Source organism: Lygodium microphyllum, chromosome 18, assembly GCF_053477565.2.
Source record: "Lygodium microphyllum isolate KBCC chromosome 18, Lygodium_microphyllum_v1.1.10, whole genome shotgun sequence".
Lineage (NCBI taxonomy): Eukaryota > Viridiplantae > Streptophyta > Polypodiopsida > Schizaeales > Lygodiaceae > Lygodium > Lygodium microphyllum.
In genome coordinates, this window is record NC_141152.1 from 78,303,816 (window position 1) to 78,447,994 (window position 144,179).

The following is a 144,179-nucleotide window of genomic DNA, read 5'->3' on the forward strand; positions in this document are numbered from 1 at the left end:
TATATATATATATATATATATATATATATATATATATATATATATATATATATATATATATATAGGACATGAAAAATGAAAGTGCTCAGATATATATAGGACATGAAAAATGAAAGTGCTCAGACACAAACACACACATACACCCCCCTTGTCAAACCTTCTATTTCTTTCTGTGTGTGTGTGTGTGTGTGTGTGTGTGTGTGTGTGTGTGTGTGTGTGTGTGTGTGTGTGTGTGTGTGTGTGTGTGTGTGTGTGTGTGTGTGTGTGTGTGTGTGTGTGTGTGTGTGTGTGTGTGTGTGTGTGTGTGTGTGTGTGTGTGTGTGTGTGTGTGTGTGTGTGTGTGTGTGTGTGTGTGTGTGTGTGTGTGTGTGTGTGTGTGTGTGTGTGTGTGTGTGTGTGTGTGTGTGTGTGTGTGTGTGTGTGTGTGTGTGTGTGTGTGTGTGTGTGTGTGTGTGTGTGTGTGTGTGTGTGTGTGTGTGTGTGTGTGTGTGTGTGTGTGTGTGTGTGTGTGTGTGTGTGTGTGTGTGTGTGTGTGTGTGTGTGTGTGTGTGTGTGTGTGTGTGTGTGTGTGTGTGTGTGTGTGTGTGTGTGTGTGTGTGTGTGTGTGTGTGTGGCCTTCATTATATCTATATTCTAGCTCCATAGGCCAGCTAAGAGGTTAAATTGAGGAGGGTGTTTGAAGGCAATATCATGGAAGTCACTTTTGGGATCATTGGTAGATAAAGCTAGTTGGTTTTGGAGTATATCTTATATGACTAGTAAATTGGATGAAAGGGATTTAGCAAAAACAATCAGATTTTTTGGCTAACTTATTCCCTATTTTTATAGTATTGTTTAATATAATCTATGTTTGAACATTTATGGCTTAAAAGTCCACTTATGAGAGTGAGCTAATTGATGCACTTTTGGCTTAACATCAAGTTAAAGATATTGTAGAATTCTAGGATATGTACGCATAGCATCCTTATCATTAATAATGTCCTTGTACCACATTAGCCCAAAAAAAGTGCATAATCTTTAAAATCCTTTAGCTGAACCTTTGCTACCTTAATGTCACTTTAAAGATATTGTGATTTCTATGATATGTATGTAAAGTTCTTTATAAGAACCTTTGTTGGGTTAATGTATTGTCCTAGGATATGTACGTAAGTTCTTTATCATTCTTAATGTCCTTAAACAACATTAGCCCAAAAGAAATAGACTGTTTAAAGTACTCTATCAAAACTTTCCTAGGGTCACTTGAACATTTTTATGTGTATGCATGGTATATCCTTTGAGACTTAATACTTTACTTAATAACTTTTATTTTCACATTTTATAAAGCATCAATGCTCCAATTTTAAGTGGTGGACTTTACTACTACATGCACCAAAAAAGCATTCAATAAATCATAGTTATTGAGTTTCTATAGTCTCTGCTCTTATATTGAATTATGTAGAACTTTCTTATTTTGTAGCATTTTAGTTTATTGTTCAAGAATTAAAATGATTGTGCATTACAATTGCTTATCCTTTAGAAAACATTTTCAACTCTTTTATTTGTCCTATAAACTTGGCCAAACTTTTTCGGACTTTCAAAACCATTGATAAGCAAAAGAGATCATTGATTACTAAAAGACTACCAACTAGAGAAGGTATCACTGAGAGGATGGAGCTTTCTTGAACACCTTCACCTTGTTTGGTGTTTCAATCAGTTCCCAAGCCATAAGTGACTCTTCCTCCACATGTGACCCTTCATCAAGAAGGATTGATCTTATATAAATGCAACCATGGAAAACGAGCCTTGATCTTGCATATGAAATGTTTTCTGTTTGTGCTCTATATGAAATGTTTTTTGCCCCCCAAAGGAGTTTCAGAGATCTTCGAGATAGATACGTTTTACTCACCAAAGATACAGCTTTGCATTTAGAAAAGAAGCTCTTTTCTTGTCCTTTAGAAGTCCTTCTTTTGGCGTGTAATGGTTGTCTAGTTATGTTGTGGGTGGGTTACCATATATGGAGAGGTTAGAAGGCTATAATTTTATCATCTATGGGTGGGGGTCTTTTGAGGTATGGAGTGAGCGGTTTACCAAAAGTGGAGAGGGTACAAGGCTCTTATTAAATATTTTACCACCTTTGGGTGGGCCTTTTGAGGTTACGTAGCTTTGTGTGCGGCTGTTGGTATCGTTATCATGGACTGTGTCGAGCTCGCTTGTTTTGAGTGAAAACGAGGTAAGACCAGCGGGCATCGCTTGCGAGTGGGTGCAGCTTGCGAGCGGGGGGTGAAGCTGGCTTTTAAAAGGCAAGGCAAGGCGCAAAGATTCTGAGAGACTTGATACAGACAGTCACAGACAGACACACACAGAGAGAGAGAGAGAGAGAGAGAGAGAGAGAGAGAGAGAGAGAGAGAGCGGAGCTGGCGCCAGCCATGGCTTGCTCAGCTCTGACACTACTCTTAACCCTCTTCATCACTTCATCCCATGGCTTGTCGACGTCCGCCTTTCAGTTGAAGTCCATTGCTTCCCCTCAGCTCGCCTCATCATCATCATCATCTTCTTCTTCTTCTTCGCCATATCCTCCTGCTTTGCAAGCGGCCGCCGCTCATAACCCAACATCATACGTCACCATACAAGACTCCCTCAAAGCAACCGCATCCACCAACAACACTAAATGTGCCGCTACTTATGGTTTCCTTCCATGCACCCACACTCTCCTTGGGAACCTCTTCCTCATGCTGGCCTATGGCTACATCTTGTATCGAGCCGCCAAGCTTTTGTCTGAGGGCAGTGAGCTCCTTCTCGCCGTCTTGGGCCCAGGCATTGTCGGTGGCTTCATCCTTCCTATATTTGGTGTCCTCCCAGATGCCTTACTTGTATTAGGTAAGGGTACTGAAATCATCATCTTGCTAGATTACTTCCCTTATTTGATGCATAGTTTCAACTAAGACAAGACTATAATCGTCTAGTAGAGTCATTATGATTGAGTGTGCCTCAAGATTTTGTGTGCAAAGTATGTCTACTAAAGCAAGTATTACACAAATGTCAAGTACATGTACTATATACAATGGTTGTTTTCTAAATCTTTTCTCCATGGCCATATTCAAGGGGTCTCATGCAAATATAATCTTCGTTATTGCAATTCATCCACTACCTTGCTACAAGTATGCTTGCATTCTACAAGCATCCACCATGCTATTAGACCACAAAGATTAGAGGGAATCCTTTAACTGAGGAACAACTTAAATCTTTATTGGCCCTAACCCATGGGTTTATTTTAAACAAAGGGAACTATTGAAAGAACACGAACACACTAGGATTGGATGGCAATGGCCAAACATCTACCTAAAGAGTGAGATGATCATATGTATAACATGGGTAGTGGTAAATGCATTTTAACAAACAAGGAATGGTTGGGAAAGAAGCACGAGAGAGAGAGAGAGAGAGAGAGAGAGAGAGAGAGAGAGAGAGAGAGAGAGAGAGAGAGAGAGAGAGAGAGAGAGAGAGAGAGAGAGAGAGAGAGAGAGAGAGAGAGAGACACACACACACACACAGAGCCTTCATTGTTTAACTTGTTAGTTTTTCAAATTCCTTAAAAAATGCAAAGTACTATACGTATTAACTTCAAGCACATATGATGTCAAGATCAAACTTAGATATCATCTCGATATCATTAAACAACAGCAATGTAGATTTTGTTGAAAATCATGTATGCTTAGTATGATGGACAAAGAAACTTGGGTTTAGGCAAATTTTCAATCCTATACTACATAATGGATAATGAGCTCCAAGATCCCATTCATTATATACTTCATTCCCTTTGAAATAGTTGCTACTATAGCTATGGCTATTGGACTTTTACAAGATCCAATCTAAATGAAGCATATATTGGGCTATCTATACCTATTTTAAAGGATTACTAATTTAGCTAGATTTAGTGTCTTACATTGTGTTAGAGCTTGGTTCTTGATCTAAACAAATCTAAACTGACATTCTTATTTAAACTGGTAGTAGATTTGCCTAGCTTCAATCACATCCATAGAAAGTATTTCTTTATATGAGTTTTCCATGAGAAATGTTGCAATCTACAAGAACTAGCAAGATTCCATAATGCTTAGGGATGGTTATGTCAATGCATATTGGAAGCTAAATTTTGGCAAATTTTATGTTGGCACTTTTATAAATGAGTGTATTTATTTGGGGGAATGCCTAAATTTCACTTGTTTGGTAGTAACTTCCACTAGTTTAGGGTTTCTAATAGGGAATAATGAGAAACCATTGAAGTTCTTGGTAAAAATTTTCGTTGTCTACCTCATTCTTGCTTAGACGTGCATTTTCTAGTGTTTGCTAGGGTTTGATAGGAGAACACCTCTTCTCTTCCTTTCTTGAAAAATAGTCCATTGGAGACAAAACCTTGGCCCACCAATCTTGCTTCCACATGGCACATTTTTCTTTTCTCTTGGCTCTTGAATCCCCTCTTCAAGATCAGGACTACTTAACATGGCCATTAAGAGCTTGAAACCAATAGACAACAACTCATATGACATAGTTTTTGGCCTATTTACTTTGGCCCTACACATTGATTAAAGATGGCTAAGCTTCTACCTTAAGAAGGGAGGCAACTCAAGTTGAAGGATATGATGTTGGACCTTAGGAACATGCATAGATGGAGGTAGATACTAGTGGAGACATCAACTCCAACAAAGGTAAAGATCCTCGAAGAACTCACACGAAGGTACATTGGAGCATTGGGGTAAGGTTACACTTCAATATCTCCTTCTTTCATCAATGCTTAACCAAGAAAAGACTATTTGGGCATAGGTTACTTGCTTATGTTTCTTCTAGAATCCAAGCCTTCGCTTTAAAATCCATGGAGTATTGCAACTTGCAATGAGTTCCTATGATATCAATGGGTAGATGGCTATAAGTATCTTACATTCTTATTGAGTTTCAATTGCACTCTCTATTTCATATTATTGATTATGCAATTATTTTAATCTTCTTGGAACTTTCATAGCATGATGTTATGATACCTAGGGAGGATCAAGAAAAAGGGGGTTAGGGTGTGCGCATCTTAACCCAAGATACTAAAAGATTTACATTACTAATCATGGGCAGCCTAGGCACATGGAGTCTAATCATAGAAGGAAAGGTGGAGGTGCCTTTTCACCTCTCACCTCCTCAAAGATAACCCTTGATAGATTCAAATTTGAAGGGATTAGGGACTCTTAGCAACTCTTTTATGTACTAAAAAAGGCATAAAACATATGTCCCAATTTTATAAAGAATATATGAGTTCATTTGTAGGCCATGATAATGCTCAAGCTTTGGTTTGAGATGTGTTTGTGTATGCACATGCATAAATGAACTTCAAAGTACCTTATGGTTTGAGATGCATTTGTGTATGAAGATGCATAAATGAACTTCGAAGTGCCTTATGTAATAAGTAAGTTCTAGGGATGCTTCATCCTTATACATCCAATTATTGGGACTTGGGATGCAACAAAGTGTAAACACCTTCAGATATGAGCAAGGATAGATACACTTGATTTTTTTATATGGATAAGCTTTAATAGACCTACACTTTTGACAAAAATGGATTATTGGTTGTAGAAAGGTGTTCAATTGGGGTATGCCAATGTATTGCAAAAAGCATCCTGAGTGCCTTAAGGTCCTATTGCCTCCATAGAAGAAAAGGGCAAGGATGGGGCGAATCTACCTCAACCTCATTGCCCTTCTAGTTCCAACTTCACCTCATGGAGGTTCCCCTTTATCAAACCCCATGCAAAGCTATCTATTGTTTGGCATTGCCCAAACCCTCCTACAGTAGCATATTGGCTGAAAAAAGAAAACAATTATTTGCACATTGAATGTGCCAATATGCAATTGCTATCCAACCTTGGGGCAAGGGCTACTAGTAAAATATGTGACCCTCTAGTAAATTCTTTGTTGATTCATGCAACAAATGGTCCAAGCTCAATTCCTTACTCTTTGAGGGTTACCAGACATACAAGGTAGATCTTTACAAGTTCATTGGTGCTCCTTCTGTTGTTTGAAGGCAACATTCAAGGTATCAACCATATCCAACAACAAATTTGATTTTATTAATTGGGAATGGCATCAACTTTGTTGATAGAGGCTTTAATAACTTTCATATTCTCAATCATGTACCTACATCGAGAACTAATCTTGTTAACTAAGGCACAAACTTTTCTATATCAAAGGGCTCCTCTAGAGGGTTGAATAAATGCAAGAAGAAGAATGGTAAGCTATTTGACTCTAGGGCTATGGCACATGTGCGGGGGATTGTTAAAGACAATGCTAACCACTTCTTACATCAATCTAGTACCTAGTGTAACCACCTCATGGTAGGTTCACATTCCTTTCATTATCATTTTGAGATTCTATAGCCACTATTGCCAAGATACACTAGGCTAGAGTTTGTAGAGTTGGTCACTAATGAACAAGAGTGACTAGTTCACGTCTAGGACAATACCCTCAATGGATTTACAAATTCCTCCATGCAAGATCCATGCAAAGCAAAGTTACATGAATTCCTTATAGTAGCAAGTTTAGTCATGTTGACATTCTTTTCATGTTGGCATCGGCTAGTCATTGTAACTTGAGGCTTCTATCCATCTCCCACAACTGCCACATTGGTGCTTTAGCCAACACCTATATACATATGAGATTTTGAGATTTGGCATTGGGGTTTCGTGTGTGCTAAAGAAATATTGGCTATCTTCCAAAAAAATTCTCACCTCATCCTAGACTACTTTGTAGGTTTTTGCATGCAACTTCCTCTACTTCACCATCTTCATGAGCAGCATGCATTATGCATTGAGTTATTTCCATAATTATAACTTATTATTTATCTTTCTTTTTCACATGTATATGTTGCCACTACAACTACTAGAATGTGTGATATCGGTCCTCCTTAACGAGCATGTACTCAATGAATCATCCTCAAATGCCTAGAGTTTTGTAATAGCCACAATATATTAAGATTACTGAGGTAAGACCTAGTGATCATGTCACAAAATAAACAAACAAGCTACATCCTTTCTGGCCACTACTACCTCTCGCTACCACTATTGCTAGGTGTGTTCTTGCTTCCTTTCTCTGTGACTAGTCTGTAGTAGGAATTTGCTTTTGCTAGGATTACCACAATTATTACATGGCATGTTCTCACTCGCCTTTTTTACTTCTCAACCTTGTAGTGCTACTCTCATGTGGATCCACCTTCATCTTGTCATCAATATCATATTCATCATCTAAGCCATGGATTGTCTACTCCCCTTATCCTCCTAATATCCTTGAGACACTTTTATAATATCACCTTTCTTTGCATCATTTCCCTCTTACTCTATTTGTTAGGAGACTTTATGATATATTAACATTGGCTAGCTCCCCTTCTAATCTAGTAGCCACCTCCTATCTATATTATTGCTTCCCTTGGTCTACCCATTGATGCACATAGATTTAGACACGATGCTAGAAGCTCTCCCTCCGTTGGGAGTTAACGGCCACCTAAAACCTAGCCACCTACATTTAGTTTGTACTACTCACACATTTATACACAATGGGTGGTGTGGCCACCCATCACTATCACCTTATTCTTTTTTCTTTCTATGAGAATAGAATAAGGGAAGCCATGTCACATATTGTGACTATTGGAGTTCCCACATATTGTCTTGCTCTCTCTTAGTTGAACCTCCATAGCTCTTGCTTTTGCTTATGCGCTCACTCTTGCTCCACCTTTCAACTGGTATCAAAGTGAGCATTTGAGTAGCTTCACCAACATTCACTTCAACCTGGGAAGAGAGCTTCATTCTTAGTTTTCATGGCAGCCACTCTTTGAGATATGTATCAATCCCATTTCTTTCTCTATCTCTTCCATACATTCCACGCTTGCTAAGGGCCTTTCAGACATTGCCTTGAGCCTTGTTGAGTGAGCTTTGAACTCATTAGAGGCAGTAGAACCCCTGGGAGTAGCTAACATGAATTATGCCAGTTTGTCTACCCCTATTCCTAACATTATTCATCTCCTCTAACACCTACTAAGCTCTAGCATTAGTGGTCACTTGCTTGCCTACCTTCCCAGTATTGAAGCCTTCCATCTTGAGCATCGTTTGGAGTGTTTGAGGTTACCCATTGACCTATTGTTCATGATAGATGTGTTGTTCACTATTTGGGCAGCCAATATTTTCTTAGGTAATGCTCTAGTGATGCTTATGGGATAAGTTTATTATGCTCGAATGATGTATTGATGCTCCAGAAATGATTTTGGATCTGTTGGAGCTTGAACCACTTTGTCATTGAATGTTCCTTTGTTGTTATACCCACCGTATGGGCAACAAGCATTCACTACTATGAAGGCTTATGTATTGAATACACACAAGCACTTTGGGGATGCTGCATGTATGTATTGATCCTTGGCATTGAATATCATGCCTGGATATGCTTATGTTGAGCTCTAAGCTTTGGATTTGAGCTCTGTTGGTGGATACATACTTATAGTGGCTATTTGCTTTAGTGGTTTCCCATTTACAAGCTTGAAGGCCTATTGTTGGTGTACGCTTCCGAATGTATTGATGCGTGTCTTTTGGCACCCAAATATTATGAGACACATGTATTGAGCTTTATTTTGCTCTTCAACCTTTTAGATTTGATTTTTTGGGGGAGAGAACTTTGATATTTTTCATTGTAGAGCTTGGTTTATTCGAGATAGTGGGAGTCTCTTGCCTATGTACATATGCTCAATTGGTTTCGATATACATTGTCCGTGTAAACATTGATGATTGTGGGATGATTTTGCTTTAGTTTGTACACTCAATACTTCCTCTTATTAGATGGGTTTATCATGTTTGAATGCATTCTTCGTTATTACTTGAGCTTCACTGTTCATGTGCAATGAGCTAGTTGCAAATTGGTATATCTCTATTGCTTTTAGAGATCTCTTATGCATAGTTTGCTAAGTGCATTCTACTCTTTTTCTTGGGATTGTATCAATATATCTAACATCTTTGGTTATCTGACAACATTTGGTACATTGGTCGTTTATGCTTTATCCTAACTATTAGTTGCATTCTATATCTCAGTTGCTATCCGGATATCCCTGGTAGTGGCAACTTTACATTTTGATCTTTTGTCTACATTTATACATTCATTTACTATAGTTTTATGGATAGCCATGCTCAAATTTAGAGTTGAGTAGTTTCTTTGGGAGCAAATACTTATATTGAATATTCTAGTAATTATTACTTGTATAGCAATATATTGGCTTAGTCTTCCTCTTTGTTGTATGCTTTTTGGCTCAGTTTTGGGGTTTATTTACTGTTATTACAATAGCACGTACTCTCTTTGGTTGGCAAACATGATGGAAAATGCTTCAAATGTTTTTATTATAGTGTTGTCTTTAACATAGAAAAGTTGGATGGCAATAACTTCCAATATTGAAAGACCTAGATTTGATAGGTATTGGTGCAAAAGAAACAAGTTAGGCCATTGAAAACCAAGGAAATAAAGTCAAAAGATTGGCATAGAGATAATTGGAATGATTTTGATGAGCTATGCAAGTTCACCATTATCTAGTCTTTATCTAAGCAAGTTTACTTTAATGTTATTGCAACTGAATGTGGTGCTTATGATTTATGGAAAAAGATATGTGACCTTTATGACAATCAAATTCGTGCTTCATGTTGCATTAGTTGAGGAAGCTTGTGGAATTTTGTATGAAGGAGAGAACTCCCATGTCCACTCATTTGAATGAGTTTCACTCCATTTTTAGCTAGCTTATCTCATAGGGCATTCAATTCGAGGATAACATAAAGATTTTGTTCTTGCTTTTCACACTTCCTAAGTCTTGGGATACACTTCATACTACTATGAGTACTAATTCTCCTAAAAATGGATTTAAATGCTCCAATATAGAGAGCACATTGCTTACAGAAGATGTGAATAGGAAGAACATTGATATAGCTAGTACTTCTTATGCACATACAACTAGAGGTAGACATGATAGTAAAGGAGGTGACCATCGTGGTAGAGACTCACATCCCCTATAGGGGCAAGTCTAAATCTCATGAATAGCAGCACACTAAATCATGTGGTCCTAAGTCCTCTCTTACTTATCATTATTATACAAAAAAGGGCCATACAATGCCATAGCGCCATAAAATGCTCAATGATAGGAATGAAAAAGGCAAAGGAAAAGTGCATGATAATGTTAAGTCTTCTGATGATTGCAACATTGTTAAGTCCACTGTTAAGATTGAAGAGATAATACATTAGAGTACAGTTCAAATGATTACATACTTACTACTTCTTTGCTTGATGCTACTCAGTTGACTAATGTTCAGTCTGCTTACTCTCAATGTTGGCTTGTTGATTCAAGGGCTTGCTTTCATGTTACCCCTCATCATCATTAGTTTTATACCTGTCGTACTATTACATATTCAGTTAAATTGGGTGATGATCAAGTAAGTGATATGGTTGGTATAGGTGTGTGAGAGTGTAGTTTGGTACTCATGCTCCATTTGTGATGCATGATGTGCATCATGTCTTGAATTTGACTAAAAACCCTTTCTCAGCTAGATAGTTTAATGATGATAGGTATCATATATCTTTTGGTGATTCTAAGTGAAAGATTATACATGGAAACCTTATCTTCGCTAAAGGTAGATTGCTAGCCTATATCCCTTGCTTGTATCTAAATTTGTTGATCATGTTTTAGTGGTGACCAATCTTCCACATGTATCTCTTTGGCATCACTATCTTGGGAGTATCTTAGATATATGTCCCTTAGAGGAATAAAATTCCTAACCCATTTGCAGTATTTAGGGCCTCTTGACTACTCATGATTTGATTCTTGTGCATTCACATGTTTTTGGTCCCATGCACTATTAGGCATTAGGTGATGCATAGTATTTCACTATATTCATTGATGATTATTCATAAAATGTTTGGGCCTATCCCGTAAAGCAAAAGTCAAAAGTTTTGCCTATGTTTTAGCATTGTCTTGCTATGTTTGAGAATCAATTTGGATATAGATTAAAATACCTATAATCAGATAATGGGGGTGAATATATCTCTAAGGCATTTGAGCATTTTTGTGATGAGAGAGGTATTAAGCATCAATTGACTTGCCTTTACACCTCACCATAGAATGGTGCTGCATAGTGCATGAATAGGACTATTCAAGAAAGAATATGCTTAGTCAGGCTGGCTTACCACAACACTTTTGGATTGAGGCAATTACTGCTATAGTTCATTTAAATTATAGATCCCCATGCACTGCTATTGGTGGTAGAGTTACAGAGGAGGTATGGTTTGGTAAACCTCCCTTGTATGCACACTTGTGAGTCTTTAGATATGAGATTTTGTACCATATTTGTAAATATAAACATAGCAAGTTGGATCCAAAGTCCATCAAAAGTATCTTTCTTGGATATGGTGATATAGGTGAGATGGGCTATCGCCTTTGGGATCCACATCCTCAAAAGGTTATCTGTAGTAGACATGATGTTATATTTCATGAACATAAGATGCATTTGTAACCACACTAAGTGTTTGAGGCATGTAGGGTGATCTTTCAGGAGGAACCTCTTACTATAGCATAGTCAATCCCAATAAGATAACTTTTAGTTGGTTGATGTAGTGGTGTAGGATCCACCGGTTGTGTAGGATTATGATATTAGATAGAGAGGACAAGTAGTATAGGCCCACTATCAATTTTGAGACACTCTACTAGAGCCTCACATCCTCCTAATTGTTTTAAGCCCTCTATGCATTATGTCTTGGTGGTAGATTCTGATGAGCCTCTCACTTTTGAGGAGCTTATGCCCAAAGGTGATAGTCTCTCTTGGGAGAAGGCTATGCAGTCTAAGTTTGATTTATTGCAAAAAAATCATATGTGGGACTTAGTTTCCTTACAAGCTGGTAAACATACATTGCCATGTTAGTGGGTATATGAGTTGAAGAGCACCCTTAGTCACTTTAAGCCAACATACAAAGCCCCTCTGGTTGTAAAGAGCATTAAACAAGAAAAGGGAGTTGACTTTGATTAGATATTCTCTCTATGGTCAAGATGGCTACCCTGCATTTGGTTTTGGCCTTAGTTGCATAGTTAGATTTGGAGCTTCATTAGATGGATGTGAAAATAGCTTTCTTACATAGGGACTTGAATGAGGATATCTACATGTAACATCCTAAAGGCATTGTGGAAAGGGGCAAGGAATATTTAGTTTACAAGTTGAGAAAGAGTCTCTATGGACTTAAGCAATATTTGTTATGGTGGCTAGGATACTAGAGTCGTTGGCTATACAGACTCTAATTATGTAGGATATACAAACAATAGGAAATGCACCTCTAACTATGTCTTCACTTTTATTGGAGGTGCTATTTTTTGAACGTCTAGGGTGCAAAAATGCACGGTCTTGTCTACTACCAAGATTAAGTACATTACAACCACTGAGGCTTGCAAGGAGGCCTTATGGTTAGGCCATTTGGTTGTAGACCTTGGTATGACTATGACTCCTACATTACCTTTGGACTCTCTAGGTACCATCCAATTGGTACATAATCCGATCTTTCATGTGGAGACCAAGAACATTAAAGTCTATTATCACTTCATTAAAGAGGCAATTGAAAACAAGCAAATAGAGCTTGTTAAGATCTCGACTAACAAGAATCTTTCTGGTTTGCTCACTAAAAGTCTCCCAATGGAACATTATGCCTTTCTTAGGAAGTTGATGTGGACATAGGATGAGATGGCATGGACATAGGATGAGATGGCATCTATTTCTCATCATGTTATACTTATATGTACACATTGTATTTTGTCACTTTTTTCTTGTTCTCTCTTTATTGAGGCACATTTACCTTTAAGTGGGAGGTTGATGGGGGCTAAAGGCCACCTATGCCTAGTCGTCTACATTTACTTTGTACATAATACTCGCATACATATACACTATAGGTGATAGTCATCCATCACTATCACTTTATTCTTTATTATTTCTATGATAATAGAATAAGGGAAGGCAGTCACACATTGTGATTGTTAGAGTTTCCATATACTATCTTGCTCTCTCTTCCTTGAACCTCTAAAGCTCTTTTTTCATCTTTCTTCTACATGTGCTCTCACTCTTGCTCCACCTTTCACCCTTTAGGGCATTTTGTAGTATATATAACTTTGCATGGTTAAGAAAAATATCATATGTGTATTAGGGGTAAAGGCACCTGCCACCATGTATTTACTTCACACACCATGACCACACACATGTACAGTATAAGTGATGGGTAGCTATCACTATCATGTTATTCTTTTAGTGACTATTTAATAAGGGAAGACCAATTTCACATTGTGATTGTTGGAGGGTCTATCTTTCAATTGATATCAAAGCCAACCATTCAATAAGCTTTTTCATATTTTGTTTCAACTTTAATTCAAAGCTTCAACTAAAGGTTTCATGGTAACCATTGTTTCTTCCTCTTGATGTATGCATCAAATCATCTTTTCTTCTCCCAGCTTGTTTGAGCTTACTCAAGGATGGTTGAGGAGCTTCTCAAGCTTAGTTGAGCATTGTTGAGTGCTTATTGAGCTAAGTAGTAGCCACTCCATATATTTTAAATGGATACATAGCATTTTATAGAAGTCATGGTGGATAACTATGGTAGCTTGATAGTACTTTCATATTTTGACCATAACTTTTGCATATAACATCGAATTCAAGTGTTCTATAGCTAAAAATGAATATCACAACAACAACTATAGATTTAAGTACTCATAGAGTTGATTTTGTGTAGTTTTTGATTCTTTGTTCCACACAAAATAGAATAGTTTTGGTTTAGACAGCAAATCGTAAATTCCATAATGCATGTTTGATACTTTGAGGATGCTATTTTGGTGCCCATATGGTATGGTTATGCTTTGGGATGCTATTGTTTAGAGCTTGATTAGCTCAATTTTGTAGATGTTTATTTGTGTCATAACAATTTGGATAGCAAGCATACAACAGTGAGCTTTATGCTTTGAATGCCTATTGTGCCTACATGGTATTTCAAGTATGCTACATATCTATAGTGGTGTCTAACCTTGATATATGAACTAGATATGGTTATGACATACTTTGGCACTTTGATTTGAACCACATTTGATGTGCTTGGCCTTTGTTCACTTTCTTTGAGCTTTTATGCTTACTCACTTATGATGAGTACTGAAGCTTTATTGGATACTTATGCTCCTAAATGTATTTATGATGCAATTGGGCTTTCCGAATGCTTTGATGTACATGTCTTGAGGTTTGCTTGCTCACTTTGCATTCCGGCTTTGGTTCCAATAATATATGCTCTCTTTTATGCTATTGGATACAGTTACCTTCACTTGTGGGCTGATTTGATTTTGTATACTTTGGACATCGACACTTATCTCTATCAATAATTTGTCACTGATGTATGTGCTTATGGGATGTATGGCTTACTTGACAATTTGATTTTGTGACAGCCCTTGGTACTTGGTCTATGCTAAGTCACTGCTAATTGCATTTTGTGTCCCATTGGTTGCTACTTGGATTTCCCTAGTAGTGGGAGTTTGCTTTCTTGGCTATTTTCCCATTGTTGGATTTTGACATATACCACTATCTTTCTTTTAGCATTGTTGAAGTTACAGTTTTTAATATTCTTTTGGAGAGTAGACATTGTACTTTGGTAGTCTATTGCTTGTAGCGGTGGATCGCTCTATATATTGGTATTCCCTCCTATTTTGCCTTTGTTTTGGCTAAGTTTTGCAGGCTAATTTGCAATCACTTATACCAGTCCATTCTCTTAGATTTTACATTGGTATACTATCATTATGGCTGGTTCTTCAAATGGTAGTACTATTTTTAATATTGAAAATCTTGATGGCACAAATTTCACCTATTGGAAGATGCAAATATGGCAAGTAGTGGTTCAAAAGAAGTAGGTTAGGCCTTTGAAAACCAAGAATGTAAATCCTAAAGGCATTCATCAAGATACTTGGGATGAGTTGGATAAGCTATGTAAATCCACTCTTATTTTATCATTATCTAAACAGGTTTATTTCAATATTGTGACACCTAAGGATAATGCTTGATAGTTATGGAAAAAGATATGCAATCTTTATGACAAGCAAAGTCCTATTTCACGTATGTGTTGATTGAAATAGCTCATGGACCTTCATACGAAGAAAAGAGCTAGTGTGCCCATGCATTTGAATGAGTTTCATTCTATTTTCAACTAGTCCTTGCCATAGTTACTAGAATTTGACACAAGGGAATGAATCTCCTCCCTTGTTCTTGCATCTAATCACTTCATTGGAATGTTCATATGTATTCATATGAGGGTTCTCTTTCTCTTTATGTGTGGAGAAACTCAGGGGGGATAAGGTTCTCTTTTACTTTCTCTAACTAAGCTCTTAAGGTCTAAATCATAGCTATCTAAGTCTCTTTCTACTCTAGGTCTTACTCTCCTTCCATTGGGCACTCTTCTAATTCCCTTGTGTCAAATTCTAGTAACTATGGCATATCAATACAAAGCATCACGACTATGGGTAGCTCCAAGATGATGGGAGAGGTTCATTAGGGTGTGTCGAGTTGTATGAGACCTATTGCTTTTAGTTCAGAATCCTCATAGCCTTTCATCAAGCCTTCCTTGGTTGGACATTTCATCATAAGGTTAATCTCTAAAATCTTTCCCGTGCATTCTAAGGTGTTAGAGGCCAATCCTATGGGCTAGCATGCAAGCAAACTTTGTAGCTTTCATAGCTCTTGCTACTTAACCATGACAAATTTTTAGATCTTCATTTGGACTTTGTGTTCAAGACTGCTCCTAGGTCATTAGAGAGCTTTGTCCAGATTGTGTTGTAGGGTCTTTATGGTTTTCTCTACTATGCTTACAACCCATGTCAAGATGATAGACCTATGTATGTGGCATCACATTGGTTATATATGCAGTGATGCTCTAGATCCTTTCTTTCATGTAGATTTATTTTTTCCTTCTCTTGGGCCACTCTAAATGCAATAAGTGTGAGCTAGTGTGATTGATTTCTACTAGGTGCTTGTTTGATTTGGCTTCTTCTACCTTATGGTCTTTGAGAGCTAGGTGTTGTTCTTTGAGTTGATCTTGAAGCTTATTCATCACTATCTCTTGGTCCTTAATCTTATTATCGAGCTTTTTAAGCACTGAGTCATGCTCTTATAATTGATTTTGGAGCTCTTCTGCCTGCTTTTCTTGAAGTTGTTTGAGTGTTGTGTCGTGCATCTTTAACTGATCTTAGAGCTCCTTAAATACCAAGTCACACTCTTTTAGTTGATTTTCAGCTCATGTACTTGCTTCTCTTGAATTTACTTGAGTGTTTTTTCATGCTCCTTTAGTTGATCTTAGAGCTTCTTAAGCACCGAGTCATGCTCTTTTAGTTGATTCTAGGGCTCTTGCATCTACTTCTCTTGAAGTTTTTTGAGTATTATGTCACACTCCTTTGATTGATCTTGAAGCTTCACAGCCTACTCTTCAAACTCCATCAAGAACCTTTTGTATTCATCTTGCATTCCTTCTAATCTATCTTGGGAGTTTCTGATTGGCCTTGAGTGCATTGGCCTTGCCATTTTAAGCTCTTCACACAACTACTCTAAGGCTCCTACTCTTTCTACTATGCCATGCCCTGCCCCTTAGAAGCACCCTATGTATTTTTTGGGGTGTTTTTTGCTAGATGAGGGCTCTCTTTTGCATTGGTGATGGTGGTCACTTCAAGCATGGGTTTTGTCCTTAGATAAATCCCTAGCTGGTATAGATGGCTCTGTGTGTTGTGGTAATAGGATGGGCACCCCTAAATTGACAACAATGATTCAAGTGAGTGTGATGCCATAATTGATGACATTATACTTGGCCTCCATACAATTGAGCTTTACATAGTTGATGGTCTTTTGGAAGGATTGTTTTGTAGTGAAAATGATGGTGAGAGAAAGAGAGAGACAATGAGACAATGAGATGGAGAATGAAACACACACTGGTTGAATCACACTTGCATTGTAATAGCTGAGGATACACATATATATACAATAAAGGTATGGATATGGTAGGTTCTCTTAGTGAAGTATCCTCCACATGTTCTAGATTTATCTTATCTAGTTCTCCTAAATATCTAGATATTGTCTTCCTAAATATTCTCTAAGTACATGTTCATATGAGTACATATCATCATTCTAATATTCCCCCTCTCTAGAAAAGGTTAACAATATCTTCCAACATTATTCCTCCCTTCTCAAAAGAAAATAGAATTTTCTTTTATAGTACAAATACTTTTTGCCAATTATTTTGGCTACAAGAGAAGTCAAATTACAATGATGACTATAGCATGAGACCTTGTCCTTGTTGTTGCAAGAGATATACATCAATCTTTGCTTGCAATATTTAAAGGATGTAAGTTGATGATGAAGATCTATGGGCTTTGATTGAGGGATACCTTGATGATCTAATCACCATAGTTTGCTTCATGATAGACTTGATTAACAAGTCGGCTCATCACGTAGATAGATTATATATTGCAATTTGTACTTGATAGTGGTGGAGTGAAACAATGGTGAGAACATGTTTGTAGATATGGGCATGTAAAATAGCCAGTGATTGATGAGGTATTTCAAGGATATTACCTTTGAAAGGACTCCAAGAGTTGGACATAACATCTTCAATAATAGCATACTTAGTACCAATGTGCTATGTTATCTATACAAAGTAGTTTATGCAAATGTGCTCGTTTCTTTGTACTTTATCCATTTCTTTCCCTTCCTTTAGAAGACCAAGATAGTTGGCCATTTTGAGCAGATAAAATTTATAGATGATGATCAAGGTAAAGTGTGGGATGGACCATTTCATAATGAGATTGAGAGGAAATTGGAAGAGAGAGTACTTGTGATATATAAGGTTGTTGCCATGTAAGGTAGATTAATGATTGAGATTTGGGTATACAATTAGAGCAAGATTATTATAGGAGGAAGGTAACTATGTGTATGGTTGGATAGGATAGGGTAAAAGTAAATGATGATTTGATGGACTAGGAGATAAATAAACATTGTGTTGATGGAATGTGATGGTAGCATAACATCATGTGTAGGGATTTAGGATTCCACATTGAGAGGTAGTGATGTAAAAATGAGGAACTTAAGGAGATAGGATTTTTATGTGAACTTGGAACATTATGAGAATCTCGAATGTGTAGGAGGAAGCCAAGAGTATGTGTGATTGCATTTGTTCAAGAGATAGTAGCACATAGTTGAAGTGAAGTGTGTGTGTGAGCATAACAAAATGAGGATATTGAGCCCATAGAGAGAGTGTAGGATAAGAACCAGTATGTGTTCTTGAGATTAAAGTGGAGTTTCAATAAAGACTAGATGTTGAGTGACAAATATAAGAAAATAGGACAGTACTCAGAGAGGTAAGAGAAGTGGAAACAATGTACCTAATGAGGGAGTGACCTTGAATGTTAGTAAAGATATCCAATAAGTGTTGATAAGGAACAATTGGAGTATCCATGTTGTCAATTGAGAGAGTGACAAGGTTGTGCCATCTTTTTGGCACTAAAGTACCATCCAAAAGTCTTGAAGAACATAATTCAATAAAGAGGCCACATACAATGTCATCTTTGGCCTCGAGATGTAGAGTATGAAGGGTGTCCCCTTCTTCAATTGTTATTCCAATTGAGATAGAGTCCTCTATTTTAGGATGCAAGATGAGAGATTGGCAAACATTGTAGTATTGAAAGTGACCAAGAGAGCTAGAAAATGCTTGGATGGATGAGCGCTTGAGAGCATGAGAACAAAAAATGGAAGGTTCGTGAGAGAAAGGTGGATGTGAGGGGTCTTCATCTCGTAGAGAATTGGGGTTGTCCATCAAATAATTTCCAATGTATTCCACTAGTTGACAAGAGAGAGTGAACAATGGACTTAATGAGGATAGAAGGATGAAACATATATCTTGCATGATGTGATAGAAATTTCTTGTGATGATGTGTAAGGGTAATAGAGGGAAAGTCTTTAGATAAGGGAGAACGTTCAAAGTTTTTTAAAAGATGGAGATGTAGGTGAGATGGGCTATCTCCTATGGGATTCACAAGCTCTGAAGGTTCTCCACAGCCATGATGTTGGCTTTCATGAAGAGAAAATGCATAAGTAGCATGAGCGTGATGTTGAGGTATGCAAGATGATATTTTAGGAGGAGCCTCCCACTACTATACAACTAGCTAGACAACGCATAGCAGTGGTGGCCAATGCTCTAGTGGCCCAGATCCTTAATGCTCCACAGGATGTAAAGGCCCCACAACTTTTTTTGAGGTGGTCTACTAGAGATAGACAATAGCATGCACAATTTGAGCCCTCTATAGATTATGTTATGGTGGCAGATGTTGGTGAGCCTCTTATCTAAGATTATAAGGCCATGTGCAGAGGTGATAGTCACTCTTGGGAGAGGGCCATGTAGTTAGAGTATGACTCACTACAAAAAAATCATACATAGGATTTCATTCCTTTGCCCAGTGAAAGCATAGCGTTGACTTTGATGAAGTCTTTTCTCACATTGTGAAGATGACTACCCTATGCTGCTTGGTACTAGTTTTGGTTGCTTAGCTTGATTTGGATCTTTATCCCATGGATGTTAAGACAACTTTTCTTCATGAGGACTTGCATCATGAGATTTTATTATAAGATCCAAGATACATGCTCGACCTTCTTATATACTTAAAGATATATGGTGAATATTATGTTGGCGCAGAGAGAGAATAGATGAGAGAAAAGAAAGATGTAGAGAGAAAGAGAGAGAGATTGAGAGATTGACAACACACTAGGGACTAGAAGATAGGCCTTGTATGCAAACTTTCAACTATGATGACAAACTCCATCATGCAAGATAAGGTTTCATGTGGATACACCTTCATGGTTCTATGTAAATGAGGGAGTAGGCCAACTTCAAAGTTCCCTTTCTTCTCTTCATCACTGATCTCCATGAAGGGAGCAACCTTGAGAAGAGTAGACCAAAACTTGTCCACATAACTAGTGACCTTCTCGTGTTCTTTCTAGCCTAGCCAATCCCACTCCTTCTTGACATCATTCTCAAAATCAGGAGCCAAGAACTGAGCATAAAACTTCTTCTTGAACTTTTTCCAAGTCGTAGGTTTCCTTTCCTCCAAAACAAGAGTCAACCACCAATTACTAGCGATGTCTTTCAAGTGCATGCCTACATGCCTGAGCTTGGACTTTTCTAAGAAATTACCATCAGAAAAAGCAACTTCAAATTACCTAACAAAGGCTAACACCTTAGCAGGATCTCTCTTACTGGAGTAAGAATCAACTTTATGTCCTTATCCCCAAACTTGAAAGTCTTAGTATTCTTAAGATTGCTCCTCTTATGGTCCCTCTTTGTCCATTGCGGATTGCATGAGACTTAGAACCAAGAGAGTAGGAACTAGAAGATGAGGAGGAGGAGGAGGAGGAACTTTAATCAGGGGAGTAGCTGGTTGCTAAGGGAGATGACTTCCTCTTTATTTGCCTCACTCGAGGTGAGGTTTGTTTACTCTTCTTGACCTGAAAGTCCTTCTTCGTTGTAGGAAGCTTCTCAGAAATTGGATGCTTTGCACCTTCACCATCAATTGGTGCAATGGTGTTTCCTCTAGTATCACCATCTTTTGGAGGATCGGGTCCTTCATAAGTAGCTTCTTCCCTTGCCCTTAAGCTATCAATCGATTGACGTACTTCGGGAATCCCCAACAAGCTATAATACTCCATCAATTGAGCCTGTAATTGCTCACTTGTAGGCACTTCATCAATTGCGATCTTTATCTTCTTCTTGCAAGGATCTCCTTTACTTTGAGAAAAGCAAAGAGACCTGCTCTGATACCATTGTTATAAGATCCTAGATACATGCTCAACCGTCTTATATACTTAAAAGATATATGATGAATATTACGCTAGTGCAAAGAGAGAATAGATGAGAGAAAAGAAAGATGTAGAGAGAAAGAGAGAGAGATAGAGAGATTGACAACACACTAGGGACCCGGAAGATGGGCCAGTCCCCCCCTTGTGGAGTTATATTATTGATAAGGAGCAAGCTTCTCTGTTACACATAAACTAGTTCTTAACTTGTAGATCTTGGGAATAAGATCACGGTTCCTTGCACGGTATACAACCAGCTAACACTTGCACAACTTGGAAGCTGGCACCTTTTGATCCTTCTTGAGTCTCTCCTTCTCTCCTATGCAATATGTGTAGGGATCTCCTCTTGGAGCTTGATTTCCGCAGAGCTTCCGCAAGAAGCACTTGCACAACTTGAGGGTTGGCGAGCTTGAACTTACACAGATCCTTGCATGGTATACAATCAGTGAGCACTTGCACAACTCGAAAGTTGGATCCTTTGATCTTCTTGATTTCTCTTATTCCCTCCTATACAATATGTGTAGGGCTCTCTTCTTGATGCTTGATTTTAGCAGAGCTTCCACAGCACTTTGTAAGACTTGAACCACCTTCTCTCCTCCTCTTGCATGAATGTAAAGTGATGCTTCCTTCACCTCCCCCACACCCAAGGAGAGCCTCCCTTTTATAGGCTCCAAGAGCTTCTCTTCTTGGAGAGAGACTTAACTGCCAAGATTGGAAAGGTTGATCTTCATGCAAGATGTGGCCATTCCAAGACCTACTCTATATAGAACCAATTTTGGAATATCTCTTTGTGTGTTGCTCGAGCGGATGGAAAAACGTCCAATACAAAAGTTATAGATCTCACCTGTTGTTGATAACCTACATGGGCCATTTTTAGATATCGGCTTTCTATCACAATATATTTTAAAAATGGATTCACCATGTCTATTTTAAGAAAAGCAGCTTTTTAAACTCTATTCTTAACTTATGGTCCATGCAACCACCTTGAGCCATAGATAAGGAGAGTTCGTTAGATTGCCTTAGGCCTCAACCTTAAGATTGACTTCCATATAAAAGCTTGTGTCATATTAGACCTTAGAAAGAGAAAATCACTTCTCTCCTCACTTCGAGAGGATCACGTCTCTCGTCTTTCTTAGTGAGAGAATTACCTCTCTCATTTTTCTTAGTGAAAGAATTACTTTTCTCATTAATTCATTGAGAGAAAAGACCTTAAACCTTGACGTGTAAGGGAGAGGATGACCCCAAATTAATGCAATGCTCATTACACACAAGTAAGCATTCCCAAGCATCCCCGGATGCACACATAAATACATATACACAATGCTAATGCACTTCCTCTTTTTAGAACTCAATCCATCTTCATTTATATGTAACTCCTTGGTTCTTATGTACACTCTTACTCTTGACAAACACTTCCTTCCCCCTTCATAACTTGTACTACTTGTACTAGATATCCCCGTCACAGTGCTTTGATCACCCCATTAAGTGATACACTAGGAATATTGGTCTTTGAATGGTCTCATGGCCATGCTAAATCATCATCAACACTTAAAGAAAAGTGAGTCATTAATTTATTGACATAAATATACTAAATAGAGAATGTGTAATAAGCAATCAATTTAGTGACAAATTTACATGGAGCACCCTAAGGGCTTTGCAGAACTTGGAAGCAGGCACCACCTAGTATGCAAATTTAAAAGAGCCTTTATGGCCTTAAATAGGCATCTAGGGAATGGTATCACAAGTTAGACACTTTTATGCATTCATAGGGATATTCCCGTAATAGTGATATGGATCCATGTTTATACAAGAAGAAGGCTCATACTGGCAGCCTTATGATTTTCATACTCTACGTGAATGATGTGTTGATTGCTATGAGTGCTCATGATGAGATGGATGCCTTGAAAGGTCAACTCAAGAAGAGATTTGGGATGAAGGACATGGAACATGCCTCACATATTCTTGGAATGCGCATTACACACAATCGCTCTAAGAGACTCCTTTACTTATCATTGAAGCAATACATCCAAAAGGTCCCTAAGTGGTTTCATCTACAGGATGTTAAGCCAACTCATTGTCCTTTACCTTCTCATGTGAAGGTTAGCCATATCGATTGTCTATAGTGTGATGAGTAGAAGGCCGAGATGGCCAAGATCCCTATGTCATAGTGGGCAGTTTGATGTATACCATGATAGCCACTTGCCCTAACATAACATTTGCAGTGGGAGTTGTGGCATGCTATATGGCTACATTTGGCTGATGGAATTGGGATGATGTCAAGGGTATCATGAGGTACCTAAAGGGCACAATAGTTATGTGCATCTATTATGGTGGCCAGGATATAACAATCGTGGGGTGGTACATTGGCTCTAATTATGTAAGTCATGTAGATAATAGGAAGTCCACTTCTTGTTATACCTTCACCTTTGCTGGAGAAGGATGTCCAGGATGCAAAAATACACTATCCTATCTATTACAAAGGCAAATTATGTTGTAGCCATCATTGAGGCTTGCAAGGAGGCTCTCTGGTTAGTTGTTTGGTGGTAGACCTTGGCATTACTAATGAGGTTCCTACATTGCATTCGATTTCTATGAGTGATATTCAATCATTCGGTCTTCCATGAGAAGACAAAGCACATTGAGGTGTGTTACCACTTTATTCAAGAGGTTGTTAAGGACAAGTTCATTGAGCTTTATTCAAGATCTCAACAACTAACCAAAATCATGTAGATCTACTCACTAAAAGTCTCTCAACGGAGTGTTTTGTCTTCCTTGGGAAGTTGATGAGTGTTGAATGAGAGGACGCATTTCCTCATCTTGTTGTACTTATGTACATTTGTACTTTGTCACTTTTTCTTATTCTCTCCCCACTAGTGGCAATTTTCCTTTAAGTGGGAGGTTTTTGGGGGTAAAGGTGCCTATGCCTAGCCACTTGTATATTAGTTACACTGACAATACCCGCACCGTGTATTAATTGCCCACATATCTACACCCTGCAAGTGGTGGATACCCATCATTGTCGCTTTATTCTTTATTCTTTTAGTGACATTTGAATAAAGGGAAGGTCGGTCACACATTATGACTATTGGAGTTCCCACACCTTGTGTCTCTTTCTTTCTCTTGCTCTTGCTCCCTCCACCATAGCTCTTGCTTATGCTCTGTGCTTCCTTTTCAAGACTCACTCCCTTCAATCTTGACCACAAGAGAGGATATCTCATCAAAATCAACTCCCTTCTTCTACTTAAAACCCTTCGTAACAAATGTGGCCTTATATACTAGCTTGAGGTGACTAGGAGTACTCTTCAACTTATACACCTAGTTGCATAGCAATGCATGTTCCCCATTGGGCAAAGAAACTAGATTTCATGTACGGTTTTTTTGCAATAAATCATACTCAAATTGCATGGCCCTCTCCCAAGAGTGACTATGACCTTTGTACATAGCCTCATCATAGTTGAGAGACTTGCTAGCATATCTCTTAACCATGACATAATACATAGAGGAATTAAAACAATCAAGAGGATGTGAGGCTCCAATGGAGCTTCTCAAAGCTCACTATGGGACTTACACAACTTGTCCTCTCTGTCCAACATCATGATCCTACACAACAATGCATATATTAGGCTATAATACCATCCGTAGTTGCAACATGCCATCTACGTAGGGTTGGCTATACTATAATAAGAGGCTCCTCTTGAAAGATCACCCTATGTACCTCAATCACATGCTCTAGTCTCATATCCATTAAATTGCTAAGCTTGTGGCTCCCAAAGGCAATAGACCATCTCACCTACATCACCATATCCAAGAAAGATTGATTTGATGGACTTCGAATCCAACTTATTACACTTTCTTTGGAAATATGGCATAAAGCCTCATATCCAAACTCATAAGTGTGCATACAAGGGAGGCTTACTAGACCATATCTCCATTGCAACTCTACCACTAAGAGCAATGCATGGGGATCTATTAATGAGATACAAAGTAGTAGTAAATAGTCTTGATCCAAAAGTTTTGTGGTAAGCTTGTCTAACTAAGCATACTACAGACTCTTTCTTGAATAGTCCTATTTATGTACACTACAATGCTATTCTAGGGTGAGAGCACTCAACTGATGCTTAATACCCCTCTCATTACAAAGCTATCAAAATGCCTTAGAGACATATTCACCATAGTAAAAAAGCACTGAAATGTAGGCAAAACATCCAATTTCTACTTAATAAGATAGGCTCAAACCTTACACGTGAATAATCATTTATTAGTGTAACAATGTACTTCTCACCACCTAATGACTTTGGCATGGCATGGGACCATAAACATATGGATGCACAAGGGTCAACAATTCACGTAGAACTAGACTTTTTATGAGAGTTACGTGTCTACTTACCATAAAGACAATGATCACATGAATCAAAACATGAGTAATAAAGAGGCGAAAAATGATGCAAACAAGTAAGTGCTTTCATTCCTTCCAAGGACATATGCCCAAGACAATGATATCAGAGAGATACATGTGGAAGATCGATCGCATCTAAAACATAGTCAACAAACCTAAAGACAAGCAAGGGATACAGGCTACTAATCTTGGCACCTCTAGCAAAAACAAAACTCCCATGAGTTATCTTCCATGTAGAATTACTAAAGATATATGTGGTACCTATCATCATCCAACTGTCCAATTGAGATAAGGCTTTTGGTCAAAGCTGGGACATGATGCACAACATGGAGCCCAAAAGGAGTACCAATACCAAATTACAATCTAACATCACCTATGCCAATGATAGCCAATGTAGTGCCATCTCCTAGTCTAATAGAACGCATAACAATACAGTAGCTATGAAACTAATGGCGATGTGGGGTAACATGAAATGAAGCCCCCAAATCAAGAAGCCAACACTGAGAGTAAGAAGATAAAGCATCAATCAACTGAGTAGCATTAAGTGATAAAGTAGCAAGTATATAATGATTATAACTATACTCCAAGGCAATTATCTCCTCTATCTTCGCATTGGACTTAGTAATAATTCAAAGATCATTAGAATATTTTTCATTATCTTGCACTTTCCTTTTGCCTTTTTCGTGCCTATTATTGCCCATCTTATGGCACTACGGCCTAATGTGACCACTTGTCTAGACAACCTCCCTCACATGCCCATTTGCAAGTCTTTAGATGTGGGGCATTTTGCCATATTCCCAAAGACCAGTACAACAAGTTGGATCCAAATGCATCTTTCTTCAATATGGTGATGTAAGTGAGATGGGCTATCACCTTTGGGATCTACAAGCTCAAAAGGTTATCCACAACCATGATGTTGCCTTTCATGAGGGTAAAATGTGTAAGCAACCAGAGCCAATGATTGAGGTGTGCAAGGTGATCTTTCAAGAGGAATATCCTATTACTATGTATAACCAAGCTACTAGCCCCACTTAAATAGTCTACAAAGTTGTTGATGATGTAGTGGCCCAAGATCTGCTTGTTATACAAGATCATGATGTTTGACAAAGAGGACACGATATACAAGCCCCCTAGCAACCTTGAGATGCTCTTTGGTATGCACGTTATGTGCAATCACTCTAGGGGACTTCTTATTTGTCAAAAAATGAGTATATTCATAAAGTACTTGAGCGGTCCCATATGTAAAAGGTGAGTTAGGCCGATTGTCCCGAGTCAGATGATGCGAGGGCTAAGATGGCCAAGATCCCATATGCATCTACAATGGGCATCTTGATGTATTCCATGATCACCACTAGACTTGGCATAGCATTTACAGTGAGAGTTGTGGCTTACTATATAGCGACACTTGGTAGATGACATTGGGATACCGTGAAGGGTATCATGAGATACTTTATGGACATTTTTTAATTGTGCCTTTGCTATGACTGTTAAGACCCTGGAGTCATGGGTTACATAAACTCAGATTATGCAAGACATGCAGACAGTAGGAAGCTCACCTTTGGCTATGTCTTCATCTTTGCTAAAGGTGTTATTTCTTGGATGTTTAGGGTGCAAAAACGCACATCCTTGTCCATTATCAAGGCTAAGTACATTGCAACCATTGAGGCTTTCAAAGAGGCCCTATGGTTAGGCTTCTTTAGTTGCAGACCTTGGTATCATAGATATGACTCTTATATTGCATTTGGACTCTAAAAGTGTTATCCAATTTGGATGTGTGGGAGCTTTCACTCAATCGCCAAGACCCACGGACTGCTTATTGCTTCAAGTGTTCCAAGCGAGCTCTCATGGCTATCTCTCACCTAGCCGACGCGTCGTCGATCCTCTCGGGGTGTAGTGAGCTTACCTTGATGCCGAAATGAGTTGCCTCCTCCCTCACACAAGTCGATAGCCCCACAATCCTAGATGCTAGCTCAAGCACCCTCAAGCCTCCTCCATCTCCAAGCTCCATTCTCCATAGCCACATGCAAGGTAAGAGAAGGGAAGGGAAGAGAGGGGAAAAGAGAAGAGGAGATGGTGAAGAGCTTCACCCTCTTGATTCCTCACGTCCACACACTCACTCACTCCCTCACACTCTCACACTCCCTCCCTCAAGAGCACACACACTAGTAAGAAGAAGAGAAGAAGAGAGGACTCTTGTTAGCCACACACCAAAGAATGAGCTTTCATTCACTTTTTGAACTTTATATATACAAACCCTAAAACCCCCATAGGCGCCCATCCCTTGTTACATGACTGGCCATTGTGACAAGGTCCCTTTTCTTAATTCCCTCTTCTTGCTTCATGCCTATACCCATCTATTCCTTTACAAGTGGCACAGGAGGGAGCCTGGCACTCTTTTACAAGAGTTTTTAGAGTTTTTAAGGTGTCTTTCCTTTAAAATTGCTCTTTTTGTCTCAGTTTAGTTTTCGAGGCTGCCTCTACACCTTTGCTCTCTTTCTGTTCTTTTTGCGCTTTTTACTTTATTTTTTCACCATTCCAATTTGAGGTTAACATTACCCCCCTCCGAGACGGGTGCCAGTCCTATGGCACACCGAGCTATTTGTTGGGGAAGGGCAAGCGGTGGTAGGGCCATAGGCAGGTTGGGCTGCCGTGGGAGCATGGGCAATACTATCAAGTGGGTGATGGGGCCTCCCAAGTTGATGGTTGGGCACATCTTGCAGTGGCTGCCAGGAGAAAGTGCGGTGCTCTTACCTAAGGGGAGTGTCTTCTTTATTGTGGGGTGCCTTGTGCGCGTGCTAGTGGAACGAGGAGCTGGGTCTAACCACAAGTAGGCCTGGGTGATGTCCCACACTTGAGGACCCCATTTGTGCGATAGGGAGGTGCGGTGAGTGTAGCGTAGGGTGTCAGGTCTAACCATAGGCGAGTGTTAACTCCCTAGGTGTGTCCTCCCCTTGGTGGGCCCTAGGCGTGAAGTAGGGGCAAAAAAGGGCTAGGGGGTTAGAAGCGGGGCCAACCGACCGTGGTCACCGGATGTGCCTAACTTAAGGACCCCTAGGTGGAGGGATTGTGAGCAGTGTGCCAAGACCAGCGTGTGGATGCGTTTTTTTTTATTGATTGGGTTTAGTTGTAGGGACTTGTTAGTCCTCGTCCTGAGGGGGGTGGTAAAGGAGATTTAATGGAGTGGCTCAAAAATCTCCGACCCTGCAGGAAATTTTTAAGGTTCAAACGAGCCTGGAGGGGAGTGGTGGAGAGGAAAGGATGGCTACAGCGAGTGAACCGGCTGTTGCTCATGTCTTCAAAAATAGCGATGCAGAAAGAAGGGAGGAGGCTGGCCCGCATCATGAGGTGGGTCATTGTATAGATGTCGATTGCGTTAGGATAAAAAAAGAGCGGGGGAAGGCCGTGTTTGGCTAGGGTGGGGTCTTGCCTAAGTAGGATTTTTAGGAGCCTAAGATAATTACAAGTGGTGATGAAGGTGAGATCCGGGCAGGAGGAGAAATCAGTGATAAAGTGTGTCATGGTGGCATCTAAGCTGTCAGAGGTGAAGGTGAGGGCCTGAGCTAAAGTGGTGGTACATGGGTTGCATATTACACGAAAGTCGTAACAGCCATGGGCGTTTGTATTGAAGTCTACTCCTATTCGTCCAGGGTATGCCATGTAGGCAGCATCATTCCTCTCTGAAGGGAGAGTGTTACAGAAGGCCATCCATGCACAAGATGTTGTCATCGCAGATGCGCCTTCGCCACAGTGGTTGGCACTTGTATCCAAGCACGGACTGACTTCGAAAACTTTATTCTGCCAGTATTCCACATCCTCGGTGTCCGAGAGGGTGGGATTCATTTCTCTTTCCTACAGCCACTGTTGGCTCAGGCAGCTTCCAACGTTGATCACCTTGTCCACTATTTTGGTGGGAAGAACTCTGCACAAGGCATTGGGGTTGAGGAAGCTGTAGGTGAAGGGTTGCTTCGTCTGTTCCTGTCTCTCCCAAAGTATGAGCTCCGCATGAAAATTAGGGAGCATGTCATTTGGGCATGGCGGGAGGGGTACAGAGGGTTGGGCCATAGGGTTAGCTCTTAATCTTTGTCTGGCTTCTTCCACCAGTTTCCTCCTCTTCTCCCTCAGGGTGGTTTTCATGTCCGTAGATGCGTCTGTTGGGGCTGCCCTTGCCCTTTAGGATGAGGTGAAGGGGGTTGTGGAACCACCTCTTCTTCGAATCCTCCTAGGTCAATGTGCAGTTCCGTCTCACTCCCTGGGCGCTCTTGCTGTTGCATCCCTTCTATGAACTCTAAGGCATCAATTTCTTGGGGGTTTAGGCCGGCCGATAGCAGATACCTACGGTGTTCCCCTAGGCCAAGCCCCTCTACCATGGGTTGGGAGGGCATGTGTAGCCCTGCACGTAGGGCTCTACACACTGTGCTTAGTTTCTTTTTCACTGCCTCCACGGATTCCCCTTCTTCCTCATGCATGGCATCCATCAAGGTGTTCAAGAAGATTTGTTGCTGAGTGTGGAAGGCCACTTGGGCTGCCTCTGCTCTGCCTTCTACTAGGATTTTCTCTTTCTCCGCTAGAGCTAGGCGATGCGCCAAGGTCTTCACTCTTTGATCATTCTGGCCTACCCACACTTCGGCCCTTTTCTCCCTGTCTCTTCCATGCCTTCTCCCTATCTTTGCACCAAGGCTGTGAGCCTCCGCTGTACTGATCTTCCAACTCTCTGCCCATTGGCTCCTGTTCTTCTCTTTCGAGGCTTAGCCTTTCGGTCATTGTTTCCATTTCTCGATGGTGATGCTCCTCTTCTTGTTTCCTCCCTTCCTCCCCTACGGTAAACTCCTTCATGCCCTGCTCGATCCGCCCTATTTTTGCTGCTAGATCCTCGTATTGCATGATCAACAGGTCACATTCTTTTTGCATCTTCTCAAGCTCTTGATTTTCATCTATGAGCTATCGCCGCCGTCTTTGCTCCTTTTCTTCCTTGGTCTTTAGTTCCCTCTTCAGGTCGAGAATTTCCTTTTGTTGCGCAGCCATTTGCTTTGTTTTTTCGAGCTAGAAGGTCGCTACCGCTTTCCTTTCTGCCTCCAGCTCGGCCACTGCGATCCTCCTTTCCTCCCTTGCCCTTTCTAACTATGAGAGCAGTTCATTCACGTATTCGTCAAGATTTGCGTGCGGCATTATGGTGGTGGGGATTGGGGTGGTCGAGACTTCCATTTTTTGGCATTTTGGCCCTTGCTTGGATTCGGCATCCGTAGTTGGCCTTTTGTGCCCGATGGCTGTGGCCTCCCCGCTCCTTCCTTGTGCTAGTTCCTTATTGATAAAGTATTGCATCCATGCCACAAATTTGTCCATGTCAGTGCTGGCCGAGATGCTGGGGATGGTAGTGGTGGCTTCACTGTTGGGTACTAAGGGGGTTGGGATGAGATGGAGGGGGGCCTTACCCTTGCCCTCGATGACTGTGGATGGCATGGCTTTAGGTACTTGTGCGCTTGAGCCGAGTCTATCTTCCCTAGGCGGACTTAAGGTCCCTAGGCCATCAAGTTGGTTCTATTGTTCTATCGACCGGCGAATTGCTTTGGCCATGTCTCCGTCCTCTTGTCTTCTCAACTCTGTCTCCTCTTTCCTAGCTCTTTTTTCTCTCTCTTCTTCTATTTTCCTTGCCTCCTCGGCCAACCTTTCAGCTTCTTCCTTCTCCTCCTTTTTCCACTCCGTCGCCTCTCTCAGGGATTCCTTTTTTTCTATTTCCAGATCTTCTTCTTCCTTTTTCATGTCCGCCTTCTGTTTCTTCCTCTAAGTCTGTTATGATGGCTTATGTTGTTCTACCGCGGTGCTCATATTGAGCGTGCGCATCGTAGCTACTTATCAGCTGTTGGATCACCTCTGGAAAAACTCCTAAGTCGAGTTCCTCATTCGGCATCCAGTCTGAGCTTTCCTCTGACATGATCGCGCTCTCGTACTCCACCAAGCTATCAATCAGGTTGCACAAGCTGGTGAGATCCACTTCTCTAGTGCTGCTTGCTTGGTCCTACTTTGTACCTTGGTTGTCCATCCTATGCCTTGGGATCTTCTCCTACTAGTGGGTTCCTTGAGGTGTTTATTTGAGTGAGTTCCTTGACTTATTACATCCAATCCTCAATCTACCCCTCCTCAATGTGTGTGTTCTTTCCCGTGCACTTGTGCTCAACATGCTTTCCGTTGTCCTTAAGTGTACTTCAAGTGCGAAAATTCAGGGTGAGTGCAAAAAACAAGTGTCTAAACCGCTTACGTACCCTCTCGCTTTGTTTTAGGCCTAGTAGGCTTGTTGACCCGCATCTGGTCGTCTTGTCCATCTTTGGGTCATTCGTCCAAGTTGCAGGGGTCGAGTGTGTCACTCAAACAGGCCGAAGGCCGAATGGGGTTGTAGGCCGAGTGTGTCACTCGGAGGCTGAGTGTGTCACTCGGACGGGCCGAGGGCCAATGGGGTTGTAGGGAGTGAATTCACTAGGGCGGGCTGAGGGCCGAATGGTAACTAGCCTGAATGGGCCGACGGCTAAGGGTCGAGGCTAAGGGGCTGAGGCTAATGGGCTGAGGGTTGAATGGTGTTGTAGGTCGAGTGGCCGAGTCAAGTGGGCCGAGTGGTGAATTTAGCCGGGCCGAATGTCAACTTGTCCGAGTGGGATTGGGCAGAGTCGGCAGGGCCGAGGGCCGAATTTCAAAGTTTGTCTGAATGCTTCACTCGAATGGGCCAAGTGAAAGGCGTCTGAGTGTAAAGGGCTGAATGGCCGAGTGGTTCAAGGGCTGAATGGCCGAGTGGTCCAAGGGCCGAATGGCCGAGTGGTCTGAGGGCCGAATGGCCGAGTGGTTCGAGGGCCAATTCTGGGACTCGGCCCAGAATCGTCGACACTCGGATAGGCTAAGCCGTGCATGATGACAACCGCGCGGGAATGATTTCGTTGAATCCAACGATCCTCACAATCGTCGAACACGACGCCTTCCAAATCACAACTAGTACATAGCAGAGAGGTTCTGACATACCTGAATCGTGTGAAGAGCTCTTCAATGGCAAGATCGAATCGAATCAACATTGGGAACGCACTCTCATCTCTCTCTCACTCTCTCTCAATGACAGGGCATGAAATGAGCTCTTCCCAGTCCCCTTGGCTCTTAAATCCCTTGCAGGGTAAGGTTTCGGTGTCCCCAATCACTCACTTGCTGACATTAACATCCCAAGTGCTCTTTTTTTCCCATTTTTGCATGACTTGTGCCCTGTTTTACCTTGCTTTTCAGCAACAAACCCTATGCTTTTCCTGCTCGGTTTTCTAATCCTATCCTACTCTAAATGCAATAACGGTCGAAGGCAAAAAATTGAAATGATTTATTCATCTTTTCCAATCATCAAAATAGCAAAATAACCCGAAATACTTACTTGTTTCAAAGATTAAAAAACCCAAACTTCCTACCTACCTCAAGCTTCGGTTCGGGAATGAATCCCTTACTTCGATGCTTGATATGCGGTGCGTGAGGGCTCAAGCTTGAATCCGTGGTCCTGGCAATGGAACCAAAATGTGGAAGTAGTTTTTCTAAGTGCTCTTTCCAATTAGTGTGGATGCACAAGTCATTGATGAATACCTCCAACCATTTTCTGAGTATGTCCTTGAAGATGGCATACATGAGGCACTGGAAGGTAGCAAAGGCATTGATCAGCCCAAATGGCATGACTATGTTGGCAAATACTCCCCATTCAATGGTGAATGCCATCTTGTGTCTGTTGTCCAAATGGACTTGCACTTGGTTATAGCTTGAGAAGTCATCCAGGAAACTCTAGGCCTTCTTTCTTTCCACTCTCTCTAGCATGTGCTCGGTGCATGGTAATAGATAGTTGTCTCTCTTTGTAACTATGTTAACCTTTTTATAGTTCACACATACTGGAATCTTTTCATTCCTTTTCATGGCTATCATTACAGGTGATACCCAGTTCGTGTGCTCTATCTCATAAATCAATCGTACATTTAGTAGCATATCAATCTATTACTTCACTGCATGTGCATGCTTAGGATTTATTGTGTATGGTCTTTGCTTAACCAATACTGCATCAAGGGTCATGGGAATATTATGAGTCATGATACTTGGATCTATTCCTTTCAGCTTGACATGCAAACATATCGGAGAATTCCTTGAAGAGATTTATGAGATTAGTCTCTTCCTCCTTATTTAGGTCCTCTGCTATGTACATAAGTCAAGTCTTGTTCCCTTTCCTTGAAGAGATTTATGAGATTAGTCTCTTCCTCCTTATTTAGGTCCTTTGCTATGTACATAAGTCGAGTCTTGTTCCCTTTTCTTGCCAAGTTGACTTCCTTAACTTTTGCTAGTCCCTCAATGGGTTCACTCGTCTACCCTTTCCGTTGAGCTCCTACTAACACCACTATTCAATCACCTTTCTTAAACTTCATGAAGCACTTGTGAAAATATTAGGGTTCTTCTATTGGTCAACTTTTGAATACTTCCAATGTTTCCTTCTCTCTTCCTTTAGCCTCTTGCACTTAAGTGGACTTGGAGATCCCCCTTGGTGCATTTGGTCCTAAGTGCGAGGCATTTCAAGGTCGCTATCAAAACTTACCTTTGACTCAAAGTTGTACTCAAAATCCTCATTAAAAGAGGCTATCTCCCCCAATGGTCATAGCTCTAAGACTGACTCCACTCCAAATAATGATGTGGTGCCAAGGTTGACTAATCCCACTTGCTCATAATCTACTACCTCTAGGTATTCTAGCTAAGTTCAATTGCAATCTATCTTGAAAACTCCTTTGTTCACTCTAAAAGTGTTGACCTCTCGGGGTTTAGAGTCTGCTATGATTTGCTTAATCACTCTTCCATTTGTGTCATATTCTATGGTCTCCACTTCATCTTCGCTTTCCTCACTGATAGAATAGCAATCTTTGTACTCATCATCAAAATCCTCATACTTAGATTGTGCATTGTTTCTAGGATTCTTGTCAAGTGTTTTCTCATTTTAATGAGAGCCTAGCTATATAACAGGTTTAAGTCATGCTCGTTAGTCCATCATCACTCCTTACTCTCCATGAGATCCTTGAGGGATGTTATGTTTGCAGCTAGGTTGCCAACTAGCTCACTTGATAAGGTACTTGAGGATTCTATGGAGTTCCAATTTGTTAGTTGGGACATGATAGGTGATTGGTGTCAGTCAACTAATAGAACTCCTAGCCATCATGCATAAGGTCACTGTGGATAGGTTAGAAATTGTGGCTTTGTTGGGCTTGCTACAACTGATTCTATAACTTTTCTATATTCATCCTCATCATTTAAGAATGTTAGATCAATGGTTGCCAATATATGCATCCAATCATGCTCATCCTCAAGATAAGGAATGTACTTATTTAGAGATCCATAATCACTTTTGGTCTTTGATTCACCCTTTAGCATGGCAGAGATGGCATCTAGGTCCACTGGTGAGGTTTTCCAAGTGTCCATCGTTACTTGGACTTCTTTTGATCTATTCCCTAAGAATATTAGGCCATTACCCCAATCCTCTATCACTTGGGTATTTCTCATCCAAGGTCTACCTCTAGCACGATATCATAATTCACTCCCTTCATGACTATGAAGTTCACAAAAAATTGAATTTCTGCTATCTTTAAAAGGCCAAACCTTCACAACTACTATGAAGGTTCTAACCTTCATCCCATTCGCTAGAGTGACATTGAATTTTGCAATTTCTATTGGTGGGTTTTCCCAAGCTTGCAGGACCACATGGCTAAGTACACTAACTCCTACTCCTATATCTACTATCCCCTTTCGTGTTGTATCTCCTAGGGCAACAATAGGAAAGACTACATGCATCTCAGTGCCTTCCCAAAAGGTATTCACTTGTGGTGACTTAAACATTAGTTTCAGCATTAGGCTTGGTATATACATCATAGCATCATGGTTAAGAAATTCTTGCGGTTCATGTCTATCAGTCCATTATACCCATTACTTTAACACCTACCACAATGCAAGGTTTGGCCTAAGAAATTTCCTAGTGGCAATTTTATAGGAGTTGATACAAGTATGGTGAGGAAATTGCTAACCATCTTTCCCTCCTCTGCTTCATGGGCTTCTTGCCAATGCTCTTGGGTAGTTCATCTATTCATGGTATCCATGTTTTTCCTATGTGGCTATTCGTGTGGAGATATTTTCTATCCTACTTTTCCAAATCTTCTTCCCTATAGAGGTTGTATCTAGGTTGCTAGGTATAGGTAATGAAATACTGGCTTGCTTCATTTGGGCTCGTGTCATGACATTTATGGGGATGGGTGTGGCATTGTTTTCCTCTTTCTTCTCCTTTTTTGGCCCTTCTTCCCTATATAGATTTCATCTAGGTTTCTAAGTCAAGGTAATGAAATACCGGCCTACTTTGTTTGGGCTTGTATCATGACATTTATGGGGATGGGTGTGGTATTGTTGTCAAGTGACTCGAGGCAAAAGAGTTCGAGCACCATGCCAAACTAGTGGAGGGTTTTCGCTTAGGGCAATCAGCAAATAGGTGTGTGACTCCACATTTAGGACACCTCAAGTCAATCTTCTCTCTATTCTCTTGATCCTTTTTAGGGTAATAGGATGAGATATGCCCTAGATGGCCACACATCCAACATGTTATGGGTTCATGGTTTTGACCTTCTCCTAGGTCTCTACCTCTCCCTATGCCCAAAGCCATGACCAGCATAGGCCTCAAGTCCATCAATATGGGATTACCCTCCTCATCATAAGAGACATTAGGGTTCACATATGAGACTTTCTCCAGTGGTTCCTCTACAAAGTGCACTAAAGCAATGCTTGATCGATACGTCACTATAGGTCCTAGTGGTCTATGGATTCCTATTGGGTTTATCTTGATCCTTGGAGCAACTAGCTTTGAACCATTAGGTGTGGATAGAGCCAAAGTAGATTTCACTCTAGAAAAAGACTTGTGGATAGCTAAGAGAGAATTTCACTATGAGGATATCATAAATATCATTAAGAGGAAGAGGCATGTGATGTACACTGTAGAAGAATAGGGTATCAAGATTGAAGAGTTTTTTATGGAAGTGAATATGAGGCTCATGTAGAGAATGTTACAGTATGTGCGGAGGTGACAAAGAATGCTCAACTAGTGCGTTATACCAAAGATGAGACATTGCATGATGATGAGCACATAGATTGTATGTATGATAGTTTGACATGTGTAGATATTATGACCAGAGATTGAGAATATGTTGAAACTTAAGGATTGGAGTAGTACTAGTGTTGTACTAGTGCATTCCATGGATATGTATTCTGGGATTATAGATTTTATACACAGAGAGAGTTAGAGGTTGAGGAATCTGAGCAAATAGAGTTGAGTACTGAAGTATTTCAGCAAAGAGAAGAGATGTCTAATAATTTATAGTCCTAGCTTTCTTGAGGGCTAAGGTATCTTGGCTAATAGAGTATACTACTAATTTAAGTCATCAACGAGAATGTAAGGTTGTTTTCATGCACTCTAAAGAGCAAAAGGCTAATTATTTTCAACCAAGAGAGTTGTGTACTACACAAATACAACAAGAGTTGAGGTTCTCAACCGCCAAGACCCACGGACCACTTATTGCTTCGAGCAATTCCAAGCGAGCTCTCATGGCTATCTCTCACCTAGCTGACGCGTCGTCGATCCTCTCGGGGTGTAGTGAGCTTACCTTGATGCCAAAACGGGTTGCCTCCTCCCTCACACAAGTCGGTAGCCCCGCGATCCTAGATGCTAGCTCAAGCATCCTCAAGCCTCCTCCATCTCCAAGCTCCATTCTCCATAGCCATGTGCAAGGTAAGAGAAGGGAAGGGAAGAGAGAGGAAAAGAGAAGAAGAGATGGTGAAGAGCTTCACCCTCGTGATTCCTCACTTCCACACACACACTCACTCCTTCACACTCTCACACTCCCTCCCTCAAGAGCACACACACTAGCAAGAAGAAGAGAAGAAGAGAAGAAGAGAGGACTCTTGTTAGCCACACACCAAAGAATGAGCTTTCATTCACTTTTTGAACTTTATATATACAAACCCCCAAAACCCCCATGGGCGCCCATCCCTTGTTACATGACCGGCTATTGTAACAAGGTCCCTTTTCCTAATTCCCTCTTCTTGCTTCATGCCTATACCCGTCTATTCCTTTACAAGTGGCACAGGAGGGAGCCTAGCGCTCTTTTACAAGAGTTTTTAGAGTTTTTGAGGTGCCTTTCCTTTAAAATTTCTCTTTTTGCCTTAGTTTAGTTTTCGAGGCCGCCTCTATGCCTTTGCTCTCTTTCTGTTCTTTTTGCACTTTTTCCTTTATTTTTCTGCCATTCCGATTTGAGGTTAACAGGATGTAATCTAGTCTTTCATATGAAGACCAAGTATATTAAGGTCCATTACCACTTTACCAGAGAGATGATTAAGGACAAACAAATAGAGCTTGTCAAGATCTCTACAAATATGAGGTACCCTCTAGTAGTTGGCTTAAACCCCTAGTTCCACGAACAATGCCATTCTAACCCTTTTCAAAAATGCATGGACTTAGTTGGTCATGGGAATTATGGATCTAGTACGCAAGGGAAATGCCAATGAGACACCCTTAAGAGCCTTTTAACACCCATCGTAGAAGATCACTTTTAAACCTTCCCAAAAAGAAGTAACCAACACTATATTTAAGTTCAAGGAGAGTGTCAAATACATGAGAGCAATGCATCAACTACTTTATCATAGCAATCACACCCCATTCCCTTAAAGCAATTATAGTTTAGATTGTAACTTATGGCACATATAGTCTCGGTGGTCGATCCTACTTAACTTATCAAATCCATCCCTCCTTAGATACAACCATTAGGAATCTCCCACTTTCCACATGCTCATTGGATCACCTTTAGCATTTTAAATAGTTTATGCTACTACACTATGTATACATATAAAGAGGTGCCTCATTTTATTCATATCTAACAATTGAAAGATACCAACAATTCATTGATAAACTAATTATAATGTTTCTCACAAGCATGCCCAAAATTATCCCTATCTAGAATGGGACCCTCTGGCCATATAAGGCTAGGTTATGTATTGGGGCCAACCCCCTAGAGAGTATCGAATGAACTAGGGGCTAAATATAATATCCAATATCTGCAACATGACCTCTTAATTTTAGTAGTATGGTAAATTGTGGCCTACTTGATAAACTAATGGGAACATATTCATAAGCTAAGTAGTTTCTTTGTCTCCGAGCCACATAACACTATGGCCAATCTTTGTTTGTTTTTAAGTCAACTAATGTATTATAAATTGAGTGTTTGATTGCCTCATCTCTTCTTTCTATCGTCAGCTCTTTCCCGGCTCCTTATTATTACAATAGGAATTTGAAACTTAGGCTCCAATATCATGAGTATCCCCTTGTTATTTCTCAAGGGATCCTCTAGTTGTTTATTTGGATTCTAACTTAAGATGTATGTGATCTTTATGGTATGGTCTAATCATATCACTCCCTTGGAAAGCTACCCACATTATTTGGTTCATCCATCCTTAGATACAACCATCAAGGTTGAATCCCCCCCACTTTCTACACACTCACCAAATCAACTTCAATTTTTTAAACAGTTTATGCTATCACATTGGTATACAATAGCTTTATCTTATCAATTGGTTACATCAAGCTCCTTATATTCCCATAGAATAACTAACAATATAGCAATCAAAAGACTACAATTATTTCTTTGTAAATTAATGACAATATTTGACTCTAGAAGAGTACCCAAATTTATCTCTATGTAGAATGGGACCTTCTAATCACACAAGGTTAGGCCATGCATGATTGCACTCTTATACTTGGTTACAAAAGGAATTTACTTGCTCTCATTACCCATATAAGCTCTCTCCATACATCAAGATCCATCCTCCATCATGGGGTCCACTTGGTCCTTGCCCTAAGGGGCTCCAAGTAGTCTCTTATTTCTTTACCGCATAAGGTGATATGCATAACCCTACAAGATGGTCCTTATATGTGCACCCCTCAAAGTGATTTGATTTGGGGTGGTCTCAATGGTCTCTTCCTTTGTTTGAATCTTCCTGCTTGACTGTAGTCTCAAAGTTATCTAAATTGCAATTTAAATCATGTTTCATAATCTATAATATTTTAATAAGAGCTTTGCTCAAATTTTCCCATGGCAAGACATTTTATGATAACATGCATTAACTCTATTGTTTATGGAAAAAATTCACATTTTTTTTGTTTGACCTTGGATCGTGCATTTCAATGGTAGCATTGTGTTAAGGCATCGTATATTTGATTGTATCTATAATGTATGGTAAAAGCTTAAGTTAACTAAAGTGGTGGATGGGCTATAAGGCCTTGTCACATAAATAGTCACATTAGATGCATGATCTATCAAGGGCTTTCTTGGACCCAACTTTTGAGTCAACTTGGATTAGCTTGTCATGATTAAACTATTTGAACAAACCATTGCCTAGTCATGTAGTTAGATGCTTAAAGGAGATGCTATTTCGTCCAACCACTACTTGGTCACATTGCTAGATGTTGAAAAGGAAGGCAAAACACTTCTCCATAAGTAGGTATAGCAATGCAAACTCTTCTATACTAGTTCTTGTTGTTTTCTAGGTTTTCAAATCTTATTCTTTGGGATATCTAGTTTCCAGTATTAGAAGGTACTCCTAGAAGGCTAGTGGAGACCTTTAGCTTTTTTTGTTGAGGGAGTTGTGGAGAAAATCAACTACAAGGGCTCCATAGTTCTTTCTTGTTTGCTCCTCACATTCTTTTGTTTCCACATATTGAGGGTCTTTTATAAGCCTTCAATTTGCCATGACCACAATTAAACAAGGATGGCAAGGACTTGACTTCTAAGAGTGGTGGACAAGGTTTTGGACCCATATCACATAAGCTATCATGGTGGATGTATGATAAGCAGGTCGAGGACTTTCCCAAACATGACTTTTGATTTAACTTGAATTAGGTTGTCACGATTGCTTAGTCATGTTGTTAATCTGCCTAGTCACATTGTTATATTGTATAAAAAGGAGATGAAAATGACAAAAACATTTTGTATAAATAGAAATAAGTTTACAAGCCCAATGCAATAATATCATACCACCATTGACTACACAATTGTTTTATGTTACATACAATCTCTAAAGTAAAGCACAATTTGTTAACTCCAATGCATAAAAGCCATCATGCGCTTTGTGCTTCTTTTATGTCAAAGTTAGCCTCCAAGTCCAAGTGCTAGAGGCTACTAACAATCTATGGATCTAGATTTTCAAAGTTTACCGTAGGGCGAATGAGAGCCATCAACTTAGATATAATGGAAATGTTTGAAGGCCAAAAAGCATAGAAGGCTTCTATATCATGAAGGAATAAATGTTAATTGCTTACAATTAAAGGAAGTATGATAGCTTTTTAAACTTTTTAACAAAAAATAAAAACAAACACATTATGAAAGAGTGATTGAAATGAGCACTCGCAGGATGTTATAAAAGAAGGAAGATTCAGAAGGATATGTTATGAGATGGACTTTAGGAAAGTTGAGAGACCAGTTTGATATCTCTAGTTGATATAAACGATAAACGTGTCATGCAATGACACAATCACACACATTTGCTTGAGACCATTCCCAACCATAGAGAAAATTGGCAATTGGCAATTTAACTCTACACATTTTGTTTTAATTTCTTTTGAAGAGAGCTTTACATTGATCCATCCATTCTAAGGTTGTTATGACCTATTTGGCAACCCACCACTATGGGCGGTGCTTATTTTGTAATAATCCACTTCTTATGACATGAAAAAAACCCAAGACAATCAAGTTTCCCATTGCATTTCAAAAGAAGAGTAACAACCAATTAAACAATATTTCTAGTTTTTCTAAGGAAGTGGGTGGGTACATGTGTCTAGAGTTTTTGCGAAGTTTTTGCAATTGGTGCTCTCTTGCTATCAAATCTGTTTACTATTAAGATGATGATGAGTCCATTCCTACATCACATCAACATAGCAAGGAATCTCTGATTGAGGCTATGGACGGTGGCTGATAATCTGATTCTTTTCTGTTCTGCGCAGTCTCTGGCTTGGGTGGGAACAAGGCAGAGGCTCAGGAAGAAGTACTGGTTGGGATCGGATTGTTAGCTGGATCAATTGTGATGCTTCTGACACTTCTATGGGGGGTTTGCCTTATTCGGGGCCGATGTGATTTAAAGCAAACAGAGGATCGCAAAATTGTAGCCATAGACAAACAGCTTACCAAGAAGCCCTATGATCTCACCGGTAATGGCTGATTGCTGTCAGCTTGTGGTCATATTATAGCACATTGCTTGCCTTTCATTCTCATGGCTGATTACTGTAAGCTTGTGCTCACGTTACTAAATAAGTTTTTGACATTTTCCCATGTGGGAAAAGGGTCTCTTTTCCCTTGGTTTTTCCTTTTAGTGTTCAACATCATGAAATTTTGGGAGGGAGGCATCGCAAGCCTAGGTAGGTGCGAACAATTGCACCGGGTTTTGGTGTGGCGGGTGGGGGGGACTTTGTTTGATGTCTTTCCATGTGGGAAAGGGGCTCTTTTTTCTTGTTTTGCCGTACATCATGAGCTTCTGCATGGGGCTGCTGGGTCAACTCTCTAGCTAGGTATGTGGTCCCGCCCTCGCAGAAATGCATGATGTTGTCGCAATTCACAATGTGGGTATTTGTCTAAAACTTCTTGTGTTATAGTACATTGCTGGCTTCTCATTCTCATTTTGGTTTGAGTCATACTCATCCTCCTTGACCTTGCATTTTATACAGGGACTGGTGTCCAAACGGATCATTTGACACAACTGTCTGGAAGGATCATGATTGCATCAGTTATTCCCTACCTTGTTGCTCAACTCCAGAGGGTCATCCATTCCTCGTTTCGAAATGTGCTTGTCTTGGTAGCATGTGTAGTTTCATTTGCTGGAATGGCAACATACTGCATTTATCAGGTTTGTCATTTCAATTATTTGCAGGTCAAGAGAAAGAAAAAGAAAAAGAAGGTTAAACAGCAATTTGGGATAAAGGAGTTTGACAATTAGCATCAAAGCATACTGCTACCTACCAAATGTTGCATGTGTCGATCAATCGATTTGTCACCATAGCAAAGCATGAAAGACCTTCTCCTAATCTTGGGGCAATGTTAAGTATGGTGACTCCTATGTAGCAAATCACATACGATGGGATGAATGGTGTCTCCTGGGATACACAAGAATATACATGATGCCAATCAGTCCAAAGTTTGGCTTGCCACTGCTAGTCTAAGTAGGGGCAGCTGATTTGGCCTGTCATATGCAGGCTTCCTCTAAACTTTGTACTGTAATTTGTGGGATTGCCCCGCGATTTGTGTAGTGCTATCAAACGATGGATATCCACAACTTTTTGAACCATGCATTTGTTAGCAGTCATATGTGGTCATCTCCTACCTGTGAGCCTCAATCTGAGTTAGAAGAGGGCATTAGGAGCTTTGACATTGTCTTTGCCTGTCATTTTATGTGTTTTAGACACTTTAGATGGAGGACAAATTAATGCATTTCTTTTCGTGCACTTTTGGCTATTTTTAAGGGTTTGACCACGTTCAGGAATTTTCTCTTTTTTGCCTATATATAGGCAGCCTGCCCTCCCATTTTCATTATCCATCATTGATCCTTGGTGATTAGCCAGCCCTCCTCATTCTCTCATCCCCGTGCTACCGTCTAGCATCCACACTAATGTGTAGAGTTGCTTGTTGGGGCTGACCATTGCAGCCTTGTACCTTTAGCCATTGCAATCACATTGTTCCTTCTCTCTCTTGCGTTCTTTTTGTCTCCTTCTTCTCTCTGTGTTCACTTTCCTTCTTCAGTTGCGCATTTTCACAATATTTTGGTAATGCTGCACGAACCCAAGAGGATCTTTTGCAACGACTGAAAGATTTGTCACCATGTTGAAAGGAAATGAAGGTTTTGTGTCCTCTTTGACCAGTACATTTATGCAAAGGTGTTATGCTTGTAGCATGGCCGATTAACAAGATTCATAGCACCTTTCTTCCTGGCAGTAGTCTGCCACTAGAAATTCCAACCTGTCAAAAACACAGATCTAGAGCATGGCAGGAGCTATGGAGGATGGAAGATGAATACACAACTCATGGTGACATAGACTTAGATAGACTAACTATTACACAAGTAAATTAGGTTCCAAGATGGAAGCTTGGACTCATAAACTCATTCTTGCGTAAGATGGACAATGACACTGACAATGACTCAAACTGATAGTTCCATTACATTGAAATGAGTGTCAACAAGTATATGCCTTTATAGCTTTTGGATAGTACCACTGTACCTCACTGTGCTTATGGGATTCTGTCATCTCTTCCTAGAGCATACATCATATGTCTATCTTCCAGCCTCTTTTGGGCACACATCAAGCATCATTTGCTATTCTCAACACCCCCCCTCAAATGATGAGTTCCTATATTTGTTGGGTTTTGCCCCCCCTACATGATGACATGGCTCGGGAGACTAGCTCATAGGCTGCTTAGTCAAGTTAAAGCTTGAAATTTTACATCTTTGGTAAGGGCTTTTACATCCACTATGGGAAACAAGATCCACTTATGGGAAGTTTTTTGTTGTTAGTATCTTCTTCATTTTTCTTTTGCTTCTTTGGCATCCTTTGGTGATGTCCTCGATCTTCATATTGTTGTCTTTGGTCTTCTTGGTCTTTTCTTCATGCTTTTCATCTTTGACTTGTTCTTCATTATCTTGTGCTCTAGTCTTCTTTGTAAGGTTCTTTTTCTCAATGAGTTTGAGATTGATACAAATAGGTACATTGCTGTGACTCGACATGACTTGTTGAACCATGACATAAATCTTGGGATACATAGATTTTGGGATCTCATATGGCTTTGACTCATGGCTTGACAATACATCGGATTTTCTCCTCCTGAGATCATACAACATCTTGTCTTTTATTTAGCTTGCTTTGTCACTCTTTACTTTTCTTGTAGCTTCTTTGACTTTGACTTTGCTCTTCTTGTTCCCCTCAAGCAAAGGTACCACCAACTTTGAGTTTTGAATGATGACCAAGGCAGCTAGAATGTCTTCAAAAACTTCAAATGAAATCATTGATTTCACTTTAGAGTAGACATCTACATTTCTTCTTGTAGATAGAATAAAGGCATTTTCTATGTAGTACAATTTGGCAAGGAGAGTTGTATCACTCTTCATAACAAATATCTTTATAAAAAACTTGATTTTGGTCATTTCCACAACTGAGAATGAGCTTCAAATTCTGAGTTTGCTCAGTAGAAGAATTATACTTCAATGTGTCAATAGACACAAGAAGATTAGTGTTTATCAACACTGAATGAGTATCAAAAAGATACTATCTTGTTCTTGAATCTCCAAGTTGAATCTTGATGTTGGAGCACTTGCTTGTTGATTTGTTGTGATTTTCTTGTTGGATACTAAGTGTTACAGTAGGCTAGAGTGGCATTGACAAGCTTGAGTTGAAGGAAGTAAGAGATTGAAGTGAAAGATGAGCTTGAAGCTTGAGTGGCTATGGAGTCCACAGTTAGGGTTTCTGAAACCAACTGATTTTTTTGTCTGTTGCAGCTCATCGGATGGATCATTTGACGCAAGATTTGGTGAGAAGGAAGCTTGAGTAGTGGGCTTTCAAAGCCCTATGGTTAGAATGGACGTCGCAGCATGTAGGCGCAGATCTAGCCGTATGACAGCACGCAAGCGCAACCAGGACAGCAACCACGAATTTCACCAATGTTGAAGTTGTAGATCACCAATGTCTGTGTTTGAGGTGCTAGGAGAAAGCGGCTTGAGTAGAGGAAGATATCTCCAGAAGGAATCACTGGAAGATATGGCCTGTAGAGAGAGATCTAGAAGCTCCAAGGTGGGTAGGTACAGTCTAGCTATGGCTGCCACAAGGTGGAAGATGAAGATGAAGTTGAAGATGGAGTCATGAGCTGGATAGAGATGACCAGAGGTGAAGAGAGACTAGAGAAGCAATGTTTGGAGCTATGCCATGCTTAGCTGAGCTTTGATACCATGTCAAAAACACGGATCTAGAGCATGGCAGGAGCTATGGAGGATGGAAGATGAATACACAACTCATAGTGACATAGACTTAGATAGACTACCTGTTACACAAGTGAATTAGGTTCCAAGATGGAAGCTTGGACTCATAAATACATTCTTGTGTAAGATGGACAATGACATTGACAATGACTCAAACTGATAGTTCCATTACATTGAAATGAGTGTCAACAAGTACATGCCTTTATAGCTTTTAGATAGTACCACTATACCTCAGTGCTTATGGGATTCTGTCATCTCTTTCTAGAGCATACACCATATGTCTATCTTTAAGTCTCTTTTGGGCACACATATCAAGCATCATTTGCTATTCTCAACACAACCTATATGTTGAAAAGCACAATGCTGCTATTGTCATTAATTGTTAATCCTTGATGGATGTTCTTCTCAAGGCAAAAGTCCATGTTGAGATGGTCTTAACAATGAACTCTTCATTCAATATGCAAATGAGTAGAAGACTCCACTTGCCCATTTGTGAGGAAGTGTGTACTGAGAAACCCTTCACCCTTCACCCGCAGTTTGCGTTTTGTGTTTTTGCGTTTTTGCGTTTTTGCGTTTTGCGTTTAGGGTTTGTAGCCCCAAAAAGGGGCGCCATCCTAGACTGACTATGCCTATTTATAGGCCACTCTCTCATTCATTCCTCACGGCTGATTCATTCAGTCCGTCACCTCCTCTCCAGCCTCTCTACTACCCTCACACCCCTTCAAGAGGACATTGCGGTTCGTGGTTCGTGGCTGTCTTCATCATCTTCCTTGTGCTACGGCACCCTTGTTCCCTTGTATCACATTCACTCCATGATTCGAAACTTCATCATTCCATTCATCAGAGTTTCTTCTCTCTTCTCTTCTCTTCTCCATGTTTGTCGAGTTCACTCCGTGTTCCTCCCCGCCAACCTACTGTCTCCCTGGTACGTCATTTTTTGACATGGTATCAGAGCTGGATTTGCTCACCTAGCAGCGAAGATCCTCCACTCCAGTGAAGGCAAAGACCGGTGGTGGGTTTGGCATCCACTTCTCTTCTTTTTCCGTTGCATCAAATTCTCGTTTTTGCATATTTCAGGTGTTTCAGCTTGCTGCCCACACCCCATTCGCGGAGGACATCTCAGCCGAAGCTGTCCATTGCTGTCTCCATTAGTTGGCGCTTGATTTCCAGCCCTCTTCATGCAGTTTGGAGTTGATTCTAGCTAGGCGACCGCTGTTCCTGTGCAGACCTGATGCGGTATAGTCTACCACATCATCACAATCCTGCTGCGTGCGTTTTTAGTCTTTTCTCTTCTCTTCTTTTCTCCATGTTTGCCGAGTTCACTTTGAGTTCCTTCCGGCCAACCCTACTATCTCGTGGTATGTCATCTTTTGACATGGCTGTCCTGTCTGCGTTTTTAGTCTTTCTTTCTCTTGCTGCTTGCGTTTTTAGTATTTCTCTCTCCTGCAGGCTGTCCTGCTTGCGTTTTTAGTCTCTCTCTTACAGGCTGTCTTGTTTACGTTTTTAGTCTTTCTCTCACATGCTATTTGCATTTTTAGTCTTTCTGTCTTCTCACCTGCGTTTTTCTACTTGTTGCAACCTCTTACTGCTGGCTGCATGCTCCTCCCACTGACAGCTCACTTCTAGCCCTTCCACTACCCTCCCACCCCTTGAGGCAGACATTGCGGTTTCTGCTTCACACTGCTCTCACACCCCTTGAGGCGGACATTGCGGTTCGTGGTTCGTGGCTGACCTCTTCCACCTCTTTCTTCTTTAGCAAGGCACATTGGCATCCATGGCTTCTTTACCAATAGATGACCAGTCTACTGGGTGTTCCTACTGCGGCACGAATGGTCATCCCACCGAAGACTGTCGACATCGACCTTTGCTCCCTAGCCCCCGGAGTATATGCGTCTTCTACCAGGCACTCCTTGTACCATCTCTCCTTTCTAGGCCATAGAGATCGTTCCACATTGGCTATCAGAGTACTATGCTCAAGGCAATAAGACGCATACGATGCGCACTAAGTCCTTTCGAGCACATGGAGGATTGATTGGCGCTACGACCTCCTAGAGATCGTCGCAATGCCAGCGGTAGTCTTCTCCCACTTATTTTCAGGTACAATGGCTTCCACGACCTATGGATCTACAGTTCGCTCCATCGAGAGACAATGATTGTTTGATACCGTCTCCTCATCAGTCTGGTTCTTCAAGAGACAATGGCTGCTCGACTCCTTTCTCTTCTTCGGCTACCCAGTCTGCTCCACTGAGAGACAGCAATTGTTGCCCACCTCTTGCTCATTCTGAGCCCCACCCTCTTCCACTCAGGTTCGAGAGGCCACTTTTGGGTGCTTTCTAGCTTCCTCTTCGGCACCCCAAATACCTTCTTCGGCACGACCGACGGCACTTCCTTCATCAACAGACATTTCGGAGTCCGTGATCCATGAGTTTTTGGATTCCCTATCTACTTCAGAGGGGGATTCCGAGGGGGATGTTATTTCTTTGCCCTCAGAGGAGGCATCTACTTCTTCTTTGACTTTAGCGGGGGCCCCTCCACCTCCCACCTCAGAGGGGGGACCTACTCCACATGAAGTTCTTCACCCATCCTCTACTTTCTTGGGGTGGCTGTCTTCGACCAATCATCTCTTTTAGTGATACCCAAGATCTTCCAGGTACCACCCAGATCGGGGCCTCGGAGGTTCAGCCGCAACTTGGTGACGCGGCCTTCGTATTCCTTCCAGCATGGATGCTCGGAGCTAGTGGCTTCTCTCTTGAGGTTGAGTTTCGGGTTTTCCAGTTCACTCTGTCTACTGTTCTTTCCTGCAGGTTTTCTTTCTGGTGGAAATCTTGGATCTTAGGGGTCCTCTACATCTTCTTGCCTTGGTCACTTGGTTAGCATGGTGCCACCTCCCGAGATTGAGTACAGGCATATCCTTATGTTTCCCGGCACCACACAAAGTCCAACATTCCTCCTATGCATTGCATGTTTTCATCATCTTTGTACTAGGGCGCTTGGGCAAGTGAACAATTTTCCCATGAGGGACACTGTCCAAGTGGCACCTGCTGCATGAGCATTCTTCAGCATGTAGCATTGCATCTCCATCTCACTCTTCTCTTGTTCCCCTTTTTGGGCCTGAGAGGGGCTATGCCTATTTATAGGCCACTCTCTCATTCATTCCTCACGGCGCTGATTCATTCAGTCCATCACCTCTTCTCTCCGGCCTCTCCACTATCCTCACACCCCTTTAGGAGGACATTGCGGTTCGTGGTTCGTGGCTGTCTTCATCATCTTCCTTGTGCTATGGCACCCTTGTTCTCTTGTATCACATTCACTCCATGATTCGGAACTTCATCATTCCATTCATCAGAGTTTCTTCTCTCTTCTCTTCTCTTCTCCATGTTTGCCGAGTTCACTCCGTGTTCCTCCCCGCCAACCCTACTGTCTTGTTGGTACATCATCTTTCGACAATGTGGACTAATGGTTCTATGATATATGTATGGAAGATGGGTATTTACCTAGCACCATGCATTCTTTTAGGAATAGTTTCAGATACTAATAAAGTTATTCAGTGTTCCATGCTTAAAAGAAATTTAGTTGATAAACAATCATTAGCTTTTGTTTACTCTTGCCACACATCCAATCCAATACTTTTTATGTTGGATAAAGTGGCAATTGATGGGAAATTCTTGGTTTTCATCTTTTGAATGGGACACAGTTAGTGGGAGATACCTCAGCAAATCAAATTTTAATGTTTTAGTTGTGTTGCCTGAAAGGACAACATGATTAGGGCTTTGGTAGTTTGGGAGTTGTTTAGTTTGGCTTACATGACGAAGAGATCTATTATAAGCTGCATTGAGGGAGATTTGGAAAGCCTCAGGTGGTGTGGGTGGGTTTTTTTAATGAGGTATCATTATTAGGCATTTGAGGAATAGGGTAACGCCTTGCCTTGGACCTTTTTGGACTAAATCTCTAGCAATATTCTGGGCACTTTGCATAGGAGAAATGGTTCGGTATGACACACCACAATATTACTTATGGGCATGGGCATTCTATATTCTGTGGTTCATGTATGGAGACATCTCAGAACTCTTTTCAAGTGGTTTCACTCTAGGGTATGTAGATCTATGACAAAAATGTAACAAGTTGTGGATGGGTGTTGGGAAGAATGCCTAGAGCTGTCAATCTACAGCTACAAACATTCTCACTTGTTTTAGTTAGGAGATAGATAAGGCTTTGTTATATCCAGGAAACTAGGGACACCTTAATTTTGATTCAATGTCTAGCATTCATGGTCATTGTTGGTGATATTAGGGTTTTATCATTATGGTAGGTAGATTTTTGGGATATCAGCAAGGGTTTATCATTATGGCATGTGGATTCCACAATATCAGGGGTGTATCGTTATGGTGGGTGGATTCTTTGATATCAGCAGGTGTGGTTATGATGTTGTTTCTCAATGGCTTGAGATTGTTTGGATGACTGCGCTCATTATTTGTGCATGATTTTACATGACTTTACATATTGTTGCTCAGTGGCTTGAGATTATTTGCATGAGGTCATCCATTGGTAGTGTGTGATTTTGCATGGCTTTACGTATTTGTGAAGCATGGGGGCGTCAAACTCTCCCAAGGTTCATTGTGAGATCTTTGTCTTGACAGAAGGCCTATAGTGCATCTAGGTGGCACTGCAATCCCTTCGGTGTGCTGGAGATGAGGACTATGTCATCTACATACAATAATATGGGTATCAATATCCCCCCCAGGACAGCTCCCTCTCCTCCAAGTCTATCAATGTAATGTGATATCTCATCAATATAAAGGCCAAATAGGGCATGTGAGAGCAGACATCCTTGTTTTACTCTGATGGTGCTAGTGATCTCCTCTGATAGCCCTCTTGGTGCTCGTACTCGTCCTCTAATAGACTCATACAGTGCTAGTACCCCCCATATCTCCATTGGGACCTCCAACTCTTGTAGTCTCTGGCAAGTGGTACTGTGTCAAAGGCCGTATGAAAATCTACAAAGCAGCAGTTTATCTGCCTCGATTGTGCCCTGCTCTCCTCAATGATGAGTGTGAGGATACGATCAAGAGTGGAGTATCCCCTCCTAAACCTTGCCTGTCCACATACTTGATGTTGGTGGTTCTTTGACCATTTGCTCAGCTCATGCTCTAGTATCAATCCATAAAGCTTATAGAAGAGTGTAGAGAATGAATGCTGAATATTGAAGGCAGATATGTAGAACGGGCTATGTAGTAGCAATAACTAGTCTCGGGTTGCATGCCAATTGAACAAGCCTAGCTTGGCTCTTTTTGAGACTTTTTTTAATTATACTTTTAATGTTTAAGATCCTTCAATTCTTAACAGATTTCAATGCCTAATTATCATATTTTAGGCGAATTTTGTCTATAGAATTTAACTAATTTAATTTCCATGTAGCGAGAGATAGTCGGAACTAGCCAGTAATTTAATTATTAATTAAACATTATTGCTCTATCTATCGCAAATTGCTGTTTCTAAAGATTGAACCCGATTAATGGTTACTACTTAATCCTATTGTCTCACAAAATTTTTCCTATTTGATTGTGTAGTTATTTAATCAAATACATGGGCACTTGGTGAATTGGCAGTGGGGGTGGAAGTGGAGCCATGCTTGCCTTGGCTATGGTTTGTTCCGCCCCTGCCACAACTATGATGGGTTCAGCTACAGTCGCTCTTCTTGGTTGCCATTGCGAACGATCCTTCTAATTATGCTCTTACACACTAATGATTTCATGAACAGAAATTATTCCTTCACGGGCAGCCTAAAATCTGTAAGGATTCTAGGCTTGTTGAAGGATTTGATTCAGCTCTAAATCACTCCGGATCCTTCCTAAAATCTTGATCTCCACCACTCAAATATGGGCTATACTTTGAATTAGACCAAGGAAATTAGATGGGAGTATAGTGACCATGTTGGGTATAATGGAGACAAGATGAAACTGCAAGATTTGAGGATCATTATGGGCTTGATTAATTTTTGTAATGATAGGGGAAGCAAGCAAAAATCGATGCCTGGGAAGAGATACCTTGCCTTTCGGGTGACCAGACAGGATGAGGAGTATGTTGAGGCAATAAGGGCAGGGTTTGGGTGAGATATGGGCTGGAAATTGAAGTATGGAGCGAATAGGATAGCATAAACTCTTCTAAGATTGTTGCTTATACTTATGGGGGCTTCCCTATGCTTAAATAGAGGTGGTCAGCCCCATCTTTTAGCCCTCTACATCAGTTTTGAGTTAACTTATGAGTTAGTAGGCTGATTATGACCAGTTAGATGGACTTGTGGGGGGACTGTGATTGGTCCAGACTGAAGTTGATTGCTGTTCACTGCTATTCACTGCTGCCTATATCAGTCTTTCTCAGTTCTTTATGCTTTGGATCAGCCCAAGATCACTCTTTGTGTGGTAGACAACAGTTAGACCTGCTTCAGATCAGTCCATTGAGGGGCTGCTTTTGATGGCACCTGATGCAGTCATGGACATCCTCTCACAGCAGGCGACCAGTTTATGGCTATTAAGAGCCAATGAAAGCTTGCTTTTAGCATTTTTAATTAAAGAGCTTGTAATATTTGTGTTATTTCTCATCTTATTAATATAAAATCCTTTACCCCTCTATTCTAAGGTTGAAACGTAAGTGGGCTGCTTCTAAATATTTGTAAACATTAATATTTTCTGCCTAGACAGGTTGGGTACAGGAACTTCAACAGACATTGCAGGTACTATGAATTCTTGGCCAAAAGACGTAGTTAAACTATTGAAACAATATCATACGGTAAGTAAAATAAATTTACAGGATCATTGCAACAGCCAAGATGGGCTAAAAAAAGTCAGTTATATGGAATAAAATAAGCTCCGAATAGGTACATTACAACCAGCTAGATCCACTCGTGGCCTACCCAATCTACCTCTATAATTTGCAACCTCATCAAAATATAGCCCAAACAGTGTGGATGAGATGGGGCATCCCTGCTTCACACCAATGGTGCTGCTTACCATGTTTGACAGGCCATTTGGGTCTTGTACTCTCCCTGTCAGTACCTCATATAAAATGTATATCCTCCATTGCATGTCATTTGGAACCCCAATGCCATTCAGTTTTCTCATCAGCCTAACCTGTAGTACTTGATCAAAGGCCTTACAATAGCCCACAAAACATTAATATATTCTCTTCCCGTGTGCTCGATCCCCTCAATAAGAGCCTTTTAGGGTGAGTATGTGATCCAATGCAGTGTGTCCTCTCCTGAATCCTGCTTGTCCTAGTACTATGTCCATGTTTTTCTACCCATCCATTCAGCTCATGTTATAAGATGGATCTATATACCTTCTCTAAGCAGTGACCAATCATGTTGGTCTGGCAATTGTCATGATATCTGTTAGAATTTGCCAATTCTAAGCAGTGCCCAATGTGATTTATGTGGTGTGGACACTTATTAAATAAGTGTCAATGTAGGGTGCCTACACCTAGTGTCTTAGGACATTAAACTAGTGACACTAGGCTCTAGAGTAAATAAACCTAACTCTAGTAAGTTGGTGGAAGTATGGTGAGGTCAACCTTAGACCTAAACCTTAGTTGTACTTTCATCTATCTTTTCAATTAAGCAAGCAAGTACACTCTTGTTTGACTCACACACTGTCACTATCTGCTCTCTTGTTTCTTTCTCCTCCATAGCTGGCTGCTTTTCTTCACATTTGTATCAGAGCATTCGATCCTTGTCACCTTTGGCAGAAAAATCTCGGAAAATTTGGTGATTTGCAGCATTAAATTTCTGAAATTTATATTTGGTAGCATTCCAAGGCAAGTGCAATGGTACAATAGTGAATTGCTATGTGTTGCAGATTTGGTATTGTTTTGTGCAGTCTTGTCAAGGATTTCGAGGCACTTGATAGTTTTGGTACTTGCATTCATATCTTGTGTTGGGATCTTAGTACTAATGAGAGTACAGTTTGCACTTCGGCTTGAAAGTGTTTGGTTGCAGTTTGTGCATTTATTGCAGCAATGGCTCAACAAGGTCATAGTGAACACAAAAATGCATTGAGTGTCCTCACTCAAGAGGATAAATTGGATCGCACCAACTACTCCTTGTGGAGTTTTATGGTGTGCAATCTACAAGGGTCTTTGGGATTTTGTGATGGGCAATTTAGCTCGATTAGGAGGTTTTGCACCTCAGATGCCTCAAAGAGGGGCTAGAGGAGAAGTTGACCCTACTGCTGCTCATGTTCCTCCTACAGAAGAACAAAAGAAATGGGATTCTAAGAATGAATAGGCTTTATATTTGATTGCTCTTTTATTCAAGAGGGCAATTATACCTCATATCTAGTCATGTAAGACCTCAAAGGCATCTTGGGATATCCTTGAGCAAATGTTTGTAGTGCGCAATGAGGCTAGAATCTCCTTGTTGAGAGGAGAATTTGCCAATGCACATATGGATGAGGGTGATGCTATGACAGGTCACCTCACTTACTTTCAAGATTTGAGAGAGCAATTGCTGAATGTTGATGAGGTGTTGACCGACGATGATGAGACGATCAATATCACCTTGAACTCATTTCCAGAGTCTTATCTTGGGTTTCACACTTCGTTGAATTTGTCTTTGAGGGGGGACACAACCACCCCTCGCATTCATGGAGTTGATCGGTCTCTTGTTGTAGGAGGAATAGACTTGAAAGAATGTTGCTATGCAATTAGGTGATGAGCTCTAAATACAAGGCAAAGGTAAATCAAAGTAGCCAGTGTGAAAAATGAGCCAAGGTCTGATATGGGACAGCCATCTGGCAAGGCTGTCCATGATGTAGATAAGGGGAAAAAGAAAGGAAAATGCCACTACTATAAGAAGCTGGCAAAAAGTCTACTGTCAATTCAGCATTCAATAAGCAAGGTTTTTCAGGTCATCTTTGAAGATTACAAGTGCATTGTTACAGACAGAGCTTGACTATGCTCTTTGGTTATTGGGCACCTTATATAAGGGCCTTTTCTTATTGGATACATATGAGAGGAGATCTCATGATGCTTTGGCAAACAGCACATGCCTGCCCACTATGTAGAATGCGGAGCTATGGCATGCCCGTCATGGTCACATGAGTTTTGGTCGTCTGATGATACTTCAACATTATCAAATGGTGGATGCCTTACCTCCTATTGAGATCCCCCCTCCCCATGCATGTAAAGGATGTATCTTGGGGAAAATGCATTGTTTTGCCTTCAAAAAGGATGGTGCAATGTATGTTGTCTGCAAGTTGCAGCTTACACATTGTGATGTGTGTGGTCCCATGCTGACACGAGCTCTTGGGGGTCATCTATATTTTGTCACCTTCATTGATGACTACTCTTGATACGCATGGGTGTACGGTCTTTTAAGGAAAAATTTGTGTGAGAGTGTACAATGGAAAGAGGAAAGTGAACACGGAGAGGAGACAAAGAGAGAATGTAGGTGAGAGAAGAAACAATGTGATTGCAGTGGTGGCTGAAGGTACAAGGTTGCAATAGTTAGCCCCAATACATAGCTATATACATTAGTGTTGTGGGCGCCAGATGGTAGTAGGGGGATGAGAGAATGAGGGCTGGCTGATCACAAAGGTTCAATGATGGATAATGAGAGTGGGAGGGCAAGCCGCCTATATATAGGCCAAAAAGTGGCAAAATCCTAAACCCTAAACCGAAATATACTAATGTGCTCTCCATCTAAAGTGTCTAAAACACACAAAATGACAGACAAATACAATGTCGGAGCTCGTTATGTCCTCATTTGACTTGATTAAGGCTCACAGGTAGTTGATGACCACACAAGACACACGACTGCTAACACCCCATCTCAAATCCTAGATGTGGCAGAAGGCTAAAGGCGATGTAGATCCGAGGGTGGCAGGAATAGTACGAATGCCGATGAAGTTCATCAATGAAGAATTAAAAACTCTAGTTGAAAACTTCCTCACGATCCTAGGAAGCCTCCTTTGAAACACGAAGGGCGAGGAAATCCACAACCGCATCACCAATATCATCCCCCTTTGAAAGGGATAGAACGTACAAGGAAACCATCGGAGAGGATGATGGGGGATGGGATGGAACCTGTGGGGTAAATGGTGCATAGTCGGGAATGGGTGTGGCAATAGAAAACTGTCTAGAAGGGCCTTGCAGAAGGGAAGGGGAATGGAGCATAGATAGCCTCTCTCTTGCCAACCTGTCCACAAAATTGGCTTCAGTAGAAGAATCCTTAACAAAGACGGCCGGCTTGGTGAAGACAACTCAGGTCTTGAGTCTAGGAAGGCCAGAAACTAAGAAAGGAGAGAAGCCCAAGTTTGGAACATGTAGGGCCTTAGAAATAGAGCTCGATGGACTATTAGACAATAGAGGCAAGGTGCCAACACCACTTATAGACATTGAACAAATGTCACCAGTAGTGACGATACCTTCGATGGATGGAGGTCTTGCAAAAAATCACCTCGGGGAGTCATAGGACTCAATGTACCATTGTCAATGAGCCAAGGCTGCTCAAAAGACGAGATAGTTGAAGAAGCACCTTAGAAGACTCCTCCACTTGATAAATGTGTAGAAACATAGACTTGGTGGTAATAGCGAGTGATGAAGTGGAGGTAGACAAAGGCTTCAATGTAGATCCACCTTTCGCTCCTGGATGAAGGTGAGGGTATATCGTCCAACATTTCTCCTTGGGGTGTGAGGTCTTCCCACAGTGAGAACACGTCACACATGGAATGCCCTTGACGCTTCCCCACAAAATCTGTATTAGAGTCAGAAGATGACTCCAACTTCTTCCTCCTCCCTTTCTTCTGCTTGGCTTGTCCTGTACTTGCAGATAAAGACAAATAAGCACGGCCATGTGCATGGACTCCACAAGAATCTAGCTCACTGTGACGTGCATCCTACTCAAGTACCAATGGGATTAGCGCCTCCCAAGTGAGTCTCTCTCGGCTACGAGAAGTGAGAAGATTGGTGTAGAACACATCATATATGTGAGAGAAGTGTCACAACTAGGTCCTCCAAAGAAATGTCCATACGAAGGAATGAAAGCTCATCTTGAATCTCCTTCATCTTGTGGATGTGATCTCTCATTGTAGGGGAATCTGCGATAGAAAGTTGTCTTACCTTCAACTCAAGTGATAATTGATGCTCAAATGTTTGGATTTGAAAGAGAGATGCCAATCTCCTCCAAATCCCGACAGTGATGTGGATATGTCTAACATGCACGAGCATAGAATCTAGACAGCTCAAAAGGAGAAAAGACTGGGCTTTGGCATTCAGCCGATCCCATAAAGTTGCCGAATCCGCTCTCACACCTTCTTGAGGATCCACAGTAGGTCAAGGTATAGGGATAGTAACAAAATCCCAAAGGTCACAGTCCTCAAGGAGACACTCCATGTGGCACAACCATAGAGGGTAGTTTGTCCCATCTAGCTCGTTGGATGCGGATAGAGGGTAGCATTGGCACTTACTCAGGGGATGCCATCAATGCCAATCGAGGGCTAGAAGCCTCGGAAGAATATAACGGAAAAGAGTGATAGGATGGTGGTTAGTTTGAATGGTCCTGAACCACATGATCCCCCATAGCATACACGTCGGCCATAGATGTCCAAGAAATACTTGCAAGAAAACAAAGAAGATGCTACCACTGGAATGTAAGAGGTGTCCTTAGGATAATCGGGGTCCGTCGGCCATGGTGTAGAAGAAAACTGACTTAGGCAAGGTAGATGAGGAGTATATGATGCTGAAGGGAACACACACTGCGAGGCAGAAAGAGGGAACAGTAAATGCATAGTAAAACAAGTCTTCAGCTTGTAATTTAGCCAATCCAGCGGCTGGTAGTGTACGAGGAGTGCTCGGAAATGGTATACCTGCAATAAATGCAAGTTTGTCCTGCTGGCTTGAAAAAGAGGCTGCCTAGAACCTAGAATAAGTTGCCCTGGTTAGAAAAGACCAGCCAGTCTGAAAAGCAGCAGAGAAAGGATGCGGTAGTGTATGACGAGTGCTCGGAAATGGTATACCTGCAATAAATGCAAGTTTGTCCTGCTGCTGGCTTGAAAAAGAGGCTGCCTAGAACCTAGAATAAGTTGCCCTGGTTAGAAAAGACCAGCCATTCTGAAAAGCAGCAGAGAAAGGATGCTATCCACCTCTAAACAGGCCACCCAACATAGAAGAGCTGCCGCCCAGCTGAGAAGAGCTGCTGCCCAGCCTTCAAGGTTGCCACCCGGCAGAAAGGAGGTTGCCCAGCAGCAAAACACAGATTCAGGGGGGACTGCCTGCAAAAACACAGGCAATGCATGGCTTGTTTCTATAGCAAGTGTGCTGGGGGCCGCTTGCATAACAACGCAGGTGATATTGGGGCCTATTCCAGCAGACCCAAAAATGCACTAGATGGGGATTTGTCTTCATAAATGCAGGCTTGAATGGGCAGAAAATAGGTCGCCCAGCTTGGTAGAAGCCGCCAAGGTGCAGATTGAAACCGCCCAGCCTTGCTAGAAGCCGCCCGATGCCATAAACAAAAATCTGCCTTGGTAAATGCACCAGTAAAGGGCTGGAAATAGGCTGCCCTGCCTTGTTTGACTACAAACACAAGGCCTGCAGCACGTGTAGAAGGCGCCTAACAAGTTTTGTCGCGGACAGCATGCTCATCTTCAAGATCTCTGGCTCCCATTTATGGCTTTGATACCGTGTGAGAGTGTGCAATGGAAAGAGGAAAGTGAACACGGAGAGGAGGAGACAAAGAGAGAAGAGAGAGAAGAAAGAATGTGATTGTAGTGGCTGAAGGTACAAGGTTGCAACAGCCAGCCCCAATGCGCAGCTCCACACGTTAGTGTGGGCGCCAAACAGTAGCAGGGGGATGAGAGAACGAGGAGGGCTGGCAAATTACGAAGGATTAATGATGGATAGTGAGAGGATGACACTAGATAGGGTGGAGGATGATGCTAAATAGGGTGGATGCTGATGCCAAGAGAGTGTGGACTCCAAATGTAAGGTGTAGGAGCACAGAAGATGCTGTCGCCAATAATGGAGGATGGACGCCAACTGAAGAGGAGCACACTACCACCGTAAATGCAGCCAATTGGAGATGAAGGTTGGCGCCAGGAGAGTGTGGAGATGGTGGTAGGAGAGGGGAGAGAGAGATGATGGAAGAGAGAGTGTCAGAAGACTGACGAAGAGAGAGTGGGAGTGACGGACTGAAGGATCAATCGTAATGAATGAATGAGAGAGTGGCCTGTAAATAGGCATAGTCAGTCTAGGGTGGCGCCCCTTTTTGGGGCTGCAAACCCTAAACGCAAAATGCAAAAACGCAAAAAACGCAAACTGTAGGAGAAGGGTTTCTCAACACCCCCTCTTAGGCCCAAAAAGGGAGAAGAAGAGAAGAGTGAGGTGGAGATGCACTGCTACATGCTGAAGAATGCTCATGCAGTAGGTGCCACTTGGATAGTGTTCCTCGTGGGGAAATTGTTCACTTGCCTAAGCGCCCTAGTACAAAGATGATGAAATCACGCAATGCATAGGAGGAATGTTGGACTTTGTGTGGTGTCGAGAACCATAAGGATATGCCCGTACTCAATCTCCAGAGTAGGCTCCATGCTGACCAAGGAACAAAGAAGATCCACACTGGAAGCTGAGAATACCTCTTGAAAGGAGACCTTTGAAGATAGTCAAGAGATTGGATGAGCTGTAGAACCTGAAACTCAACCTCGGGAGAGAAGTCACTAGCTCCGTGACTCCATGTAGGAAGGAATATGAACGCCTAGCCACCAAGTCATTGCTGAAGATCCAAGGGCCCCGATCTAGGTAGATCCTCCAGATCCTGGGTATGAGTAGAGGAAATGACTACTCAAAGGAGAGCCACTCCTCGAAAGTGAAGGGTGGTGGTGTGTGAAGAACTTCATGGCACATAGGGTTCTTCTCTGAATCCGAAGGAGTAGAAGTAGGAGCCCCTTTGAAGCCGAAGAAGAACTAGAAGCTCCCTCTGAGGGTGAAGTAAGAAAATCCCCCTTTGAATTCCAGTCTGAGAGAGAAAGGGAATCTAACCACTCATGGCTTATGGACTGCGAAGCATCTGATGACAAAGGAAGTGCCCCCGGTCGTGCACCCAGAAGTGGCCTCTAGAACTTGAGTGGAAGAGGGTGAGGAAGAAGGAGGCTTAGGATGAGCCAAGGGTGGGGAACAATTGCGGGCTCTCAAGAGAGTGGACTGTGGAGGAGATGTGGGCTGTGGAAGCCATTGTACCCGGAAGTATGTGAGGGAAACCTCCATCTAGTGGGGTGGTCTCCAGGAGGGCTTATCGCCTCGTAAGGTCTTAGAGCCTCCATGTGCTTGAAAGGACTTAGTGCGCGTCGGTTGCGGCTTATTGCCTTGAGCATAATACTTCGATAGCCGATGCAGAATGATATCTGTGGCCTAGAAAGGAGAGGTGGCACAAGGAGTGCCTGGTGGAAGATGCATATACTCCAGAGGGGTGGGGAGCAAAGGTCGATGTCGACAATCTCCGGGGGGATGACCGTTCGTGCTGCAGTAGTAGCACCCAGTAGAAGGGCAATTTGTCGGTGGAGACGCCATGGTATCGATGTGGCAAACTGGAGAAGGGAGGGTGGGAGGGAGAAAATGGATATCTCCCAATGCGCAGCGAAAATGATAGAGAAATCAAATGCTGATGCCGACCCGCCACCGGTTTTTGTCTTCTCTGATGAGGAGGATCCTTGTGGCTCTTTGAGCACCTCCGGCTTTGATACCATGTCAAAATGACTAAGTGACCAGAGAGACAGTAGGGTTTGCAAGGGAAAACACAGTGTGTGTACGGCAAACACTGAGAGAGAAAAGTAACACAAAGATGATGAAAGATGAATCATGCTGATGAAGTAAATTTGATACAAGGGTGTTGTAGCACAAAGGAAGCCCTCGAGTGCAGGAAGACTACCGAAGAAGCCTCTGAGTCTGCAAACATAGGATGAGGAGGTGTCGCCTAGAGCAGGGAGATTGCGAAAATGCAGATGAAGACAGCCTCTGGGAGTGAAATGCTAGCTGTAGAGTGACGTTTGAAGGGTGGGAAGCAACCAGGAACCAAATGCAAGGTGCAGCTACCTCTGATGAAGGTGAAGCCTGGTGGAGAGAGATGCTAGATGGTGAGGAACCTCCCTGGCAGCCAAATGCAAGAAGGTGGAGCCGCCAGAAGGGCAGAGGATGACACCAGATAGGGTGGATGCTGACGCCAAGAGAGTGTGGACTCCAAACATAAGGTGTAGGAGCACAGAAGATGCTGTCGCCAACAATGGAGGATGGACGCCAGCTGAAGAGGAGCACACTACCACCATAAATGCAGCCAATTGGAGATGAAGGTTGGCGTTAGGAGAGTGGAGAGGGTGGTAGGAGAGGAGAGAGAGAGATGATGGAAGAGAGAGAGTGTCAGAAGACTGACGAAGAGAGAGTGGGAGTGACGGACTGAAGGATTAGCTATAAGGAATGAATGAGAGAGTGGCCTATAAATAGGCATAGTCAGTCTAGGGTGGCGCCCCTTTTTGGGGCTGCAAACCCTAAATGCAAAACGCAGAAATGCAAACTGCGAGTAAAGGGTTTCTCAATGCTATACTCCAATCAAGCAATCGAAAACTCTCCACGAATTGCTCAACATCCTTACTTTGTCACCCATAGAACATTTGGGAGATTTTGCTATTTTTGCAAAAGATTTCAGCTACCCTTCTAGGAAAAGCATAATTGCTCAAAGCCCTTCAAAATGAATGGTATAGCAACCCTTCTGATTTGAAGCCTAAGGTCTTCAGGTTGATCCTCAATGAGGCATTTATGGGGAGCTAAGTTACAATATTTAAAATTTGAGGTTCTTTTAATTAAAAAGATATGCCTTTAATTGAGATGCAAAAAAACTCAGCTGAATAATTCAATGACATATGTAGTCTTGGTCAAACAATTTGTTTCGATACAAGTTGTATGAATACTATTCATAGATGTAGATCTTTGTACAAATATTGTTCATATGAATCTCATATACTTATAGCATTGTTTGTATAGTGTGTATAGAGATCATATGGGCTTTTCCATTCTATTTCAAATGCTTATCTACTCCTTAAAGCCAAAATGACGAGCAAAACAAAAAAAAATCCCATGTAGGGGAAAGTTGGAAGAACAATATCCCTCTAAACAAATTATTGAAGTAATCTCAAATATGTTTGCTTAAGAAATCGTCAAATAGAGCACAATACTTTGTTTAGCCAAGACACTTTGGTTATCCCAAGCTTTAGTGCCCAAGTAAAAGTTAAAAAACACATTATCCCTTTGTTTAGTAAAAATAAAAAATGTAATTGTGACGACTTCAGAAATCACTAAAGTGAAAGAACACTTTATATTGTTTGCGCAACCACTTTAGTTAGCAAGCATATAGTTATAACGTGCATATAATTATAGTTATGTAAATACTCGATTCTTTATTAAGTAAGAGTTTACTTGCATATACATATTTGACTTTATGCCAATTATGAATGTCTAAAATTTGATTTGGTAAAATATTTTATATTCATACGAATAGTATTTATACAAGATATTAATAAATACAAGAAGTTGAAAAAATTATCATATATTGATGTATATACATATTTATTTTAAAAAAAGTAAACATATCTGTACAACATAGATGGGAGTTAAAAAGACCCAAACAACACCACCTCTTGTGTCTCTGTGCTCAACCACATAACAAAATCAAAGCTGATTAAATCTTGTAATCTACTTCAATAAATCGTAGAAATCTTGGAATTGCGACAAACACTAACTACAACTACAATGATCTCACTTTATCACCCACAATTCTTGCCAGTTCTCACAACTCATAAAGCAAAGGTACATGCAAGCATGCACATGCTTGCGCGTGTGCACACACAAACACACACACATGCACTCGCACAAATATTTTTTTGCACACATGGGTGTTTAATGCTATACATTGTCAATCTAGGGAACACTCTTCTCGGGATTAAAATTTTGAACAAGCCACACTTTGGCTGTGACTATTGTTTAGCACCTGATCTTTTGTTGCGAGGCAAACAACTTGTAGCAGTTATTCCCAAGGCTTATCCAGGAATACTACCATGCAAACTCCCCTTCTACACCACTAGATAATGCCATTTGAGCACAACTTTAACCTGATTGATAGAATACCTAGTGCTGATCAATTATGCACTAATCAAGGTGAACTCAACTAAATGCTTGATGCTAGAAATTGGCATTCTTGGCACTAGCTAATATGCTGCTATACAGCTGGCCTTTACCATGCCTAGTGATGGCGCCCTTCTACCACAAGGCCTTTAGGACGTTGAGTGCCACCAAGTAAGCTAACCAATGATGATATGCCATTGAATCTGCCTTCTATCACAATCTATCTCATAGCCCTTGCACATGAGTCGCCACAATAGATTTTGGTATCCACTTTTCCAATGTGGCATAGGAATATTCTTAAAACCATGGTATATTGAGCCGTCCTAGAAACCTATGGGAAAATCTTGTGTTATTCCTCGTTACCATGTGCAACTACCATAGTTGTGCATGTGGCACTATTTCTACCGCATTGTACAAAATAGAGAGTAAAATTTAAAGGCTTTTCACAATGCAACTACAAAATCATGTGCACTGGTCATCATATGTGGTTGTGTAGAAGTTCAATTGTATTATAAGTCTGCCAAATATGCCAAAGACCAATCCATTGCATGAACTGAAAGAGGCAAGGATGATGACACTGCAACCTAGCCATGGGTGACATCTTTCTTAAGATCCAAGAACAAATAGACACTCTTTGACCTGTCTATGAGGTCCACACGTTGGAGATGAAAGTCCCAAACTTATTTGGCAACCAGGCAAGAACTAAAAAAACAAACAGGGGTCTCATTACAAGTAGTACAAAATATACATTTGCCATGAGATAGCTTGCGAGCCTGTAACATGTTGCCAGTGGGCAGACCCACAATGAGAAGCCTCTATAGGGAAGGTTTGACTTCCATAAATGAAGTAGACAATCGTAGCACTTAGCTGCACTATCATGATAAGACCAACCTTTAGTAGCTTTCTTTGTGATTCATCTCTTGTCCTCTACCGTTTTGTCATAGATTTGATTACCGAACCACTTCAAAGTCTTACGGTTTCACAGAGGCTCAATCCAACCATGGCGATAAGGGTTGAGAAGCAGGCAAAAAATAGTGCCTTTGAAGCTAGTCCTCCAAGGTCGACCAAATCCACTTGTAACCTTGAGGTATTTGGAAGGTGAATATGGCAGTATGAATAAACCCTTGCTCGATCCAAAATAACATCTTGAATAGTCTTCAAGCCCAATCTCGTCAGCCTATTAAATTTATCCCTTTGCACTTGCTTGTTAAGCCATTCAAAGAACTTGGATGTAGCCAAAACCTTTGCTTGCAAAGAATTCACTTCCTTTCTAAGATCAGGAGGGCACCAAATTGTAAGGCAAAGTGGCTTTTGCCATGATGCAAATAAGTGGGTATGAAGAAAAGGCTTTGAAGTTTTGAATGGTTGAGTGGAATTCAAAATATTCCACCATGAGGCCTGGAAAACAATGCAGCCATGTGAAATGCCAATATCCTCTATAAAAAAACCTGGCAATATCTCTCCAAGGGTGATGTTGAATACAAAAATATTGCAAAAGGGCAAACCACAAGCCCATCATATGAATTTTGAATCTTGATATCCAACAAGGTAGCACCACCTAGCCGTTCTTGTGCACCAATATGTTGCTAGGATACCCACACTTTGCCTAGTCGATTCCATTGCTTTTTCTAGAGCATAAAGTGGATAGGCTGTACTAGTTCTTGCAATGACTTTTGCGTCCATGGAAGTAGTGGCAATAAATAAGAAATCATGTTGATCATGATTGTTTAAGCCACTTTCAAGTGCACATGCAAAGACCAACCTTAGGATTTCCAAGACATAAACTTATCATGAATGTGTGAAGACATCGAGTCGCATGAGGATCCACATCCTCCCCTATTAGATAACCCCAAGTGATGAGTTCTCTCTCCTCCAAGAACCACACCCTTCCGCTCTCTCTCTTTCCCCCCCCCCCCCCCCCCCCCCCCCGCGTGCGGCCCCTTCCCCCCCTCCATTTCCAACAGTTGGGCATTAGAGCTAGACACATGGGTTCTGTCTCACCACTACTTAGCCAGTGCCATTTGCACGAAGTCCACTCACCGAGGAAGGAAGAGGAGTTGCTATTCCTATAAGAGAAGATTTTGCTGCTATTTTACCTTGTGTGCAACCTTGTAGTAGTCTTGTACATAGTCTTGCACACAACCTCGCACACACGTTGTGTCTCAGCCTTGCCTACCATTTTCTTAGACTTGGTTGCCATTTTTTGAAGATCTAGAAAAAATGCAAAACCCCAATTTTTGAATCCGGAATTTTCGAAAATTTGTGCAATTTTCAGTTCATCTTGCCAATGTCTTCCATTTTCAGCTTTGTGGAAATACTCAAAAATCCTAAAAGTGAAAAAACACCTAATTTATAGAACTTGGGGCTTTTCGAAAATTTATGCAATTTCTCGTTCATCTTGCTAGCCTCATCTTGAATTTCAAACGAAATTTTCAATTTCTCACACTTGGTGCCAAGAAATTTGGGGTTTTCAATTGATTTGCCCAATATCTGAAATTTCTTGAAATTTCCATTAGAAAAATTTAGAGCTTTTGCTGAAATGGACTCCCATTGGTGGTAAAATCTCAGGATTTTTCACTGACATTGGTCATTGACTGTAAGTAATTCTGAATTTTTGCAATCTCTCAAAATTTATGTAGAAGAATTTGGGGCTTTTTGCTGTTCTGCTTTTAAAGGCATACTACGGGTGATGGTGCAACATCAAATTGCTCTTTTGATCAGCTTGGGCACGTATTTCGAGGCTTTGAAAACCATTGTTTGGCTATATAACAGTGATTCGGTACTTGACAGTTTTGGTACAGCAAGTACTCTTGTTTACATTCAAATTTTGAAGAGGATTTTGGCCATTTATGCCTCTTGTGTTGGAAGTTTTGGTTACAGCTCCATTCAGTTTTTATTCAGCTATGGGAGGGAGTAACGATGATAGTCTTAGCATCCTCATTAGTGAGGACAAATTGGATGGTACGAATGACTCCATTTGGAGTTTTATGACTCGGAATCTCCTTGTGGCCAAGAATCTATGTGACTGTGTCATGGTTGATGAAGTTTGTGTTAGTAGATATGTCAGCTCATGTGTGAGTTTGAGCTGCAGAGGCTTGGGCACATTATTTAGGCTATTTAGGCATTTTTTATTGTGTCATTTTATGGTCATATTGGGCATTTATTGCTGGCTGACCAGCATTAAATGCTGGCCGACTTGACATATTGTATAGCATTATTCATGCCTATTTATTCTAGGCTCCTCCTCCTCAGTTGGCCAGTTCACCACCTGGAGGTCCCGTTGAGAGAGGAGCCAGTGCCGGTGCCCATGCGGCCAATGACTCACTGTTGTATGCAACAATCTCGTGTCTCATATATGGATTCCATTTCCCGTGCATACATCTGAGTTCTCATCTGTATTGTGTTATTTCTTTCTCTCTTGTCTTGTGTTTTAGCAGTTTATTACAGCTTATGTTTATACTTCCATTGCTGTACCACTTCTGACATGGTATTAGAGCTCAGGATTTGTGCTCTTGTTGTGTTTTCTTGCTGATTTCAGGACTGTTTTCACCCTTCCTGATCAGGTGATTGCTGCTCCATACAGGCGACCTGTTTTACCTGCGTTTTCTGCAGATTTTCCATCGTCTGTTGCCTACAGCCCCTGTGCTGCCTGCGTTTTCAGTTTTCAGGCTGCTGTGACAAATTTTCAGCCTATTTGTGGCAGTACTCAGCCTGTGTTTTGGTGTTCCTGACTCCATTCTAGCTAGGCGACTGTATTTTCAGACCGTTTTTGCTGTTTTTGGCAGTTTTTACTGATTTGTTGATTTTTTGCAGTAGCCTTTGTCTTCTTTTGGTTAGATTTTGGGTTATACTGTATGTGAACTCTTGTTTTTTGCAGTCTGTGCTTGTGTTTTGGTTATGTTCCCTCTCCAAATACCTTCTCTTCTCTACTTCTCTTCTAAATCCTCTACAGATGGCTCCTCCATGCACATCCACTAATGACAAGCTCCATGGACCTGATTATTATACTTGGAGTGTGGTGATGAAGGCCTGTTTTATCCAGAAGTGGTTATGGTACGTGGTTGGCGGAGCTATTGCATGTCCTCAATAGCCTTCTCCTATTCTAGTTGATTTTGAGAAGACAGCCATGAGGAAGCAGTGCTTACATGGGATTCGGATGATGCCCGTGCTTATTTGGCCTTACTTCGGTGTATTTTCAAAGAAGTCCTATCGGCGGTCACCTCTTGCAGGACAGCTTCAGACCTATGGTTGAAGTGAAACCAAAGATACAATCCAATCATTCCTACTTTGAGTTACCCATATCTAGGACCAACTTCGCACTATGCAGTCTGTCCTTGTCGGCATACAGGAAGAAAAGGGAGCGGAAGGTGAAGCGGGATGCGGACTCCTTCAATGAGTCATCATCTACCTTAGATTTCGACTCAGATCCTTTGGCCGAGGCGAAGTCCAGGGCATGGAAGGGATCCTCTTCTTCGGATCGTGGGAAGGGCTTGGTGGCCCCTTCCTCAGCTACTTTCTAGTGGTGGTGATGAGGTCATCCCTCATGACTCTCCAGTGCTAGAGAGGAAGTGTGAGAGTCTGAGAGAGGATGTTAGCAGATATGTCAGCTCATGTGTGAGTCTAAGCTGTAGAGGCTTGGGCACATTATTTAGGCTATCTAGGTATTTTTTATTGTGTCATTTTATGGTCATATTGGGCATTTATTGCTGGCCGACCAGCATTAAATGCTGGCCGACCTGACATCTTTTATGGCATTATTCATGCCTATTTATTCTAGGCTCCTCCTCCTCAGTTGGTCAGTTCACCACCTGGAGGTCCCATGGAGAGAGGAGCTGGTGCCGGTGCCCACGCAACCAGTGACTCACTGTTGTATGGCGACAGTCTCGTGTTTGATATATGGATTCCATTTCCCGCGCATACATTTGAGTTCTCATATGTATTGTGTTTTTTCTTTCTCTCTTGTCTTGTGTTTTAGCAGTTTATTACAGCTTATGTTTACGCTTCCATTGTTGCACCACTTCTGACAGTTTGACCTGTAGTGATTGATCTTGTCATGCCTCTTGTGCAAGGGAGAAAGAGGAGAGCTTGTTTGCTGCTCTCGTTGTTGTTACACCTAATGAGAAGAGATGGGATAGAGATGCACAAGCTTTGTTTTTGATAGCTCTATCAGTGAAAAGAACCATCATACCTAACATTCAATACATCAAAACCTCACATGCAGCTTGGTTATAAAGCACATATTTGCAGCCAAGAAGGAGGCGTGTATCTCTTTCTAGTGTAGAGAGTTGACTATTGTTCATGTGAATGAAAGTGATTCTATGATAGATCACATTACATACATTCAGGATTTGCATGAGTTGTTGCTCAACACTGATGAGGTGATTGAAAATGGTAAGATGGTAAACATCACTTTGAAACTCTCTTCCAGAGTCGTACCTTGGTTTTCACACTTTACTAAATTTGTCATTGAGAGGAGCAATTGAGACCCTCATGTTTGTGGAGTTAATCGACCTCTATCTTCAAGATGTGGAGACTCCAAAGAATATGGCCCTACATTCAAGTGATTCAGCCATGCTTTCTAGGTACAAAGGCAAAGGGAAAGGGAAGCAAAATGCAGATCAACCCAAGTTGATGTTGGGCAGCCTTCAAATAAGGGTGGTGAAACAAACCTTCCTCTTTAGATAGGGTGGTAAACCTGATCAAGCACTTTATTTCAGAAATTAATGACTGAGCATAAACTAAAATGCACAATTTACCTTAATAATCTTGGACAATAGACACCCAGTTGGCCCCAAAACTGGCGCTCCTTTCGGTATTTCTTTAACTTTAATTGTTAATGGATTGAGTACAAGTTGAGATTCCACAATCTCCTTTGCTGATCCAAAAGCCCCTTGCTATACATACAATCAGCAAACAATTTGGGCCATATTGCCTCTTGATTTTCACCCAGGAATTGCACAAATGAAACCATCAATTGGCCAAATGTTGTCGCAATTCACAATGGATGGCCTGGCATCTGAAATCCCGATCAATTCCATGAATTTCTACCGCTGATTTCAGTGTACTATTCCTTCTCCTATTGGCACAGGTCCCAAGGTGGCTACTAAACCCTAATTTCTGTAGAAGTTTAGGGTTTACAGCAGAGATTTCCTTGCTGCCCACCAAATTTGGCTGAGATCTGCTTAAAATGGCTAAGAAATGTTGAGATCTCTTGTGAATGGGTTGGAGAAGGTGAGAGAGCCAAGATAAGAGAGAAATCTGATTTTCTTTGTGAGAAGATCCTAAACTTTACTTGTTGCTTGCTCCATCCTGCATTCAATGTAGTCACCTACTACCAGGCATCTTCAAAATGTTGTCACCTGATCAACAATGTTGTTGCCAACCCCTGGAAGGTATCTCCTTGTTGTCCCCTTCTTTCTAAGATCTCTTGATGTCCGTCTTCTGTATCAAATTGCTGTTCTTTGATTAGAAAATTGACTAGTAGCTCTCTCCCTCTCTCTCTCTCTCTCCCCTAAGTTGTAAACTAATTGAATGGTTGAGATTGTCATGAGGATATGTATTTTTGAAATCTCACTTAACATGTGGATTAATTTTTAATTACATGGTTAAAGTAAATGTTGCATATGTGAGATGTAACTGGGGTTAGAGTAAATTTACGAGCTTGGGACTCTAGGAAATCATGGGATATCGAAGGCAAAAGCTACTATAAGGTATGTTGTATAAGTATTTGGCATTATTTGGTGCTAGTTGTTGGCCTAGGTCATTCATTTGGCCATAAGTGTCAGTTGGTGATACTAGAGAAGTGACGTTTAATGGTATCTAACGCCAATTTGATGGTCAAAGATGGCGCAGAGACATTCGGGAATGGAAGTTGCCTAGCCAATTTAATTATTGGCTAGCCTTTTTTTTTTTTGGACACCAAAATAATTATTAGATTAATTTTTAATATTTAAAGATAAAAAATTAATATTTAATTATGGATAATACTGAAAAAACCATTTGGGAAGGTTGCCATTTGGCAAAGTTGCCCGTGAAGGCTGCTGGAAGGCTGAAGAAAAGGAAAAGCGTGACCATTTGGCTGTTGTGAATCGTGGGGGGACTGTTGGAGCTGATTGGGATTGTTTTTTCTCCATTTTCCAGCAAGAAAGAGTAGATTGGTTGCATGCGACAGCTTTGGGACCCCCAAATTGCAGGGAACAACATCTGGGCTGTTGTGGCAGCATTTATTGCAGGCGACAGTAGGGAGAGGGTTGCCAACAACAGACGATAGCATCTACAGGCAGTTGAGATAGGGCAGTAGTAGTAAATGATTGATTTTCTTTAGTTCTCTGCGAAGAAAGTTTGAAATTTCTCTCTCCTCAACATTCTCTCTCATCTCCCAGCCTTGCTCTGAAGATTACAGTATTGAGATCATCATAGGTTGAAAAATTTCAGATTTCTTTGCTGTAAACCCTAATGTGTAGCAGTAGAAATTAGGTTTTAGGAGTCGCCTTGGGAAGCGTGCCAAAAATCGGAAGCTCCAAGACTTGGATTCAACAAGGTTGAAGCTATTGTCAGTCAAATTCAAGTGGAGGGACCAGCAAATCAATGAATTTGGGGTATTTTCCATCTCCATTAAGGCAGGTGAAGGCCAATTGACTACCCGAATCAGGGGGCGAATCATATTGAAAACTTGCTGGTCATTTTGGACAAGGGGAGTTGGAATATCGAAAGGGATTGGGAAAATCCCATTGTACATCAACTTGTTTTTCAATTAAGTTAAAGAAATACCAAAATGGGTGCTAGATTTGGGGCCAACAGGGTATCCATTGCCCAAGATTATGAGTTAATTTGCATTTCTCAATTTTGTAATAAGTGTTGCTGTTGGAACTACGTTGTAATCAGGGAATTACCACCCCATCCACGGAATGAAGGCTGGTTTCATGGTTCCGTTGTCGGGACATCATCAATCCTTAGAATTGGTGGGCCCGTGGCACTTGATTGTAGCTTTGGACTATTTCATTAGTGCTGAAATTGCTCAGAGCAGTGAATTACAGCAAGCATGTCTTCACATGGTGATATGGGATTAAGAGGAGAGGATGCATTACTCCTTGGTTAGTCACGTAGTGAAGGGGGAAATGCAATGACCGATGTTGGGCATGGTTCTCAGCATGGATAGCAAGCTGAAAATGTAGGAAATGACCGAGATGTTGGCACTTCAATGCATAAAGAGGTTGATGACCAACAAGGGGATGAAGAGTTCGATGATAGCTTCAAGGATCGAATGCGTACAACAACAAATATTTTTTGTTGAATTGGCAAAAGATCCCCAGTTTTCTCGAATCATGAATGCCCTAAGGAAGGGCAACAAAGGCAAAGAGAAGAAGACACCTTCTACAGCTTCGGGATAGCCACAAGAACTGAAGGAAATGCCTAAGCCTTCTTTGGAAGAGTCCAAAATGCTTGATGAGCACAAATAACTGGTACTTGTGGGGCAGTAAGTGCAAATGCATGGCGAGCTTGGTAGTGCCAATCCATAGGAACATGGGCAGCAAGGTAATTATGCACATGCAAGTATGGGACATCAAGGATACTTGGTGGTGGCACCATTTTCCATGCTATGGTTGGACAGGCACCGCATACGGGAATGTATGGCTTAAATCCCTATGGTATGTAGCAGCCAATGCATGGCTCACAACACCCAATATATCTAGGTAATGCAAGTGGAATGCCTAATCCCATGTATGGCAGTATAGGCATGATTCCTGGGGCACAAAGTGGGCCATATGGCTATGTATCTCCATCCCCAAGAGCTTTTGGAGCACAAGGATTTGGTGCTGGTCATGTAGGAGCATTTGATAGTGCTGGTTATCATGTAAATACAACAAATGACCCTTTTTGCAGCAGCCTATTTATGATAACTTGACTCCCATAGGTTCGCCGAAGGACTATGATGAAGGTGGGAAAAGTGTGAAGTTTGAGCCTTTCAATGGTACACAAGATAGGCTGAAAGCACTTGTTTTTATTCAGTAGTTTGATGCAGCCTACATTGATAACTTCATAGAGGCATCTAAGATGCGAAAGGCAGTTATATTTTTGAAGGGAAATGCATTGTAGTGGTGGTCTACACTTCTTATTCAAGGGAAGTCACCCACCACTTGGGTCCAATTGAAGCAAATATTTGCTTCAAATTGGTTGACAAGTACCTTTGAAGGAGACATTATGATAGCTTGGAATCAATTGAATTCGAGAAATTGCAAGAGCTTGGATCAATATAATAAGAAGCTTTGGGATGCATTGTTGCTAGTGACTTATTATCGGACAGTACCCCTCCATGAGTAGGTGGAGAAGTATATTTATGGTTTGTCAAAGGGTATTCGGGATTTTTGCATTAAGTCCACTGTTTCCAGTATGTCTTAGCTTATAGAAACTGCCACTATAGCCGACACATTGTTACATGGAAAGGATGTAGGATTTCAAGATAGTGATGCCAAGCCACATGTCACTGAGGCCAAGGCTGAGAAAAATGGTAAATCTGAAAATAAAGTTGGAAATCAGGGCAGATCTGAAAATAGGACTGGAAAGAGGTTTAATTTGTCTTTTCTAGTGTAAAGCGAATTAAAGCTCCATGGCTTGTACATCTTGTGTTTGTTACTATCTTGATTGTCCTAACTTGAAAATATCTGCACAGCATTGAGTTCTCGATTCTCTTTAAAAATATAATTGCAAGATAATGTCCTTCGAGGAATTACAAATGCCCAAAATTCTTGACTCAAAAATAATATTGGTATAGCTCAAAAATTAATATATTCTTGCTTCCAAGGCTTGTGCTTTTGTTTTCTTGAATTCTTGAATGTTTGAATTCTTACCCACCTTGAAAAGAGATTAACATCCTACAATGGCTGAACCATTCAATCCTACAAATCAAGTGTTCAAGCAAGTCCTCAAATTTCCCAACCAAATATGGCCCAAGGAAAAAGAGGATTATGTTGCATATATGCTTTATGTTGAAACGGTGCATCTTGGGGCTAATCCCTGGGGGGGTGTAGGAGAGCTGAGGGGCCACAACATTAAGTTGGGGGGTGCTCCCTTCGTTTGTATTGCAAGGTGCTAGACACTGTTAATTCTCACTACCTCTATTCTCTCTCCTTCACTACTCTCCCATCTCTCTCTACTCTACCCCAAGAAGCATGCATAAATAAAAGGAGGTTCGATTTTGATCTTAGGAAGTCATTTGTTGTGCAATGTGATGCATGTGGAAGCAACATTGGGGCTGTTTTAATACAAGATGGCCATGTGGTTGCTTATGAGAGTTGTGTTCTCCATGGTACAGAGAGGAATTTGTAGATCTATGAGAAAGAACTCTTGGCTGTAATTCATGTACTTTCTATATGGAAACATTATCTTTTAGGAGCTGAATTCATAGTGCAGATTGACCACTAGACTTTGCATTACTTTTTGACTTAGAAGAAGTTATTTGAGAAGCATATGTGGTGGGCAAACTTTTTGTCTATGTTTCCTTCCCAGATTGTGCACATAAATGGTAAGAAGAATGTAGTGGTTGATGCATTGTCATGTAAGCCTCAATTATTGGCTATTAGTATGGTTTATCACATTGAGTTAGATGCTATGAAGGATCAGTATGTTGCTCATTCTGACCTTGGCAATAGGCCATTTTTTTGTCCATGGCCTATTGGATGTTATTGTGAATCACAAAGCACTTGAGGGCCAAGGTAACGACTGAGAGTGGAACCAGCCTATGACTTACATAAAGCAGTGGTCCCTTCAATTAATACCTGGTCTTTTCACATACATACACAAACAGAGACCTCACTCCCTCGCTCAACACCAGATTGGTCTCGAAGTCCGGCGCCCCTTTCAGTATTTCTTTATCAATTAGAAGATGGAAAGGTACAAATGAAATGTTCCAAAGTACAAAACCTGTGAACAGTTGGCTTTCATATTTTTTGAGTAAATTTCAGCTGCATAAGGACAGTACAACATATCGAGAATAACATTCCAAGTAGGAAAACAATTTCTGTGACCATAACTCAATAATTCAAGTGCAGAATTGCAATCTGCAGAAATCTGTATTTACTATTTTTCACTTGTTTCTTGACCTGTTCTCAGCCTTATTCCATTCCAGATCTGTTCCATACCAATTGGACTACAAACCCTTTGACCCTGGGATCATTCCAGAGTAAAACAGTCCCACAAACAGCACTAAATGAGAGCTGAAAACCCTATTCCTGTGTGGCATGGTTATCACTTTCTTTAGTTCCTGCATTGGAGAAGCAATCAGCTACTCTTGAACCTAGACAGTGAGACTTTGGTCTCAACAGAAGTGCAAAGAAAACACAGAATTGTACATTCAATGGAATCAGCCTATCATGTAGAGCATTTCCTGTGAGAAGAGAGAGAGAGTTGACTAGAGGGAGCAAGCTCTACCTCCGTACATGAGTCAGAGACGAAGTACTCTCCATAGCTGATGTACTTGTAGCAATCTACCCTCAACCCTTGAAAACTTCACTCTTAGATTTGCACCTCCTGTCTATTACGTTTCTTTAAAAAAATGCTCTCTCTCTCTCTCTATCTTTTAGGAATTCGTGCCCAAATTGTGACACATGGCATATATGTAACAATTTTCCCGTTTAAACCTTCCGGTCTAAAATTCTCCATGATCAGTGCAAAATTTTTACCTCTGCACAGACTAGAGAATTAATCCTAGTGCAAAAACAAAGATAATGACGCGAACAGATTCTGGGGTCCAAAAATAGTAACTTCCTAAATTTAAGGGATGATGACCCCTGCATTTCTTAATTTGTTTTGAGCAACTTTTATCATTGCAACCACATCAAAAAGTGTAATGTGTCTCAGTTATGGTGATGTTTATTCCGTGAGCATTCTCACATGTGCATCTTCTGTCTTGGCTAGGCTCATTGTCCTGCACCATCTCCAGTGGCTAAGCACACAATCCCAAACCACTGGCATTCTATTCTTCAGTGCCTGTTCAATATGGAACTAGTCCCAAGGCTCAGACAAACCATTAGTCCAATTTGTCCCAGTGACTACCTTTTCTGGCCATGCAAAGATCCCGGCTTAATCCAAGAGAACTCTGGGGGTAAAAAGCAACAACAACTAAAGAAATGAAAAATAAAATATTTATATAAGTAAATAAGGAAAGCAATTGCAAAAAGTATCACCACTTGGTGACAGAGAGTCATGCTTCTTCTTAAGCGGGTGGTAGAGGTATTAATGCCACAATTAAGATAGTTGAACATTTCTTTTATTGGCCAGCTTTGAGGTATGATGTTGAGTAGTTTGTCAAGACATGCATAGTACGCTAGAAAGTTGAGTATGATAGGCAAAAGATGCCGAGTTTATTGCAGCCCTTGCCTATTCTTGATAGGCCTTGGCAAAGCATTGCTATGGATTTTATCTTTGAGCTTCCACACACACCTACAGGGAATGATGGGATATGGACTATCATATGCAAGCTTAGTAAGCAAGCCCACTTCATTCCCATGAGAAAAAAGATCAAGGCTGATCATATGGCATGTCTTTTTATGCAACATGTGTTTAAGTATCATGGTATGCCAGAGTCGATCATTAATGATCGTGACCAATGGATGACAAGTTTGTTTTGGACAGGATTGTTTGAGAACATGGGCATAACATTGAAGTTCTCTTCATCTTTCCATCCACAAACTGATGGTTGGTCTGAGTAGGCTAATTCCTCAGTGTTAGATCTTTTGAAGTGCTATGTATCAGATGACAAAGCGCAGTGGGAACCGTATTTGCCATTGGTTGAGTTTGCATATAACAACACGGTGCATAGTTCCATTGATAAGGCTTCGTTTGAAGTGGTAGAAGGTGGTAAGAAAGTACCCCCTATTTTGCACACAAAAGATAAGATTTTTTAGGCTGATCGCTATGTGGAAAGCGTGAATGCAGCTTATTAGAAGGTTGAGTATGTGTTTCAAAGATCTCAAGATAAGTAAAAGAGGGCAGTTGATTGTCATAGGCGTGATTTGCACTTTGTAGAGGGTGATTATGTATTGGTGCGTTTTGAAAAGATATGGCTGAAAAAGATGAAGGGTAGGGGTAAGGTTTCTAGAAGGTACTTGGTGAAGTTTCACAATTATTCACCAATGGATGTCAAATGGATGGAGGATGACTTGGCAGATCGTCCTCAGTTGTTGCAGCTTTACCTTGATGTTTTCTAGTTAGAGCGGAGCTCAATCAGGCTCAACAGAGCAGGGGTCCAGAGTATTACCTGATGCTCGTGAGGGAGCTAGGACCTTTGCTCCTCAGTGATAGACAACTTTAGATGTAGTGGATCTCGGATGTATTCAGCATACATTCAGGGTACTGTAGCTGATTGTATGTTTGCCAGGAGATCACTATTCAATGTACTAGTCACTATGTTTGGTATGCAGATGGGTATGATTTACTGGAGCTTTGAAACTGTACATTTGCATTGATTAATGATCATTGGGGACTGATTAACAAATCCTGGTTTTCAGTTATGATCATTGATAATCAATGGTATTCAGCTAGTTTTGTGGACAACACCATATGTTATGATGCCATTGATGTTTTAGCCATGGTTTGTGCTATGCTATGGTTTGGTTTTGCTAGATGAGTCGAGCTCACGAGAAATAGACATGTCACATGATAATCTGGCAATGTTTTTGAGCTTCTTTGTGAGTCTTATGTTATGTTATGTTGGCTAGTAATTTTCAGCATGTGTTGGGCATATGGAATGGTTGAGTAGCACTGCGCAATGTTGTGTTAACTATGATGCCTTGTGGAAGTTCTAGTCCACTATTTTGCTTTTGATACATTTGGCAGTGTAATTGAGGATGATTGTAAGGATTTTAAGGGGGAGGGCTGTCATGAGGGCATGTACTTTTGAAACCTCACTTAACATGTGGATTAATTTTTAATCACATGGTTAAGTAAATGTTGTACATGTGAGGTATAACTGGGGTTAGAGTAAATTTACGAGCCCGAGACTTGAGGAAATCACAGGATGTCAAAGGAAAAAGTCGCTAGAAGTTATGCTGCACATATACTTGGTGGTATTTGGTGTTAGTTGTTGGTCTAGGTCATTCATTTGGCCATAAGTGTCAGCTGGTGACACTAGAGAAGTGACGTTTAATGGTACCTAACACCAATCTAATGGTCAAAGATGGCATAGAGACACTTTGGGAATGGAAGTTGCCTAGCCAATCTAATTATTGGCTAGTAAGATTATTTTTTTGGCCACCGAAACAATAATTAGATTAATTTTCAGTATTTAAGACAGATAATTAATATTTAATTATGGATAATTTTGGAAAAACCATTTGGAAAGATTGCCATTTGGTAAACCATCCCATAAAGGCTGATGGGAGGCTGAAGAAGAGGAAACACGTGACCATTCGGTTGTTGTTAATTGTGGGGAGTTGTTGGAGCTGATTGGGACTATTTTTCCTTCATTTTCAGTAGGAAAGAGTAGATTGGCTGTAGGCGATAGCTCCTAGGGACCCCCAAATTGCAGGCAACAACATTTGGGTTGTTGACGGCAGCATTTATTGCAGAAGATAGCTTCTGGGGACCCCCACAAATTTTTGGCAATAGTATTTGGGCTGCTGGCGGCAACATTTATTGCAGGCGACAGTAGGAAGGGTTTCCAACAATAGACGATAGCATCTACGGGCTATTGAGACAATGCAATAGTAGTAAATGATTGATTTTCTTCAGTTCTTCGTGACCTCAGTATTCTCTCTCATCTCCCAGTTTTTCTACAGCCCTGCTTCGAAGATTATAGCATTGAGATCACCAGAGCTTGAGAAATTTCAGATTTCTTTAGTGTAAACCCTAATCTGTTGCAGAAATTAGGGTTTAGTAACAGCCTTGGGAAGCAAGCTGTTTTAAGTCAAATTCAAGTGGAGGGATCAGCAAATCAATGAATTTGGGGAATTTTCCATCTCCATCAAAGTGGATGAAGGCCAATTGGCTGCCCGAATCAAGGGGCAAATGAGATTGAAGAGTTGTTGGTCATTTTGGACAACAAGGGGAGTTGGAATACCGAAAGTTATTGGGAAAATCCCATTGTACATCAACTTCTTCTTCAATTAAGTTAAAGAAATACCGAAAGGGGCACCAATTTTGGGGCCAATAGGGTGTCCATTGTCTAAGGTTGTGAGTTAATTTGCATTTCGTAGTTTTGAAATAAATGTTGCTCTTGTAACTAATGTTGTAATTAGGGAATTACCACCTATCCATGGAAGAAAGACTGTTTTTAGAGACTCAGTTTTCAAAAACGTTTTTCAATCTTGTATGGGCATGTTTGCCAAGTAGCAGCCTTTTAAATCCATTTTCCAACATTATTAGGCCATTAAATTAATTTTCAAAAAAGTAATTTCAGCCCTTCTGACCTTGCTTAAAATTAAATGTACCTAGCCATAATTAAATTGGCTAGGTCATTTGCAACTAGAGTGGTCCCCAACCTTTGTTGACCTTTAGATTGGCATTAATTAATTAATTAATGCTAGTCTTTAGTGTCACCACTGACAGTTATTGATTGAACAACTATCCTAGGGTCAAATCTGATGCCAACTAACCACCAAAACCCCGCTGGTATACCGTATCACAACTTTTTCCTTTGACACCCACTGTATCCGCGGGGTTCTTGGCTTGTTACTGTGAAATAACTGCCATTGTGCATCACATGTGCTAAACAACCTTGCATATTTGATTAATAACTTAATCAAATGTTATTAGTAAGATTAAATCATCTTAAAATTTCAAATGTTATTGGCAAGATTAAATTATCTTAAAATCTCACATCCTCATGACAGGCCTTATCTAGCTCCTCAACCTCAGGTTGAATTTCAGTAACATATCTTTTGGCACATTACCATAAAAAGACTGCAACAAATTGACATGAAAGGCATTATGGATCCGCTATTGTGGAGGTAATTTCAGCCGATATGCCACATTGTTGATCTTTTCTAATACCTGGAAGGGCCCATAGTATCTTATACTAAACTTCGGATACAATCCCTCTCTTCCTTTTATCTTTTTCAGCCTTGCCTTTTCAAAATGCAGCAGTATATAATCGCCCTCTGCAAATTGTAAAGTACGTCTCTGGCGATCAACTGTCTTCTTTTGCTTCTCTTGTGATCTCTGAAGTGCACACTTTATCTTTGCGTAAGCTGCATCCAAGTTTTCCACATAATGATCAGCCTCAAATATCTTATTCTCAGTCTACAAGATAGGTAGTATCTTCTTGTTACCCTCAACCACCTCAAGTGGAGCTTTGCCATTGGAACTATGCAATGTTTTGTTGTAAGCAAACTCAACTAAGGGCAAATACTACTCCCACCATGTCTTGTGGTCTGAGACATAGAACCTCAAAAGATCTAACACTTTGGAATTTGCTTTCTCAAACTGACCATTTGTCTACGGATGGAAGGATGATGAGAATTTTAGTGTGGTACCCATTTTCTCAAAGAACCCCTTCCAAAATAAATTGGTTATCTGAGGGTCTCAATCACTGACGATCGAGGCTAGCATACCATGATACTTAAAGATATGCTGCAAAAACAATTGTGCTATATGATCAGTCTTTACTTTCTTCCTCACTGGAATGAAATGGGCTTGTTTACTAAACTTGCAAATGATAGTTCATATCCCATCATTCCTTGTCGGTGTCCTAGGAAGCTAAAAAATAGAGTCAATTGCAATGTTCTACCAAGGTCTATTTGGAATAGGCAAAGACTGCAACAAGGTCCGTATCTTTTGCCTATCATGCTTTATCTTTTGATATACGATGCATGTCTTGACAAACTATTGTACATCATGCCTCAAAGCTGGCCAATAAAAGAGATGTTCCACTGCCTTGACTTTGGCATCAAAACCTCTGTCCTGCATATGGAGAAGCATGACTTTCAGTGATAACTCTAGGCCTCAACAACTTCGTGACACACATTCATCCATGCATCATTAGAAATCCATCTCTTAGTACAAAATGTCTATGTCTTTGGCAATTGCACAATTGATCATAAACATTAGCAAAGTTTGAATCAACAACATATTGCTTTTTCATGGCATCCAACTCAGTGTGATAAACCATGTTGATGGTTGAAATTTGTGGCTTGTGTAACAGTGCACATAAGAGTAACTCCAATGCTATTACCACAAGCATCACATTGAACCACAAATGACTTCCATAGATCACGCAACACAAGCACAGGATCCGAAGTCATCTTATCCTTCAACTTTTCAAATGCTGAAATTTCCATTGTTGTCCATTTAAATGGCACTTCCTTCTTCTACAAGGCATGCAATGCAATTTCAGCAAACCCCATACATCCTTCCGGTAGTAAGAACATAAACCCAAGAAGCTGTGGATCTCATGTACATTTCTCAAAGGTTGTAATGATCGTATTGCCTCAGGGTCTATGTGAATACCATCAGCCGATACAATATGTTACAAAAGTTGGATTTCATGCAAAAAGAATTCACTTTTCTTGTCATTGATAACGAGTCTATACTTCCACAGTTTATTGAACATAATGTCCAAGTGTCTTCTATTCTCTGTTTCATTCTTTGAATAGACAATCATGTCATCGAAGAAAGTGTCCAAAAATCCTCTGTGGCTTGAAGATGCGATACGTCATCTGACTAAAAGTGGTAGGAGTATTTGTAAGCCCAACAGGCATGACAAGAAACCCATGTAGCCCAAAAGATGTTCTGAGGCTATCTTAGGCACATTCTCTAGTCTAATGCGTATCTGATGATGCCCACTTTTCAAATCTATACGGCTGAATATGATTGCCCCTTGCAATCTATCCATAACATCATTGATTTGAGGAATTAGAAAGTGATTCTTTATCGTGATCTTGTTGAGAGCACGATACTCAATGCAAACCATCCTTTTTTTGCACCAAAAGCATTGGAGAACAAAAAGGAGATGAGCTGGGCTAGATCAACCCTTTTTCTAATAGCTCCTTTCTCTTGACTCATAATGTCCTCTATTGGCCTGCACTAACTCTATAAGGGCTTATAAGGTGGGATAATTCCAGGAATAAGATCTATGCCATGATCTTCAGGACATTTAGGCGGTAGTTGCCTTGGAAGTGACTGAGAGAAGCAATGTGCATACATTTTTAGAAATTACATGCAATCTTTCTCTAACCTAGACATATTTCCAACATTCTCACTATCATCTTTATCCTTAGCAAAAACCAAGTATTTTGAAAGATGATTTTTCATTACTTTAGAAACGGCAGCTGCAGATACAACAGGGACAAATTTCCCTTTTAGTTTTACATCAAGTGTAAGTGTTTTTTCCTTATGTTGAATAGTGATCTCTTTTACACGTGAATCAATCACTGCATGCATATGGTGACACCATAGCATACCAAGCAATACATCACAACCCTCAAGTGGAGCAATAAAGAACTATTCGCTGTCCACATATTTCTTTATAGGCAACTTAAGCTTTCCAATGAGTGGTGTGACGGGATTTGTATGGCCTTTACATGCCATTCCAACTTCCCTCATGGGTCCCATCTTATCCTCTCTGATGCCTAGATGGGTTGCCATGTCTACAGAGTTGAAGTTGGCTCGTGCACCATTATCAAAGAAACTCAATGCATGCTGATCCCTAATTTTTTTCCATGCTCTGCATAACTCAGTAGCATCATCATTGGGCTAATCACTAACAACATTAGACACCCATCCCATTAATGTTTTGGGATTGTTTCCCTTAAGATCTCCCTAATTATTTGATTTTCTAGCTTGTTGGCTATTGGGACAGTCTCTTGCAATGTGATCCCTGTGTTCACAAACGAAGCATTTATTTGTAGCCATCGATTCCCTACGGTGCGCCAATGTTTTCGATTCCTTTCCTTGCTGTTTTGGCCTTTTTTCAAGCTAATTTTCAGATCTACCCCTTTTCTGAGCCTTAAACAACTTTTTATTTGGCTTATCACTACTCTCTAGGAAGTTCGAATCCTTTCCATGCAACAAAGCATCTACTGTAGCAGCAGTCCCTATGAGTTGAGACATGCTAGAGACAAAGGATTTAATGCAAAAATCCTTGATTTCTTTAGGCAGCCATAAACATATTTTTTTCACTTATTCATGAAGGGGTACGTGGCGACAAGAAGTAATAGGCAACAATGCATCCCAAAGCTTATTATATTGCTCCAAATTCTTACATTCCTTAGCATCCAACTTATTCCAAGTTATCATGATGTCCACCTCAAAGGTACTTATCAACCAATTCGATGCAAACATTTACTTGAATTGTACCCACGTTGACAATGCTCTACCTTGCATCAAAAGATTGGACCACAACTACAATGCATTTCCCTTAAAAAAAAGTGGTTGTCTTTTGAATCTTCGAGGGCTCCATAAAGTTTCCCTCTGAATAGGTTGCATCAAATTGTTGAATGAAAGTCAAAGCTTTCAGTCTATCTTGTGCACCATTGAAAGACTCAAACTTCATTGCTTTTCCATCCTCATCATGGTCTTTTGCTGCCCCTTTGGGTGTCAAGTTGTCATACATTGGCTGCTGCAAAAAGGGTGCATTCGCTGAATTTACATTAAATCCAACACCGAACGGAGCATTTGCATGACCAACACTCACTCCTTGAGCCCCATAAGCATTCGGGGGTGCAGATGCATTACCAAACATGCTACTTTGTGTCCCAGGCATCAAGCCAATGTTTCTCCCATACATAGGGTTTTCCATATTTCTAGCCATACCAAAATACATTGGGCCTTGCACACCATGCATTGGCTGCTGCATACCATAGGGATTTGTGCCATACATTCTTGGAAAAATCATGCTACCACCAAAGTATCTTGTCTGCCCTATCATAACATGCATGCTTGGTTGTCCAAAATCCATTAGATAGGCACTTCCATGATGGCCTTGCATTCACATTCCTTGCACCATAGATACCAATTGTTTTGCTTCATTAGCAGCTTTGGGAGATTCAAGTGAAGACTTTTTCATTATCTTCGATGCACCTTGCTATCCCAAAGGTGTAGAAGATGACTTCTTTTTCTTGCCTTTGCTGTTCTTCTTTGGAGTATTCAAAAATGGGGTGAATTGAGGAACCTTTGCCAATTTAGCAAAGAGATTTATTGTTGTCCTCATTTGATTCTTGAAATAGTCATTAAATTTCTCTTCACTTTGGTAGTCATCAACCTCATTAAGCCTTGAAGGCCATGCATCTTGCCCAACAACATTTTCAGTTTGTTGTCCATGGTTTGAGCCTTGTCCAAGATTAGGCATTACATTTTTGTCTTCCCCATGTGAGCATCTATACTAAGAGACATCATTACTACTTGATTGCATCTCACTGTATGAAGACATATTGCTGTAATTTCTTAGCTGAGAGAAAAAATTAGCACTAGCACAAAGCTTTGGCTTGCAAGCAGGTGCCTCAGGTCCACCAAATCTAGGGATTGTGTAGTATCCCAGAAATGGAACCATGATCTAGCCTTCCTCTTCGGATAGGATGGTAAAACCTGATCAAGCACTTAATTACATAAATTAATAACCAAAGGTGCACCAATTTTGGGACCAACCGGATGTCTATTGTGTTAGTGATCAGATCCTGGCTTGTCGGCAGCCAGTCGGATTGCTCAGTTGGACTGCCACGTAGCATTCCGACGTGATTTAGGACAGTTAATGCAACCGGCATGATACTTTTGCCCCCACTGCTCGTATGGCGACTATTCGAGCTGTTCTTGCCTTGGCTGGCCTGTCTACCAGTTGGATGTGAAGTCGGCCTTCCTCAATGGTGATTTGAAGGAGGAGATCTATGTAGAGCAGCCTTCTGGCTTTGGATCTTCAGATGGGAAAGTCTACAGGTTGAAGAAGGCCTTGTATGGCCTCAAGCAGGCTCCGCGTGCATGGAACGAGAAGATTGATTCGTTCCTTCAGTCACAGTTGGGATATCGGCGTTCCAAGGCCGATCCGCAGCTTTATATCCACACTTCCGAGGCTGGTTGTGTGCTTTTTGTGTTGTATGTTGATGATTTGATTGTCACAGGTGATCATGCACAGAAGGTCACAGAGATGAAGGCAGCTTTACATCAGACGTTCGAGATGACGGATTTGGGTCTACTCCATTTCTTCTTGGGCCATGAGATTTATCAGTCTCAGAGGGGGATTTTCATCTCTTAGCAGAGATATGTACAGGAGCTCTTGGTTTTGTTTGCGATGGAGGATTGTCGGACCATTTCTACTCCTATGGATCCGAACTGGAAGGCCACTTCCCATTCAGCTTCTCCCATGGCGGATGCTTCCCGCTATCGTCAGTTGATTGGATCATTGATTTGGCTTCTCAACACTTGTGTTGATCTTTGTTTTGTTGTTGGTCTCTTGGCGGGGTTTATGAGTGAACCTCAGATGGTGCATTGGCAGGCTGCCCAGAGGATACTTCGGTATTTGAGGGGGACATCTGATTTAGGGATTCATTATCCAGCAGGCACAGGTGGTTCAGATCTTGTACTTGCAGGTTGAAGTGACTCAGATTGGGCTGGTGATGTGGACCACAGGCGGTCTACAACAAGTTACTGTTTTACCTTGGGTGCTGGTGTTATCTCATGGAGTAGCAAGAAGCAGCCCACGGTAGCCCTTTCGTCTACTGAGGCGGAGTATCGGGCCGCGTCTTCCACCACATGTGAGGCTGTGTGGCTTCGGAGATTGTTGGAGGAGCTTGACTGCCCCCAAACTCCTCCTACTTTGCTGCAATGCGACAATGAGAGTTGCATTGCCTTGGCAAGGAATCCTGTTTTCCATGCCCGGACAAAGCACATCGAAATCCAATACCACTTCATCAGAGAGAAGCTTCTGGATGGGACCATAGCTGTGGAGTACTGCAAGATGGAGGATAATCTTGCGGATTTGTTTATGAAGGCCCTCCCAGGCTCTACTTCGGAGACATGCCAGATCCTTCAGGCTTCTGCCCCGCCCAGGCTCTGAGAGGGGGTGTTAGCGATCAGATCCTGGCTGTCGGCAGCCAGTCGGACTGCCCAGTCAGATTGCCACGTAGCAGTCCGACCTGATTCAGGACAGTTGGCTGCATTAAGACCTGCATATTTTGGCGCCTAGTTTTCTGGCTATTTATAGCCGAGTTTTCAGCAGTCTTCAGCCACTTCTGTACGCAGGTTCTAGGCTGGAGATACGTGCAAATTCCGTCTCTGTTCGCAGATTTCAGGCAGGAGATCGTGCAGACTGCAGCGGACTTCGAGGTGAACAGCAGGTTGCATCGTCGAGGTGGAGACACGCAGTCTAGCGCACTGCGCCCGTGTATATATTTGCATATCTTTGTATACAGCACACTTATACAGCAGATCTTCATCTTCCACTGTCTCTTTCTCTTTCTTCTCTGTGTGTTTTCTCTCTTTAAGTCTTACGCTTCCGCATCGCTGCACTCTGACATATTGTCCAAGGTTATTAAGGTAAATTGTGCATTTCGCGAGAAAGCCCTAAATTCTCTTTGGATTGTGGGATGCTTACTTCTTATGGACTCATCTTTTGAGGATACGTCTAGGAATGTAACGTGACAGGGACCTTCTAAGGTTCTTTGTTGTTGAAGGGTTGGTGCTTGTTGGTATGATTCATCATTATCATCACTTTTGGAAACTGGTGGTGCAAGGCAACTATAGCCATTAGAAATGAAGATTGCTGTTTGTTTTTTCCACTTTGTGTACATTCTCTACATACGTTGTGGACCATTGATAAGCTCAAAAGGAATCCTTGCTACTTGCTCCAACCTGCATTTCATGCAGTCACCTACTATTAGACACCTCCAAAATGCTGTCACCTGATCAACAATGCTATTGTTAGTCCCTGGAAGGTGTCTCCCTGTTGTCCCCTCCTTGTTGAGATCTCTATATAGCTATCTTATGCAGCAAATTGCTGTTATTTGATCAGAAAATGGACCAACAGCTCCCTCCCTCTCTCTTCCCCAAGTAGTAAACTGACTCAATGATTGAGACCTAGCCCCCAAAAACGTGGCAACCTTTTAAACCCATTTTTTAGCATTATCTAGCCATTAAATTAATTTTAAGAATTAAATAACCTTGAAAATTAATTTTAGCCTTTTGACCTTACCCAAAATTAAATGTACCCATCCATAATTAAATTGGCTAGACCATTTGTAACCTGGAGTGGTCCCCAACCTTTGTTGACTCTTAGACTGACATTAATTAATTAATTAGTGCATACCCTAGTATCAATATGCCAGAGAGAGATCACATGCAAGGGAGATTAGTATGCTTCAAATGAGGGCAACAATGATGCATATAAGTCTACGAAGAAGGAAAAAATGCTAATATTACAAAAAGCCGGGCCATTATATTGAAGAATGCACAAAAAGGCTTGCAAAAGAGAAGAAAATGGACTCCGGTATGGTTGTTCAAGAAACATCAGCCACTTACATAATTGATGCTTTAGCCAACTTCATGGAGTAGGATTATGCTCTTCTTACATGTGGTTGTGATTCTTCTATGAGTGGGTCAAACTTTAATGCAAGAGAAACTTATAATACTTGGTATTTTGAGAGTGGTGTATCATGCCATATCACTTCTAGGAAATGTTTGTTCTCTTCTATGCATCTAGCCCCTTCTAACAAGAAGGTATCTTAGATTAACAACACTTCTCATGTAGTTTGTTTTATTGGTGATGTTCTGATTCTAGCAGCAGCAAATGGTATATGTTTCAACTTTCAGTCTTTTAGATGTTTTGTATAAGCTTGGAATTAAGAAGAACTTGCTTTTAGTGTCTGCTTTTGATAGAAGTGGATTTCATATCATCTTTAAGGATGACAAATGCATTGTTAGTGATAGAGAGCATGATTATATGCATTGTGGCTTTCTAGCACTTTGTACAAAGCTCTCTTTCTTTTGGATGATCATGTGAAGAAAATCAATAGTGCATGTTAAGTTGATACACACTCTTGCAATAAAAAATGTGGAGTTATGGCACACTAGATATGGGCATATGAGTTTTGGCATTCTCATGACTCTTCAAAGGTGTTAGATGGTTGATGCTTTGCCTACTTTGGATACTCTACCTCCCCATTCTTGCAAGGGTTGCATTTCTTGGCAAAATGCATAGGTTTACTTTTAAGGATGGTGTAGTACATGCTGTTCCGAAATTACAGCTTATGCGTGTATCTAAGATTTACTACATATAGCTACAACATGTATCATGCCAGGCTAGTGCTCAACGATGGTGCAATAAGTGCATCAACCCAACCCATGGCATGGAAGTATTTGAGAAAATTAGGAGATGATGCATGAGTGTAGTGCATTAGAAAAGTGCAATGTGAAGTGCTCATGAATCCATAATCCATGTGCTCTACAAAGATATCAGCAAGGAAATATATTTGATTTAGGATGTCTAGCAACTTCAATCAAAATCTAGCTCCAATCTATAAAAAAAATACCAATCTTGACCAAAACTATTAAGTTCTCTAGCTCAAAACAATCCAAAATAATGACACAAACAATTTCTACTCTAGCCAAACACAAAAAATTTAGCTATAAAACAACAAGACAATGAGTCACACAAACAATCAAACACAAAAATTCCTAACTACATGATGCATTACTGGGGGTTTTCAGTTTACACGAAAACACTTGCCTAGAAGTCTACAAGCATTTATATGTAGCAACAGTTTTCATAAAATGATGAAACATTAAGGACCAATCAAATATCATGTCCAAAGATCTATTTCCAAGCTCCTCAAAGAGGTTGTAAATGAGGATGTCATCAAAGAGGACAAGCACGAACTTGAATAGAAAGGGCTGCAGGATTTTGTTCATGAGGCTTTGAAAGGTGGCAGGGGCGTTAGTCAACCCAAAAGGCATCACAAGAAAATGGTAAAGGCCACGATGAGTCCTGAAGGCCGTTTTGACCTCATCTTCTGCCCGCATACGAATCTGATGGTAGCCAGAGCGCAAGTCAATCTTAGTGAAAAAGCATGCCCCTTTTAACTCATCCAGCAAATCATCAATCCATGGGATGGGGTAGTGGTTCTTCACTGTAATTTTGTTCAAATCTCTGTAGTCAATACACATGCGAAATGAGCCATCTTTCTTTTTGACTAAGAGGGCAGGGGATGCATAGGGGGAAGAACTCGGTTCAATGAAACCCATCTCCAACAACTCCTTGATTTGCTTTGCAGCCTCTTCACGCTCACACTTGGAGAGTCTATAGGGGGGTTTGTTCATTGGCTTGGAATGTGGATTGATGCTCTTTGGGCTCATTTTTATTTTGTCACCTTTATCGATGACCGCGCTAGGTATGCTTGGATGTATGGCTTGAAGGCCAAATCGGATTCATTGGTTCAGGGGACTGAGTTTGATGCAGAAAAGTAGCCGTTACAGTATGTTGAACCTGCCCCACTTACCCAAAATCAGCCTCTAGCTAATCTAGTTTCTCCTAGGGCAGTGGATGAAGCAGTTGTGCAAGAAAGGGCTGCTATACGTACAGCCAAAGCAGTCCCTAGATGGCTGTTACATACTCTTAAAGAGAGAGTCTTATGGATGCTCCTTTGCCTTAACGTTTATGTTCATATATTAGAAATGTAGGGGGCACATTTTGTTGATACAAGCCAACTTATTGATGATGAGGAAGCATATGCTTTCCTAGTACTTTTTTGGATGCAGATGAGTCTACATGGCTTGTCTTTTGGCAAAAAGGCCATTGGCACATGTTGGGTTTACAAGTAGAAAAGGAAATCGGCTGGGTCTATTGACAAATACAAGTAAGGCTGGTTATGAAGGGATATGCTCAGAAAAATGGCATTGACTATGAGGAGACATTTGCTCCTTCATCCAACTATGGCTGCACATTTCAGTTGGGACGTACATCAATTGGATGTAAAGACTAACATTTTTGAATGTAGATTTGGAAGAGGATGTTAATGTTGCAAAGGAATACAAAAGGGATCAACGTAGGAGAGATTAGCATGATTTACATCTCCACATAGGAGAATGTTGTAGATATTTTCACGAAGGCACTATCACATGAAAAGTTTGAGGAATGTTAAATGTTTCATGCTCATACGAAACGCATTGAGATACATTATCACTATGTTAGAGAGAGATCACATGTAGGGGAGATTAGCATGATTTACGTTCCCACATAGGAGAATGTTGCAAATATATTCACTAAGGCACTATTACGTGAAAAGTTTGAGGAATTTAAAAAATCCTTGAACTTACTACATTTTCACGGTTGATTCACTCCTTGTACATCATCACATTGGCATTGTAGGTGGGCCTATTGGGAATAAAGGCCTCATGCCTTTTAAATGTGCTCGGGTGTGAACACACCCTTAGCACTTGTACTTACACATATATATCTATCTAAAAACCTAAAGGTACACAATCGTCATTGTACTTGAAAACGTGTTCACTCTCTACTTTGCTCTCTTTTTTTTTTCGTAAATCTACTTTGCTCTCTCTCACTCTCTCTCTGTCTCTCACTACGCGTAGGACAGCCTGTCTCGATCTCCGTGTCTAACCGGTCCCTACAAACTGGTATCAGAACGTAAGGTGCTGCAGATGATCGTCAGGCTGAGACAGAAGACCAGCGTGGTGACGAGACAGCTCAAAGACGAGTAGGAGAGTCACAGGCATGAGCTGCAAGCATCATGTTGCCAGTCACAAGTGATAGGGCCAGGCTGCAGCGAGGAGTGTGGCAGACTGGTAACCAGTTGATGGGCGTCTCCAGTAGACGTGATGTGCAGGCAGTGGGTAGTGGGAGTAGCAATCGACTGCAGCAGGCGCGGACCAGGCGTGTGACGGGCTGCAGTGCTGACGAACACCAGGCGACGCTGCAGATGAGCTGACGACTGCAGCGCTGACGAACGAGGAGGCTGCTGCTGCGTGACACGACGGCAGGCTCGCGCGAAACAGGGACAGGGTGCCGGGCTGCACGGGCGACGAGCGCGGCCAGCACAGACAGAACCTGGCAGCAGGGCTCACAGGGCCCGACTGATGGGTCAATGGACCCATCATCTATTCTTTTTTTCCCAATTTTTTTTTGAAAAATTCCTCTCCCTTCTAACCAAGGTTCGCGCGCATAAGCACAAAATTCAGATTTGTGCATATTTTGGCCAGAAAATTTGGGGCTTTTCCCAGATTTGAGGAATGTGATGCAGGACAAACAAATTTGTCTCAGAAATTGCAGGAATTTGTGACATTTTGTCCTTGAGATTTGGGGCTTTTAATGTACATGCGCAAATTGGGCTGAAATTGATCCAATTTCTCGACATTGATGCACATTGGACCCCATACAATTTGGGGCTTTTGCAGTTTGGGCAAAATTTGTGCAGCATTTGGTCATTTTATGTACATGTAGGTTGAATTCTACGCAATTTGGACATCAACACTTGGTAAAATTTGGGGGTTTTGCTAAAATTGCTCTATTTTGGCAAAATTAGATTGTTCTATGCATGACAGAGAAAATGTAGATGTGTGTTTGATGTTTTGAGCACAAAAATTTGGGGCTTTTGACCGTTCGTGTCAAATTTTATGCCTGTGGGTACATGTACAACAGAAATTGCAGCTGAAATTTTGGGATTCCTCATGTAATGTGATGCACATGCCCTTGGAACAACTGTAATCAGTTGGATAATGCTGTAGCACATGGTTTGGTGCTCCTGAAAATTTAATTACAGATCTGAAATCTGTGCTTCTGCGTGGTCATTTATTGCTGATTGGTACTTGTTTGTACCTTGGTCACTTGGGTGACAGTTTGGGCCTTCATTTGCTGGTTTTTTTGGTCACATTTGGGCTGAAAATCATGGCTGGCAGCAATGACAACAGTAATCTGATGCACATAAAGAAGCTTGAAGGCGCACATAACTTTGTCGTTTGGCAAAAGTAGTGCTACAATATCCTGTTACAAAAGAAGTAGGCAAAGCCGATCAAAACCAAAGGAGCAAAGCTCGCGGACATGGATTAGGACGATTGGGATGAGTTAAATGAGCTTGCACGCTCAACCATAGAGCTATCGATTTTTGATGCCTTGCTCTTCAACATTGAAGGTTTGGATTCTGCATATGCTATATGGACTAGATTGTGAGTTTAACTCCATTTTCAGCCAGTTGGTTGCCTTGAAGTTCATGATTGATGAGGAATTTAAGGCTACTTTTTTGTTTGCACTTTACCAGAGAGTTGGGATACATTCAGGACTGCTATGAGCAATTCTAATGTAATCCTTTTGTATGCTGATGTAGAGAGTGCTCTACTTGTGGAAGAGATAAAATGGCAGAACAATGCATCCAGTAAGTCTTCTAGTGCTTTGCATACTAGGGGCAAATCATAGCAAAAGGGCAAATATAATGGCAAGGGACGCAGTAAATTGCGTGGCAAAGATGTTGAATGCCATCATTGTGGTAAGAAGGGTCACTTTAAACGTGACTGCTATAAATGGAAGAAAGAGAAAGGAAAAGGCAAGAAGACAGATGATAACAAGGAAGAAGAGAAGGACAGTCAGCCTAAGAAGAGCAGTGTAAAAATTGAAGAGGTGAATGTAGTCACTCATGACAGTGATAGTGGGAGTGATGTACTCTTTGTCTCTTCACACTTTGGTGCACATGCTTTACTTGCAGATATAGATGATGACATGCATACCTGGATTCTTGATTCAGGTGCTTCCTTTCATGTCACCCCTCATCGTGAGTGGTTTTCCGCCTATACAGGGGGTCGACATGGTGTTGTCCATCTTAGGAACAACTATGCATGTGAGATTGCAAGTATTGGCAGTGTGCAGTTACAGTTTCAGCATGGCTCTGTCTTTACACTTCAGCATGTACGGCATGTACCTCAGCTCAAGAAGAGCTTGATTAGCACAGGACAGCTAGATGATGATGGTTTTCATACCGCCTTTGGTGATGGAAAATGGAAGATCTGTAAGGGATCTAGGATTATTGCCAGAGGTTGCAAGAGTGATACTTTGTATCCACTTCATGTATCTAGTGTGCGTGACCATGTTGTTACCATGACCGAGCAGCCAAGCGTTTCTTTGTGGCATGGTCGGTTAGGACACATAAGTCAAACAAGAATGAAAGTGTTTTCTCGTTTTGGTTGCTTGCCTTGTCTTCGTTATGCTGATTTTGAGCATTGTGATCATTGCGTTTATGGCAAACATGCACAGATGTCACATAAAAAGTCTCTTTCTTTGAAATCTTCTCCTCTAGAGTTAGTACATTCGGATGTATGTCAAATGCCAGGATTATCTTTAGGGGGAAAGAAATATTTTGTCACCTTTGTTGTTGATGCTACACGGAAAGTATGGGTTTACCCCATTCTTTGCAAGGATGAAGTGCTTGATAAGCTTAAAAAATTCTTGGCATTGTCTGAAAATCAGATAGATAAGACACTTAAGTGTCTTCGCTCTGACAATAGTGGGGAATATTTGTCCAAGGCCTTTCAAGAATTTTGTGACAGCAAAGGGATAAAGAGGGAGTTCACTGCCCCTCATAATCCTCCCCAAAATGAAGTTGCAGAGCGTATGAATCGGACCATACAGGATAAGGTCTGTACGATGTTGTCTCATGCTGCATTACCCCATGGTTTTTGGGCAGAGGCTGTAATGACAGCTGTTCACTTAATTAATCGGTCACCAAATAGGTTTGGGGGGAGGGGGGGCGGGGAGTTCCCCAAGAAGCGTGGTCGGGCAAGCCACCCTCATATACTCATCTGAAAGTGTTTGGCTGCGAGGCTTTTGTGTACATTCGTAAAGAAATACGCAGCAAACTTGAGCCAAAGTCTTGTAAATGCATTTTCCTAGGATATGGTGACGAGGTGAAATCGGGTATAGATTGTGGGATCCCGAGAAAAGGAAAGTAGTACGCAGCAATGATGTTATCTTCCAAAAAGATCGCATGTACAAACAGCCCGAAAAGATTGAGGAGGTCCGTAGGGTTGTATTCAGGGAAGAAATACCTTCTAGACAGCAAAATGTGCCTGCTATACAGCAGCAAATACCTGCTGTAAATGAACTTGCAAATGGAGGAAATGATGCTGGAAATGATCAGCCAGCTATTACCCATGAAAATGAGCCATTACATGTGCAGGAACAGCCAAGACAACAAGCTGTTAATGCTGATTTGCAGGCTGAAATGCCAGGACAGCATTGCAGGAACAACCAACAAACAATGACCATTGGGTTAGGAGATCGTCTAGGGCTACTAGACAACCTGACAGGTTTGTTCCTGGTGCAATTAATGTGGCTGATTATGTCATGTTGACAGACTGTGGTGAACCGTCTTGCTTCAAGGAAGCAATGGAGAGAGAGGACAGCAAGAAATGGTATAAAGCCATCCTGTTAGAGATGGATTCTCTTGAAAAAAATGGCACTCGGGACTTGTGCAGTTCCCTAAAGGGCAGAAAACCCTTCCATGCAAATGGGTTTACAAGATGAAGGTCACTTTTGGTTCCTCACCAAAGTACAAAGCAAGATTGGTTGCAAAGGGGTACAAGCAGGAGCATGGAATTGACTTTGATGAGATTTTCTCTCCTGTGGTTAAGATGACTACATTGAGAACCATTTTGGGCGTAGTTGCAGTTGAGGATATGGAGCTCATACAGATGGATGTAAAAATTGTGTTTTTACATGGTGATCTGCATGAAGACATATATATGCAGCAGCCTGAAGGGTTTGTTGAACAAGGGAAGTAAAAAATGGTATGTAAACTCAAAAGGAGTTTGTATGGGCTGAAACAAGCACCAAGAGAATGGTATCATAAGTTTGATACATTCATGCAGTCCCAAGGCTTTCATAGAAGTCAAGTGGATCACTGCTTGTATACCAAGAAGGCAGCAGATGGCAGCCTGATTATCTTGGTTTTGTATGTTGATGACATGCTGATTGCTGGCAGGGATACTCATACCTTGGATTCATTGAAGCAACATCTTCATGGCAGCTTTGACATGAAGGATCTTGGTGATGCAAATCACATTCTTGGTATGCGAATACTCAGAGATAGATCGAAAAGCTTACTCTATCTATCTCAGCGGGAGTATATCTCCAAAGTTTTGCAGCATTTCAATATGGAGGGGGGAAAAACAATTGGGGTTCCATTGCCTCCATATGTGAAACTTAGTGCAGAGGACAACCCTACATCTGATGATGAGAAGGCTGAAATGGCCAAGATACCATATGCTTCAGCTGTTGGGAGTTTGATGTATGCTATGGTTGCTACATGTCCTGACATTGCCTTTGTAGTGGGAGTGGTTAGCAGATATATGGCAACCCCTGACAAGAAGCATTGGGATGCAGTGAAAGGTATTATGAGATACCTCAAAGGCACAAAGGAGATGTGCATCTGCTTTGGAAAGCAGAAGGCATCTGTTGTTGACTTTACGGATGCAGACTATGCTGGTCATGCGGACTGCAGAAAGTCCACTTCTGGGTATGTGTTTACTTTCACAGGAGGAGCAGTCTCTTGGATCTCCAGGCTACAAAAGTGTGTTACGTTGTCTACTATAGAGGCAGAGTATGTGGCTGCCACTGAGGCATGCAAAGAGGCTTTATAGCTTTCACGTCTGGTGGGAGAGCTTGGCATCACAGAGTTACTTGTTCTCCATTGTGATAGTCAAGAGTGCTATCATGCTAGCACGGAATCTTGTCTTTCATGCAAAGACAAAGCACATACAGGTGAAGTACCACTTCATTAGAGATGTACTTGACAGTAAAAGCATTGAGCTTGTGAAAGTGCATACAGATGATAACCCTGCAGACCTTCTCACGAAGGGTCTTCCAGCAGAGTGGTTTGCTCATTGCCGATAGATGATGGGAGTTGCATAGATATATGTATTTCAGCTTTGTACATACTTAGACTTAGCTGATTCTTTTCTCCTCTTAAGGCACATTGCCTTTAGGTGGGAGGTTGTTGGGAAAAAAAGTACACAATCGTCATTGCACCTGAAAACGTGTGGGGGGTTTTGCGGGGTGCGGGGGATGCTAGAATTGGTCAATTATAGACAATGCCCAATGTTTTAGTGTGTGGTGTGGGCACAACTAAGTTAATAAGTTGTGTTGCTACTTCTAGAGTTAGTTTAACTCTACTTGAGTTAGAGATAGCTCTAACTTACTCAAGACCTATTGTACTTTCATTCTATCCATCTAGAACTTGCATCTTTGAGTGTGGGTGGCAACTACCCACTCTAGCTCACTATACTCTCTCCCCCCCCCCGATTAGCATGATTTACGTTCCCACACAGGAGGATGTTGCAAATATGTTCACTAAGGCACTATCACATGAAAAGTTTGAGGAATTTCAAAAATCCTTGAACTTACTACATTTTCATGATTGATTCACTCCTTGTACATCATCACATTGGCATTGTGGGCGGGCCATTGGGGGGGGGGTTGCGGGCTGCGGGGGATGCTAGAATTGGTCAATTATAGACAATGCCCAATGTTTTAGTGTGTGGTGTGGACACAACTAAGTTAATAAGTTGTGTTGCTACTTTTAGAGTTAGTTTAACTCTAGTTGAGTTAGAGATAGCTCTAACTTACTCAAGACCTATTGTACTTTCATTCTATCCATCTAGAAGCATCTTTGAGTGTGGGTGACTGCTGCCCACTCTAGCTCACTATACTCTTCCACTCTCCCCCCCCCCCCCCCCCCCCCCCCCTCCCCCCCCAAAAAAAAAAAACATTTCCAACTCTCTCCATCTCTCTTCCTCCATTTCCAACACTTCTAAACCCCATTATGTAGTACCTGGGAGGAAGCCTACCAGACACTTGTCTTTATGTTGCAAACAAGGTCAATGGTCGGGTGGATCATCTATTTAACACGAGCGAGGTATATGGTTGGATATGGTGAAAAGGGATGCTATGACACTTGAAAGGTAGGTTTTTTTGCATTAGTCTTTAACAATCATCAACTTGGAGGTAACAATATAGGTACCATGTTCCATCAACGGCTACTTGTATCACATGGGTCTTGATTGATGGCCCAACTTGTATACACTTCGTATTGCTCAACATTATGCAATGAAAGACTCGAAGCATGAACCCCTTATTAACTAGTTATATCTTGCAAATTATTGTTTTAATCTGATCTCAGTCTGAAAGCCTAAAGCTTAATAAATAGCACTGTTTCACTCTTTAAGGTGTGCTTCCATGGGATCCACATTGTAAACAGAAAAAAATTGCTCTTAGATCAACATCTAAAGTCTTTTTAGCTCTCCTCCATTGAAAGTAATCACTGACAACATGAAGATATGTGATTACATACATTAAGCATGCCTCCTTCACTAAGTCCTTGCCATTCTGTTGCCATAATTATTTCATCCAGATTGAGAAGTCACATATCATGGAGACTCTGTAAGCTTACAACTATGAACTCTTATCAATGTTCCTATGGTTATCATGACATCATTTCTATGTGTTTACGCCATCTAAGCTGCCATGATACCATCAAAGATGCTAAAGTCTTCTGTGCAAGCAAAATCATGTCAAGTACAAGTCACACACACTACCTAGCTCCATGTCAAAAAACCTTTATCATTATCTCTGGTGTTATTATACAATTCATTTTCCTGCACAAGGACTCAACATAGCATCCACATACATTAGTCCGCCTTGTGTTTGCATTAGTAGGTTACTACCAAGTCCATCAAAGGCATGCCTTTCCATGTAGTCCAAGCACCTAGAATTCTATGTCTGCAACTTATAATCTTGGCTCATTAAAAAAATCTTCCCTATCCCTCATAAGTAAACATAATTTTCACATGAACAAAAGGACGCTCAACATATGTAACCTATACTTTATTTCATAGCTTGGGGATTGTGATGATTATATTAAAATATATATCCTAGTACAAGAACACTCATTCCCAAGCATATGAGCACCAATTGAGATCATCTCCATAAACTCCAAGCCTTCAGGCTATAAATTTGTAGTATGGAATGTGGTCAACTGCATTCATCAAAAGGGATGGCACCCCAAACATTTGCATCGAGTTTAGGCACCTTAGTATCACAAAGCCCTAGAAATGTCCTTATATATAGGTAGCTTTAGGTAAAATTGTGCTACTCGTGGCAATAATCATGCAATACTAGTAAACTTGCTAAATTTGACTTTATGGAAAGCCTAAAACATGTCCTTTCCAATTGTTGCGACAACACACTAGTTATCTCATTTTGATCTTGAAGTTTAACTAGTCTCATGCCACACTAGTATGTTCGCATAGGGCAGTTATTCTATTTTGAATGTATCATGTTACTAAGTTTTTTACGAATGCATTATGTTACTAAACTGAATAGGCAACATGTTTTGCATCTATTGATACATAGGGGATGCCTTTATGTTACTAACTGAGTAGGCAATATGTTTTTAATTATTTTGATCTATTGGTGGATTCTTCTACATAGTGGTTAATTAAACTCTAAGAGAGAGAGCTATACGTACAGAGATGCTTTTGTCAAAAATGCATTTTTACATCAGGGGGACTTATAAATTACCCCGAGAATACATACAAAGAATTTATAGGCGCTTGAATGCACAAGATATACACATTTTCTTAATATGACTGCCATAGGAGTGTTTGACGTTCAAAATGAGTTTATTTTCTTTGGGAGAAAGGCTTTCTTTTGAGTTTGGAGTATCTTTACTATTAGTTAAGGGGAGGTGGGGGTGGGTGCCACGTGTCCAGCACCCGCCCTTGCCGTGAAAATCGCGCGAGTCTAGGCGCGGAGCGCCTAGTTAAAAGTTATTGGAGACTTTAGCTGATTGCTGCCTGATTGTGGCTTGGCAGGTGCTGAGCCCATGGATCCAGGAGTTACGGAGGCAGAGAGCACAGAGATTGGCTGCGAGGCTACTCGCCCTTGGAAAATTTATGTGGCATAGTGAAAGAATAGGGGACAATCTTTTCGATAGGAAGGGAGACATAAATGTGCCTGTTGCCGAAAAGTGAGGGAAATCTTTAACTAATCAAATTGAAGTTATAAAGATTATTGAGTAATAATAAAAATAAAAAGCAAGATTTGAACCTTTGGTCTGTGGGCTGGTTAAACATGTGGCTTACCACTAGGGTAGCCACTCATTATCGTAAATATAGGAGTGATATTTTTTAAATGTAGATTTTTATTCAGCCTTAACTACACTACAATGCAGGGTTTTCCGCATGGTAGATTTGGATGGCGACGGGATAATTAGCGAGACTGAACTAAAGATGCTGCTGCAGCTGACTGTGACCGGTGACCAAGATACTGTGCAACATATTATGCAAGACTTGGATCGTGATCAATCTCAAGAAGGGATTTCTATCGATGAGTTTATAAATGGCTTGCCGATATTGCAAAAAGATCTCAGAATAGCTACACTTGCAGCTTTAGAGAAAAAACAGAAAAAAGTAAGCTGTGTAGCTTTGTTGAAAGTAAATTCTTGTTTTTTCGAAACAGTACTGATTGGATCAACAGTTGATAGCTGAATAACATAATGGGTTTTACCTGTTTATGATAAGGTTGATAAGGATATAGAAAAGCGTATTGATGTTGCATTTATGAACTGATAAGGTTATAGAAAATCCTATTTATGTTGCAGTTGACAGCTGAATAACAGAATAGGTTTGCTTTTTTATGATAAGGTTGATATGGATATAGAAAAGCTGGCAAATGAATAACAATTTGGGTTTTTCCTGTTTATGTAAGGTTGATAAGGATATAGAAAAGCTTCTAGATGTTGCAAGGGAGGAAAAATCAGATTATGAGCAGATTGAGCCTCCGAATAGAACACAAATTATCCGTAAATCAGTATTGCTGCTCGCTGTGGGGGCAGTTATGGCGGCTCTTTTCGCAGAACCGCTTGTGGATGCTGTGCAGGGATTCTCGGCTGCCATTCACATTCCAGTATTCTTTGTGTCATTTGTTTTCCTTCCTCTCGCATCAAACTCCAGTGAAGCAGTATCATCTATAATCTTCTCAGGTCGTAAAGACAAGGTCAGCATGTCTCTCACATATTCACAGGTATGCACTTGCTTCTCACCTTTCTATCCATGTCAGTGAGTGTTAGTGCATGATTGCCAGAGATAATCAGTTAGTATACTAAGTATGCAGACATTCTTAGCATGGGCTGCTAAGGGCATATGCTTAGGTAATGGCTTGTTTGCTTGTTCAAGTTTCAAAAAATTCTCCAAGTTATTTAGAGTTAGTTGGACATGGGGTACTATTCACTTTTTACATTTTATTTTATTTGCATGAGATGATTCTTGGGATTGTTTTTATCATTTAAAAACCCCCTCCCTCTTCACACATGCACACACACACGTGCGTGTGTGTGCACAGGGAAATGCTCCAGTGCAGAGGCCTTGTGCACACTTTGTTATCAACTTGAATAGAATATCCCTAGATTTATTAGGAACTGTGAAATTCTTACAAAAAGTTTTATCCATCATTCAATCTTGGAATGATCAGAGGAAATAGGAAAATCTTACAAAAAACGTTAAAGGCCGAGCAATATGTTTGTGGATTTTATCAATGGAATCATCCTAGGAAAATGCATATAGAATATGATTTCTACATACCAAGCCTACTTTCATCTTAAATGCTTTTGAGGTTTTTGAGAGCTGACTATGCATGTTAAATGCTCAAATTGGGTTGCATTATATGAAGAACCTCAGATATCAAGGCCAACGGAAGACCAAGAGATTACTGAAGAGATTGTACTTGTCCAAGACAACATTTCCAAAGATTGAGACATCTAGAACTTTGAAATGGGTTTTGAGATCGTTGTTTTTGTTGTTTGGGGAGGTTCTTTGTTGGGGGGGGGGGGGTTTTCCAATAGAAGCTGTTTGGGGGGGGGAGGGGAGTGAGAGCGAGAGAGGGGCCTTGAACTTTAGCCACCCATGTTTCCATTTTTAATTGACATGCAATGTGCTTTAGTTTTTAACTTTCATTCCTAGCCTTGAATTTCAAATTCTACTTATTATTGCATATTTTTGCATTCTTTTTTCTCTTCATTAAGCCATCTGTAGTGAGAAGATGCATGTAGTCGCACAAAGGCTTGCATAACTATGTTGTACTAACTCTTAACTCTTGCTAGCAACCACTAGCTACTAAATAGTAAGTGCAATGTGTATGTTTAATAAGATAAGCATCTAATTATGTAAGGGCTAAAGTAGTAGCTTGTACAATTTACTACAACTATAGTGTGCCACACACACACATTTATATTTATGTATCTATATTTATATTTATATTTGTGTATGTATATGTGCGTGTGCGTGCGTGTCTCTCTCTCTCTCTCTCTCTATATATATATATATATATATATATATATATATATATATATATATATATATATATATATATATATATATATATGTATGTTTCAAGTTTTCATTTCATGGTTTTGGACGGAGGCCAAAACTTCGTTTTGCGATTCAAAAACACATTTCTATTTCCTATTTTCCAAAACTCTTCGAAACTATGCTAGAAGTAGATCATCACACCATGTTAAACATATTTAGATCCAAACATGACATTGTAGAGCATAAAGGAGAGAGGATACAACCCATGATCGAGCAAAGTAGATTTAAGAATCCTTGTTGCCCACAGTTTGGTGCATCATATATCTCGTTATACCCATCGGATGGAGCTAGTAGCAAATAATTGATAACTCATTATGATTGTATTCTTATGGTATGATAAGTAGGGACTAGACATGGATACATTTTAATGAGAGTTTGTTTTCTTATAAAAGGTTTTTGATAATACTTCACATTAACTTTTTGTATAATGATTTGTCTTGTATCTCAGTTTAGCATCTCTTACGGCATTCATCAATATAGTGACCCGGCTTCTTGCAATAATGACATTTCCCATTCTCTTTATACTTTTTTATGTCTTGGAAAGCCTTATTTGATGGTTGTTCAACATCACCCTTTTGCTGATTTTTTACCTTTTTCTTAACTTTTCATTTGCCACATCTCCTGAACACTGCAATATTCTTCCAAGTTTGCTCCTCTTGCAACAAGTGGCCTTCCAGCTCCACAAATGTAAGGGGTTTTTGCCTCTACCCAACCCCCTCCCCCCTCAAAGACAACATCAAAGAGTTATGGAAACCAAGATATGACTCTAAAAGAGAGTTTAGGGTGATGTTTACAAATTTAACATCCTAAATGATTTCATCCACATTGAGTAACTATTCATGCAAATCCTATATGTGAGTAAGGTGGTGATTTGTCATGCTATCATCGATTATTGTAGTGAGTGACAAGAACAGTAGAAATTGAAAAATTGTTTATTAGTTAAAACTTTCCCAATCTTTAGACAATAAATCTAGCACCTAGTGGTTGAGAAAGTTTATCTAGAAAGTCTGTAGTGGACAAGTAATGCTAAAATAATTAGAGAATAGCCTTAGTAGTATGCGAACATCTTAAACACTGGGGTGAGCTATGTGAGTGGTTACTAATTGGGTATTGATTTTAGAGTCTGTAAGTGTTTGAGCTATGCTAGCAGTTATTAATCGGGCATTGATTCTAGAGTCTTTATAATGGTAGGCACAAACAATATATTCCTAAGTTTGTTTGTTGTACCATTTAGTAAAAAGTGATGCACTCCCAATATGAGTAATATTATGCATAGTGTTATCACATGTGGCAACAAATGTAGTGGTTTGCATTTTTTAATTTTATAGGAAACCACTCTAGATGATGTGCTATATAGTTTTACAATCTTAAAGCCAACCATTCTAAGGTGATTTCCAAGTATATACTCCATAGCAAAGAGTTGACCTCTTGATGGTGATCTTACCTTTTTATATATAACCACCACTATTTTAGTCACTTGTGTAAAGACCATATTATAATTTTCTTTGGTAAAATTGTATTCCACAATTTGTACAAAATGTGTTATCTTATGGATAGCTTCAACATCAAAATCAACAATCCAAAACCAAGTAGATGATACCACAAAGGTGAGAGATACCAAAATAATCCACAAGTGTGTTCAATTGACAAAGCATTATTGCGTTAGTGTATCCAATGTGTATACAATAAGAATCATCCAAAATTGTATGAAGTATTGAGTCCTTGAAGATGACTCTTGAGAGTATATATATCTACAATCTAGCATCAAAGGGTCTAAATGAACAAGGCTTGAGGGCTTTGTGATTGAAGATTATTCAAAATGGCCAATGATTGCTCCCTTGCTAAAATTAAACAAGATCTTGATAAAGACCTACAAAGCCAAAACGAGAAGGTACCATTTGGAGAATTTAAAAATAGAGGAGAAATCTTAGGATACATATTTTCCTACCAGTGATACTATGAGCCTAGTCAAAGATAGAAAACTAGTCTCTAGATAATAAGGAATGCTAATATATGTTATCTTGTTGGAAAAATTAGATTGCAATTAACAATTTACTTGCTAAAGTTAGTTGGGTTTCATAATAATTGGTATGGATATCATGGATCATTTGAAGCCAATTACCTTAGTTGGGTTTCATAATAATTGGTATGGATATCATGGATCATTTGAAGCCAATTACCTTTCATTTTTTTGATATCATATTTTTATAATAAAGGAAGAAGGGTTTTTACTTTTATCTTGAAACTCTTTTCCAAGCTCATCTCTTATTCCATTCTCATGCACAAAATCTTGTAATGAGACGTTCAAGAATTATTTTGAATTACCAAGGTAAAAATATGAACTCCACAATGCTAAATTTTCAACGAATTTTGACTTTCACATTTAAAGCTCTATGAGGTTTTGGAAAATAAACAATACTCTTTCTTATAATTCTTACAAATCCAACAAAAGTGACACACCTTGAAATGAGTCTTCAAGACATGGCTATTTGCCAACTAGAGATCTAAGAGCTCCTCCAAAAAGGTCTAATAGAATCTAGTAAGAGTCATTTGGCTTGCCAAGCCTTTTATGTCAATAGGCACTTTTAATAGAAAGGGGGGAAGAAAATGCTTTTGATTAGTTACAAGCCTTTATATTAAAGTTTGTAAAATATATTAAGCTAAGTAGAGGCTCTTGGTCAATTGCAATTCCCTAAACTAGTATGCAATAGATATTAAGCATCCTTTGCTTATAAAATACAATATATTACAAACTTTACAAGGAGCTCAAGTATTCCTCTAAGGTTGAACTAGGCTCAATTTAAGATCCGACAAGCATATAGATATTAAACTACCTTCTCAGTTTTCCACAGCTACTAAAGTAGGCTATCCTCCCATTGAGGATCAAGGGAGTTCCTTCTCTTAGCAAGAGAGAATATATAAGATCTTTTGATCCCTAAGGCATTGCTAGATAGCTTACATGGTTGCAATAATGATATTCTCAAAGACAATTGAAGAATGTGTAGAGCATTAAAAAAAAAGATTTGTCTCTTAACAAGAAGGGTTGGTGCTCTTGCCCAGAGCACACCAATTTGCAATATCAAAAGTGAGGGTTTTTGGAGCCAAAGTGTGGAATGAAACAAATTTATAAGAATATGTTATTGAGAAAATTGTTGAAAGTTTTTAGACTCCCCTAATACATGTGTAATAACTTCAATAGTTATTTAGATGTTTAAATTGGATTGAACAGAAAACACCCCACTTCTACAAAGACACTCAAGTCCTCCATCACTTTGCAACACTTTTCAAAACTTAAAAATATAATTCAAAATCTATTAACTCTCAAAGTCTCTATCCTTGGACTTCCCCTAATAATCTATGCCAATACCTTTGATCCAAGATGGGGAGGTATATTAAGACAAGAGTTAAATGGTAGTGAGGAAAATAAAAAAGAGAAAAATTGTAAATTTGCATTAGGAATATTTGTCCATATTGAGTCCAACTATCCCAGAGCACAAAGAAAATTTGGCACTAAAAATGCATCAAAAGGTTCATATTCTATGAATCAATTTTCCCTTCATTGCATGTATAGATTTAAAAAATGAAAGGGGTTTTGTCCTCAAAAAGTTGATATGAAATAGAAAATAATAGATTACTTAGATAGTCCATATGGTCCAGCTAGTTGGACAACCTTCAAATCATTTACAAGCACATTCTAGGATATAAAAGGATTATAATAGACACACCTTTCAGATGGATAGTCAAACATAAAATTGCTAGAAAATGATTGATAACGCTACAACACTAAGTGCATGCCCATAGTGTATGATATGCTTTTACTTAGTATGATCCGATTCATTCATGTGATCAATTCATACATGTCTATTACATTCTTTCTCCTTTGTATCTATAAAAGGGTGCCTTCACTACCATAAGAGGGTGCCTTCACTACCATAAGAGCACATGGTTATATTTACAACAAGCCCTCAAGATTTCTCTAGCCTTCCAATTGGCTAGCTCTTAAGCCTTGTATTCTTTGAAGCACTAAAATAGATATTGTATTCCCTAAAGCATTAAAATAGATCAAAGGGTTTGCTCCATACAATGTCTATCTAGTTTGACTTGCCTTGTTTTGATTCGTGTTTCTTTGTGCTTGATCTTTTCATGCCATAAGTCTTTGTCAAATAGGCATATTCTTAAGAAAAGTGGTTCACACAAAATTTTAAAGCCCCAATTGATTTAGCGACTTAAGAGTTCACAATTAAGTTGTATAAAGTCTTTCCAAACATTTAATGAATCAAATAAATTTTAATGTAGAAAAAAACTATCTTCATTCTAAAAAATCAATGGTGGTGGTCTTCTAGATTACAAATTTAACACTAGAAGTTTTAGTTCAAAGCATGAGCTATAAGGCCACTAAAAACCTTTGATAATCAAATGCTTGGATACTATATTCTAGTGCAATATCACATATAGCAAGAATTGGTGCTAGTAATTATGTTTAATGAATTGCATCTACTCAAAAAGTCAACATGAAACTCTTTTTGTTTCTTACACATGCTACTCATTATAAAAACAATGAGGATATCATTTAGCTTGGCAAAATGCAAGTGCACATGTGCACATGCACGCACGCACACACACACATGCATATATGCACACATGCACATTCATACACACTCTTTTTCAAGTATTCATCCTTACATACAAACATTCACACCCACACCTTTCAAGTATTCACTCTTATGTTTTTGATTCTACACCATCTTTTTTATTTTGTGCAAGAATGATTGGAGTGATTAACAAATTATAAGGGAAAGCTACTTTAAGTATGAATGGGACACAAAATGCAAGTTATTGTTAATGATTGTACCATGTACTTAATCCCAATTTATTTATTTATGTTGTGAAGCCATAGATATTACATAAGTTGATCCAAGTAACATCTTTTCAATATTTTTTGATTTGCTTATGCACCACATTAGAGAGAGAGAGAGAGAGAGAGAGAGAGAGAGAGAGAGAGAGAGAGAGAGAGAGAGAGAGAGAGAGAGAGAGAGAGAGAGAGAGAGAGAGAGAGAGAGAGAGAGAGAGAGAGAGAGAGACTAAAGTGGTTGATTTTCAAGATCTATGGTGCAGTGACACTCAATAGTACTGTGGGGTTAGGCATCTTCTTAGCCTTGGTGTATGGAAGAGGCTTGGTTTGGGACTTCTCAGCTGAGGTGTTAGTGATTTGCTTTATTACAATTTTCATGGGCCTATTGGCATCTTTTCGTAACACCTTCCCAACATGGATGGCAATTATTGTACTTGCTCTTTATCCAATTTCACTTGGCCTTGTTGCAGTAGTTGATTATGTTGCTCATTGGAAATAAGAGTATTTGGTTGATATGGCAACATATACACATTTTGTAATCGATTTAAGATCCTAAAATTTTTGTGAGGGAATGTGGTAAACATTGTGCATGAGGAGTTGGCCTTTTTGTGGCAAAAAATGTTATGTAATAAGTGGTTCTCGTGCATACTAAATAATTCATTTTCTTATAATGTTGATGATAACTCAATTCAAAAAGATTATTTCAATTATTTTTGATGAGCTTGCTTGTTTTGTTGTACTCGGCGACTTAACAATATAGTAAATGCTCGTCAAAAACCTCCTATACTACACATGCAATACTCCATATATTCATTTTTAACGTGTTTTAAAGACCTTATATGGAAATCTACTTAGTCTAAAAATGGGTGCCTATGTATACTTCTCTCACATATGGTTTGATAATCCATTAGTAGATAATCTATATCCCCTTTTGTATTTAGTTTATATTAATGTATAACGTGTGTCACTTGTTCACTCAACACTCAAGTTATATTGTACATCTACAAAAGCTATCACCTTAGGGTGAAAACGTGCCAATAATCTTGTGCTAAAGATAAAGAGTAATGACATTGTCATTGTGAAAGTATTTGCTTAGTGATAACTTTCAAATAGCTCATATTGAACATAAAAACCATTAAAGATCAATCAAAGAAGCATGGAAAGCCTTGATGGCATCTAGGATTAGATATTGCAAAAAGTAAAAGTTGATCTCTAATAATGGAAAATTAGCTATGTGGAAGCATCGATTTTATTAATTGCATATGTTGTGTGTGTGCGTGTGTGCGTGCGCGCACCCATGTGAGCACACAGACACAACCACACACACGAGGAGAAATTCGAAGTATATAAAACTTTGAATTCCACACACATGCATAATTACTACACGTAGACATCACTACTAGCATTCATACAACATTTCAATTTTCTTTTGATTTGATAGATGAATCACTTTGATCAAGCTATTTTCCAATGCAATCATTCACCAAGCTTGATCTCTTGATTTCTACACATACACATATGAATAAACACTCACATAATACTCACTTCTTCATCCATAGGAAACTTAATTGCTTAGCTAAGTTTTATTTGCATGTATGCATGGTTTAAATGCTTAGATATACCTTAAGTAGCATTTGACTCATTTTTTACAATAATGAAGGCGTCCTAGCCATATCCTCTAGCAAAAGCCACTAGTTTGGTCTTGCTCACTAAGTATTATCTTATCTACAATTAAGACACTCACTAGATGATACAATCACCTATCATAAACCCATATGATCTCATTACTCAACCTCATGTAAATCGGTATGACTTGGCAGTAAGAGCACTATCACACTCACTCTCTCCCCCCTCCTCCACTCTCCCATAAACATGAAAATAGAAACAAGAATAACGAGCCCCAAATTTCACACTTTGTTTCATTCATCTCAACCTTGCCTTGGTTTAGTTGAAGGTCTTATAAGGTTCCTATGGCCTTCTTATCTAGATGGAAGTCATTGATTTTGATAGCTTTGTCTAGGACATTGTTGATGATGGATTAGTTTAGACCCATATTTCTTGCCATGATTTCAAAAATTCTTTCATCATGAATTCCATTGTGAATGTTTTAGTGGGTCTTTCCATATTGAGAACTCTCTTGGCAATGCATCTTTCCATAGTAGGGATTCTCTTAAATAAATTCTCGGCCTTGGAGATATAGTCTTTCATGCTCTCCTCTTCTTGTTGCTTGGTATTCATTGATTGAATGATGATGTTATCACCATAACCAACCTTGGTGCGAATGAGGTAGTTTTGGTAGCATCAAGCCCAGTACATTAGGTTCTACCCTTTTCTCCTGGGCATAGCCTGAATACTTGAGTAGTTAGCATCACCCATAAGGTTGTTAGCCTCAAACACTTCTTCCAATAGCTCATGAAGTTATAATAATTGTCCTTGGTCCTATATTTATCTATTTTCTTAGCCACAAGAGGAATGTTTGTTTGATCCTTTGTTCCAATTATAATCACCATTCATGTCAATAGGGTCCAAGGTATGTGGGTTCCTACTTAAAGTATATCTATGTGGTCTAAGAGTCATTGTTGCATAACATTTGATAACAAATCTTATGAGGATCATGTAGCTCCAACATTCAATAGCATTCTTCTAATGCCTTCCATCTTTGCTTGCGTATTTGCAAACTATTGTCATGTGCCATTATTGACGTCCACCAACTAGTTAAGCATGCTAGTTCCTTTGTCCATCTCGTCTATGAGTTTTTGTCCCATAGCCTTAGGTGTCATAGCGGAGACATAAATTTTGTAGCAATTTGCAAGGCTTCTATAGTCACCTCTAAGTCATCCAAGGCTGAATTTTCGATTTTGATAATTATATTGAATGTAGCACCCACAAGCTCTAGGTTGACTACTTTGATGACTTGTTCAATTAGGTTAGGGATAGGGGCATTTGCAATGTCAATGGGTCTGCTAGAACTAGGGGTCTCTACTTGAAATGGAAGAGGGTGTCTTGAATTCCCTTCCAAAGTGCATGTAGTCATGTGACTTTATAGGCTCTTGGTCTCAAGCTCTTTTTAATTGAATGTGACATGAACAGGGTTGAGTGCATTACGAGTTTGGTTCTTGTTTCTTATTTTCATTTGGTTTTGTCATTCCTTGTTGTTCCTAGCCTTCAGTATGAAGTGTATTTTCAATCAAGCTTTTAAGGATAAAGCAATGTCCACCTTTAACAATAGACCTAGTGCACTCCTGATTCTTGTGTACACTTTAGGCTTCCTTCTTCCTCAACAATTGTTTAATAGTCTTTTGGTGCATTCAAAGCAAGCTCTTACAACTCCTTACCTTTTGCATGTGCTTCTAATACATTTGGTGACTTAATCCTAAGTCAGGATAAGGTGAGGAGTTCCAGGTTACAAGTGTGTGTATTTCTATTTGAGTGCCTAAATATAATTGGGTGTTTGCATGCTAGTGACTAAGTGCACGTGGCATATAGTGTATGCAATGTGCGTATTGTGCTACTACTTGTGTATGTTCTCTAACTTACATGTGCCCTAGATTTATGTGTTCTGGTTTATGTGTTCTACATGTGTGACCTAAAGCCATGTGACCTTGTGCTTAGCGTGCACCTACTTGTATTGTACTAGGATGTGAGTGGCGCTTCTAGCGTGCATGAGGCGCTAAATGTATGAATGATGGTTAGTGCACAATCTTAGGCTAGGTTCTTACTATGTCCTTGTGTGTAATTGGTGAACTTGAACTATCATTCACATGGATCAATATAATGCACACTATACTTGTACACGTATTGGTGATCCTAGTCATGTGCACGTGTATGGATAGAGCTTGAGTGCCAAATTTGATGTTAATGATGCAATTGTGTCAAGTGTGTCCTAGGGTTGGGTGCTCAAGGTTGAGTGGTTGTGTGTTTGAAGATTTGCTAGAGGGTGTGAGATGAAGTCGCACTAGGGTTTTTCTTGTGTAAGATAAGAGCGTGGTACAAACAATATCCTTTAATGGTGGGCATGTCATGTAGATATCATTAGATGCCACATATGATTGTTTACATGTAGAAACATGTAGATTTAGCTCATGGCTATCATTAGACTCCACATATGATTGTTTACATGTAGAAACATGCAGATTTAGCTCATGACTATGACTTGTACCTTTAGAGTGATGTGGATCCTTACCATAGGAGCCACTAAACTCAACACAACTTTCAACATCATGGTCATGTTGGGAAGATGAGCCTTATTCATAGGGAATGATGGTCCCAATCTCAATTCTTGCCTATTTACCTTGATCACATGGATCAACATAGCTTTGAATTTTGAGAACCCAATAACCATGCCCTTCTAAATAGTCATCTAGCATTTGCACAAAGTTTGCATCATCATCATCATCATCATCATCCTGTAGCTCCAGCAATGTATGAATCATTTGTGTAACTAATGAAGTGGATCTGGCCTTAGGAAATTGTGACCAAATTTTGAGAAGTAGCATGAATTACAAAGATAGTTGCTCCTTTATAGAATTATATGAAATGTGAATGTGTTCAAGGAAACCTTTGCAAAGCTAGAGAATATGCACCACATATTTTCTAGCTTTGTGAGAAGAACAAGGAACCTTTGGAAAGCTAGAACAAGATGAATGGGAATGTGTCCAAGGAAACCTTTGGAAAGCTACAAAATATGAAGAAGGAATGTATTCAAGGAAGCCTTTGCAACAAAAAAAAATTCATAATGATAATAATAATAATCATCATAAAGTATCTCTAGCAATGTCCAGATCAATTGTGTAACAAATGAAGTCAGTCTAGCCCTAAGGAATTGTGACCGAATCCTAAGAAGTAGCATGATTTAAGAAAGTTCCTTGAAATTAAGGGACCTATAACCAAAATATAACAACTAACACTTGCAAGGAAATCAAGTACAACAAATTTCCTTAGCATAAGAAGTACTCATCAAGAAATACACCTCTTGCAATGGTGGAGCATGTTACTAACCACATGCTATGGTGTATGAAACTTACCTCATGCCATGGTAGGATGAATCTAACATCTTAAGGCTCCAAAAATGGAGATGAGAAGGATAATATTTCCAATTGAACAAAAGATGCCAAAATGCTACATGTCTCCCCTTTTATACATAACCTTAATGCTAGTGACGTAGGCTAATTTATCCTATTCACTGCACCAGTCCTCTAATAACTTCACATTTTCTTTTTCAAGATTTCAATAGGACTTGTAGAGATGACCGAGTGCACGCAAATGATAGCATAAAATCCTCTCGATTAAAAGGGAAATCTGTTAAAGAAGTCATCTCCTTCATGACAATCATCCATAGATTCAAACATCATATCAACTCCTCTTGGGTCATAGGGAAACTCAGCCTCTTCATCAAATTCCACATAGTCTTCCTCATTGAAGCCATGGTATCTTGGATGGTCTTTAGTGAAATCCTCTTCATAACCTTCATCAATCTCTTCATTTGCATAATCCTTGTCATCATCCACTTGGGTTTCGCAATCTTCTCTAGTAGGATGATTGATATCTTCATAGGCTTCATGAGATTCAGAACACACTTCATTTGCTCTTTATTATCCACTTCATATCCCTCTTCTTCCTTCTCTTCATCTTCCTCTTCTTGCACTTGATCCTCGTAAAGATTGTCTTCAGCATAACCTTCTATATCCTTTATATCCTCTTCATTCTCTTCTTTACTATTCATTCATTCAACAAATAAAGTGTTTATCATGGGATTGCTTTGCCCCACATAAGCATGTTGCCCTAATTAAGGTCTATGATGCCCATCTTTAAAAGAGGGCCCAAAGTCATTATTCACAAATGGCTGCCCATGATTTAGAGGAATACATTGTCTATGACTAAGAAAAACTTCTACAATTTTTTCTCGAGTTGGGCATATCTAGATCTTTAGTCCTTTGCCATAAGTGCTAATGTGCTATCCACTTGACATGTTGTCAGTATTTCAATGAAGAATCTTGATATGTATATCTAAATGATGAGATTTCTAATTTGAAATTGAGGGAATCATGTCCTCTATAAGCTAATAACTTCAAATTTGTGTCAGAATCACTTTGCACAATTTTGGAATTTAGGATAACACCCTATTTTAACCTTGTTTTACTTTTAACAACCTATAACCTTTGTGTAACCATTGTAAACACTTGGCTAATGGTGTGGAAACATGTAGGGTTTGTTGGGATACATGTAGGGAGTATCATGAACTTATAGGGATAAGAAGAAGGTTGGAAATCCTCAATAGTAATCTCTACATCTCTTGTGAACACCTGTAATATTTTCTTGGGCTCCAAATCACCAAAGGTGGAGAAAGTGCCTCCTAGTTTGGGATTGTGCACTCCTTCAAGGTCCTAAACAAGAAGGGAGGGTAATCTCTCTATTTTCTTGCTGTCTCGTGTGACATCCACGTTTCCTCGTGGGTATTGAACATATAAAGAGCATTCTAGTTCTAAGAAACATGTATGAGACGCAATGGGCTAAAATAATGATTTTTTATTTCAATGATATTTGATGGATTGACATTGGCAATTAGTGACTCATGAAGTTATTGACTTAACCCTTTTACAACTTTCTTGGATTATTCAAGGATCACACAATCAAAAGAGGGTTAAGGGTGAGTAAACAATATTTGTAGATATAGATTCACTCTTGATCAAGCTCTTTCAAGTATTATTCAAACTCAAAGACAATTTAAGAATGCAAGTAAGAGGCATCTAGTTCCCTATTTTAGTCAAGAAAATAATTCTAACAATGGATTATGATAATGAGGAATTCAATTCTTGAATCCCTCTAAAATAATGGACGAAGCTCAACCATAGGATGAGGGAGAGAAGTTAAGAATTGAAGAAGAGAATACCTCATTCATGAAGTTGATGAAGGCTTGAAAGCTTTTGATGCTTCTTGATCCTTCTTGTGGTAGCCAGTGTAGCAAAAAAGATGATCAATATTTATTCCAAAATAATATTTAAACAATCTCCAAGCTTCAAAGATGAGAGATTGAGTCGCTATGACCATTTGCCTTGATTCTTGAGTCCATGTGAAACTCCATTGTTGCAATCTCTACTAATCTTGCTTCAATGTCTTCAGAAAAACGATGGATACTTGTTGTAGGTGAATCTAAGGCTAAAATAGAGTGTTCCCCTCAAGAAATGGAAGAAGATTCAAGGCTTGCATTCAAGCTTTCATGGATACCTTGAAATGAATTCCCATGAATCTTGGGCTTAGAGCCTTCAATGTTGAGAAATACTGATGAAATCCTAAACTAAGCTTCTTGTAGAATGATCCTAGAGCAATAATTTGATGAGTTATTCAAGGATCCTAGAGTTTCCACCAAGAAACCATGACTACCTTTTCAATCCATTAGGGTTTTGGGAGAAGAGAAAGAGCTTGTGATGTGGTATATGAAGCTTGCCATTTCCGTAAGGCTAGAGTTCAATCTTAGGAGCACAAACATAGGGAATCCCCATCATCCAAATTCTTAAATCTCAACCAAGAGACAAGCTCTCCCACCTCCAACCAAAGGAGTGTGTATATGCCTTCAAGAAGGCAGCTTACAATAGAAGCTTCTAAGCTCAATGATAATGGATAGAATCAACAAGAACTCAAGTCGTGGGCCAAAATAGAAGATATTTGCTACTATCCTATGAAAAATGGTTATAGGAGTGAATAATAATGCTCAAAAGTTGACGTATGGTCTCCCTTATACCAAATAAAAGATAGAGCTTGTAGTAATGAACAAGAAAACGCCCCTCATAACACTTGTGGTTTTCCAAAATGCTCCTTATAACAATTATGGGAGCCTCAAATGCTCCACATAACAATTGTGGCTTCCTCAAATCCTCCTTATGATAGATGTGGTTGGATCAAATGCTCTTCATAATAGTTGTGTTGGAGTTTTAAAACTGTAATATATTGTTTCCATAGTCCTAAGGCAACACAAAATGTGCTATTGATGTAGCTCACATCCTTTACTTAATATGAAGGTAAATAATACTCTCCTTGGTTCAAATGATTCCTTGAGCATAGATGAGTGATGCTTTGAAGCTTAGATAATACCAAGTGGATCAAATCATTGACAAAATGAACTCATGGCTATGTAAACACTTGCATTTAACACATGATACATCGATTTATTGCTGCATACCATGCCATGGATCCTCTTCAAAATGGTTCTCTCTATGCTCCTTGTGATGAGTAGAAGCAAGATCAAGGGGCAGGTAAAGCCATTGCATGGAGAGAGATATTTGTGAAATCCACCATGAAAGTTTGCAAATGACCTTAAGAGTAAATGGGAAAACCCTATTTCAGAAAAGTAGTGGAAATGATAGTCTTAACTAGTCAAATGGACCCTTCTTTGTCTACCTCTCTTCAAAATACCTCTAAAAATGGTCACAACATACTAAAATGAGAGGATTTCTACCATCTTTTGTTGAAGTGAATGGATCTAGAGCATGGCTATGGTGGATGGAACACAAAGACAATGTTCATGATGACATAGAGTAGATAAAGAAATTGTTACTCAAGTGAATTAGGTTCCAAGATGGAAGCACGGACTCAGAAACATAATCTTAAGTATGACACTGACTATGATTGAAAGGACAAAGTACAATAGTATTCCAACATTGGATGATAAGAAGGTAAATCACTTTATAGGCTCATGATGGTTCCCTTTTTCTCCATTGTGCACATGGGATTCATGACATCTCTTCCTGGAGCATACATCATTTGTCATTTCTCAACACCCCCCCTCAAATGATGAGTTCCTACACTTGCTCCCCCTCCCCCCCCCCCCCCCCCCAACCCTACATGATGACATGGCCCTGGAGACTAGCTCAATATCTTTCTGTGACAAATTAGGTACATTGTTGAGAGTAGAGGCAATATTTTCATAAGGATTTTGGTTTACACTAGCAAGGAGTATATCAATGGCTTCATCTTCATCTATTGTTTTCTTTAGAGTGGCAAGTTGAGTTTTTAGACTTTTGAATTTGTTAATATGCATAGTCATTGAAGTGTTGTGTTTTATCAAGCTTACAAAACTGCATTAATAACTTGACCTTAGAGTTTTTGGCTTGACTTCCAAAGATCCTGTCAAGCTCATCCCAAGCCTTTTTAGCATCTCTGATGCCAGAGATATGGTGCAATACATCGTTAGACAATCCCCAAGCAATAATTCCTAGAGCTTTGTTGTTCATGAGCTTTCTAAAGAATTGGACTTTTCTTCTCAATTGGTTTGTTGATCTTTGTTCTGTTGGCTAATGTGATGTTAAATCATGCCCTTTTCATATGTGAATTCCCTCAAGCTTGTGAAACTCCATAGTGGAGGATACTAACCCTTGAATTTTTGTCCACAATCCCCTTGTTGGTAAAATCTCCCAATGTGATAGAAGGAAGAATGATATGCATCTTAATCTCTTTCCAAAAGGCATTTAATTAATGTTTTGATTGCAAAGCATGCGGTTATGTTGGGTATATGTGTGTTTATATCATGGCCTTAATTTCTTCTCCTAGTTGCACCGATTCATCTACCCATTGCTTTAGAGATTTCTAAATCATTGGACTTCACTTCGGTAACTATCGTGATTTTAGATTGTTTGAAGTTCTTTTGCAAATTGTTTGTAGGTTGAGATGGTCTTCTTTAATGAACTTGTCTTCATCATATTCCTTCTTCATATTTGCATCTCCTGCATCATCCTCAAATAGATCCCAAAGGTCCTTCCTCATGAGATGGTACATTGTCTTTTCTTTCCAAGCATGAAAGCCTTCACCATTGAATTTAGCTATTTGCTCAAGTTTAGAAATTTTGAAGGAGGTCTTACCGCCGCGAGTATACTTAGTTAGTGTCTATCCTTATACAATTTGGAAAGGAGAGTTGTATCACTCTTCATAACAAGTATCTTCATAAAAAGCTTGATTTTGGTCATTCCCACAACTGAGAATGAGCTTCAAATTATGAGTTTGCTCAGCAAAAGAATTGTACTTCAATGTGTCAATGGACACACGAAGATTAATGTTTATCAACACTGAATGAGTATCAAAAAGATATTATCTTGCTCTTAAATCTCCAAGTTGAATCTTTGGTGTAAGATCTTGATGTTGGAGCACTTGCTTTGCTGATTTGTCGTGATCTCCTTGCTAGATACTGTGTTACACTAGGTTAGAGTGGCATTGACAAGCTTGATTTGAAGGAAGTGTTTTATGAGCTTGAAGCTTGAGTGGCTATGGAGTCCAGAGTTAGGGTTTTTGAACCCGATTGATTTTTAATATGTTGTAGCTCGTGGGATGGATCATTCAGGGAGTTTCTTGGTGAGGAGTGAACGTATAGAGTGGGCTTTAAAAGCCCTATGATTGCAGGGTAAATGGCAGGCTGTTCGTGCAGCATCAATTGTACGACCATCAGTAGGCGCATTTTAGATAGTGACAAGAAATCCACGCAATGTTGGAGTTAGGGAGGCTCAATATCATACTATGATGTGCTAGGAAGGAGCACCCTGAAGTGAGGAATAGATCCACAGAAGAGGGATTCAAGAGATATGGCTTGTAGAGAGAGATACAAGAGCACAAAGTAAGCAGGTTGCAGGTTGGCTATGGCTACCAAGAATGTAAAGTGGAGATGGAGGTGAGAAATGGAATCATTAGTTGGACATAGGAAAAGAAGAGCTGAGAGAAGATTTTGTTGAGCTTAGCCATGGCTCTGATACCATGTTGAAATGCATGGATCTAGAGCATGGTATGGTGGATGGAACACAAAGACAATGTTCATGATGGCATAGAGTAGATAGAGAAACTGTTACTCAAGTGAATTAGGTTCCAAGATGGAAGCTTGGACTCATAAAACACAATCTTGAGTATGACACTGACTATGACTGAAAGGACAAAGTACAATAGTATTCCATCATTGAATGATAAGAAGGTACATCAATTTATAGGCTCATGATGGTTCCCTTTTTCTCCACTGTGCATATGGGATTCATGACATCTCTTCCTAGAGCATACATCATTTGTCATTTCTCAACAACTTTCTCTAGATCTTGACCAAGTTCTTCAAAATAACCACAGCTTGTTGTAGAAGATCCTATCTAATCATAGTCATGGTGTAACCAAACCTTCTGACCAAATGTCTAATTGCAGTTCCCTATCTCAATGCATGTAACTAGATAGTGACTTGAAAATGACTCCATAGCAGGACCAAAATCAAGCGCTAATACCAATCAAATGAAGGGACCTCTAACCAAAATATAACAAACAATAGTTGCAAGAAAATCAAGTACAAGAAATTTCCATAGCCATGAAAATCAAAGGCAGACATGAAATTGTAGTAAGAAATACTTAACAATAAATACATCTCTTGTATTGTTGGAGCATGTCACTCACAGCACATACTATGGTGGATCATGAAACTTACCTCATGCCATGGTTGGAGAATGAAACCTACAGGCTTTAACAATGGAGATGACAAGGATAATATTTCCAATTGAACAAAAGATGCCAAAAATGTTACATGTCTCCCTATTTATACCTAACTTGAATGCTAGTGACTTACCCTAATTTCTCCTAAGGGTAAGGTAAATCTTTTCATACATTACATTTCTCTTATGTAAAACAAGATGAACAAGAATGTGTTGAAGGAAACCTTTGAAAATGTAGAGAACATACAAGACTTCCCTCTCCCTTCCCTTTCCAAAATTACTAAAAATCTTCATTTGCTTTCTCTTAAGGGTAAGGTATAAATTTTCCTAGATTAGATTTCTCTTATGTAAAACAAGATGAACAAGAATGTGTTGAAGTAAACCTTTGGAAATGTTGAGAACATACAAGACTTTCCTCTCCCTTCCCTTTCCAAAATTACTGTCGAGACCTTCCTTTGCTTTCTATCTCTTTTCTTCCTCATCACACACATATGCCTTTCTTTAATTTTAGTAGGGATACAAAATAATATCCTTTTGATAGAACAATACCCCTTTCTCTGTGCACAACAACAAGAGCAAGCCAATTTCCTACTTATACCTCCACAAATCTTTTTAAGCATAAATTCTTATGAAACTTGGAGTTTTTAGCAAAAGCATCTCTTTGTTCCATGCTCAAATGTTTCCAATGAATTAAAACAAAATGGTTTTCAAGTATTTCTTAAAAAATGTTTTCTTGTTTTTTTTTCATGCTCTACTAATTAGTAGACTTATAATCCTTCCACTTATGAACTCAAAACTTTTCCAAATATGCAAATTTAATGTATCAACCCATCAATGTTTTGGAGATGCACACATACACAACCTCCTATTCCACCATGTGGCAAGAGTGCAAGTGACCTTGTGGTTGAACCCTCCTTGGTCCCACCGATGGAATCAAAATTTTATGCTACACAAGCACAATGTGTAGGACCGTATTATTCAAGGTGCAAGTAACCTTGTTGTGAGGTGTCCGCTAGTCTCAATCCACGGCACACCTTTTAGTAGTCTATCAATAGGTTTTCTCGTAAATGATGCCGCCCGGTGCTACCTTGGAACATCACGAGGTTGTCGCTTAGGCCCTACCGAGTCTACTTTGCAACGGGAGAGTTCTGGCCGAACCCACTAGGATCGACCTGAAGATTTGGGTTCCTAAAATCGGATGGGTCTCCTAGCAACCAGCTAGCGTCAGTAATTTCGAGTTCCACTTTTTGGAGGATTACTCGATCTGAAGTGGACTTGCCATTGCACTTGGTTCAAAGAGAATGGAAGACGGAGGGGAGTGCGGTACGTCAACCCTCCTGCCCATAAGGCAAAATCCCATTCCGGTCCCCTAAAACAATGCAAGTCGGTTCTACCTAATGACTACTTGGTCAATTTATCATCTTCCTATTTCTATTTCCGATGTAGAAAAGCTCCCAGCTAACCGGGACCACCCTACCATTGGACGGACCCGTCGGGGGTTACGCCCACCCGCTTTCCTCTGATGATGGGTCATCTTTAGTTTTTTAATTACCTACAACACATTTATTTGGAACATATACAACAAGCTTCCTTAATTAGTCCATTAAGTCACATGTTCCTTCACATAATTTATCTCACTAACACGCATCTAATTTGAACAGTAAAGCAAACTTCTTTATTATACTGGAAGTTTATTACAATTTTCATCATTCTGTCCTAGCGGAAGATACATAGAGTTCCATAAGGACATTCTGTCCACCAAGATTCTACCCTCATAACTAGTATTTAGGGTTCCAGGATCCCATCTTGGGTCACGAAGGGGCTCGTCAGATTCTTGGAACAATGGAGGATTTACAGCCAGGGCCCCCTCTAGCACCTACGATTCCTACTACCCGAGACTATCCCTACTGATAGACCTTTCGCCTACGGAGCCGGTCCAAGCCTCTCGTAGCGATAATCATGACCCCCTTGGAGTAGGGTCTCGCCACTAGCTTGGGGGTAGCCTAGCGCGATCCTTCCTTTTATTCTGTTTGACAATAATTTCAATCAAAAATCTAGATTCTAGCAAATACAAACAATCCTTTCAAATATGTATCAAATAATGTAATGATAATCATCCCAACATGTAAATCACAGCTTCACATAGCCAAAGTAGACCTTATCCTAAGGTAACCTTACATTCTAATGAGGATTCTTCTCCCCATAAAGAAGTGTTGAGTACACCTCTTATAACATGTTAAGCAAGGCATGAGTTTTCCATTTGGATTCACTTATTCAACATAAGCAAAATCCCTTAAGGAAATATATTGTGTCAATAACTCAACGAGATGATCTATAGGATTCCTAAATAGACAATCAGTTTCTATAACCTTCACTAATCAATTCTTAACCTCGTCGCATTTGATCATAACTATATTGAATGCGCATAAAGACATGACATATGTACAATAACCTTTGGCAATTAATTGTATCCTGATTCTATGCCTTAGTATCTCAACTATTCTAGCTACAAATCATAGTGATTAATCGTTTTATGCTTGTACTAATATGTCTTTCTAGATGAGTTATCAGTTTAATGTGTAAGTGAAGAATATGGAAGCTAATATCTTATGTAATTATTTTATATTGAAAAATGATAATCTATTAATGAATAACCTGGTTTGGCAGCATGACGACATTAGGAACTTCATCTTTACTTGCGCTCGCATTAGCCACGCCCGATGTTCAATTTGTAGTGGCAACTCCTGCAACCTCGGGCACTCCCATATCATTGGCAATACCCATTGCTTGACCGATTGCATTGATCTCCATGGTTTTTTCACTTCGTCGCTTTGGAGCCATCATCTACGAGGAGTTTGAGAGATAGGAAAGGTGGGATAGATTTTAGATGAGAGAGGGTAAGAGAATATGGCTTAGTTAAAGATCGAGAGAAGGGATTTGAGCTAACTCTCTTCCTCTTTCTCTTTCTCTCTCTCTCTCTCTCTCTCTCTCTCTCTAGCTTCTCGCAGCCTCTTGAAGGAGTATTCTTCTTTCTCTCTTCTTCTCTCTCGCAGCCTCTCGGGGTCTCCTTATGTCTCCCTAAGTACCCCCCATGCCTCTTATTTATAGTGAATTGGAGAAGAGGGCTTGTGGTTGAGAAGTGGAGCTCTTTGTGGAGGGGGATCTTGGAAAGATCAGTGATCTGATGCTCAGATCATAAATTTGATGGTTCCATTGGCTCCGAAAGGGGGGTAAAACTCCAAGACAGTTGGTTAGAAAGCTCTCAGTTCACTCCTTCTTCTTTTCTCTGTTCGAAGTGCTGTCTACTGCCTGTAAACTGTGATTGCGGCGCGTGCGATTTGGCCAGTCACTTTTCTTTATTTTTCTTTTTATGAAATCTTCAAACTAACTAACACATCACTTTTTTTTTTCTTTTAAATGACATCTAGTTCTAGAAATCTCCATATCCTTAAAAAAAATAAAATAAGATAATCTCTAAAATATCTAAAATATTCTAGTCTTGTCCAAAAGTCTAATATTTTTAGACCATCCAAACTATACACCTTATCCTAGTGATTAATATAACTCATAAGTTTCGTTCACGTTGTAATTTACGTGAAGGGTGGCCACCGTTCTTGCCAATTCGAAAAAAAATCGAATTTACAACTCTTGATTTTTCTAAATAAAATATTTTAAATTAAATAAAAATTATTAATAATTAATGTTAGTTAGTTTTTACCTTAGTTAGTCTTTAGTTAGTAATCTTACTAACTTATTAATTAACTAACTAACTTTTGAACTAACCAACTAACTTTTATTGTGTGGAAATATTACATCCTTCTCCCCTTAGAGAAATCGAGATGTCCTCATCTCGAGAGAAACTGTGGGTATTGTTGATGAAGAGCATCCTCATCTATCCATGAAGCATCTTCTTCAGGATAATCCTTCCATTGGACAAGGTATTCTCTAAGGGTTCTACTCCTCAATTTTCTCTCCCTTACATCAATTACTCTGTCAGGTTGTAGCTCAAGGACTCCTTGGCTAGGTATTACAACTTGTTCATCATCAAGGATATGGTTAGGGTTAGCTACGTACGCTTTCAATAAGCTAACATGAAATACATTGTGGATTTTAATATTCTCAGGGAGTTGTATCTTGTAAGTGCTTGGTCCTAGGCACTTGAGAATCTTATAGGGTCCACAATATCTTGGACTTAGCTTCTTAAACTCTCCTAAAGACAAAGAACTCTTCTTTGGATGGACGCGGATGAAGACCATGTCTCCCTCTTTGAAGATTCGTTCTTGCCTTTTTAGATCAGCATACGCCTTTTGTCGATCCTTGGCAGCTTGAATATCCTGTCTGATGATCTTGATTTGATTATCCATTTCTTCTAACATTTTTCTCGAGGCTTCTACCCTTAGAGTAGGATCGGAAAAATTAAGTGGCATATGACAATCTTGACCATATAGTGCCTGAAATGGAGTCATCTGAATACTTCGATGATAGGAGGGCATTATAGGCAAATTCCACTAAGGATAGATATTGAATCCACCTTTTAGGTTCCTTGCTACAATATGCACGCAGAATATCCTCAATTACTTGATTAACTCATTCTGTCTGCCCATCAGTTTGTGGATGATAAGCAGTACTGAAACAAAGTTGGGTTCCAATGGCTTCAAATAAACTCTTCCAGAAGTGTGATGTGAAAAGAGAATCACGATCACTAATGATCCTTTTAGGTAACCCATGTAACCTTAAAATCTCTTTTACAAAAATTCTAGCAATATCTGAAGCTTTGTAATTGGTTTTTGTTGGGAGAAGATGAGCGACCTTTGTTAGCATGTCTACTATTACCATTATTGAGTTATATCCTCCTTGTACAGAAGGTAACCCAACTACAAAGTCCATGCTAATAAATTCCCATTTCATATGGGGAATGTCAAGTGGCTGGAGTTTTCCTGGTAATTTGACACGTTCAGATTTTACCCTTTGGCAATTTAGACATTCAGTGAAATACTTAAGTACATCACCCTTGAGTTTTTGCCAGTAATAACTTTTCCTGACAGCATTAAGAGTTTTTGCATATCCTGGGTGTCCTGAAAAAGGAGAATCATGTGCTTCCCAAAGTATCCTTCTCTTGAGAGTGTGACTTGAAGGAATGCATAGTCTCATTCTGAAATAAACAAGTCTTTCATCTTCATCTATAGAGAAATCTTGATACTTAGTCTTGAGTTTGGGATCTTGTTCCTTATTCTGAACTTCCCAAAATAATTGTTGATAGTTTGGGTCCTTATTTGCTTCATCCTTGGTCAACTCGATGATAGGATTAGTCGACATCGATACCATTGTAGATAGAGTTTCTGACCTAGATGGTTCTTCAATGATAAGAGCACTAAGGAAGGCTTTACGGCTAAGGGCATCTACTACTACATTTTCTTTACCGGGTCTGAACTTAATTTCAAAGTCATATTCCTGTAGAACCTCGATCCAATGTCATTGCCTCATATTAAGATCAGGCTGAGTAAAAATCCACTTAAAACTTTTATGATCTGTGACTAAGGAAAACTTATTTCCAAGCAAGTAATGTCTCCATAATTTGAGAGCATGAATCACAGCTAATAACTCCAGGTCGTGAGTAGCATATTTCTGCTCATGGATTTTCAATTTTCTTGAAGAGTAAGCTATAGGATGTCCTTCCTGCATTAGTACACATCCCAAAGCAAGAGAGCTGGCATCTGTGACAACTTCAAATTCCTTGCTTAAGTCAGGTAGCCTTAAGATAGGAGCAGTTACCAAACTATGCTTTAGTTGCTCAAAGCTAGACTGCTCAATTGGCGTCCAATTAATGGCAACTTGCTTTTTAAGTAAATTTGTAAGAGGTGCTGCAATTTGAGCATAGTTTCTGATGAATACCCTATACCATCCTGTTAGACCTAGAAAACTTCTCACTTCCTTGATAGTGGTTGGGGGTGGCCAATCTTGAACATCCTTGACCTTGGCAGGATCTATTGATATACCCTCAACAGACACTATGAATCCCAAGTATTCAATCTTTCTTTTGAGGAATGCACACTTCTTCTTCTTGGCATACAACTTATGTGTTCTCATTGTCTCTAGGACAATGCGAAGATGTGGTTCATGATCCTCTTCCTCCTTAGAATAAGTTAGGACGTCATCAAAGAATACAAGGACAAAGACATCAAGATGGGGTCTAAAAATGTCATGCATTAACTTGTTGAAGGTAGCTGGAACATTTGTCAATCCAAATGACATCATGATGAATTCGAAATGGCCGTATCTTGTGTTGAAGGCGGTCTTTGGAATATCTTCATTCTTGACTCTAATCTGATAATATCCTGACCGAAGATCAATCTTAGAAAAGATCTTTGCTCCTTGTAGACGATCAAGAAGTTCATCAATCCTTGGGATTGGGTACTTATTCTTTACTATCACCTGGTTTAGCTCTCGGTAGTCGATAAAAAGACAAAGAGTTCCATATTTCTTCTTTTGGAATAATACTGGGGCTCCCCATGGTGAACTACTTGGCCGGATATACCCTTGTTCTAGCAGTTGCTTGAGTTGCTCTTTTAGTTCGATGGCTTCAGGAATAGACATTTTGTAAGGTCTTTTTGCCACTGGAGCGGCTTCTGGAACAAGTTTGATCTCATGATCAATTTCTCTTTTTGGAGGTAACTCAGTTAGCTCTTCAGGAAATATGTCGGCATACTCTTTTAACCAGGATGGTTCTTCTTCTGCATGATCATCTTGATTTATCTTGTTAAGCTTGATCAAGTAAACAGGTAATCCTTTCTTCAAGCCTTTCACAATTCGAGAAGCTTTTGCTAATTGAACTTTAGGTTTCCCTGTTTCACCTTGTGTAGTTGCTATTTCACCATTCAAATCCTAAAATGTGACTTGATCTTTTCCACAATGGATATGAGCATCATTGGGAATCAGCCAATCCATTCCAAGTAAACATTCATAGGCTCCTAGGTTCATTACTCTGAACCTCATACTTGAAAGGTTTTCTCCTAGGTTAAACTCTACCTTGGCAGTTTGCTGTGTAGAAAGTACTTCCTTTCCATTTGCTAATTCCACAAGCAGCTTTGATGCATTTACAGTATCTATATCTATCTTCTTAGCACACTTAGGTGAAATAAATGAGTGTGTACTTCCACAGTCAATCAAAACTTTAAATGATTTACCTTGGTGACTAGCCGGTGTCTGTATTACCGAATATTGACGATTTGGTCCTTTCCTATGGAATGCAGCATGAACAGTTGCTCTTTCAATATCTTCTTCCATAGTAGGGTCTTCCTCCTTATTAGTCTCTTTTAGGGTAATATTTGACGTTCTTCCTCTTGCCATAGCTACATGACCACGACCTTGGGCAGCTCTGCCTTGACCTCGAAATTGGCCTTGATGATGGTTTCTACCAAGCTTTGGACAATCTCTCCTGAAATGTCCTGTCTCATTACAGTGGAAGCACCCAAGACCATCCCTATTTCCCTGGGTAGGAACAAAATTTCCAACTGTGTTGGATTTTTCCTTCTTCTTTTGTCCTTGGAAAAATTGTCCTTGGGTTCTTTTTGCTTGACTTTTGAATCCTCCTTTGTTTTGGTTATTGTAGCTCCAGAACTTATTGTTATTAGGCTTTGATTGTACTTCCTGCACAATAGGGGCAACTCGAATCAAAGCATCCTGAAGGTCTATGGGGCCCATTGATTCTAAACGAGTGTTCAGAGGATAATTTAGCCCATTGCAAAACTTGGACACTTGTTGAATAGTATCCATGGGGGGTGCATATTTAAGAAGAGAAACAAACTTCGAGTAGTATGCTTCCAAGGTCAGTCCCATTTGCTTCAAATTGAAGAACTCGTTCATCTTTTGGGTGTGATAAGCTGGAGGTAAATACCTTCCTCTTACAGCTTCTTTCAGCAAGTCCCAAGTAATGGTATTTTCAGGGACACCTTGATCTCGACTCCACTGCTTCCACCAAAGTCGAGCTTCGCCAATTAATTTTAGCTTAGCTATCATGGCTTGGTTGGCTGGGATAGTTCCAGCAGCAGTAAAATAATCTTCCATCGATTCGATCCAAATTTCTGCATATCAGCTTCCACATTTTCGCCTTTCCCATCAAACTTTGGAGGTTTGACTTGCTTCAAAAGATTCCTTTTCTCTTGAGCTTCGTTGGGAATTGTTGTGGGTGCGAGATTTTGGGAAATTTTTAGCAATTCGTAAGTTAAATTTTACAACTCTATGTAGCGTCAATAATAGAGTTTAGTACTCAAAATATCTCTTGCTTAGTTTACTGAAACAACTCTCAAATCAACTCTCTTCCCACGCTAAAGTTAAATTGCAATTTCAGAGGTTTCAAGACAAAAAAATAAAATAAGATTGCATTATTTCTTTGATTGATAAAGTATTAATCAATCTTTTATTACAACGGATGTACAAGGTAATCAGATGGAAGGAAATACATTATTCAGATGGCTCGCAGGCTCATCTTATTTTCTCTCAGGAAAAGATTCCCTACTACAATCTAAGTATGACACTCTGATACAACCTTTATGAAGTAACTTGGATTCGGAGAGTAAATATCTAGGAATCTATATTTTTGAGGGAGTTCAGGAAATCCGTCTTTTTTGTAGTTGTGGCAGCTAGAGCGACCTATGACTTTTATTCTGTCAACCGGAAGGATCTTCGTAACTTCCCCATAGATATATTGGTTTAGTTTGATCTTCTTGCCTCTAGTATATAGGGTTGAGTTTACAGTGGCTTCATGATATAGATAGATCTTAACAACTTTAAGATCTTCCATCCATTTTACCCTTTTCAGATTATTTTGAAGATAAGCTAGACGGCTTGCATCGATATAGCAATATCCTCCACTAATCATCCACCGTCTTTCACGATATAGAGGCGATGGGTTGTACAACTGATCTAGTACTCGCATCATCTGAATTCTCCAAGAAAAACTGGATGAATGCATAGCTGACATAAACATTACTTGAAAGATCAAGAATCGCTTCCAAGATTCATTACTCTGCCATAATTCAAAAAACATACATTAATAAAGAGAAGAAAACATGTCCTAGGCTATGCTTAGAAAAAATAATATTTTTCTTAAGCTTACGTCGTAATCTATACTAACGTGTGCTCTGATACCAACTGTGAGGTGTCCGCTAGTCTCAATCCATGGCACACCTTTTAGTAGTCTATCAATAGGTTTTCCCGTAAATGATGCCGCCCATTGCTCCCTCGGAACATCACGGGGTTGTTGCTTAGGCCCTACCGAGTCTACTTTGCAACGGGAGAGTTCCGGCCGAACCCACTAGGATCGACCCGAAGATTTGGGTTCCTAAAATCGGATGGGTCTCCTAGCAACCAACTAGCGTCAGTACTTTCGAGTTTCACTTTTTGGAGGATTACTCGATCTAAAGCGGACTTGCCATTGCACTTGGTTCAAAGAGAATGGAAGACGGAGGGGAGTACGGTACGTCAACCCTCCTGCCCATAAGGCAAAATCCCATTCCGGTCCCCTAAAACAATGCAAGTCGGTTCTACCTAATGACTACTTGGTCAATTTATCATCTTCCTATTTCTATTTCCGATGTAGAAAAGCTCCCAGCTAACCGGGACCACCCTACCATTGGACGGACCCGTCGGGGGTTACGCCCACCCGCTTTCCTCTGATGATGGGTCATCTTTAGTTTTTTAATTACCTACAACACATTTATTGGAACATATACAACAAGCTTCCTTAATTAGTCCATTAAGTCACATGTTCCTTCACATAATTTATCTCACTAACACGCATCCAATTCGAACAGTAAAGCAAACTTCTTTATTATACTGAAAGTTTATTACAATTTTCATCATTCCGTCCTAGCGGAAGATACATAGAGTTCCATAAGGACATTCTGTCCACCAAGATTCTACCCTCATAACTAGTATTTAGGGTTCCAGGATCCCATCCTGGGTCACGAAGGGGCTCGTCAGATTCTTGGAACAATGGAGGATTTACAGCCAGGGCCCCCTCTAGCACCTACGATTCCTACTGCCCGAGACTATCCCTACTGATAGACCTTTCGCCTACGGAGCCGGTCCAAGCCTCTCGTAGCGATAATCATGACCCCCTTGGAGTAGGGTCTCGCCACTAGCTTGGGGGTAGCCTAGCGCGATCCTTCCTTTTATTCTGTTTGACAATAATTTCAATCAAAAATCTAGATTCTAGCAAATACAAACAGTCCTTTCAAATATGTATCAAATAATGTAATGATAATCATCCCAACATGTAAATCACAGCTTCACATAGCCAAAGTAGACCTTATCCTAAGGTAACCTTACATTCTAATGAGGATTCTTCTCCCCATAAAGAAGAGTTGAGTACACCTCTTATAACATGTTAAGCAAGGCATGAGTTTTCCATTTGGATTCACTTATTCAACATAAGCAAAATCCCTTAAGGAAATATATTGTGTCAATAACTCAACGAGATGATCTATAGGATTCCTAAATAGACAATCAGTTTCTATAACCTTCACTAATCAATTCTTAACCTCGTCGCATTTGATCATAACTATATTGAATGCGCATAAAGACATGACATATGTACAATAACCTTTGGCAATTAATTGTATCCTGATTCTATGCCTTAGTATCTCAACTATTCTAGCTACAAATCATAGTGATTAATCGTTTTATGCTTGTACTAATATGTCTTTCTAGATGAGTTATCAGTTTAATGTGTAAGTGAAGAATACGGAAGCTAATTGTGGGAGCTTTCACTCAACCGCCAAGACCCACGGACCGCTTATTGTTTCAAGCGTTCCAAGCCGAGCACTAATGGCTACCTCTCACATAGCCGACGCGCCATCCATATCTAAGGGTGTAGTGAGCTTACCTTGATGCCGTTCGAGTTACCTCCTCTCCCGCGCTCTCCGGTAGCTCCATGATCCAAGTGCAAGCTTCAAGCAAGCTCCATCCTCAAGCTCCACACTCCAAGCTCCATGTCCGCGAGCAAGACAAGAGAAGAGAAGAGAAGAAAAGAAGAGAGGAGAAGATGGAGAGCTTCTCCTCCTCGGTCCTTCACCCTCACACACTCACTTCCTCACACTCTCACACTCCCTCTCTCAAGCACAAGCTCAAGCAAGCAAGAAGAATGAGAAGAAGAAGAACTGGAGAGCCACTTTTGGCCACACACAAGAATGAGCTTCTTATTCACTTTTCAACTTTATATACAAAACCCTAAATCCCTTTTGGGCGGTCATCCCCTTTTTCCCCTTTTTACATGGCCGGCCCTTTTTCCCATTGTCCTTCTATCTTCCTAGCTTCCTTTCCACCGCTTGTCTACATTTACAAATTGCACGGGTGAGAGCTCGGCGCTCTTTTACAAGATTTCAGGGTGCGCCTTTTTATTTTAAATCGCTCCTTTCCCCTTTTGCCTTTGCCTTGGACTTTTAAGGTTGCCCTTGCGGTTTTGGCCTTTTCTCCTTTTCTTTCTTCAGTCGGGCTACCTTTTTCCGCCTTTGCCCTGCATATTTTCCACTTCTTTTTGCTTTCTTCGTGTTGGGGTTAACATTATCCCCCTCCTAGACGAGTGCCAGTCCCATGGCACTCACCGTCGTAGGTAGCAGGCTGTAGCATGTACTGAAAACGTGGGTGGCAAGGATGCCTGTGGTTTCCGTGGAGGAGTGTTGGTGGTAGTGTGGTAGAAGGTTCTGGGGACCTGTTGGTTTGTTGGGGATTCTTCACATGATGACCCTTTTTGGGCTTGTCGGATGGTAAGGGATAAGCATTCAGAGTTGGGTGTTGATGAAGATCGAATGACACTTTTGTTGGAGTCTTCAACACCTGCAATTTGAAAACCTCTCGTGTAGTCTCTCCCTAAGGGGTAGTGCTAGTCTTCTTAGCGTGCACAAGACATATTTGATTAGTTTGGGAGACAGGTTGAACTCTAAGCAAGCTGAGAGTATTGTCCTGCACTTGAGGACCCAAACTGTGTATATACTTTGGTGCAGATATTAGGTGAGTGCTCGTGCATACTTAGATATTACGTAGTTAGAAGACCATGGGCTAGTTTCTCGTAACAATGTGTGGATGAAGCAAAGTTGTCCATATTGAGAATAAGTACATGTGAAGGTATATGAGACATCTTTTGCATTGTGACTGCACGATGGAGCATAATTGAATACAGGGACACCGCACTTTCAGTAGCTAGAAACTATTGGACTTGCTTGATGAGTACGATGTACTTTTCATGGCCAATCGTGCGGTGCTTATCACCACTGATTGCAATGGTACGAAGGCAGAGTGCAAAAGAAAATTGTGCAAGTGGGTCAGGGTGACAGGTCTAACCCTAGGCGAGACAAGCTCCCCAGGTATGTCCTGCCCTTGATGTGCCCTGAACAATGGTGGGTGAGTGTAAGGGGCTAGGGGACTAGGGACGAAGCCGGGCGACCAAGGTCACAAGACGTACCTAATTTGAGGATCCCTAGGTGCTGTGCTGTGATCGTGGGTGCTTCTTATTTTTCCATGCTTTTTTTTTTTTTTTTTGCCTGAGTACAACCATTACAATATGTTGAGGCTATCAGCCTTCCAATGGGTTGGAAAATGTCAAGCTTCGAAGGCTCAGAAAATGAATAGTACAATGATGATGGTGCCCTAGCCTCGTTATTAGAGAAGCAGTTGGCGAAAGGGGGAGATACACTTGAGATATTGCAAACCTCCTTGCGACACACTCGATGTTGGTAGAATTGAGGTAACGACTGCCGTGAGCCAACTATAGAGCTTGACCCAGAAAGGGAGCGTGGCCCATGAATGTGCGTTGGGCCATGCGATGTGGGTGGTCGGCAAGGGTGATTTTTGCTTTCGGAAGCATAGCTTCATCGTGGCTCTTTGTGGGGTCAATGGTCTTGCGGTGATCGGGCATTGAACACTTTCGTACAAGGACCTGTATTATCCTGCATCCACTTGTCACTTTGTGAGAGTATATGCTCGCTTGTGTTAAGTGCATCGAACAAATGCAATCATGATAAGACATAATTTTTCAGAATTCTATGATGTCTATTGGGATGCCTATTTCATTGCTTGTTAAGGTCACATGCATTAACGAGAAGTAATGGGGAAGTGTACAAGTGGGGATCTTGCCCCTTTACTCATCAAAAAACAAAATGTTCTGGCATGCTGACTTGTCGAGCTACTTGTACATCATAGGGATTTAGTCGATAGGTATGAGGCGGGGAGAGTCCGGTTGGCTAGGCGACCGGGGCGGTGCTAGTGCGGGGCTCCCATGAGGTTGGGCAAGGAACATGTCGGCCAGGACATGAATGGTGTAGTCCCGGGCCGCTACCGTTTCCAGAATGTCTTTAAACAATTCATTAAATTCTACCCTATTCTGAGCTGCCCTTTCTGCCCTTGAGCATCTGGTGCCCGAGCGTACATTGGGGGTTTGTGCCATTGGTGTTGCCACATTGTGTGCACCTCCTCGAGCGTCCGCTCCCCTGGCCCGTGGATTCTTCGGCCTTCGTCCGGGGCAGTGTCGCTTGGGGCCGTGTTTCTTGGCATACCTTTTAAGAGTGGGCACGTAGCGCACTGGTGGAGGGGCGTGTGCTGCATGTTCCCATCGGTTGCGAAGAGTGTCCTTGCAAGCTAGCTGCCCTTGGTTCTCCATGTTTTCCTCACAGGGGGCCTGTAAGATGCGAATCAAGGATTAGGATTTGTTACATGATAAGACCATTCATATGTAAGGGATTATAGTGCAGGTTATCAAGCGCATAGGACGAGAAGGGGAGGGGTAGGGCATGCAGTGCTTGTTGTAGAGGGATGGCCCCCGTGATGTATATTTAGCCTCCTACCATTAGCAGATCTTGGTTCACGCCGAGTTACATTGGCTGGCGGTCATGGATTTAGGCAGGGCTTCTCCTCGGAAGGATAGACCAGAAAGGGGGAAAGGTGTATAGAAAGGGACGGTACCCCATCTACACCATCAGAGTCATTGGTTAAGGCTTCCTATGGCGGTAATGAGGGTTGCATGCCCTTCACTTGGAGGTGGGAATGGTCACACGACTTTTAAGTGTGATGAGAGGAGGACCTGAGGAGCTTAGCCTATCAAACCCAACTCTTCTCCCTGCGCTTGACTATCATTGCTTGTGTGTGTTGATAGTATCTATACAGGGTGACAAAAAAATCATTGTTTATATATACATATATATATATACATATACGAATCCATGTCACCTCACGAGGATAGAAACCAATTGTAGAACTCAGGATTGTACTGGAGCGTGGCACATGCATCTAGTATTCGTGGCAGCTTACTCAATACCGATAGATATTTTTCCACATCGAGTAGCATGGAACCTTGTCCAAGTCTACTGGCAATATGTAACTCCTCCTCAGTGAGAACCTTATCAAACAGAGTGTTCTCTTGGCTAGTTTCAGCTAAGTCCGTACCCTGAATGGCAGTCAGCACACTCGAAGGGAAGTTGGTGCCACATAGGTTGGGTCCCTTTGGGATTGCCATTTGGCCAATCGCTCCTTAGAGACTGTCATGATCTGAGCCCCTAGTTTGGCCATTACAACAGGGCTTTCGCACCAACGCTGCTCAAATTGACTCTGGCCTATTGACAGTCGCTTTAGTTGCTCTATGTCTACGAGTTGACAGAGCACTTCATTGAACGTGACGGTTAAGCGCAGTTCATCAGCCTCCTCGTCAGAGATGAGTTGCATGCGTTGATGCAGGAGCCTGTCATAGTGCTCGTTAAGATGTTCTTGCTCTTCCCAGGATAGAGGAAAGGGCAAGTAATCTCCAAGCTTCTCCTTGGGGATTGTGCCCATGTTCGCAAGGACGTAGACACGTGCGACCACTTTGAGCTTAGCATCGATCTCAGCTAGGCATTCTGCAATACTTCTATGTTCAACGAGGGCTTGCTCGGTTGCCATCTCATGCAAGGTTCTAGGAGTTTCCTTAGGCTTTAGCATAGCTAGGGGACTCAGGTCTAGATGAGCAAGATTGGTCAACGCTAGGATTGCTTATGCTCTTAGGGATTGTGTGTTTTTCCTGAGGTTTTGCTGCTAATTTGTTATGGTTCTTCTCGGATGTGACTGGTATAGATTTGTCACCCTGTTGTGACAGTGTTGTATCCACTCTTGATTGATCAATGTGAGTTCTATTGTCAGTGGATAGAGTGTTGCAAGCAACTGTTGATGGCAACTGTTGCTTTGGTTTTTCAGAGCACACGGATGTATCTGAGGATTCACCGCTATTAGGAGAGACATCAATGGCTTCATTGGTGGATGGACTTGATGCTTTATTCCCAAGCTCTCCCTCGCTCTTGGTCTCAATGCTCTTGGGGTCCACCACCACTTGTATCTGCTATTGTTTTCGATGTTTTCTCCTCTTTTTCTTAGTTAATGAAGGCGCATCTCTCAACGACTCAGGACCCTGGACTAGGTTAACCGTTGATTTGCTTGGTTGGGCCTCAGCATTCTCTTTCTCTAATGTGTCCTTACGGGACCTAATCATGGCCTACTGAATAGCCTCGCAGCTAGGTTGTGAGAGCACAACTACCTCCCTTTTTGGAGAGTCAAGCCCTTCAGCCAACTCCCTTGTGTGTAACTCCTCCAACCTAGGGTTTAGGCACTTTGGAAGCGCTGGAGTTGTCGAGGAAGTTGGTTATGACACCTCCTCCACAGGTAAAATTCTAAGGACATGTTCCACAAGGGGCATTGTCACGGCCAAGGGCTGTGACTGCTGTGATCCCTGATTAGAAGTAGTAGCAGCTAGTTTAGTGGGCTGGCTACCCTTGGTGGATTGCGGTGTCAAGTCCCTAGGGCGATCAGAAGTGGTTGTGTCTTTTGTTGGCCTTTGAGCACTCATCTATGTAGATCGAGCATGAGTTGATTTAGTCACATTAGGTTGCTCATGCATATCCTTGGGTCGAGAGCTACAGATGGCATCATGTCCCACCTCTTGGACGGTTGGAAGCTTAGATGGAGACAGAGATTGGAATTGAGCAGTCGCCCTTGACAACTGTTGTAGTGCTTCTTGTGTCTGTTTGGGAGAAGAGGGCGTAGGAGATCTAGGACTCATAGGTGGACGTGGCACTAGCTGAATGATTTTCTCAAGGCTATTAGATGATCGTGCCATTTGCTTTGTTGAGCAATTAGCCATCTCACAAGTAGTGTGGTGCCTCTGGTGCCCCTTATCCTCTTGGGGAATCAAAGGCTCTTTGGGCACTAATGGCTTTTGTGCACGCTCAATGGCTACATATGACATCTGCTTATTAAGCATGCTAGGTTGAGGCTCTTTCTTTCGAACACTCATGTCTGCTTTCTTGCCTCGAGACCTAGAGTTTCTCTTAGATTTCCTCCTGTGCTTCGTTGCATTTGATGCATTCTGGCCTTTAGTTGATGGAGCTGGTTTAGCAAGGGATTTTGGTACCCAAATCCATCGGTTACCTGCGTAGTACCCTTGAGCACGTAGCAACGCTTTGGATATCCATGGCGGCGTTGTGCTGACCCTCCATTGATGCTTGCATCTATAAGTCTTGGGCTTCTTTTGGGGTCTTCTACAATATTTGTAAGTCCAAAGCCCATCCTTGGCATTGTCTCTTGACCTTCTTTTTTCAGGCCTGGCCTCACTCACTGGTTCTCGTTGTTCGACCTATGCTTATATTAGTTTTTCTAACAAGTCCTTGCTCTCATTAGTAGGCTTGACTATTACATCAGCACCTTCCTTGCCTTTCCCTTGAGGTTTGATGAGGTCACCCTTGCTAAAGGTTGTGACTATTCTCACACCCGGTAGTGTCAGGTCTATCCTCTGTGCTACATAGTCGGCCTCACACTTGGTCGCCCTTTTGAAGGGTCTTCCTAGGAGGGTTTCTTTCTCGCAGCTAGCACTATTTGGAGGAACATGAAATAGGATAGGCAAGCTTTTTGTTTCAATTGTCGCAAGGATTTTGCACTTCCCTATGAGTGCTTGTGGGTGTCCCCCATAAGGGCTAAGAGTTGCACTAGTCGGTGTGAGCTCTGGTTGGCCTAGTAGGGTCCATGATTCATAGGTCAAGATGTTAAAATATGCTCCTTCATCAATCAGAGCATCGATAGTATGCTTTCTTTTTGCGGTGAGTTTGACCCTAAGATAAGCAGGTGGTACTATGTCTTCATCTTTCAGGTCTTGGCTTGTAAATTTAAGCCTTCTGACAAATGCCCTCGAGTCCCCAACTGTACGACCAGATGTGGATTCTCCACTGGTGCCTTGGATCGTCAGTGTAGTGCTATTCAAGGAGCATCTATCGTCAAGACTGTCACATCTAGTCATTCTCGCTATTGTAGCTTGATGTTGTTGCTTTCCGCTTTGACTAGATGCAGTCCAAATGCAACACATATGTGTTTTTGCAGTGTGGCCTTTTTGCCCTTGTTGGCTAAATGGGCCCATTGAGGTTCTAGGGTTTAGGGTTTGTCTCTATTCGGGTATGGCCTTTTGGCTGCTCTTTTGCAAGTGAGAATCCATGCTCGTGTAGAGCCATTACTTCACTAGGGTCCAATTTGGAAGACCTATCACGGCGTGCATTTTCTCTCCAACCTACTCGGGCCGTTACGGTAAAATCCATGCACAATTTGGAGGACCGTTTATAGCCAGATTTTGAACTACGTGCTCTAAAATTTAGCCGAGTGATGGATCTGTGATGTGCCTTTAGCTCTACGTAGACTTTGGGGTCAATCTCGGGGTTTAGATGCGTTAAAATTTGTATTCTCGATACCTGTCCGATTTTGACAGTTTTCCATCCAATTCTCAGATGTCCGATTTTTAGGAGTCCGATTATCAGAATCGGACGCCCGATTTTGGGTTGGTTCGATCGGCCCAGTGGTCCGATTTTGCTCACGTCCAATTCTGAGAATCGGATCGGACAGGGTGGTCCGATTCTGGACTGGTCCGATTTTGACTAGTCCCGATTTTGACTGGTCCGATTCTGAGTGGTCCGATTCTGGGTGGTCTGATTCCCAAAATCGGGTGGGCTGGTCCGAGTGGTCCGAATCTGATGGGTTGGTCCGATCGGACGCCGAGCGTTTGAGTCCGAGTGGTCCGAGCCGGATGGGTTGGTCTGATCGGACGGGGTTGGTCCGAGTGGTCCGATTTCCAAGATCGGACGGGTTGGTCCGATCCGACGATTGTTCGAACGTCCGATTCTCAAAATCAGACGTCTGATTCTGGGACTCGGACGGCCTGGTCCGACGGCGCGGACGACGGCTCGCGAGTTGCACGCGATGCCTCTAGGCTGATGTCTACTACACCGAATCGTCCAGCGCCTTCCAAATAGGTGCAGGACAATACAAGGGAATGCCAGAAATGCCTGGAACCACTGTGGTGCTCGAATCGAATGGCACTCCAAGGATCTGTGCCCCTATTTTTCTTTTTAGCCTGTTATACAGCAATAGAGAACCCTACTGTTTGTTTCTTTTTCTTTGTTTTTTCCTATCCTAATGCATCCAATCACAAAGTAAATACCTACACTACTTCATTCCACAACATAAATCTCAAGAAAGAAAAACACCTACTTGCCAAGGAGATCGAATACCATCTTCAACCCCCTCGCTTCCTACCTATCTACCTCAAGCACCGGTTCGGGGAAAACCCTACTCCAATGCTCGATTCGAAGCGTGCAAGCGCTCAAGGCTTGAATCCGTTGGTCCCGGCAACAGAACCAAAATGTGGGAGCTTTCACTCAACTGCCAAGACCCACGGACCGCTTATTGTTTCAAGCGTTCCAAGCTGAGCACTAATGGCTACCTCTCACATAGCCGATGCGCCATCCATATCTAAGGGTGTAGTGAGCTTACCTTGATGCCGTTCGAGTTACCTCCTCTCCCGCGCACTCCGGTAGCTCCACGATCCAAGTGCAAGCTTCAAGCAAGCTCCATCCTCAAGCTCCACACTCCAAGCTCCATGTCCGCGAGCAAGACAAGAGAAGAGAAGAGAAGAGAAGAAGAGAGGAGAAGATGGAGAGCTTCTCCTCCTCGGTCCCTCACCCTCACACACTCACTCCCTCACACTCTCACACTCCCTCTCTCAAGCACAAGCTCAAGCAAGCAAGAAGAAGGAGAAGAAGAAGAAGAGGAGAGCCACTTTTGGCCACACACAAGAATGAGCTTCTCATTCACTTTTCAACTTTATATACAAAACCCTAAATCCCTTTTGGGCGGTCATCCCCTTTTTCCCCTTTTTACATGGCCGGCCATAGCCTAGGCCCTTTTTCCCATTGTCCTTCTATCTTCCTAGCTTCTTTTCACCGCCCATCTACATTTACAAATTGCACGAGTGAGAGCCCGGCGCTCTTTTACAAGATTTCAGGGTGCGCCTTTTTATTTTAAATCGCACCTTTCCCCTTTTGCCTTTGCCTTGGACTTTTAAGGTTTTCCTTGCGCTTTTAGCCTTTTCTCTTTTTCTTTCTTCAGTCGGGCTACCTTTTTCCGCCTTTGCCCTGCGTCTTTTCCACTTCTTTTTGCTTTCTTCGTGTTGGGGTTAACACTAATATCTTATGTAATTATCTTATATTGAAAAATGATAATCTAGTAATGAATAACCTGGTTTGGCAGCATGACGACATTAGGAACTTCATCTTTACTTGCGCTCGCATTAGCCACACCCAATGTTCCATTTGTAGTGGCAACTCCCGCAACCTCGGGCACTCCCGTATCATTGGCAATACCCGTTGCTTGACCGGTTGCGTTGATCTCCATGGTTTTCCACTTCGTCGCTTTGGAGCCATCGTCCACGAGGAGTTTGAGAGATAGGGAAGGTGGGATAGATTTTAGATGAGAGAGGGTAAGAGAATATTGTGAGAAATGCGGGATCTAGAGCATGGCAAAGGCGGAAGCTATGGAGGATGGAAGGAGAAGTGTGGACTCATGATGGAAAAGACAGCGTGATTATTAAAGAAGGGGGCTGAATACTAGTCGTTTCTACAAAGAAGCTCCATTTCCTCCGTGACCGACTTTGTTCGGGCGATAAAATTTATTTCTTACTCTTTGAGTTTATTTCCAAACCAGCAACAACTATCTGCCATTAAAATCAGGGAAGTACTTTACTTTGTATGCAAATTTCTTATCTTTGCTTTCCAATTCCAGTGTATTAATGGTAGAAAAAGGGAAAGAATGGGTAATGGAAAGCTCTAGTTCTGGGGACCAAACTATGGTAGATCCCCATGAACCAGAAATACAAGAAGAACAATGGGAAGAATTTTTTGCTACACGAGAGCAATTCGATGATCTTACTGCTCATGTGCAAGCTCAGGGGGTTCAAATGGAATTTTTAACCCAAACACTCACTGAAATAAAATCTCAATTAACTTTATTGTTGGAAAGAGATAAAAATAAGATAGAAACCTCGGATGTCCCATCTTCATCGAAAGATTTAGATGTGACTATGCGAGATCATAAGGAACCCCAACCTTACCATATATTGAGGGATAATCCAGTTCTAAAGGATATGAAACCACCTCAATTTTACGGGGAGGAAAAAGATAGGAATAAAGACACAATCTTTAATTTCCTCCAAAAATGGAAATATTTACATAAACTAAAAAATACCCCACCACATCTCCAAGCATTGGAGGCTAGTTTAACTTTGGGGCCCAAAGCATATAAGTGGTGGCGAACTTTAAAGGAGGCAAATAAAATACCTGAAACCTGGGCTCAATTTGAATCCGTCTTTTTGAAAGAATTCCTTCCTGAAAATGAAATGGAAAGAAATTGGGAAGATTGGGATTATGTCAGACAAAAGGGACGACCTCTACTGACATATCTGGAGGAATATTGTGAGATAATCCTCAAATTGGAAGGAATAGATGAATTCCAAAAAACAAGAGGATTCATTAGGGGACTAGATAAAGCCTGTAAAAAGGAAGTAAAACGGAGTTTACCTAAGACGCTGAAAGAGGCAATTAAATTTGCATTAATTCATGAAGATAGTATGCGTCCAGGTACACTCACTAGTCTCACCGATACAGAGCCCAAGTCTAAGGAATTGGAAACCTCAAAATTTGTGGGCAAATTTAAAAGGAAAATGCCATTCTTTAAGGGTAAAAAACAACCTTTTGAAATGAAACCATATGTGAGGCCAAAGTTAAGTCCTGATGACTTTGATAAGGCCAAAAAAGAAAAGTTGTGTTTCAATTGTCTATCCCCTAACCATGCTGCTTGGAATTTCCCTCAAAAGAAAAAGGGGGAAGACAAAGGAAAGGATAAGGATAAGGGCAAGGGAAAAGAAAAACAAATCCATGTAGTGCAGACCTTAGAATTAAAGGGGCATGAAAAGTACAAATCTTTAGAGGTCTTGCACATGGATGTACAACATAAGTGTTGTATGTCAACTTCTATGTGGCAGCCTACTTTTGGGCCACATGATTTACTTAGAGTACATGGATTGATAGCTGGAAAGAGGGTTAGAGTCATGATTGATGACTCTGCCACACATAATTTTATAAATTATGCACTTGTCAAAAAATTGAAACTTCCCCAACAAAAGAGTGGGCATCAATATGTTGTTCGTATGATGCAAGGCCAAGACAATAAAATATGGGATACAATGGTATCCAATTTGGAAATTCAGATTCAAGAATATAAAGATAAACTTGATTTCCAAATGATGAACATGGAAAGAGCTGATATTGCTCTAGGGAGGGAGTGGCTATGAGGATTGGAACCATCCTTAAAACGTAGTTATCACCATAATACACTAGAATTTGAAAGGGATGGTAAGACTTTTGTTATTCAAGGTGAACATGAAGTATTTGATAATCCTTTGCTGTGTTCTACTAAAGTTCAGAAGTTGATAAAGAAGGAAGTTTGTGAGGTATATATGTTATGGTCTCTTCCTGTACAGAATACTTTTACTTTCTGTAATATAAAGCAACAATTTTCTTATATTTGTGAGTTGAATATTAATAATGAATTAAGTAGTTTGTTAGATGATTTTAAAGTTGTGTTTCCTTATAATTTACCAAGTGGCCTTCCACCACATAGGGGTGATATAAATCACCCAATTGATATAAATAAGGATATACACCCTATTTCTAAACCACCGTATAGGTTAAGTGAAACACAGCATCAAGAAGTTGAAAGACAAATTAAGGATTACCTGGATAAAGGGTTTATTCAACCCAGTAATTCACCTTGGGCTTCACCAATTTTATTGGTAAAGAAAAAAGATGGTTCTATGCGACTTTGTGTTGACTATAGAGCACTTAATAAAATAACGATGAAGAATAAATTTCCTATGCCCAGAATGGAAGATCTTTTTGATCAATTACTGTTGAGAGATTGAGCTCCACTCGTGATATGCTAGGGTGACCGTTGTGCATTTATGTCACCGACTTGTCAGTTTTGCAGATGCGGTTGGTACACCGCCCATGAATAATAGCTAGATGACAGCTATCCTTATCTACTCTAGTTCGTGGCTCAGTTAGTATGCCACCTTAGTTATTTGAGTTTGGTTTGAGACCCATATATAGGGTTGTTCTATTTTTCTTTGTATGAGAGTTCTTTTTGGCTTACACAACTAAGAAGAGGAAAAATTGTTTTCAGCCTCCACCTTTGTGTGTATTCCCCCATTGTGCAAGCAAGAAAGCTACAAGTGAGACTCCTTCCTTCTCTCCCACAATCTTGACATGGTATCAGAGCCTTGTTCGTGGTAAGGAGCTCAAGAAAGCAAGCCAAGCTCGCGGTGTTCTAGTAAGAGGAGCAGTGTTGCTTTCATTTTCTGTTTTGGGAGCAGATCTCTGCAGGTAGCACAGCCGGAAATTGCAAGAGTGCATTGTCTCAGGTTGAGACGCCCTTCGCAGTGAAGCAAGAGGGCAGTATATGCTATGGGCAAGGGCTTTAGCCCTTGGCGACCCTGTTTTTTTGATTTGAGGTCATTTCGGGGCCTGTTTTGGAGGCGGAAGTTTTCTGCACGCACTCAGGAAAAGGCCCAGTTTTATGTTGTGTGACCACTATTCTACAGGTCGGTGAAAAGTTACTGTAGAAATTGCATCGTATGCTTGTGTGCATAGACATTACGAGTTACAGAATCATCCTTGTTGCCTATTGATACAAAATCATCACTAGGAAGTGACTGTGTGGTCAAATACCACTTTCGTCAGTTTTGCAGATTAGCCCTTGTGAGGCTGAAGCTGTGTTCTTTGCAGTGACAGAACTTTTTTCAGTGTTCTGTAATGGCGTCTGATTCTCTCTCACAGATTGTCACTGAAAAGCTTGACAAGAACAACTTCCAAGCATGGAAGTTTAGAATGACGAATTTCCTTATGGGAAAAGGATATTGGGAATTTGTTGCAGGAAATGAAGAAGAACCAGTTCTTCCTGATGTTCCCAATCAATAGCAAATGCAGGCATTTAAAGCATGGCATGAGAGAGCCAGGAAAGTTATGTACTGGCTGTCTATCAGTATTTCAGACTCTATGATTGTGCATATTCAGGATGCAAGTACGCCAAAGGAGGCATGGGATACTTTGTCAAAAATGTATAGCACAAATACTCAAGCTAGGAAAATGCAGCTCAAGCAAGAGTTGCATAATGTGCAAAGAGAAAATATGAGCATCAATGACTACCACATGAAGGTGAAGAAGATTGCAGATGCACTTGCTTCCATTGGGTCGCCAGTGGAAGATGATGATTTAGTTTCTGTGACCTTGAATGGTCTAGGAAAGGATTATGCACAGTTTCGAACATCCATTTCTGTCCGTGAAAGATTTCCTGATTTTGAGGAGTTGATTGCTCTTCTAATTTCTGAGGAGCAGAGAAATGGTGGTGCATCTTCTTCAGGAGGAACTTCAAAAGAAGCTTCTACTCAAATGCTGGAAGAGGTAGAGGCAGAGGTAGAGGAGGCCGATCTGGAGGCCGTGGTAGAAATCAGAATATGTAGCAAACTCAAGAAAACCAGTCCTATAGAGGAGGACGTGGTAACTCTAGAGGCAGGGGGAGCCAAAGAGGTCGTGGTGGATGGCAAAGAGGGCAAAATGCAAACAGCAATGTTGAATGCTACTACTGTGGTAAAATGGGTCATATGGCTAAAGACTGCTATAAAAAGCAGAATGACATCATGAATGGAAAACTGCAACAAGGAAATTATGCATCTTCTAGTAGATAGGGTGATGACAAAAATGAGCATTTGTTTATGGTGCAGCACATGAACAATTCTGTGACAAGTGCAGAAGAAAGCAACGATGTATGGTATGTTGACTCAGGTGCATCAAACCACATGACAGGTCATGCAGAATGGATGGAGGATGCAAGGAAAATGGAAAAACCAGGATTTGTGGAGACTGGTGATGATACTACACATCCTATTGTGCAGATTGGAAAAATCCCCTTGTCTATGCAGAATGGGAAAAAGAAATACCCGTTCGATGTATTTCATGTCCCGAATATCACCAAGAATCTGGTTTCTGTTGGTCAAATGGTTGAGCAGGGCTTGCAGGTCAAATTTAATCCTCATGGATGCTTTGTTGAGGATATGAAAAATAAAGGTCGCTTGATAGCAAAAGGAAAGAAGAAGGGCAGAATGTTTACGTTGGATGCAGACATGTCTGAATTGAGTGCAGCAATGTTTGCACATGGGACTGGTGTAGTTGCAGATATTGATATCTGGCATAAACGCATTGGTCATGTTAATGTACAGCGACTTAAATCAATGCAGGCCCAAAATATTGTTGCAGGATTGCCTAGATTCAAGGTTGCAGAAATGCATAAGGTATGTGAAGCCTGTCAGTTTGGAAAACAGGCAAGGAAACCATTTCCTAGACATGTTCAAGAGAGTAAGAAGCCATTGGAATTAATCCACTCTGATGTGTGGACTACTAAAGCTGCATCTCTTGGAGGCTGTCATTATTTTGTCACTTTTATTGATGACTATAGCAGAAAAGTTTGGGTGTATTTTATGAAAAAGAAAAGTGAAGTTTTTGGGCATTTCAAAACTCTTAAAGCTATGGTTGAAAAAGAAACAGGCCTGCAAATAAAATGCCTAAGGTCAGATGGAGGGGGAGAGTACCTCTCAAATGAGTTTGCAAGGTTATTGCAGGAGCATAGCATAAAGCAGCAATATTCATGCAGTCATACCCCACAGCAAAATGGAATTGCAGAAAGAAAAAACAGGCATATTGGAGAGGTATCTCGTGCCATGCTCAATGAAAAAGACCTGCCAGATTTTTATTGGGCTGAAGCAGTTGCTACAACAGTCTACATAATGAATAGGACTCCCACTGTAGCAATACATGGGATGACTCCAGAGGAGAGGTATACTGGTAAGAAACCAGATATTTCTCATTTGAAATTTTTTGGTTGCATTGCCTATGTACATGTGCCAGATGAGTTGAGATCCAAGTTGGATCCAAAAGCTGAGAAGTGCATCTTTATTGGTTACTCTCTGCAGCAAAAAGGGTATAGATGCTATAACCCTTCTACTCGTAAGTTTATAGTGAGCAGAGATGTTGTTTTTGATGAGATGAGTAGCTGGTATAAACCAGTAAATGTGATTGATGATGTAGATGTACAAAATGGTAATGCTGCACAGAATTCACAGCAGCAGTCACAAAATATTAGTGGACCTGGAGCGTCCTCTAGCAGTGGTTCACATTCTTCGCCATGGACAGGCAGATTGAGATCAGGAGAATCTTCTCAAAGCAATGTAGATAGTGGTATTCAGGTATCATGAAAAGGAAAAGAGAAGGTAGATCAGCCCATGTTTGATGTGAATGCAGGTCACTTTTATGTGGATGGTGAATCCAGTGGCTCAGAACAGAGCATTGATGATGAGTTGGGTATTCATTCTATTGTTACACCTGGAGTAAGGAAGACCAGGGATGTTTTGAGAGCACCTGGGAGTGAACCTACTTTGCGCAGGTCTACCAGAGCTAGGTATCCTGTGGATAGGCTGAAATATGATGGATTTACAGCCATTCACTATGCATATATGGTCAAAGTGATACATGAACCAGAACCCACTTCTTTTGAGCAAGCCATGGGAAAAGAAAAATGGGAGAAAGCCATGGATGAAGAAATGGATGCCTTGGAAGCAAATGCTACATGGGAATTGGTACCTTTGCCTAAAGGTAAGAATGCAATTGGCTGTAAGTGGGTTTATAAGGTGAAACACAATGTAGATGGTTCCGTGAATAGATACAAGGCAAGATTAGTAGTCAAGGGGTATGCACAAACATATGGCATTGATTATGAAGAAACATTCAGTCCGGTTGCAAGGATGGCAACCATAAGAGCAGTCATTGCTATGGCTGCATCAAAGGGATGGTTTTTACATCAGATGGATGTAAAGAATGCCTTCTTGCATGGTGATTTTCAAGAAGAGGTCTATATGGAGCAGCCACCAGGTTATGTGCATGCTGTTCATCCTGAGTTTGTTTGCAGGTTGAAGAAAGCCTTGTATGGCTTGAAGCAAGCACCTAGAGCATGGTCTGACAAGATAGGACAGTATCTTGTCACTATTGGCTTTCAGATTTCCAAGGCAGATTTCTCACTTTATGTGAGAAAAACAGAGAAAGGTATTATGCTGCTTGTCATTTATGTTGATGATTTGATTATGACAGGTGACAGTGATGAAGATATCCTTCATGTGAAAATGCTATTGAAGAAAAAGTTTGAGATGAAGGATTTGGGAGAGCTGCGTTATTTCTTGGGCATTGAGGTGATTAGATCACCAAGTGGGATACAGCTCTTGCAGAGGCAGTATGGATTGGACATGCTGTCCAAATATGGGATGACACGCTGTAAGCCTATTTCAGTTCCTTTGGAGCAGAATGTGAAGCTGAGCGCAGATGCAGGTGAGCTTCTGGAAGACCCTACTATGTACAGACGCATAGTAGGAAGTTTGATTTATATGACTATTACCAGGCCAGATTTGAGCTATGCTGTTGGATTGGTAAGTCAGTTTATGCAGGCTCCAAGGAAATCGCATTTGGATGCGGCTAGACGCATACTCAGGTATGTGAAGTCCACATTGCAGTATGGACTATTTTATGAGACTGGGGTTCAGATATAGTTGCATGGATACACTGATGCTGATTGGGCTGGTAGTATTTGTGATAGACGATCTACCAGTGGGTATGTGTTCTCTTTTGGGAGTGCTGCAGCCACTTGGAGCAGCAAGAAATAGCCTACAGTTGCGTTGTCAAGCACAGAGGCTGAGTACAGGGGTGTAGCAATGGCTGCATGTGAGGTAGCTTGGTTGCATAAGCTACTTTATGATATGCATCAGTCTACAGATGGGCCAGTTGTCATTTATTGTGACAACATGAGTAGTATACACTTGGCAAATAACCCACTCTATCATGCTAGAACAAAGCACATTGAGGTGCATCATCACTATGTGCGGGAGAGGGTTTTACTAGGTCTTATTGATCTAGTTTATGTTAGCACAGAAGATCAGGTAGCTGACATATTCACGAAGGCATTGGGCACAGAGAAGCTGCGCAAGTTCAGAGACCTTCTTGGTGTGCAAGAATTGGGATTGAGCTCGAGGGGGAGTGTTGAGAGATCGAGCTCCACTCGTGATATGCCAGGGTGACCGTTGTGCGTTTACGTCACCGACATGTCAGTTGCAGATGCGGTTAGTACACCACCCATGAATAATAGCTAGATGACAGCTATCCTTATCTACTCTAGTTCGTGGCTCAGTTAGTATGCCACCTTAGTTATTTGAGTTTGGTTTGAGACCCATTTATAGGGTTCTTCTATTTTTCTTTGTATGAGAGTTCTTTTTGGCTTACACAACTAAGAAGAGGAAAACTGTTTTCAGCCTCCACCTTTGTGTGTATTCCCCCATTGTGCAAGCAAGAAAGCTACAAGTGAGACTCCTTCCTTCTCTCCCACAATCTTGACAATTACAAGGGGCAAAATTCTTCACAAAGATAGATTTAAGATCAGGTTATCACCAAGTAAGAATTAAAGCACAAGATGTTTCCAAGACAGCATTTCGTACTAGATATGGGCATTATGATTTTTTTGCTGATGCCTTT

The 144,179-nt window shown here is 40.6% G+C and overlaps 1 protein-coding gene across 1 annotated transcript; it reads left to right on the forward strand.

Annotated features, from left to right (window-relative positions):
- Positions 1–2,325: 2,325 nt before the first annotated feature.
- LOC148021052 (sodium/calcium exchanger NCL2-like) lies at positions 2,326–99,318 on the forward strand. The gene is made up of 8 exons (XM_087698897.1): positions 2,326–2,856; positions 41,369–41,572; positions 41,705–41,779; positions 42,086–42,264; positions 97,324–97,478; positions 97,683–97,920; positions 98,219–98,533; positions 99,187–99,318. The coding sequence occupies exons 1-8, from the start codon at positions 2,406–2,408 to the stop codon at positions 99,259–99,261; spliced, it is 1,692 nt and encodes a 563-aa protein (XP_087555023.1). The 5' UTR covers positions 2,326–2,405; the 3' UTR covers positions 99,262–99,318.
- Positions 99,319–144,179: the final 44,861 nt, after the last annotated feature.

Coding starts and splice junctions, on each gene's coding strand:
- LOC148021052 (XM_087698897.1), top strand. CDS start 2,406: ATGGCTTGCTCAGCTCTGACACTACTCTTAACCCTCTTCATCACTTCA. Junction 2,857..41,368: donor AGATGCCTTACTTGTATTAG/GTAAGGGTACTG, acceptor TGTTCTGCGCAG/TCTCTGGCTTGGGTGGGAAC. Junction 97,479..97,682: donor AATGTGCCTGTTGCCGAAAA/GTGAGGGAAATC, acceptor ACTACAATGCAG/GGTTTTCCGCATGGTAGATT.